This window comes from Girardinichthys multiradiatus, chromosome 1 (assembly GCF_021462225.1).
Source record: "Girardinichthys multiradiatus isolate DD_20200921_A chromosome 1, DD_fGirMul_XY1, whole genome shotgun sequence".
NCBI classification, from domain to species: Eukaryota; Metazoa; Chordata; class Actinopteri; order Cyprinodontiformes; family Goodeidae; genus Girardinichthys; species Girardinichthys multiradiatus.
In genome coordinates, this window is record NC_061794.1 from 23,008,360 (window position 1) to 23,152,538 (window position 144,179).

The window sequence follows — 144,179 nt, forward strand, 5'->3', positions numbered from 1 at the left end:
CACACACACACACACACACACACACACACACACACACACACACACGCAACACTGCATACATGCATAAGAGGTATGCTTCCTGTCTCCTTCAATTCGCTCATGTGACTCACTTTCCAAAGCCTGCCTACTGGGATCAGTTGCCATAGCAACCAGCTGATCATATGATGGTTACTCACCCTTTGAGCATTTTTCTCTTTTTTCCACCTCTCTCATTCTTCTTTCCTCTTCCTCTTCCTCCTCCTTCTCCTCTCTAACACCTTTTACCTCCGTTCTTCTCTGTTGTTGCTAATTAATCGCTGAACTACAGTACAGCATACATCCACCTGAGTACACTTGTCACATAGTTGGTTCTGCTGCCAGTGGTTTGTTTCCTCTGGTGTGTGACTCTTAAACACAATGGTTATCACACCTTGAAAATTATGCAGCGCAAACCTGATGTCTCCTGCCTCCTGTCAGAGCCGGGATTGTGGTGCAGTATTACTCACCCTCAAAGCTTCATGAATAACCCACAGGACTCACTCTTACAGTAAAACCCCTAAAATACTGAAAAAGGCACTCACGCTTCACATTTTATGCTCGGGAAATCAGAAGAAAGCTGAAATATTTTCTCACAGCAACATTATGGCTTTCTATCACCACACCCTTCACCTCAAGCATTTCTTCATTTAGCCGGGCAGTTTTATTTTTACTTCTACAGTGCTGTCAGGGTGGTTAAGGAGCAGCAGCAGCAAGGTTCTTGGATGCATCCTTAATCTTTCATGCGCTGTTGAAGTAGACCACAGAATGGAGGGCTAATGAGCCATCAGACTGGGCTGTGATTTACAACTCTTTTTAGGACCATTTATAAAGGCTTAGTTCTGTCGGACAGCTAAACACCCTGTAAACAGAGGCTTATCTAAAGTCCCACCCAGATACATAATAAATTCAAGTCATGTATTGTCCTTCAAAAGTTTATTTAACATCAAATACGGGACCACACATGTAAAATCCATCAGAGCCATGCTGCACAGTGGAAAGAAAAGAAAACAAAAGTTTTCATTCAGCTGGCATAAAATTAAAGAAGGAAGAAATATTTATCTGAAATAAAGACTTGATTTGGCAACTCCAGTCACACCTAAGTTGCAAAAGCAAAGACTTCAGACTTCACACTCGACTCGGATTCAGGCTTAGAACTTAGACTCGAGACTTGACCCAGACTCAATGTCGGGGACTTGATTCTCATGCACTATCTTTATCTTATGTAATCAGGTGAAACTAAGTTAAATTATTATTGTTGTCACTTCAACATTAATCAAAGAGTATATGCAAATGATGGTTGTCGTTAGATACAGTTCATAAACTGATAGACCAACACAATGTAATGCCTAATAGCAAAGTGAAAGAAAAATGCGTCATGTTTTTCAACTTTCTTACTAATAAAAATCAGAAAATCTGTGTTTTAGTATTTATTTGCCCCTGAATCGGTGATTTATAGATCCACGTTTTGGTATAATGGCAGCTGAAAGTCCTTCTCTACCAGCTTAGCTTTTGAGGCAGGTTTTTCTGCCCATTCCTTTTAGCATATAGCTCAAGCATAGTCAGATTGGACAGAGAGCATCTGTGAAAATAAATCATTTTTATTCCATTTTACAATTATACTACTTTGTGTTGGCCATTAAATCCAAATTAATAATGAAGTTTGTGGTTGTAACATTATAATATGTGAAAAAGTCAAAGGAGGATGAATACCTTCACAAGGTATCATATATTGTGAATTCAGTCATGAATTATCCTCTGAAAGTCCATATGACATTAAAACTGGGAATCCCCGGTAACAAAAAACAAAAAAACATACAGCTGACTATCATTTATCATTTGATTTGTTCTTCTGTGTCTGTATCTGTGTTTATTTGCTTTGTGATTGTATTGTAATTGTATGTACATCGCTTTGAGTGTCTCGTTGCTGAAAAGCGCTATATAAATAAACTTACCTTACATTACCTTACCTTACTAGGGTGGAAAGCTATCCTTCAGCTCAAATACAGTTAAGAAAGGAGGTGGTATATATAGCAGATGATACAGCAGGATCTTTTGCTCTGCATCTCTGAAGTACCAGACCTAACCTCCAGTCTCAGGAGAGCCAGGTTTCCAGGTCACAAATTGAACATACTGACGTAAAGCTATGGGCAGAACCTGTGCCATGTCTTGGGGGTGTTGCCATGCGGCTGAGCCCCGTCAGCGTTCATGATCCAACTCATTTTCTCTGCTCCCCCTTTAGCCAGTTTCAAGTGGCTTGTTCCGAACTCTGTCAGCTTGCCTACTTCCCTCTGGGTGTGTGAGTACAGTCACTGGAAGTAGGTGGACAAATAAGGGTGGGGAACTTTAGCAAGTCCCATGACTGTTTGCTGGTTTGATTTCTTTGAACAAAGCTGCAATGTCAACTCAGTTCAAGCTCATAAAAAAACTATTTGCAAATATTTTTAACAACAGTTTTCAGTACACTTTATTCTCTATTCACGCTTATGTTCAAGAAGAGCTGTGGCATTTGTATTCCTTTCCTCTCCTTTGTCTATTTCCCTTTAATAGCCTATCTCTGCTGCTCAGCTGACAAGAGACTCATTAGCAGTCTCTAAAGCTTCTCTCCTTTTCCTCAGATAAAGGAATAAGCACAGATGTCACGACCAGGAGAGGAGAACCATTACTATGGACACCTTTGATGAATGTGCAGCCATGAAATCAATAAGATGGATTTGGAAATAAGATGGAAATACCAGATGAGTGTAGTGATTCAACATTTATTTGTTTTTTTTTTTTTAACAAAGAACCTGTATGTAAGGCTGTTTAAAAAAGATACAAGTACCAAAAACAAACTGAATTTAGGTATTACATAATTCATTAGGTTTATTATTATTCTGGTAAACAACCTGGCTTTATATATCCATTTGTTGTCTCTGAGCCAGGGTACCGTTTCATATTATTCTTTATAATCCTTGCACCTGTGTGGTTATGTATGTTCGAGGGTGTGTGGGAAGAAGCAGTTGAAAACAGTTGAAAACAGTTGAAAACAAATTGTATAAGATTACCACATCAATAAATCTTCTGGAATATATAATTTACTTGTTTTTTGATTGTTGTTGTTGTTCCGTTCGTCAATCAGCCTTATTGCCTAAACATTTGTAGGCAAACATTTTGAGATTTCCTGAAACCTTCTATATTACAAATGTCAGTGTTTCAGTTTGCATCTTTTCAGTTTGCTTTTTATCTCGGCTACTATGAGGAGGGATCAAATGCATCACAACAAAGAATTACAGTTAATGGGAAAGGTAAAGAAAATGAACGTAATCATTAAAAATGTATTTGCTCTGCATTTCAGCTCTTCAACAAAATGATCTAGCAGATTCTCCCCCGGGCAGCTAATACTACTCTGCTACTTCTGACTGAAGTAGTAAAGTTGCTTTAAAAGGGAGTGAAGAGTGAACTCATTCTTCGGTTGTCAACCATAGTTATCTCCAAGACAAAACATGATATCATTGCATCAAAACTGCTTCACAAGCAAACCTATTGCTGCTAGGAGACTGAGGCCAAATCAACCATTTATCAAGTCACCACAAGCTTCAAATAGATTTTGGAATTGGGCTGCCACCACTGCAGAGCTTGCTTAGGACTAGTAGCAGGTAGGTGTTACCGTCTCTGAATGCACAGCAAGTCAGAGACTTTTGGATGCCGGCTGGGTATTGAAGGGCAGCAAAAAGCTACTTTTCTGCTGGAAATTCTGCAGGAAGTACTGCGGATGACTGAAGTAAAGTTGTTTTCTTTCAGACTTTGCAGTCTGGAGAAGTTTCAGACAGTCTGCTTCCATGAATCCATGAGTTTTGCATTCTGACATCCTGAGACCATTCATGTTTTGCCTAAAATTGCATTAGAGAAAAAAAGAATGGTATCGAAACCTTGTTAAAGTCCAACTTTGCCAAGTGATCCAGGAAAAATCTGGTGATAAATGATGCTCTTTCCAGTGGGATGGAGCACCATTCCATAGGCAAAAATGAAAACAAAATATGCTCAGGTATCAAAACACTAAAACTCACCAAATCTTAATCCCACAAAGAACCCGTGGTCATTCCTTAAGAAGTAAATGGACAAGATTATCACAAACCAAATCCAAGGACAAATAAAGCAGGAATGGGTCTTCTTAAATTTGCATTTGGGCCAGAAGCTGATACTGATCCCAGTCGATTTAGTTCCAACGTCAACCAAATGACTGGAATACAAGGAGAAAAAAAAGTATTAAATACACTAACAAGCATATAGAGCAAAAACAACAACAAAACACTGTGAAACACCTAAAAACAGTATAGAACCTTTAAAAGTATAAAAGCATCACCTTAGTCAGTGTTAAGAGCCAAAGAAAATTGGCAGGTTTTACGAAAGCAGGCCTGTTTATTGTCTGAAGGAAGTTGGGTCAACAGCTTTGGTGTTGCCATAGCGAAAGCCTGATCCCCTCTTTGCTTCAGCCTTAGAGCTGCGGATCAGCAGACCTTAAGAATTGTGAAAGAGTGTGGGGTTGAAGCACATCAGAAAAAATATTGGTGGTAGTCCATTCAGGGATTATATATATAACGTTTAAAGAAATATTTTTAAATGCACTCTAAAACACATAAAGACGAAGTCATGGCTTTGTGAAACCTGAATGTATTTCTCAATGAAAGCATTTCAAACCTGTAAAATGTTGAAATTACCTTATAGGTCATATAAGGATTGTTACCTATCAATTAATTTGATTTGAAGTGTATTTTTCACATTGTAGCGCTAACACCAGTCACTATGATTAGGTGAAAGAGTACTGCAAACCAGTAGAAAAACAGTTAATGTCATTCTTGTATATGAACTCTGCTCTGCCTTGTCTCCAGTTCAGGCTGTAGAGGAGTGTACTCGGATATCTACATATCTTTGTCATGGACAAAACTTAACCTCTGAGGCAGGCTGTTATTAAAAGATATAAACACCTTTCTAGAAACATCTGTAGAAACTAAATAGCATTATTAATGTCATGTGTCAATAAGAGAAGAAGAATTGTTTCTGGGCAGAGTGACAAGAATATAGTTAAAATTATGAAGCCTGAGTCAGTGGCCTGTGAATAGTCCACCTTAGAAAGTGTAAACAGTTCTTCCCAGTCTGGAGCCAGCAGGGCAGTCCAGCTCTCAAGGATGGAAGAATGCACCGACTTTTTTGTAATTGCATAAATAAAGTTAAATTAAATGCTAGTACCCTGGTTGTTGTGACCCTGCCTTCCGCAGTGTTCCTTTTTTTTGCTAAATGCAAAACACAAACCCACAAGAGTTTATCTATATGTTTATTCTGCCTCCTGCAGAGTCTTATTTTCTTTAGCTTTACAAATCGTATCAATTTAATTTCTTTGTTACTTTCTAGCCTGGAGCTTGACCATTTTATTTATTCTTTTGTTCTTTGATTGTTTTGTATTTTTGCCTTTTTTCCACATTAGTGTACGTTTTAGAGAAACATGGCAATTTAATAATATTAAGACACGTGAACAATATTTAAATAAGAGACATTGTATTTGTCTGTTTATTCTGTGTATAATTTTTAAACCGTTTTTAATATATATATTTTAATTATTTTAATAGAAAAAGGTCGGTCAGAGCCTCTATGAAATTATTGTGCCCCCTACTGGTTAGAATCGGAATACCATCACTAAAGGTAGATCAGTGCGGCTGGTGTTTAGTGTATGTACACTTGTAAATAAAGGAGGAAACAGTCTAATACAACTTGACATGGTGAATGCCTTAATATTACACGTATTTAATGTATATTTGTGTATTTGTTTGGAGCAATAATGAGGTCATCCTAAAACACTGACTGGTTCTGTTTATTTTTTTATTTTTTTTGTGTGTGTCTGAAAGCAAACAGTGTGGTAATCCTCTCTCCTCCTACCATGTCCTCTCCGGCTGTCGGCTCCGGCTGCTGAGGTCTCTGCTGTCGAGAGAAAGCTTCGCTGCCATCTGGGCTGCAGTAGGGAGTGGCTACTAGGGCAGCAGTACAAAATACCTTTCCAGCCCACATGCGCTGGCAAGAAGAAGAATGCGTAACGCAATGCAAAATGCAAGAATGCATAACATGTAAAAATAAAAAAAAATTGAGACATTCACAATAACAAGAATAACACTTAAATGAATAATAATAAAATCAGAGGGATGTCACAGCAAATGTTGCAACGAATGTTTCACTTCTATTTACTCTATTTTATAACTCTGGCTGTTCTGTGAAGAGCTCAGATGTTTATTAGATAACATTTGTGAGCAAAAAGCACCATGAAGACCAAGGAACAAAGCCAACAGATCAGGAAGAAGGTTGTAGAGAGGTTTAAAGCAGAATTAGGTTCTAAAACAATATCCCAAGCTTTAAGCATCTTTCTAAGCACCCCACAGTTTGAAAAGGCAGAGTGTCACAGCTCAAGTGGGAAAATCTATTGACCAAACAAATATTAGTCACTCTACAAATCTGGCCTTTATGAAATTTGTCAAGAAGAAAGCCATTGTTAAAAGAAAGTCCTGTTTGCAGTTTGTAGCGGACAGAAAGTAGCAGGTTTATTGGTTTATTAAGGTAGGACAAAAAAAACAAAAAAAACAAAGAACTGAGATTTAAAAAAAACCACCAAATATATCCAAGGCACGAAATAAAAACATTATAAACTGAGTATGGAATTATAGCAGTAAAACATGACACATAATCACATGAGAAGAAAGAAAAAGAAAATTGACAAATAAAAAAAACATGATAAAAATAAGGTAATCTTTGGTCTAAATTTGAGAGTTGCAGTAGACAGTAATGTTTTCACTTTGGATTTAAAGGAGCCAGCACTTTCTGCACATTTCAGCTTTTCAGGGAGTTTGTTTCCGGAGCTGAGGAGCATAGAAACTAAATGTTACCTCTAGTTCTGGTCCTGCAAACACAAAATGAGCAGGTGACCTGAGGTGTCTACATTGTTCTTATCTGACCAGCAACTTTGAAATGTATTTTGGCCCAATAACATTTTTGCTTCATAGACCATCACCAACACTTTATGGAATAGTAAAAATGGGGCAAATACTTTCGCGTAGCTTTAAAACCTGGATGTTTAAAACTAAATTATCTGCCTCTCTCCCAATGATTGCTGGAGATAGGCACCAGCTCCCCTGCAACCCTGCAAGGAAAAGCTGGTATAGACTATAGATGAATGAATAAATTATTATTTAATAATAATAATGGCAAATGGTAAATGGCCTGTATGCTTTTTCTAGTCTGAGGACCCCAGAGATACCAGAGTGCTTTACACTACAATCAGTCATCCACCCATACACACACTGACAGTGGTGGACTACATTACAGCCACAGCTGCCCTGGGGCTGACTGACAGAAGTGAAGCTGCCATACAACCGGCACCACTGGCCCTCTGACCACCATCAGCAGGCAAGGTGGGTGAAGTGTCTTGCCCAAGGACACAACAACTGAGACGGTTGGAGTGGGGGTTCGAAGCGGCAACCCACCTGTTACAGGACGAAGTCCTACCACCTGAGACAGAGTCGCCCCTAAATAATAATATTTAGGCCTCATCAGGGAATTGTAAGCTCAGAATATGTCTTACAAACATGCCCTGCTTATTATGGCTGAATTTTACCTGCTATCTAGGTCTATGTCTTCATTAAGGCCGACTATCACTGTGACAAATTCTGCACGATCTCTGATCCGCAGCCTGGTCAGCTGCCAGCTCCAACAGCAGACAGGCTCATCTGTAACACCACTACTCTCTCCCATCGTCTGCCTCCTCCCCAACAAGACAAACGACCTCATCTCTACCATCTCTCTGTGGCCCTCATCAATTATCACTGCTTGCAGTTTCGTTCTCGTCTCGTCACCTCCTCTTCCGCCTGCATTTTATTTGTTTTCTTGTTTTCTTCACACCCAGTTTCATTATCGATTCTAGCACAGGATGACAAGAGTTTGATGACTCTTTTGAAGTTTGCTTTTCTTTTGTAAAGTCAGACTGAAGTCTTCCTGCACAGAAAATACCTCCTTTATATCTCAATATGTTATTGGTAATCTCTACATTTAAGAGGATAGTCCAAGTCATGAGGCAAGAATGTAATTATTGCTATGAAGAAAGCAGCCCCTGAAGTTATGAAAGACGACAGCAGGCTCCCACTGAAACCATTAAAAACAGGCGACCTGCTCATAAAATTTGGCTTGTCTCTGGGTTTGATTAACAGTTCTGTGCTCCATGAAGCTGCCTTTGCTCTAAATTCTACAACCGTTAGTGGAAATAATTAATGCCATGAACAATAAAGCATTTCAGCCTACTGATGTTTTGCTCTAAAGTCCTGTCTGTGATAAACAGGGAGAACAAATGATTATCTTCAGAGATAAAAGATAAGACTGGCCATTCACAAGACCTGGACTGGGAGCATTGCTTAATGAAAGATGATGTCTGTACACTGAAGATGTCTGTTTGGGAGGCTGTTTGTCTGGCTGCAGGAGTTTGCTACAATCATTACGTTTACAGTATAGGAGTAAAAGTACAACTGAACTGATCAGTGAGCTCCAGCCCTTTTTGTTTTTGTAAGTTTCATGTCCTTCAGCTGTGAAACACCAGATTCAGCCATTATTTGTTGGAAGAAGCAAGAAAGAGTGCCTTTATTCAATGTGTACTTGTACACATTGTATATGAAGAAGAGCATGTTAGGATATGACAATGTTAAAAAGACACCATGAGAAACCTGGTGTAACTGAGTCATCTTGGTAGACCCTCTTGCTCACGCACCCTCTCAGCTCTGTCCAGAAATTGGGGCTTGTGATGACTACTTCGAGACATTGACTTTGCTGTCCTTAAGCCACTTCGTAACTGTGTTTTGCTGAGCGCATTGTTCATTTGTAAGACCAAATTTTGCTCAAGCCTTAACTTCCAAGCAGATGTCTTGAGCTGTTAATTCAGTAATCCAATATAATGCTTTCCTCGTAAAAGCAACTATTTTGTGAAGTGCACCAGTCCCTCCTGCAGCAAAACACCCACACAACATGATTCTCCAACCACCGTATTTCACAGTAGAGGTGGTGTCCTCTGGCATGACATCCTCATTTGGACTTCCTTGATTTTTTTCATATTTATTTTATGTATGTAAACTTCTAAATTTAAAGAAAGCAATAAAAACATTTAGGAAAAATAACTGACTTTAGCCTGTTTTAATGTCAGACAGTGAGGGGAAAAGGGTTGTTTTTTTATATACAGCTACTCATAAATCTGGTTTCAATCTATGAAATACATGTACAAAAAATATATATATTTAACAATTTCTGATGGAAAGAAAAAGTCCAAATTTAAAAGTATTCCAGGCAGAGAAACAGGTCCATCCAATGCATCACAATACAAAATTATTTTTCACAAGATTGATGATGAGTTGAAGGGCTGCTTTATGTTGTGAATTTGCTCTGAATACTAGGTTTGTCAGGTGTTGGTTTGGAGTTTGTTTCGAATTATAGATCCTGATTTAATTTGGTACTCTGATTGCTCTTATGTTTTATGCAAAATAGTTTCTGTTTTCTCTATAACACCAGTTTCAGTGTTTCTTTGTCACTTTTGTGCTATGTAATCCCCATGTTCCCCTTGTATTTTAAGATCATCTGGCCCTCCCTCTATTATTTTTTACTACCCATATATTTCCTGTTAATCATTACAATACTAGGATATGTCCTTCCAGTTTTTTTTTTTTTTTAACCACCTCCTACCACATGTTCCTGCTACTCTCCCCCAGTATGGACTCCTGCGCTCTAGCTGACATCCAGTACCCTATGGGTTTGTGTAGTAGTCTCTGTTTAAACTCATTCCTAATGTTGGCCATTTTAATTAGATTCTGTTACCTTGTGGACGTTTATATAAAAAAAAACAACAAACAAACAAACAAAAAAAACTTACACACACAAAGAAAACATTAAAATGTACCTCTGGACCACATTCTGTCTGAGTCTATCCGGCTCTGAGGCATTGCATCACAATAAACATGACACTTGTTTTAGATGGTAACTGTAGCACTGTTGGCACAAATAGTATCTTGACCACAGTCACCTCATAAAGCAGTGTCCGTTCTAACAGTGAAATTAACTTTCTTTTTGTTTTGCGTTTTACATATGATCTTCAAGTCTAAACATGTTTATTCACATTTGTTTGGTAGGACAAGAGTCAGATGATTCATTTAGTGAAAAATCAATCAATAAATCCGTCTGAATACATCCATCTGTGCATTGCAAAGGTGGTATATTAAAAAGCTGTAGGATGTTTCTGCACACAGCCACTAGATGGCACCATAAGCATCACTGAAGCTTCAGAAGGCAAATGTCTGTAGACCAAATAAGTAACTTGATTTGACCACTGTGTGCTCGACATCCTGACTATTGACACTGGGATGGGACAGGTTGGACTCTCTAGCCAAACTGATTTTGTTGAAGCCGAGAAGGAAAATGAATAAATAAAGATATCATGTCATTGTGTCAGTGCTTTTATACAGTAATACAGTTCAGAGACACAATCTTCATATTTGGTCTGTTGGTCGGGTTGTCTGGTATCTTCCTACCTCACTTGTTCAGCAGTTTCTTACAGCTTAATGAAAAGTTTTCATTCGTGTACCTGTAGTGATATCTGAAACCAGTGGTATCTATAACTATTCTTCTATGACTTCCTATGCCACCAGAAAGCATTCACATTCCTTCATTCAAAATGTTTATGCTACAGACTGAATCTAAAAAAATTAAATAAATACAAAGAACAGCTCATAATAAAGTGAAAACATGTTTTCAGACATTTTATATTTTTTAATGTAAATATTTTAAAAATAAGAACAGAAGTATTCATGCAGGGGGGATGTTTTTCTTCACGAGGAACTGGTCGACTAGTCCACATTCCAAGTAAGATATACAGAGATCCTTGAAGAAATCTTCTCCCAGAGTGCTCTTGATCTTAGACTATGGCAGTGATTCATCTTCAAACACATCAATGAGACAAAGCCCACAACCAAGGTAACAACGGAGAGGCTTCAGGAGAAGCCTGTGAAAGTCCATACTGGCCCAGCAAGAGCCTGGAGTTATATCCAATTAGACATCTCTGGAAAAACCTAAAAGTGGGTGTCTGCAGATGTTGCCCAACCAGCCTGACTGAGTTTATGAGAAATGGGAGAATGCCTCGCCTCACAACAAAAAAAAAATTTAAAAATAGCTGTGCCAAGGTTGTGTACCCAAGAAAACGTAACGCTGTGTTTGCTGCCAAATGTGCTTTGGCAAAAATATTGAGCCATGGGTGTGAATACCAATGTACCTCTAATGTGTACATGTTAATTTGTTTTTAGATTTTATATTAAATATTGCTCAAAAATTTAAGTCAACGATATTCTAATTGGTCTTAGAATAAGTCTGTAAAGAAACAAAATGTGGAAAAAGTGAAGGGATGTGAAAATTTCTTAGGTTGTTAAGACTAAGAATGGTTCATAGATGCATTATGTGCTATGCAAATATTTCAATCTCAAGAAATTATATGAAACCTTCCAGGAGAGCAGTAGGATGATGCAATGACTGAGATAATGAACATTATTAGGGTCCAAAACATGAACACATACTGAGTTCAATAAGATCAGGGGTCTAGGAGATCTACATAGTCTTCTGCTGTCCAATCTTTTTCCTTCGGGTCAAAGGTAAAGCCCTGACCTGAGAGTAACATGCCCCAAATAATAAAACAACAAACAGCAGCCTTTTCTCAGTAAGCCTTCAGTCGGCGCTCTTTAAGCTAAGACTTTAATGAACATACTCCTAACTCCTGCTATGTCTGAAATTAAGGAAAAGTTGGTGAACATAACAGATTTTAGTTATGAATTCTAAACTGACGATCCTGCTTGAAGAAATATACCCAATCCTTCTTCTATGAGTGCAAGAGTGGATTGTAATAAGACTTTATTTGTTTTTTGCACACCATATGTAATTTTCCTGAGTGTTTGAAATCTAAGATCAGTCACAGAAGGGGGGGTCTCGTGGCTCCAAGGACACTGAACACCCTGCATGCTCCAGGGCTGGTGAGGAGAAAAAAAGAGCACAATTGGATTAGATATGAAAATAGGGTCAGTGTTTGTTTTAATCATTCTGGTGACACAGGGAGCTCTTGAAAGGAATGAGTAATGAGAGCATGGAGAGCGAGAAAATCAGAGGGTACTGAAAGAGAAGGAGAAAAGGGAGACAGAGAGGGCAGCCAGGGTGATTGGTCCCCAGGCAAAGACTAGATAACGAAGAGTCAGAACCAGAGGGGTAGCTGTCTGGGGGGGTGGCTGGTCGCTCAGAGTTCATTGTCAGGTCTCAAAAACTGAGGAGACACTGGTCATTCCCATTATCTCAGCATCTCTCTGTTGGAGTTTTGGCTAATAGGCTGTGGGCCTAAATGTTTTTCCACAGCAACATATTCATCATGCAAGTGACGATTTGTCTCTTCTAGACAGTCGTGATAAACATTCACTGTTTTGTTGGCTGGTTGGTTCTCATTGCTCCAGAAGCATGTGAAAACTGAAACCTTCTGGTTGTAAAATTAAATACAAAATGCAGTGGAAAACAATAAAGAACTTCTCATAATAAAACACAGTCATCTGTGGTATAAATAAAAAAAATGAACTCATGCACTGAGGTAAAAAATTCTATTTAAATATTTTTTTGAGTTTTTCTGATTTTTGGTAGTTCTTACTTCCCTTCAGCTGCATTTTAGAGGAAGGTAATGTACTTTATGTCACATTTGTCATTTCCAAACTCCAACAGTTGTCTCTGCAAAATATCTTAAGATTAGTCTGACCGGATTAAAGGGGGTTTTGAAAACAAATGTTCAAGTCTTTTCACAGATTCCTGATTGGATTCAGGTCTGTACTTTGACTGGGTCATTATAATACATGAATATGCTTAAATTTAAAGAATTTAAGCTTTGGCTCTATGTTTAGGCAGGATCTTTGCTGGAAAGTGAAACTCCATCCAGGATTGTTCCGTATTTTGCCTTGTCCATTGTCCAATAAACTCGGAACAGGTTCTCCATCTCTATTGAAGAAAGGATGCATACTGTGAAAATGTGCAGACTTAGTTTTTCCCCACATATAGCATTTTGCATGTAGAGGGGAAAGTTTAGTTTTGGTCTTATCTGACCAGAGCACCTTCTTCTTCTGTTTATGCTTGCTGTGTCCCCAAAACGGTGGCAAACCAGACATCTTATGGTTTCCTTTAACAGTGATTTTGTCCTTCCACACTGGGGTTTACCAGTGATTTCTGTCCTGTTGACAGATTCCCCTACTTGAGCTGTGGATCTCTGCAGCTCCCCCATGCCTACTATGGGAGGGCCTCTTGGCTGCTAGTCTCAGTAATGTGCTTCTTACCTTGCTGGTAAATTAGGCCATGTCTTAGTATGCTTCCAGTTCTGCCACATGAATATCATTATCAGATGACTGATTTAATAGATGATTAAAGTTTGGTAAAACAAACAAACAAAAAAAAAACAACAACTGTATAATCTAACTCTGCTTTAAAATTCTCCATAGCTTTATCTGTGTCCTGTCTGCTGTGTTATTTGGTCTTCATGATGTTTTTTCACCAAAGTTTTTTTTTTAAACAAATCTCCAAGGCCTTCGCAGAACAGCTGTATGTATTATAACAACAAATTACATGCACATAAACTCTATTTATCATTATTCAGTAATAATCTGCAACAATACACAAAATATTTACATAAATTATTCAGCTATTTGCTACAACACATCCTCTTTTATTTAAAAATAAGTAATTTATTGTACTTTAAAAAAAAAAGCATTAGTTACGATTTCTTTGCTAAAGGTTGTAAATCCTTCCTCCACCACTATCAGTCTGGTCTCATTTGTGTGTTAAGCTGTGGCCTTCTTGTTCATATTTGATCACATTTCCTGGTAGATCAAAACATTGTGGCTCATTGGGAGCAAATTGTGGTTCCAGTTGACTACACCTCCAGCTTTCACTGAGATCCACTGATGAATTTCATGTCAAAAACATTTGTATTGCGCTCTGATGATAATAATGCAGCATGTATTAGTGATGGGCATTTAAGGAATATTTACTATTGCTTTATATTGACGGTCACAAGAAGAGGAATATTGTGGCAGTATGTTGTTTATCCATGTAAACTAGAGTTAAAACCAAAAATATCCATATCTCCGGGCGATTTAGATTTAATGTAATGTTTTATTTTTACCACATATTTCTTCTGAGTTTAAGTAAAATAATATTTCAGAATGGACCAGCCAGAATCCAGATTTGAATCTGACAGAGGAAGCTAAACATTAGTGGTATGGCATGGAGGCCTTCCAACCTCTTAAACTTGGAGCTCCTTACCTTAATCCTTACATATAACTTTCATTCACTGCCATCTATCAAAAGAACATTGTTCCAGCAGTACTGTTGTTTGTTTAAATAAACCTTTAAAATGTGTGACTTGTCTGTCAGCTTTTCTAAGCAAACTGTACCTTTTCAGTGTTTTTCTTATTGGTACTGTCACAAACGTATTCAACATGCCAGCTGAGGCCAGCATAGTCTAATACTGGGGTTTCTTGCAGTTTCTTGAGGATTTCATTGTGTGATGTTAGAAAAGTGTTGTAAACGCGTTCAACCTTGGCTTTTCATTTTATTTATTCTATTTGCTGAAGAGGGACATTGTTTATTAATCAACACAAGTGTAAATGTACCACGATTACAGCCATGGCTGATTTGTTTGTCCCTCTGCCAGGTGGTACAATGTGACTCACCTAAAATTAATAAAGTAAAAAAGAACAAGGGAAGAAAATATTAAAATAAAATACAACATATATGAAATATATACACAACACCTTGCTGCAACATTCTGTTCTGGTCATTTTTATTACCACCATGTTGAAATTGCATAAAAAACTTTAAGTTCAACTTTGGTGATTGTAGTATAATCTCACACTGAATAAAATTGAAAAATAAATTTAAAACATTTATTTAGTAAGGAAAGAATTCCACATTAAGGAGTTATTATTTTTTAATAAAATTACCCATGGTGCAATTGGTGGTTCCTCTGCTGTCAATACTTTGTAAACATGTTCCCAATATCACGGGCTCTGGCACCAAATTCATCTAAATCTTCTTAGTTTTTAGGGGAAGTTAAGATAAAAATGACAAAGTGTAATGTTTAGTTTGATGTTAATCATCTATTGTTGGATTAATCTAAATTTAGGACTCTGTTAACCCTGTTTTACAAATATTTCACCTGAAATAGAAATTCTGTTGTCTGGTTGTTGTGTGTGCAGTACACTGCATTATACACTCAATGAATTTTGATTTGAGGCTGTTTATTTTTTTTAATACGGATATTATTGCTTAAATTGTTTTTTTTTTTTTTTTTTCTTTTTAGGATGTAGCTTTTACCATCTGGTGGGGGGTTAACAATAGAAATCAGCCTTTGGCTGCTATTTGGTGCAATAACATACTGTTAATTTGATATGTTTATTAAAGCACACTATCTTTTTTGAGCAAATAAATGAAATGCATTTACTCATCTTTAACCATACCGATATGTACCTAAAATTAAGGCCATCAGTGTAGAGGTACACAAGATTGGTTACAGTATCATATCTTAAAAAGTTTATGCAATCTTCTGGCAAGTGAATGTTACAGGTTTCTGTGGAAGAAAAAGGCAAGTGAATTAGTATCAAAAGTAACTGCTGGATATCCATCAGCCTTCCATGAATTGTTTGGTAAAAGTATCCTTTGGTCGGAAGTGCAAATCTAGCTGCTGTGAAGTAGCCATAAATTAGATTTTCCTGAAACTTAGTGCAGGCTTAGTCACACAGTCTCCTGTGTGTCATTTATTATAGAGCTCAAGCAACATGTGCACACATAGCCCCTTATTATCATTACCTAAATCCCATAAACTTTGCTGATCCATTGTTAGGTAGAAATGATCCCAGTTATGCACACCCTCTTTCATCTGGTGCAGAGCACAGTTCCTTTAATGGAAGGAAAGGTTCGTTTTAGTGGAACCCCAGCAGCGCTATTTATCTGTTTTCAAGATGTGGAGAACATGTTGAAAATATTACAACTCCAGCTTTTGCGCTCTAAGCCAAGAGGTTAGTGTGATGTGCCTGCTGAAAGCTTTTTTCATATCTCTGAGAAATCAACTGTGTACGTTCAGAGTTTTGCAGCTGCTTTCTATTCCTCAATGTGCAGAGTAATTCCAAACAGTTTATTTTCTATCCAGCCACTTCAGCCCCCAAGGTCATTTGCTTTTTCTTTTTCTAAACAGGCTGAAAAGCTCAGATGTCCTTTCTGTGTGGAACTCCTCTGATTCGCCATGCTTGTCTGGTTCAACCCTGCAGAGCTGTGTCACTCAGATGCGTCGGAGTCTTGTGTTTTCAGCTGATCTGATGGATATTCTCATTTTACTAGAAATAAGATTAAGGATGAGGACTGAAAGCAAAGCAAAAGAATGCATGTTGAAATTTCCTTCATAGCAGTGTTTGTCCTGTGTCTGCAGCATCTCCTAAATGAAATGAGTAAGGGAAGCATGATTCAGATCTGGGGGGAAAAGCCGGCCCAGTCACCATAGCAGCTATAGATGAGCTGTGGCTAAAGGAGGGCATAATGGCCAGTGTCTGGGTGGCTGTTTGAGGGAGGGGGTGGTCACACTCTGTACCCAGGCCCTCAGGGCATCAGTAGCAGGATGAGCCTGAACGCATCCGCTTGGAGATTGACCCCTGCTATCTGTTTGGCTTGAACAGCTGTGTCTGATTGGACAGGAACAAAGCGCTGCCCTGCACCAGGGGGGTTTGGTATTCAGCATTTAGAATAACAAGAAGCCCCACAATATATTCACCTATATTTAAGATAATCATCTAGCTTTCAAATGCCAAGAATGAAGGGAAATATGTCCCAGCAAGGTAACCCCATTTCACTTTTAAGCTATGTAAAACTGGTGGTATTATCTTAAATGGTGTTGGTAAATTTGCATTTATCTAATTATAGTACCTTAAAGTATTTACACCCATCGAATTATTTTCTCCACATTTTCTCACAATACATACACCAGTTTCAAGGCATTTTATTGCTATCTTATATTTCAAAGCAGTGCTGAATTGTGAATTGTCAAAATGTATTTTTAATCTGATAAACAAGGCTCATAGGGAATGCATATTTAACTTTTTTTAATATGACTGTGCATGTTGATATTGACTCAATACCTCAAGACAATGCAAACCACACAAAAAGTATGAAAACACTGTATCCTTCACTTTTAACTTCATAATTATATGTTACTTTCTGGTGGTCTACCTCATAAAATTCCAATAAAATACAATAATAGAAAGTTCAAGGGGTAACAATACTTGCTGCAAACCATACTACAACCGCAGCACACTCTGACAGCTACTGGTAGCAAATTACAAGAGCACCTTCCATCATCTGATTTAATTACCTAAATCTTCACTCTTCTGTGAAAAATGAACAGATCCCTCCCAAAAAAAAAATGCTAGAAAGAAAGAAACTGTGCCATCAGGAGTTCCTCATGTTCTTCAGGATTTTTCTTTCTGCATGCGCTGGAGACAGAGGCCGCTGCAAAGCTGCAGATGTTGTCTGGAGCCATTTATAGATCTGTGTGTTTGTGTGAATCTGTTACAATGCTTTGGAAAACCACACACACAGTCTTGGAAAGAAAGAAAGAAAGAAAGAAAGAAAGAAAGAAAGAAAGAAAGAAAGAAAGGTTTTAACGTACCTTTTTGCAAACGTTTTACTTTCATCGCATAGAAAGAAGTTCCCAGGTGTAGATTCTGTGTCATCCAAGACATGATGGAGCCCAGAGTATTTAAATAAACCTGAACAAGGTTTACTGTAACAAATGAATTTACAAAGTATAGTTTTTAATTTTAGACCATTTTGACATCATTTTTTAATCCCGTCAAAAATGTCCCTTTTCTGTTTCATTAACTCTTCCATGAACAGAACGACTGTAACCTAATTTTATCAAATAACATCAGGCTAAATGAAATATTTACATTTTGTCGATCAGTTTTCAGTAACATGTCATAAATTGCTATAACAGCTGCACAATATTGCAATCATGGACACATTTTATAAATTACCTATAGGGGCAGATGATCTCCAACATTTTCAGAGCAAAACCATAAATAAATACTGACGTAATGCTGCCTTGATTTTTTGATATTAAATTGATATTTTGGTGCCAGTAGCCAGCGTCTGTCACCATAAGTTGCCTTAAAAGTTTTCTGTAGCCTAATGTAGCTATGTACACAACTTCTTAGTGTAAATGCGATTTGTCATTCAGACTAAATTTCCAGTAATTGGAGGTTTTCTCATCCACTCACCGTCCAGGGGCCACAGGGATGGTGATGTTTTCTGACCCTGGAGGGCTGAAGAAGTTCCCATGATGGTCTCACTGCAACCGCCTTCTTCAGTTTAAGCAAGATGGCTCATGGAGATGTGATGTTTATTATAAAAACAAACTTATTCAGGTCTATATCTATATTTACATATATAGTCTTGGACAAAAACTTGTACACGAAGAAGACCTGCAACAACATTTGTTTATTATTTTTGTTAATATGAATAATTTTTAGTCATTTCTAGTGTTTTTTCAGGATTGCTTTTCAGTAACAACTGTACTGACCCTTATATGACACTGGGATCACCTGTACAGGTCAAAAAATTAGAAGAATGACAGGAATTTATGCATCACATGCATGAAGTTTTGCAAGAGCTAAAAAAACATATTCTTCTGTTTTGGGGTATTTATGTGATTTACAACATGAACATACTATTGTCTGCCATAGCGCCAACCCTAACGAAAAGTCTTGAAATTCTGTCACAGCCTTTGGTGTGTGCATGCCACCTCAAGATTATTAATGAGCTCCCATCTGGATACCGTTTCCAAAGCTTTTTGGGGGGAGTCCCTTGTCTTTAAAACACGTTTAGAGATCAGGCTTATTTATTTATCGCTCTGGCGTGTGTCTGGTGGACTTAGGCTTAAATCTGCTACTTCTATATGGTTGTGCTGAGGTAAATGTTTATAGATTCTTGCAGATTGTGAGGAAGGAGCGGGGCTGAGCCGGCCTGTCCCTCATTGGGCTCGTCAGGACAGGGAGGCATTTATTACGACAGGCTGAAGATCTCGTAAGCCTACTTCTGTGTCCTAGCTACTGTGCTGAGCTTATCCGTCTCTCTTTAAGCAACATAAAATAGGCTAAATGGTCCTTAATGGGCAGCTGAGCTGTTAAGGCTTGAGTCTGCACCTGCATGGGTCCTTTCTACTAAAAGATATGTCAGAGAAAGGCAAAGTCTGAACTTTTCTTCCTCTCCTTCTTCTTCTTCTTATTATTGAAAATATATTGCTGGGCCACATACATACATACATACATACATATATTATTATTATTATTATTATTATAGTAATTTCCATAAATACAATGAATGATGGATCAAACACAGACAAACCGTTTTCACATGTGCATTAATGAACACTGCAGATGCTGTCATGGCAATGTCAAACATTAGGGTCTCTAAATATACAGCTCTCTGGTGGGCACATGCAAAGATATGTTTTGACTCTTCAGCTGTGGAAGAAAGGAAAAACTTCCATTTTCCAAAACTTGGTTGAAAAAAATATCTTTATTTAAGAAACTTCTAAGGAAAAGTCTTTGTCTTTTTATTATTAGGAAACTGTGGCCAGCCTGTCCCTGGGGTGCTGTGGCTGGGGATCCTAACACTCGCTGGGCTGTATAGTGACGCCTCACAGGAGGTCAGACAGAGGACAGCTACTCCACTTCCCATCTCGCTTCCAGTAGACCACAGTAAGCTTCCCAGAATGCACCTCACCCGGCCGTCTGACCCCAAGGTCGGCAGCTGTCAGTCAGGGCCTCAGCTGGCTCTGCAGCTTGTGGACACGCACTGGAGGATGTGGGGGAGGCCTCTGAAAGGAGCGCTGCTGCTACATATGGGATCATCTCTGTGCATTCATGGCCCAGTAATTAAATTAGCTATCCTTCTCCTATTCTAATACAGACCTCAGGTTGAATCGCCACCCTGTACGTGAAAGGAAAGGCCCCAGGCGGTGGCAGCCAGATGAAGACGTTTAGAGCTCTTCCTTGTTTTAGCAGCCTGTCCTGTGTTGGTATTCATCTGGCAGGTCAGTCTTTATAACCTCTTCATCCAGTTGCTTGTTTTGAGATCTCTTCAATTGTCAGTGTAAAAGGTTAAATCCTTCAGCTTCATTCACCAGATTCAGTCCTTCTTTTGTCCATTAAGGTACCCGCTCATCCTCATCTTTTGAAAGGCAGTAACAGATCTAGTCAGACATTTGCAAATTCTCTTAATGGGCATAAATATTTTATCAATATTATACATTTTTGCTCCGTTTCATTGCTGTAATCCTTGTAAAACAAATAACTTTATTGAATTATAAAAAGAGAATTTGCTACACAAGTCTAAATTTATTGCGAATTTCCTCTAAATCTACAAGGGTCAAAACTATACACACACTATGCATACACTCGCACTAATATTTAGTTAAATGTCTTGTTGGGGGTTGTGAGAAACTTTACATTTTTTAGCCACCAACAAGGAGCTGGCATTGACCTGGCTTTTATGTTCAATCCATAAATGTTCAGTGGAATTGAAGTCATGGTCATTCCTGAAGCTTAAGCCTGCTTTATCCATTCCAAAAGCACTTTTGGGATCATTGACATGTTGGAACACCCATTTGTGCCGCTGTTAGTGAAACAGACCCTTGGCATGATGCCACCACCACTATGCTTGCCAGTCAGGGCTAAGTTCTCAGGGTTCAAATGCTCAACTTGACACCTACAAACATGCTGCTTTTCAATATGATTCATTCTTTGTCTCATCTAACCCTAAAAGTTTTCTCCAGAAACCCTGAAAGTTGCTATAACTTTCAGTCAAGTTTGAAGGTGGACAGTGAAACTGGTGATCCACTTTATAATTAAGCATTGGTGGTTCATAGGTTATTCCCAGATGTGACAAACAAGTGTAACTTGTCGAGAAACATTTAACCAAATATTAGTGGGAACGTATGTATATACTTAAACCTACATGCAGAATTTTGACCCAGTAAAGATTAGAGAACATTAACATGACATTCATGCTGATGATGAGTGTTTGTAAACTTCTGATCAGCGTTGCACTTGAGTGTTTAAGATGGAGGATGTCAGGTGTCACAACCTGCGAAAGGGCAGGAGGAAGCTCCACTTTAGCCCGAGGGATGCATGTCAAGTAGTGAGAGTGCAGGGTCACCTTTATCCATGGTGTCTGAGCCCAGAACTGCTGCTGGTGATGGAGGATGAGGAGGTGGGACGGGAAGGGAACTGAGACTCTGAACAGACTGAACTGATTTCCTGTGCAGGGTCATGCCCAGGACAACCTGGAGGAACATGGATTTAAGGGCACCAGAAGCAAGAGACTGACACAGTGTTGACACTGTTTATTTGGCATTTTCATGGCTAAACATGTCACCACACATCACACAGTTCTTATTTTATTTTATGAAGGATCTGTACAGCCCTGTTTAATTTGATCTCATTGCATTCCAAACATGCAGACATTTCAATGCAATAATAGTTGTTTTTATTGTGAATAAGTAATGCAAAGCATGCTCACATATGCAGATAATTGGAATTATTTGCAAGTGATACACTCATACTTCTGCAGATCTTATGCACAATTGATACAATATTAGTATAATGCATATCCCCAGAGGCAACTCAGATCATAGAATATCCTCTAGGTCTTACCCCCATTTTTGCGAAGCACTTATTAAGCTGAGTTTGTGGTTCATGAGAGACAGTGCTGCCTCAGGCGACAGAGGAGAAAGGAAACTTATTCACATGCATGTTTAAAATTTGACACACCTCTGACACATCCTCACAGTGAGGACCAACTTTGAAAATTAATTAATTAAAATTCTCTCAACCATAAAACTGGAAATCTTTATCATCTACAGAAAAAGTTACAACTGTATCTCTTTCTGCACAGCTTTCCCTCAAACACTTGAAAAAAAAAAGGACCCAAATGGAGCTAACGAGGCCTCTCCGAGCAAATGGACCTCGTGTTTATACACTTGTCCATCATCTGAGCAGCACGCGGCCTCGGGTATCCAGAGAGATGTGAGATGCCCCCTAAAACTAACGTCACCATGTCTGAAGCCTGTAAGTGCAGTGTGTTTGGATCAGGTTTGTCTAGATCTGAGATAACTCATCAGAATCAAAAGCTCCTTCTTCTAATGCTGAGTCTGAGTATTTTCACTTTGGAGCTGGATAGTGAGGAAAAATAATACATCTTGTGCTGTGTGCCTTGAAAAAACATATACTGTCATGCTTTTGTTTCTTTTATTTAGGATATTTTAACAACATTTCAAAAAAAAAATTTTGTAAGAAACTAATAAAAGCAATGCACTAATAAAATCTGAATTTTCACTTCAAGCTGGAATTAAATATGATCCTCATATTTATTTTGCTATTTCAGTCATTTCTATATGTTCAGAATAATTTAATATGATGTGTCCTCAGTTTGGGTTTGTGGATGAGAATGACAAAAATGAAGTGAAGCTACACACCAAATATATTGTTTTTCATTAACTCAGTTTTACCTCAACACCAGCAAACATTTCAACCAGAAGTGTTTTTTTTTAAAGATAAAAGTAGGTTATCATCAGTGTATACTTTATAGTTTAACTGTATTTTTTTAAATCATTGATACATAAAACTATTTACATTAGTTTAAAATACACTCTCCAATTTTTTATACAAGTTTGTTACTTTTAAATGTTATAGTCCCTAACGTCCAATGTGTCTGTTTGTAGCCATATATGCTCTTATATATGTATATTATTATTATTATTATTGTTATTACATTTGATGATAAAATATAGTCTTGCAGTTTGTATTTTATTTAGAGAAATTAAAAATCATATATTTTATATGATTATATATTATATTTTAAAGTTCGATTATAAAACAGCAATAATAATTAATAATAACATAATATGGGTTAAAGATTTATTCTTTTTATGTAGATTTTTAAGAAATGCGATTTGTTCAGCCTATTGTTAATAATCATCATTTTATCATTTAGATAAATTAGACTTTAACAGGTAATTTGGGAGAAATATGGAGGGGGGAATTCTATCTTTTTTGAAATTATTTAAATTATATATATAATTTAAATCACATATCAGAAAAAAAGAACAGACCTTAAAACAGACCTTATATTTTACCAAATATAATTCGCCTAAATACCAGTGAAACAAGCGAAAAGCTCTTCAGCAATTATAGGAAGATTTCTTGTTTCTTTTTGATAGGGACATAAGTCATTTTCGATTTTATATTTTTTATGTAGGCTAATATAAATAAAAACAGATCAATTATTTAGATACATTGATACCCCTTTAATGTGGTTCTGGTATGTTTTGCCTGTTTAAATCTCATTTTTGTTTTATTCTGAATCTTCGATGGGCGTCAATCCGCAGTAAATGCCTCAAAGTTAAAATTAAAAGCAAACATTTCAGCTTGATAGGAAAAACGGATCCACTCCCTGGTTCAGGCAATTAGAATCAGTTAAATATAATAGCAGGAAAACATAAATGAAATACAGAAAAACAAGCGGCTGGAGCTGCAGTCTGACCTGCTTGATTCAATGATTAGGTGCAAAATAACATGTGATATATAAATTAAATGGTTCATTAGGAGGACAGAAATCGCGCATATGATTGAATTTTTGACGCATTATAAGCTGGACACCAACACACACACACACACACACACACACACACACACACACACACACACACACACAAAGAGAGAAACCTCTCTCACACATCAACCCTTCAGTCGCCGTTTCACGGGTCTTTGTTTCTGATCTGTTAAACCCCACCCACTTGAAATGAACACAGAAGAGAAAAAAAGTGAAAATCCCTTACTCTGCCCACGCTGACAGCGCCCAGTCGCTGTTGTCTCAACTGCCTGCTGGACCCGAACCATGGAGACGGAGAGCTGCTTGCCTTTCTCCGCGCAGAGCGGCGTGAGGACACCGGCAAACTCTCCAGGACTGGAGCACGGCGGTGGTGGCGGGGGCTCCGGCTCCTTTCTCCCCTGTGATGAGCTGCAGAAACCCTCTCATCTCCGTCCTCCTCCTCCTCTTCCTGCTGCGTCGCTTACTCACCGCCTCGGCCTGCGCAGGGACCTGTACGCAGCCGCGGCCATGGGCAGATTTGGAGATGCTGCGGCTGCGGACTTTACGCACGGCTCTGCGCCAGGCTCTCCGCCGAAACATAAGTTTCTGGACAGTTTAAACCCGGATCACAAAGCGGCAATAAGCGACAAAGCAGCGTTTTATGAAAGCAGTTCGGAGGGTGAGTAAAAACAAATATAGGCGTAATTAAAAAATACATTAAGATTAATAATCCAACTGGATGAGATTCTTGCAACATGCATGATGGCATGCAACGTTGCATGTCGTTAGGCGGGGGAATTTGATAAAATTAACAAATATTGGATTCAATTTGTCATACATTATCTCCCAAATTCTCTGCCGTTCCTGTAAATAGCGAACAATGTGTTTGACTCTTTCGGGATATTTAATTGTTTTGAGTTTTCATTGAATAATGAAGATCAAGCACCATTAACAGTCAGATTTATATGCTGTATTTCATTAATGTCGTTTTCACAGTTTCCCTCTGATTTCTGAAATTTAAAAGCGACCACAGACTTGCGCTGAAGTGCATCAAATCAACACATTGGCGCAAACTGCTCGATTCTTGAGGAGTTTTTGTTTATTAGTGCGGATGATTCTGTAAAGCAACACAGAAAATCAGCGCTGGTGAGGTCTTTGTGATATCTGGATTGGGAATAATATACAGAGGTTTTATTCAAGCTCAATCTAAAAAGAGCAAACAGATTCTAGAGATTTCAGATGATCAGGACTGCGCTGTGAGCCCGAACTTTAATTGTTTTCTGCTAGGTTCTAATATTTTAATGCATTGGATGACTATAATTTGTTACTGAAAAAGAAACTGGATATAAATGTGCTCCTGTTTGGACTTGCTTCAAAGTTGGACACATTTTTCTAGTTTGTCTCCAACAAAAACCCTTTGATCAGTTTCAAAATTTGACTTTTCTGTTTCTTCAAATTACTATTTTTACAATTCAATTTTTTCAAAAACATTTGACATGTCAAAAGATTGTTTTCAAAACATTTTCAGATTTTTTTTAAACAGTTCTTATTTTATAGTCACATTTTGTTCTTATTTTATTTTAGGACGACTGGTATTTTTTTTTATCATTTGCATTTATTTATTTTGTTTAGATTTTTATATAGACTGCATTTATTTCTTATTCAAAAAATCTTAGGAAAACAAATTATCAAATAGATTATATTTTCTTTATTATTATTATTTTCTAAATCATTACATAAATTCGTATCCTATATTCTAAACACTTTGTGATCATTTCACACCTACTAGGACTTAGAACAACTGGCATTTTGGTTTTGTTTATTATTTGTCTTTATTTGTCGTCTTGGTTTATTAGAATTTACATTTTTGGGTCATTGGTATGATAAGAAATATACGCTTTTTGATCATTTTGCGATTCACTTTTAGGACATAGAACGGCTGGTGTTTTAATTGTGTTTATAATTAGTATTTATCAAAGAGTTTATTGTATTCATTGCACTTTTTCATATTCTTGAGAGAATATAAAACGTTTTCCGATTTTATTGATGGACAATCACAGCAACATTATTAGCAATAGATATATATACAGTATATATATATATACATAAATATATTGTTAGTTTGGTTCATAATTAATATAACTGATTTAATGTAATTTATGTAAATACGCAACACTTGTACTCAAATTTGAGATATTGTATCTTTCCAAAAACATTTTGCAAAATCAACTTATTTTGTTTCTTATTTTTAAAAGCACCCAAATCTTAAGGTCTCTTATAGAGGATAGTAGTATGAATTATGTATGATTCTTTTCATTTTCAATATTTATTTACGATAATTTCCACAGATTAATTTAAAAGTTGCAAAAACTATGACCAAAACATCTGATTAGTTCCACCGTAAGTGAAAATGGAGAAGTTCACCATTTTAGTCCTGATGGATCACATCAGATCCTCCTGCTAATAGCATGATACGGCTGGATTTTGGAGATATTCCCTCTGCGTTGTATATTGCATGTGATATAGATCTTCAGCTTCACCCATGGAGGCCGAGCGGATGTAAGTGCTTGACAGGCTAAAAGTTGCTGAATGCCCTGCGGCCCCTCAGAACATTTTCAGTTTGTGGCGTAAGGTTGAATTTCATAGACATGAGGAAATTAATGTTGCAGTAAGACGTATTTTCTGTCAGGCCTTACATTATATTAGGAGAAGAGCAAAGTAGAGTCAGCATGCCCCCAGTGAGCTGGTGGTTGCAAATAGATGGAGTAGTTAGGTTTTGCATCGAAGGGTTAAACATAATAAAAACAGACACTAACTTCCAGTCACTGCAGGACGGGAGCTGCCCTTTTCTTGCTCTGACAACAGGAAGCAAACTGAAGCATTTCCTTCATGGCTTAATATCTAGGAAAACAAACAAAACACTTTATTAACTCAAAAGTTCTTTAACAAGTATAAATATGTATTAAAGTAAAGCATTATTTTTTTCTTTTTTCCTGTAACCTTTTTACATGTTGTTTCAGTACTCTCGCCTGTAAGTCTGATGTTGCTTTTCAATTTAATTGAAGACAGCTGAGCATTTACTGCCTAAATATGGTCTGTCTGCTCTGATCAAATTAAATCAGAATTAGAATTGCTTGTGTGTCTAGTTTTCCTCAGGAGTCTCAATCTGATTATTTTGACAGTTTAAATTTGTAAATCAAAGTGAGACACAAGCCAACATTACCAGCTTTTTTAAAAACTTCAGTAACAAGCTTTTTCAAGGGATTTTTTAATTTTATGTCTACTTTTTCAAATAAGTTAAATGTTACAACCAGATTAAAGTGAAACTACTGCTTAAAAATAGTTTTTTTCTAAGAGAATGAAAATAATTTTGATCATATTTGTTGTTTGCATTTGTGCAAAATGTTTGATTTCCAGATGTATTATTTTCTGCAATATAAAGTTGTCTTCATCCATCAGATTTAAAATTAAGATTGTTGAAGTAAGCTTGTAGGTATAAAGGTGCATCAGGGTCATCATATAGTTTATTTTCTGTAACTCTGCAAAAATAAACTTTAATTTAATCATGACTATTAAAAATAGTCTTTGTATTTCCCTTTTAATAATATTGGCTTCAAGGTGCTCAGCAGGGCGAGGAGTTAAGTGAAGGCCAAATTAAACACTTAAACACTAACAAACTATTTTAAAGGTTTTATTAATGTTTGGTACCCAATAGCAAATCCGGTTTTATTCCAAAAAACAGCTTTAATGACTCTACCTTTCCTCTGTGTTTACCTCAGTCAGAGAAAAAGGAGCTCTAAAAGCCATGGTCTATCCTGGGATCGGCCCAGAGTGCTGCAGCAAGCTAAAGGAGCAGAGCGGCGGCTTGCAGGCGGACTCCATTGCTGATTCCATAGACTTATCAGGAAAAAGCAAGAAGCGGCGGAACCGTACCACCTTCAGCACCTTTCAGCTGGAAGAGCTGGAGAAAGTGTTTCAGAAGACACATTATCCTGATGTGTACGCTCGAGAGCAGCTAGCTCTGAGGACAGAGCTCACTGAAGCACGGGTCCAGGTGTGCCTCACATTTTACACCTTTTTCAGTGTTAACTTAAGCAGAATTAAATTTATGCTGCCTAAAGATTTGTTTTTGGGTTATTTTCATTTAATATTAGTGCTTTGCAAAAGTATTTACACCAATTAAACCTTTTCACATGTTGACAGGCTATAGTCACAAACTTCGTAAGTATTTCATTGCCATTAAAGCCAATACAAAACACAGACAAGCGTATAACCTAACTGTGAAGTTAACGAAAACATATGCATGTCTTTTTTTAATTTACAAATAACATTCTGAAAAGTGTGGCAGGCATTTGTAGGTTTACCCGGATACCCCTAATAAAATTCGGTGCAACTGGCTTTGGTGATTGCCTAATTTGTAATTTTGTAAATTGCCAACATTTATGTCAACAACATGACTGTACACCTAACTGACAGGCAGGGTAAGGAGAGCATTAATCAGAGAATCAGCCATGAGGTCCATGGTAACCATGGAGGAACTTTAGATATCCACAGCTCAGGTGGGAAAACTATTATGTGTGTGCTCCGTAAATCTGGCAAGAAAAAAGGCATTGTTGAAAAAGCCAAAAGAACTATGATTTACAGTTTGCCACGAGATAAATAGGCACAGCAAACAAAGTGCTCTTGTCAGATTAGACCAAAATTAAACTTTGCTTCTGGGAAAACAAATACTGTACATCCCCCTGAACACACCATAGCCATGATGAAACATGGGAGTGGCCTCATCATGCTATGGGGAGTATTTTCTTCACCAGGACCAGGGAAGTTGATCAGAGTTTATTACAAGATGGTTAAATACAGGGGGATCTTGTTGGCAGCTGCAAAAGACTTATGTCTGGAGTGGAGGGTCACCTTCCAGCAGAACAGCTACTCTGTATATACACCCAGAGCAACAATTGGTTTAGATCAAAACACTTTCATGGCCCAGTCAAAGTCTAGCAGTAAATTCAATGTAGATCTTAGGCAAGACTTGGAAAATTGATGTTTACAGACACTCTCATCGCTCTGAATGAGGTTGAATAGTTTTCAAAACAATAGACAAAGACTTGTAGCTTTAATTACAATAAAAGGTGGTTAAACAAGTTTTTACGAGGGGTGAGGGTACAAATTGAAGCTCAATTTTTCAATTTTTATAAGAAACACTTTCACCTCCCAATTCGCTCTACGTTGTGTTGGTCTGTCTCTTAAAGTCCAAATAAAATACAGTGAGGTTTGTGGTCCTAACATTACAAAATGTTCAAGCAGAATGAATGCTTTTGCAAGGCCCATTATCTGTGCTTTGTTTTTCAAAGGTGTGGTTTCAGAACCGTAGAGCCAAATGGAGGAAACGGGAACGCTATGGGAAGATCCAGGAAGTCCGCAACCATTTTGCAGCTTCCTATGATATTTCTCTTCTCCCTCGTCACGATGCTTACCAGGTGGGTTATTGCAATTAGAACAAGTTATTCTACAAAAACCTACACACTTTTTTTTATTGTGCATTTAGGGCATCTCAATCAAAATTTTCCATCAAGTTTCCCATTCTAAATCTGTCCTCATCCAGATGCAGGGCAACCTGTGGCCGGGCACTGCTTCAGGTGGAAGTGGCAGTACAGGTGCAGCCTGCGTCCTAGGAGCTGACTCCATCCCATCATCCTGCATGAGTCCATATTCTCACCCCCATAGCAACCTGCAGGGTTTCATGAGCATGCCCACCTCCCCCAGTCACCCACACCACCACCACCCACCTCACCATCACAGCATCAATGGGCTCTACTCCCTCCACAGCTTTCCAGGAGGCCTCGGGCCACCTTCCATTGACGGGCCTGAGGGTGACTACAAACCAACTGGCTTGGTGGCACTGTGTATGAAGTCCAAAGAGCCGGGGAGCATCATCTCCTGGCCCACATGACCACCAATGATCCCCTTAATACACTGACTGAGCCAGAGCTTACACAGTCTCAGAAAGGCACGCCGTCTGCATTTGACTCATGCAGTTGCTCTTTATGCTTACGCAACCCGAGCTGGACAACTTTCACAGAAAACCATTGAAAAAGTGATGGAAATTTGGAAATACTGATGCCTGTTTTGTTACCAACTTTAGTTTCTTATTACATTACTAGAACCAAAGAAGAGCAAATTATTCAAGCATGCAAAACTGTATTAATCCGTGCTGAGCAGTAATAAAGTCTTCCATTTACATTACATTACTTAACATTTTTGTAAAACTTTCTGCCAGGATGAAATGTGTCTCTTAAAATGGGATAAAAACTGAATCTGCCGGAAAAGGGTTTACCTTTGACAAGGCTCTGGGAAGAAATAATATAGTGTTCCTTTTGTTTGAATGAAATTTGGTTGTGAGGCAGAAATGTTTTACATTTTACATGTCATAAACACAAGGATTTCTGCTGTGCAGGAAGAAGTGTTCAAAGAGATTGCGCGAGTGCAAGATGTGTCTTAGTTTATTAGGGAAAAAACAAAAGTCAAAGACCACATTATTATTGCTAATAAATCTTCACTTAGGGCTGCTCAAGTACTTAAGCAGCTATTTGTCTCTTGTTTTTAACATAATGATTGCTGTGGCAATCTAAGTTGCAGTTTGATGGAGAAAGTTTAATTTGATAAATGTTTTCCTGCAACTAGACCATCTGCTTCTTTCTTTACTCAGCTTTTAGAGGAAAAACAGCCCATCATGTGACATATTTTGCCTTATAGTATCTCCTTTTTTGTGCTTTATTTTACTTTATTGTCAAGTAAACATAGTATTGTATTGTACCATGCCATCTGTTGTACATTACTAAATACCAACATATTCGTGTCAGATGGGCAAACATGTCAGTTTATTTGAAGACTGAGAGCACAGGCTGAACTGAGGATAAAGAAAATATGTTTCACTAGTGAACTAAAGTCGTCCCAGGAATGGACATGGCTTTAAAGAGGAATACTGGGTTTATTCTTTGCCCATCTCACTGTGACAGGAACGCTGAGGGCAGAATATCCGATATTCCCTCGCTCTGTGCCAGGTCTTGTTGAGGCTCTATAACATGTGGTTCCAATAAAAAAAATGCACAAAGCCATCAGAAACACTTTCCACACCCACGGCCTGAAATTCCAGCCAGGCCCTGGGAGACGGCTGCTAACTCACAGTAACATAGTGCCCTGTGTCTACATCCCAGATTAAGCGGAGAAGATAAGAGGAGCTGTCAGGTGGGAGCGGAGACCGCTGAGGTGGACATCTTTTGGAAAGATGAAGACATAGAGAATGGTGATTTTTTTTAATATATATTTCTGCACAAAACAAAAAAGAAAAACTCACTGTTTTACTGTCTTTGGCTTATCTTAAATCAACCAGAAATTAGAGAAATTGAGAAAATGTTAAGAATATTGTGGTCTATCAAGGTTATATAACTGCTAGTTTTCTTTTTAACCAATTAGTTAAATTATAACAGGATAAATTACTTTATGGAATGAATTTATACATTTTGCTTAAGCTCTTTGTTATAAGTGGTGTCTCAGTAACCTTTACAATTAGTCATAAATAACTTAAATGTGGCCAGGTAATACCACAAGGCTGGATACAAGTGTGAGCATCACTCTTTTTGCAAATGCGTTCATTTTCCATCAACATTTTCACATTTTATCTCACTCCAACCACAAACTTCAATGCATTATTGGCATTTAATGTGACAGGCCAACACAATAATTGTAAATGGGAAGAAAAAGGATATACTTAAGATTTTTTTTTAACACTAAAAATGTAAAAAATCAAATGTGAATTTTTATTAAGGCCACTGGGTCAACGCCTTATTTTACTGCAAAGACAGGTGTAAGTCCTTTGGGGTGTGTCTCTACCAACTTTCCACATGTAGACACTGAAATGTGTCCTCCATTGTCTTTGCAAAGCAGTTCAAAATCAGTCAGATTAGATGGAGTGATTCTGTGAACATTACTTTTTAAGTCTTTGCCACAGATTCTCAAGAGGATTTAGGTCTGGACTTTGACTGGGCCATTCTAACACATGAATGGGCTTTGATCTGAAACATTTCATTGTAGCTCTGGCTATATCCTTAGGGCTGTTGTGCTGTCTCAAATCTTTTGTTGACTCCAACAGGATTTCTACTAGAATAAGAACCAGAATAACTTTATTTTTGAAAACATAACACAGATGCAGTCACGGGACATTAAAAGTAACAATCCAGCTAAGAATGACACAACCTATCACTTTTTGTCTGAATAATGGCCCGAGTAATAAAGGAGTTTTACTATCTGTTGGTTCTTGATTTAGGCTGCCTGAATCACTTTCTAGACGGTAGGAGCTCAAATTCATCATGAAGTGGGTGATGAGGAGAGTGAAGAATAGATTTTGTTTTTTGTCTAACTCTCTTTAAAAAAAATTCTGTTAGATCAGGTAATTTAGTGCCAATAATTTTAACGGCCTCTTTAATGACTTGCTTCATCTCATATTTGTCTCTTACTGAACCAGGTGTTGAAAGCAAATGTAAGGGCAGATTCTATCATAAAGCTATAAAAACTGGTCATCAACTTTTCACCCACAGCAAATTGATTTAATTTGCAAAGGAAGTGCACTCTTTTGCTGTGCTTTTTTTGTTGGTCTTGCCAGAGTCTTCACTGAATGTCAGCTTACTGTCAACACCCAGGTACTTGTACCGCTGAACACGCTCCACTGTTTCTCCTTTAACGAGAACTAAAGATGGTAGACTGGACCTTTTTCCTAAAATCTATAAACAGATCTTTGGTTACCTGACCAGGTGAGTCATCCTCCCTGTAACAGGCTGACAATAACGGTGTTATCTATGAACTTTAAAATATGTTGTCCTGTGTAATGATGGATTCTACTTTATTTCGCTCAATCCGTCATCTAAGTCTGCCCAGCTTCTATGTCCCTGTTTAAGAAAAGCATCCTCACAGTATGATGCTGCCCCCAGCATGGCTTCACAATGAGGATTGTGTGTGATGTGCAGTGTTAGCTTTTGCTACACATAGCATTTTGCATTTTGGCTAAAAAGTTCAAATTTGGTCTCATGTGATCAGAGCCCCCTTTTCCACATGTTTGATGTGACTCCTACATTGGTTGTTGACAAACTGGAAAAAATGACTTCTTATAGCGTTCTTTCAGTAATGGCTTTCTTCTTGCCACTCAGCCATAAATTCCAGATTTGTGGAGTGCCTGACTAGAAGTGGGCCTCTGGACAGATTTTCCCACTTGAGCTGTGGATCTCTGCAGCTCCTTACAAATGAATTGCTTCATGCTGAGATTAGGTAAACTCTTTTAAATAATTATATGGCTTTTGAAAACATTGGGTTGCTCTGGGTTTTTGGTCAGATGTGATCAACTCTGAGCTTTACTGCAACAGAATTTCCCACCAGGCCTGCCATAAAACAAATAGTAAACATGTTGAAAAGCACTTCATGTCCACTGTTAAGTACATTGGAGGATCTGTAATGCTAAAAGTCCTCCAAAGGTCCTTGGAAACCTTGTTAGAGCCCACAGCACTAACAAATACTTAAAATAACAGAACAGTTTAAACCAAAATCAGGTGGCTTCTGCCAGAAAACTGAAAATGGATCGCCATTGGTTCATTCAACAGAATAATATTTCAAAATATATTACCAAATCAAACAATCTGTGGGTTTAGCTGAAGAGAAGAGAGGATATTAGGACCTATGACCTTAAAAAATCTGTTATCTGTTAAATTCTTTTACAACCTTTACAAGGATGAATGGTCCAAATTGCTCTCCTTACATGCTCCAACCTTGTGAAATGTAAAGGAGTAGTACTGTTCTATTAGGTAAAAGGAGGTATTTTGTTTAAAAATACATTTTTGAAGGCTGCTGTAAATAGGCTTGATTAATTTTGTTTAGGTATATATTGGGTAAAGTTTGTCATTAAATGTCTCTAATAATTTCAGTAAGTTAAAATCTATGCAACAGGAATATACTTATCATTGGGTAAAGACTGTGTCTGTCCTTTATGTCATTTTCAAGAAGATACTGCTTAAAAGCTGCCACCATGTGGTATCAGTTCCAGTTGAATTGTTCCAAAAATTTGTTTTAGTCAAAAAGACAATATTTGTATCAAATCATGCCACAATAGACTGCAGATGTTTTACAGATACACAGAACCGGACCGGGGTTTCATGAGCCAAGCAGAATTTCTTTGTTCCATTATATTCCATACCACGTTTTTTTTGCTATGTGGTTTCAACCAACACCTTTACAGTTAACCACTGACCCAACAGTGAACTAAACTGACTCTATCCCAGACTATGTTTTGTTTGACAACTACTCCAGTCACTTAATATTTATTCATTACATAGATAGATGCCGGGTTGCAGGACTCAAACAATTTGGGAATTTGGGAATATTTTATCTGCTGTTGACACAGGTGTCAGTTAAAGAAAAAATACAGTACATAGTCTACAGAACAATATTATAAAAAATGCAATAACGTATTTTGGGGATCCCAGCTGCAAAGTCAGCTTTTACCTCAGGCCAGCCCAGCAAATAAAACATAAGCTTTTCACATCATACCTAAATACAATCAGCCTTTTTAATTCTAACTTTTCTTTAGTGCTTTCGTTCCTGATGAATGAAAAAGAACAAGTCCATGTGAAAAAAGACCAAGGACAACATACAGATAATCACAAATAAAATACATTTGAACAAGTTTGCCGTTGTGTGCAGAGGTGGATAGTTACTACTCACATTTATTCGGTTGCATTACTTGAGCAACTTTTGAAAATAAAATGCACTTATAGGACTAGTTATACCTCACTATACGTTTTACTTTTACTTGAGTAATATCATCTTGAAGTAATGCTAATCTTATATAAGTACAATGTTTATTCTACCACTTCACTTATGAAAAACAAACATGTTTTGACCAAGAGACACCAGTCACACACATACACAGTTTATGTGAGACTTCTTCTTGGTACACAAGCTTCATCTTTCTTATGTTCTTCTCTATCTGCTGAGTCTGCTGTGTCCTTTGGAGATGAACTGAATATACAATTAACAGTAGATATTGACACTGAAGTACTCAAAACTTTTCTGACATACATTGGCTTCATGAGCTTTATAATGTGAAAACAAATTTAAATGTGTGTTTCTCCTGTCTAAATTTGTTATTTTGTATTTATTTGCCCATAAATTTATTTTTTTCTCTATTTGATTGAATTAATGCTTCTCCTTTCCTAAGTATTTTAGATATCCTACCTACCTCTGGTTATTTGAAACCAGAAACTTTTTGTTTTCTTTATGTTGTTCTTGAATAGTTTAATTTATTTTGAGTATATAGGTATGAAATAAAAATAATTTAAAAAAAAGTTACATACACAGTACATCACAATAACTTTGAATACTGATAGCAATTCTGTTAAAAAAGTGGAACTCATATACAATAATTTCACACAGATTTATATATTTCAAGTGTTTATTTCTGTTAATTCGAATGATCCTGGCTAACAGCTAATTAAAACACAGAATTCAGTTTCTCAAAGAATTACATAAGATCAATAAAAATGGACTTTGATACAGAAATGTAGGGCTACTGAAAGGTATTTGACATTCACATCATTTGACTGTTTTCTGGTGGAGCTGAAACATCGCACTAATAATATATCATTACCAATATCATGGTAACATGACCTTTCTTGGAGTGTGGCAGCAGCTGCTGCGGTTGTCCTCCAGTGCTTGAGGACTAGGTGTAGGAGAAGGATTCCAGTGAAAGTTTGCACTTTTATCACTTCAGCCGATCCTCTGGTGTGAGACAGAAATCTGACACCAGAGGGTAGGCTACATCTAGGCTCATTTGCATACTTAATGGTGATTGGTGGTTAACTGGGGGGGGCAGACAGAAAATCACTAACAGCAAGCCCTGCCCAAACAGCATGGAGCAGAGGGCACAGATGACAAAAAAGCTTCTGCCTTTCTGCAGATTTGATTTGAGGGGCCAAGGCATTTCCCCTGCGTAGAGCAGGCCTCCAAGCTACTTCAGTTGCCTTCAGTTTGTCTCCTTTGTTGGGGCTCGTGTCTCCCATTTTCCTCTTGTGTCTAATCCCAAATCATTAATGACTTCACTTAGGAGATGTCTCTCCACTTGTCCTCCATACTCTGGGACCTTGATTTTTAAATAAAATTTAATTTTCATTTGAGAAGAGAACTTTAGACCATTGAGCAAAACGGTAGTCCTTCTACTTTTTAGCCCTGATAATACATTTCTGATGTTGTTTCTGGTGCAGGAGTGGATTAACACAGGAAATGCAACACTTGTAGTCCATGTTCTGAATACTTTTGTGTTTGGAAGATCTGACTACATCCACAGTCTGCACTTTCTGAATTTTCTGTGCCAGCTATTTTAGCTATTACCTTTTCTGGCATCCTTGTGGATCTTTTAATGACTGCTGCTAGATAACTCTCAAGTCAGCACTCATCCCCATGATTTTGTAGACATGGGTTAACATTTCGGAGGCGCTGCCACAGTCCAAGCCCGCTTTTGAGACGTGATATAGAGTTAACTGCTAAAAACCGAATGCCCAAAATTGCTAATCAGCCAAGTTGCATCATTTATGAAGTTAATGGCAGTCAGAATAAATGGTTTTATAAGGTGAATGCTGTAAAGTAAACTGTGAAGATCAAGTCATTTCTTTGGCTTACTTTTTTTGCTCTTGCAGTCACGTCAGGTGTAGAGCATTTTCAATACAGGCTTAGTAGAATCAAGAAGGGAAGGTATTGAGATTTGTTTGCAGTTATCAGTGGTGGGTTTTGATATGGATGATATGACTCATTACTCATGGTGGCACAGTCTGGAGGGGAATCGGGACTGCATTTGATCATCTATAGCTCAAAACATGTATTACAATTGTCTATTAAATTGTACACGAATTTAAATGTTATAACTTCATTTTAAAGTAAAATAAAAAAAACCTGATGTAAAAGCATAACCCCACCCCCAGACAGATTTTAAAAATTGCCACCTTAGTGGGTAGTGCCAGGAGACACTGAGGGGCACACCAAAGTGTAGGGATGAACGGAGGGGGCTAAGCAGGGGTGTGGTCAGGAGGACGAGGGAAAGTGGCAGCTAGTTTAATTTGACATATTGAAACATGGAGAGTGACCAGAGCAACACTGGTAGTTTCACCACAGGTAGATCTTTTGAGGTGGAGGATATTTAACCCCCTTCGTCAACTGAGGTTGAGGGAGGCTTTATGGAGCCCAGCAGACCTCAGTTTGAGCCACTGGCTCAAGGCACTGACTCTGCGGGGAAAAAAGGAGTTTGGGGGTTTAGCTACTCTTTAAAAACATAATAATCCCAAAGGGTAACTGTATATTACAAATTTTATTATTTTCAGATGTGAATTTAAACGTTATTTGAACCATTTTTGATAAACCACAAACAAACAGCAACAAAACAAGGTCATATATATAAACAGTGAAAAGATTCACGGACTCTTCCCAGTTTATTTCATTAGTTTCGATCTGTTGTCCAACTTTTCTTTACTTTCCTTTATCATGACGCTGCAATGTCCTTTTTATTTTTTAATTGTTTTTATCATTGTGTAAAGTAGTTAGAAATGTCTTGTTGCTGAAATATGCTATACAAATAAACGTGCCTTGCCTAGTTCGCATATGACTCGGCCCGGATATGTTCTGTCTGAAAAGAATCAATTTAATCTGTAACTATCACTTAAGGAACTGAATTGCTAAAATAAATCAACATTTTAAAGATTCATTGGAGTTTGTTGTTTACGTCTCTTGGTAACAATAATTGCTTTCAAAATGCAACAAATGCAGGCAATGCTTTATCTTTAACAACTCAGTGAGTGATTGACAGGCGCTTTAAAGGTTTCAACCCACTTTTTAGCCAATCAGAACGAAGGGGTGGGATTATACACTAATCCTAACAAAATGGCGACTGTTGTTGTTTTGCCGCAGGGTCACTGATTAAATCCGTTTATCGTTTCTGCTCATTTCTGCAGCCGTAGTTCAGAAACATCGCTAAGATACGTACCGGAAGGGTCATCTCCGCCCGGGCTGAAATGAAAGGCAAAGAGCGGTCGCCGATCAAAAAACGGTCCCGGGCCCTGGAAGATATTCGAGACAGGGGAGGATGTCATCCGACCAGCAAGAAAATGGGGGCTCTCTCCGTTTCCAGTGGGAGTAATAATGGGAACAGCTCGACAAAAGGCGACGGTGGCTCGACGAGACGGAGTCTGCTCGGTGAGAAAAGAGACAGAGACTTCGACGGCCACGGCCGGACTGGAAATAACCACAGCTGTCAGTCTGCTGCGGTTAAAAACCACAGCCTGAGTCTGACGCTGGATTTAGCCTCACCGAGGGGCGTCTCTTCGCGAGCGGAGCAGCGGATCCAGCCGCCCAGCACCGAGAGTGAGTACAAAACACTGAAAATCAGCGACCTCGGCTCCCAGCTGAGCGATGAGGACATAGAGGACGGACTGTTTCATGAATTCAAAAAATTCGGCGACGTGAGCGTCAAGATGAGCCGCTGCAGCGATGGACGGATAGCGTTTGTGAATTTCAGAAAGCCGGAGGACGCCAGAGCGGCTAAACACGCCAGAGGCCGGTTGGTGCTGTACGACCGGCCGCTGAAGATCGAGGCGGTCTACATTAACAGGAGACGGAGCCGATCTCCGGTGGAGAGGGACTTATACGTGGCGGCTCAGAGTCACAGACATCTGCAGAGACCCCTGTCGCCCACCGGGCTTGGATACAGAGACTACCGCCTGCAGCAGTTGGCTCTGGGACAGTTGCCCCCTCCCCCGCCGCCCCCTTTGCCCAGAGAACTGGAGCGGGACCGTGAGTTTGCACTGTTTGAAGCCAGGGCGCGTCCTGCTTTCATTGCAGAACGGGCAGCCTTCAGAGAAGAGGATTTTATCGCCCCTGAAGATGACCAAAGAGCCAACAGGACGTTGTTTCTGGGCAACTTGGACATAACTGTTGCAGAGGCGGACCTGAGGAGGGCTTTTGACAGGTTTGGGGTCATCACAGAAGTGGATATAAAAAGACCCATCAGAGGACAAACCAGTACGTATGGATTTTTGAAATTTGAAAACCTTGACATGGCTCATCGTGCCAAGCTTAGTATGTCTGGCAAAATAGTGGGTCGCAACCCCATAAAGATAGGTTATGGCAAACCCATGCCCACCACACGCTTGTGGGTGGGGGGACTTGGACCCTGGGTGCCGCTACCTGGCCTAGCGAGAGAGTTTGATCGTTTTGGGACAATAAGGACCATAGACTACAGAAAAGGGGACACTTGGGCCTACATTCAGTATGAAAGTTTAGATGCTGCACAAGCAGCTTGGACACACATGAGGGGCTTCCCTCTGGGAGGACCAGAGAGACGTCTCAGAGTGGACTTTGCAGACTCTGAGCATCGCTACCCGCAGCAGTTCCTGCAGCCTCTACCTATACCACCGTTTGACATGGTGGCTGAGTCATTTGTTCACCGTGCCACGCCTGAACCTCTTCGGGTCAGAGACCGGACTCCTCCGCCACTTCATTTCAGGGACAGAGAGCTCTTCCCTGGAGCCGACTGGCCCAACCCAGCCCTCCGTGAACGTGTACGGGCCTCACCCTTTGAGCCTCTGGAACATTTGGAACGGGAGCGGAGGGCACGGGAGCCTTGGTCTTTGGAACGTGAGCTGCAGGGACGAGAACCTGTACGCAAACGGCGTGCAGTCGAGGAGGGACGCCATCTGGACCTCTCTCCTGACAGCACTGAGAGGACAGTAAGAAGGCGACGAGCCTCCCCAGAGGGGAGTCCTGGAGGCAGCAGTCGGGACGGAGGGCGCTTCAGTGATTCAGAGCGCCCCATGCGAGGTGAGAGAGCCTCTCCAGTAAGAGAATGTCACAGCAGCCTGGAGAGGGGCGGGACAGAACGCCGGCTAAAAAGCCAGAGTCTCTCTGATAAAGGACCATCAAGTGGCGCTGTGGTAGCAGCTGCAGACCGCAAGCGAAAAGCTGTTGATGGTGGCAAAGGGCCCGCCAAGAGAGAACGTTCTGAAAGCAGCTCCAAGGGAGGTCAACTGGCCAAGTCCGATGGCACCAAACTCAGTCTAGCTTGGCAAGGCATGCTGCTCCTGAAGAACAGCAACTTCCCAGCCAACATGCACCTGCTGGAGGGTGACCACAGCGTAGCCAGCGACCTACTGATCGACAGTGCAACGGGAAGGCAGGTGAGCGAGCTGAAGATCACGCAGCGTCTCCGCCTGGACCAGCCCAAGCTTGACGAAGTATCCCGCCGCATCAAGGTGGCAGGTCCTGGCGGCTACGCCATCCTGCTGGCCGTCCCTGGAACCACGGAGGATACGTTGTCCGACTCTGCAGCCTCGACCCAGCGGCCGCTCCGCAACCTGGTGTCCTACCTCAACCAAAAACAAGCAGCCGGAGTCATCAGCCTTCCCGTGGGGGGCAGCCGGGATAAAGACAACGCAGGGGTCCTTCATGCTTTCCCCCCCTGTGATTTTTCCCAGCAGTTCTTGGATTCATCTGCCAAAGCCCTGGCAAAAAGCAAAGAGGACTATCTGGTTATGATAGTGGTTCGTGGCGCATCATAAAAAGTGACCATACACTAAAATGAAGTGGAGTTTAGAAAAAAAATCTGCTGTATGTCAGTAATTATTGCATGCTGTGTGTTCTGCATCCTGGGGTACAGTAGTGTGCTTCTCCAGTGTTTGAATGTTGCCATATAATCCACTAAAAGGACAAACGGTGCCCTTCTGTAAAACAAAAAGGTCATTTTTCTTTCTTTTTAACTACTTTTCAGTGGGTGTTTGAACCTGATCACAATCACAAACCTGCTGTATTATCAGACTTCTGGAAAATGGTTAAATATGAGGCGATATTATAGGAATTCAATCAGTTCAAATCCCATGACATTTATGAGCTTTTCGGTCATACGGAGATTTTAGTCTTTGGTTCATTTACAGGTTTAAAGGGTTACAAAGATTTTAGACATGGAGTGATTTTATAATATACCGCTACCATTACAATTAAACTACAGCTTCAAAGCAATGTTAGTTAAATATATTTTAAAAAAACACCCATAATGGTCAACTTTGTTTTTTGGCTGCAGTGCTTAGTGTCATCAGTTTGTACTGGTATTATTACAACAACTTCCCTCACTGGTTATGTGCACAAGGCATGACTTACAGTACGGTGATGCGTTGCATTTCTTATTTTAGATTTTCAAGCGTAGAAATGAAGCTGAGCAGGATTTTTTTTTTTTTCAAACTCAAGGTGTAAAGAAGAGGGGGAAAAAAATACTAATTGCACAGCTCTCCTCCAGTTGATCACTTTCCAGTTAAATTTACTACCTAAAATATTTATATCGCTTCTAGTAAAGTAGTTTAATAAGTCTAAGTGGAGTGTGATTTACTGAAGAAGCGCTGTGCAGTGTGTTTTAATGGCGAATAAAAGGTTTTGACTGGTTCAAAGGTGGAAAATGATGTGAAGGTCAGCGGTTGAAACATTTCTTAATACAGGTCATACATTTCAGTCTATAAAGTCTCTGAATTCATACATTTCTTCAGTGCTATTGTTTAAACTTTATTGCATCTGTGTTAAAGGGATAATTAGATTTATCTTTGCAGTGAGGTTCTGTGAGGCTCTGACCTGTAATAGAAAGATTTCACATCACAGTAAGTTTGTAGAAAAGTAAAAAGAAAAGTCCCCAAATCTGTGAAGGCTAACATTGAGTCAGATGAGCCCCCTGTTTTAGCTGAGTTTAGCAATTTCAAACAACTCGAACTTAAAATGTTCATATTTGCTGGATGTGGTATAGCAGCAGGTATAAAACCATCTACACTTTCACAAGGGGGTTTGGATAAGTTTATCACCTTCTTTCTCAGCCAAACGCTTTAGCTGATTGTAGCAGCTAAAGCGTTGAGGCTTTCTGACTTGTTAGCCTTTCACAACTCTAGGGATTTTCTTGCTCACTGTGATGGGAGATTACATACCACTACACTTAAAGGAGCTATTACCGATAATAAGGTCACTGACCTTCACTTATTCACAAATTTCTGCATTATCCACAAATTTAAGTGTAAAGATCAGACTCTCATGTCAAATTTGTGTTTAACATAGAAACCAGCCCACACCATGATACTAACGGAAAATACTGCAACTTTCTTTTTTTATTGACTTAATTTGTTATCTTTTTGTGCAACATTATTTTTGCTTGGAGAGGATCTGGCATTGCATTATATAAAAACTGAAGTACTTATGGACAAAAAGAAAAACGAAAGGTTAGACAGCTTCATGTTTATAGTTGATGCCCTGGTTCTTTTATTTCCCTGACCCAGTAACCCACACCTTCATAGGAATAATCAAACCCAGTAAATTGATGGTATAAAGGAATAAACCTGCTATCAGTACAGTTGGTTTTAACAGTGGTTTAACCGTTAATATGGAGTTTAATTTTAGAAGTTTAAATTACAGTAATTCATACCTGCCAATATTTTGTTCTTAGGTCTTCTTACAACTGTATTGTTTATTTGTATTTAGTCATGCAGTAGTGACTTACTCTGAATAATAAGTTGCTGATTTTTGGTTCCATATGTAATGAAAACGTTCATGTTTGCTTGTACGCGCAGACATCACACCCGCTGAAACTTTGGACTCTGGAAGACGCAGAGCTACTAACCTCTGTGGAAAAAAGGCACCGTTGTATGTGTGAGTCCTCGCTGATGAGGAAGCTTTTTAAGTTGTGTAGTCCATCCAGCACCTGTGATGACTTCTGTTTTAAGTGGAAAAATTGAGCAATGTACGCTTTGATGTCATGGGGAAAGGAAAATCCGTAGTGCCCATGCGAAGCTGTTCACGTAACTGCGAGTGCATTTGGGCACTTAATGTGACCGATTATCAATAAATTGTTCATGTGAAGGGAAAATGTTTCTTCGATGGAAGTGAATTGACGAAACGAGCTTCAATGCCTTATTGTGTTTCCAAGGAGTTTGTCACTTGAAATGTTGTTTCTGCTCGTGAGAGGGGGAGACGATTTGCAAGTTGTTTAGCTCCAGAGAGGAGAGACCTGTGTTTCCTGAGAGGATCGCAATTTGTTTAAAGGCCAGTTCTGGGCTCAGAAGTCGCCCCGTTTGTAACTTGCACCCACAACTGTTCCTATTTACATTCAAACACCTGATCAGGATGGAGGAGCTGTCGCCTGCTCTTGTTTGACTCCGCCATGCAGATGCAGTTTGGGAGGCGTGGCCCGGAGCGAATGGCATCACATGACGGTGACCGATTTGCATCACTGAAAATGTTTCCCATGCATTGGTTCTGGTTCTGAACAGGAGGCAGGAGAATTTCATCGCTCACTGTCACACACTTCATTGTAGAGATTGTGACAACTCTGAAATTTGCAGAGCATCTACAGATCACTCTGTCTCCCTGCAAAGAATTGGGCTGATTTGTCTTTATCACACTTTGCCCGGTTTTATTCAGCTAGGAATACTGTTGCTGGCCTCTCCTCTCTGAAGAGACGTGTGAACCGGTACCCCTTCATCATCTGAGGTCAGCTGCAGCATGGAGATGAAGTATGAACACCCTCGCTGGATGGAGCCCACGGAGCGGATACCATTCACTGAAGTTCCACCAGGACCACTGTTTGTTCCCCCCCAAAATCTCTGTTAAACGTTTAAGGCCTCTTTACACACTCAGCTACCATCTGTTTTAGCTGAATTAGAGTAAAAACATGTTCAGTGTTCTGTGCTGAGGACGACTCCCTTCCCTTGAGAAACATTGCCAACCATGAGGACCACGGAGCACCTTCTTTTCCTCTCCTCCTGGTCCGTTAGCTGACAGCCAGGACAGAGCAGGTGTCACTGTGTGACTGCTGTGCAGAAACAGCTTCATGGTGAGTAAGAACAAGGGCTGCCTGCCATGGCTGTATCGGTGGCTAATAGGCAGCAGGGGTGAGTATAATGTGTAACGTCACATTTTCAAGAAAAATCATAGCCTTTTTTTAATGAGAAAATATCAACTAAACAATTTATGCCCTCTGCACATTACTGCATACACTGCTGCGTAATATTCAGTAGAACAAAATAAACCGTCTTAACATGGTGGGGACAGAGCCTTAAAAGTTGAGACATTCCTAAAGAAGGAAATTAAATTGGATGAAGGCAAAGAATTTGGAAGTGCTGCTGGTTATTCATTACATCCTCTTTTGATGCAGGAATAATCCTGGCTTCTCAAGGTCCTTCATCAAGCTCATTGCTTTCAGTAAAACAAAAAAAAACAAAAAAAAGTCCAAGTTGTAAAAAGAGCAAGTGACCATAAACGTCATCAAAGGCTCACTATAGTAAAGGAGAAAATATATTTAAAATGCCTTTTTTTTTACATGGCAAATCAAATAATCCTAATTATTTTAGTCATAATCATCATTATGGCCACTTGCTCTTTTTACAACTTTTGTTCTTCTGAAAGCAAGAAGCCTGTAAGAATGCATGTCCTAAATTAGATGAGATTTCAATTTGGTTAATGCTACTTTGAAACCTGGGTTTTCTACCAAATACGGCACACTTGGTTGATTCTGTGGGCACAGTAAAACAAAGTAGTGTTTAGACTATATATGAAAGGGACGTGCACATTAATAAACATCAGTGACAGCTACAGATGTTAATATGCCGGAGGTTTTCTCCTAGCAGGGAACATATACATACAAGAAGGAAATGATGCAGTAGCATAGAGCTCATTGAAGTGCCTGGTGCTAAGTCTGTATTATTAGCAGAGTTTGTCTTTTCATATATTCTAAAAGTACTTAATGAAACAAGAATGTGTTTCTCTTATTGGGATGTTGTTTTTTAAGTAGTTTTTTTTTACTTACATGTGTTGGAGATCCAACTGCAATTGAGAGGGGAGCAGCATCTTCTCAGTCCAAGCAACTAACTGGCTAAAACGAAGAAATAAATGACAAAAAATAATCCAACCTACAAGCAACTGTGGCCTACCTTTAAATCTGAAAGGCGCTTTTTGTTCATTGCACAGTAAATAAACTGAGTCAGTGGTGAGAAGTAAGTACAGAGCTGTATTTGACATTTCAGTGTCTACTTGAATATACTGATTTACCATTTACTGTCAGGTAATATTTCCCAACAAATCAGATTATTGCATTATAACTTTACTCGGTTATAGTCAGGTGATCCTTTCACTTTTTAGCTGATGTGCCACAATGTGATTACAAATCTTGAATAATCAGAATCAAAATCAGCTTTATTGCCAAGTTCGTACATACAAACAAGGAATTTGACTCCGGTACACTTTGCTCTTTTGTTCTGTTTTTGCATTACAGAATATACAAATTTACAATTTACAATGTACAATATACAATGTACAATGCAATATTCTGCATTACAGATTATTGCATTGCAATAAGGTGAGACATGCCACCAGAAGTTGTGTTATTGATCCAGGCAGCCTTTTCACGGTTTTGAGCCCTGACCCGCTGGATGTAGGCAGCCACATCCACAACCCTGCAGGGATTAAGCAGGTATAGAAAATGGATCGATGGATTCTCAGTCAACTGAAGTTAACTCTTAACTGGCACATTCTATTTATCTTATAATAAAAAAAAAGTGATTACATCATAAAAATAATACACATAATTTACTATGGAATAGTACCTTAAAGGCCAAGCATTTTCTAACAGTAAGCTTCACAGTCCCTGATCATAGCTGATTTTATTCACTGCAAAACATTTTTTAGATTATTAGAGGGTTTCTGTAGTCTTTGATGACCTCACATGTAATAATGAAAGGTTTTCCACAACACGTTACAACAACATTGTGTAATATGATCAAGTTGCTTTCTCTAAAACAAAAAGCAATAATTATTCCTGGTGCTAACCTGTTATTACATTTTTATTTCATGTTAAAGGTTTAGTAAATTAGATTTTCGTTAAACCTTACTGTAGTACTTCTTTGTTTGCTCGTCTTCCTGAATTTTGTACCTTTTTGGTTTTACTTCCCTTTGTAAAGGAGTAGCACTGGGAGTCTAATGAGGCCATCTGCTGTGGTAGCTAGCCTGCAGCTGGTTTTTTAACAAATATGCATCTTGTAGCTTGCCAAACAGTTAGCTGGGTGGGGCTCATTCAGTTTGCATTGATCTTCTTTCAACCAGCTGGCTGTCAGTGCAAAGCAACAGTTAGGGGAGGAGCAGTAATGTATTAGACTTTACTTCAAATAGCCTGAGAAAATTCAGATCACTTCAACGCTGTCCCTGGCATCCCGTTAAAAACACTGCGAAGGCCCCAAGCATAGGTACTAATGTCATCCATATGAAACTACAGTGAAAGTCATTGTGGATTTTATTTTGTCTAACACTGTCTAAAACATTTTTGCTTTCTATACAGACACCCATGGGACTGCAGTTCTGTTTCCAAGACACTGGGCGGCCTACCTGGGTTCATTTACTGTGAGTAACCTTTATATAGGTAACGAAATGCTAATTTATTTTTCTAATTCAGTTCCATTCAAAAGGTGAAGCTCTTATATTACATAGAATCTTTACACACAGGGTGATACATGTCAGGAGATTATTTCTGTTAACTTTAATGATTATGGAAACCCAAAATGAATTTTCTTAGAAAATCAAAACATTACGTTAGGCCCATAGAAATGATTTAGATATGGAAATGTTATGTAATGGCCTCCAAAATCATGGAGAGGAAAGTTGTCTTGAGAGTTGTCGTTGATACCTTCCACTAAGAGGGTAAGCCACCAAAGGTCAGTCTTAAAATTTACAGAGGATTGTATGCTAGTACAATAAAGGAAAGTTGAGCGGATGGAAAAAGTGTAATAGAAAATGTAGACCAAGCCTTGAGAGGACAACAGCCCATTAAATGGTTGGTGGAAATTCACAAGGCTTGCATTGTGTCATGGAGACCAATATTTCTGCATTAAAAATATTTTTTATTGGCCTTATATGCTTAATTTCCTGGGAAACACAAATGTGGGTTTTGATTAGATCTAAGCAACAATCAATAGAATTACCATCTATAGACATTGGAAATATATACACTCACCGGCCACTTTATTTGGTACACCTTGCTAGTACCGGGTTGGACCCCCTTTTGCCTTCAGTAGGCTGTGGCGTTGACACGATGCTCAATTGGTACTAAGGGGCCCAAAGTGTGCCAAGAAAATATCCCCCACACCATTATACCACCACCACCAGCCTGAACCATTGATACAAGGCAGGATAGATCCATGCTTTCATGTTGTTGACGCCAAATTCTGACCCTACCATCCAAATGCCGCAGCAGAAATCGAGACTCATCAGATCAGGCAACGTTTTTCCAATCTTCTATTGTCCAGTTTTGGTGAGCTTTTGTGAATTGTAGCTTCAGTTTCCTGTTCTTAGCTGACAGGAGTGGCACCTGGTGTGGTCTTCTGCTGCTGTAGCCCATCCACCTCAAGGTTCGACGTGTTGTGCATCCAGAGATGCTCTTCTGCATGCCTTGGTTGTAACGAGTGGTTATTTGAGTAACTGCTGCCTTTCTATCACCTCGAACCAGTCTGGCCATTCTTCTCTGACCTCTGCCATCAACAAGGCATTTGCGCCCACAGAACTGCCGCTCACTGGATATTTTCCGTTTTTCGGACCATTCTCTGTAAAACCTAGAGATGGTAGCGAGTGAAAATCCCAGTAGATCAGCAGTTTCTGAAATATTCAAACCAGCCCGTCTGGCACCAACAACCATACCACGTTCAAAGTCACTTAAATCACCTTTCTTCCCCATTCTGATGCTCAGTTTGAACTGCAGCAGATTGTCTTGACCATGTCTACGTGCCTAAATGCATTAAGTTGCTGCCATGTGATTGGCTGATTACAATTTGCGTTAATGAGCAGTTGGACAGGTGTACCTAATAAAGTGGCCTGTGAGTGTATATCTGTGTGTAAAGAATCTATGAATTTCACTTTCAGAAATAAATGACTGAAATTAACTTTTTGTTGATATTCTTATTTATTTAGAATTGTTTAAAATTAAAACTAACATAATGAAATGCAGTAACATGGAGTAGTTTTAAAGGTTTTTTTTTTTATAAAAAAACTGTAAAAAGGCCTAAAGATAAACATATTGAAATAAATTATCTGTCCATTTTTTTTTTTTTGTCAATAAAGTACTGCATGTTTACTTTGCTCTATGACTTGTGATTGTTTCTCCTGCCTGGTGTCTGAATCACACTATAACAGAGTCACAAACCATTTTATTACATCTGAGTTATGCACTGTTACAAGTTTTAAAAATAAAATCTAAAATCTTGGTGCAGAATATCTATGATTAGTTAAACCTCTTTGCTAGAGAAACCCAGGAAGCAGCGCATCGAACAAACAGTGCTTCTTCCAGTAATAGATTAACTGAAAAAAAAACCAAAACAAAAAAGGTGAAAAATAAAAAATAAAATGCTTTAAAAAAATCTCTCCAATGGTGTTTAGGTAATTACCACCTTAAGACCAGATGTTCAAGGCTGAATACCATTTACATACTTTTAAAGCATGAAATATTTTTCATCAAAAACTTTTTTTTTTTTCTTTTCTGGTACAAAAACCTCAGTGGCCCCAAATCACAAAGGCGTACCGGCTGTGAGTGAATGCAACTCGTGAGCCAAAAGAGCTTTAGTGCATGACTCGTCATGGAAACAATACAAAGAGCCCTGCTCAGTATTGTGAAAGCGAGTTGAGGGGGAATAATTTGGTGCTAATGCAGACTGCATTCTTAGAGCAGAAGCCTTCTTAGCCCACAAGAGGGCAGCATGAGAAAACACATTAGCTGATTTTGAACAGACCAGTTCAAATGATAGTCACAGTCCATACCATTTTATTTCTGTGCAGTTATAAGCTTCAAGTCGTCAGTAGGTTTTCTAATGTGATCTTTGGCTGACATTACAGGAAAGGTAGTAAAAGATACATCACCCTGTAAGGCAAATGGTGAAAAAACAACAACAAAGAAAACACAAAAAAACTCTAAAACATTTATAAAAAAGATTCAAGAACCAACAGACTCTCGTGTTTAAACATGACGCTGTAAGTTTGCACCAGCCGGTACTTGAAAGTCTGGACAACAAAAGTAGTTGTGTTACACTAACTGGGTATCATCGCATCATCATTTCAGTGGGTCACAGATTTATAGACAAAACAAAGCTGACAAAAAAAACAAACAATCACACACAGTTTCATAGAAAACGCATTTAGCTCCACCAACTCTATATTCACCTGTGACCATAATTTCCAGAAAAGCACAAACAGGTGTCTTCTCTAAAAAGCTGGTGGATTTGCAGCAAATAAATGTGAGCACCCTAAGTTAAAGGAAAGTAATTGAGTGTGTAGTTGCATAGATCAGCCAGGAGTGAGGATCTGCTCATCTGAAGGTTTGCATCAGTAAAATAAATTGTCAAAAACTATCATGTTTTCAGTTCAGAGCCAACAAAATGAAAAAGGTAGTTTATAGTTGTAGCATTTGAAAAGCGACAGCTGGGGTTTTGTAAATGAAGTTTTCTAAATGAACCTTTACAGACACAGGAAGGGCTTTGCAAAACTGTTCTTACCAGCTGAATGTTTTTACATTCAGTCATGCTACAACTATGCCTTCAGTGGGTTTTATTGGGATTTTATGTGACAGAGAACACTGTGTAGTGCATAATTGAATGAAGTGGAAGAAAATTGATACATGGTTTTCAATAACAGTACAATTATGCAAATTCATCGCGTTTTACTTTAACACCCCTAAATACAATCCAATGTTATCAACTGCCTTCAAATGTCACCCAAGTAGTGAATCTGGTCCATCTGCATGTATTTTAATCTCAGTTTAAATGTAGCTGCTCAGTGAAGGCCTCAGAGGTTTGTTTGAGAACATTAATGAACATCCTGCAGACCCAAGACAGGTCAGAGAGAAAGTTGTGTAGAAGTTGAAAGAAGGGTTATTCAAAGCTTAGAACATATTACAGAGCTCTGTGCAATCCAACATCTGAAAATGTGAAGAGTCATGCACATCTGCAGACCTACTGAGACACTGTCGTCCACATAAATCAGGATTCAGCAGCCTTTGTAATCCAAAAGGCCATTTTTACCCTTCCTTGTAATCACTCAAATCTGTCTAAAACAGCAAAACCTACATGGATAAAAGACCGCTTATCAAATTCTATACTTGCAATTTAAATTTGTTGGGGGTTTTTTTTGGTAGAAAAAAACATGAACTTATTTCTATTTTTACGGTTTTGGAACTTGGAAAAATATAAAAGACTCACAGTGAAATTATACATTTCACTGAATTGAGCGTATTTCTGTAAAAAGTTGGAAAAGCATGTTGTTTGTGTCCTTATAAGAAAATGACTATTAGTGTAATTTTGTTATGTTAATATGGCATGAAAATAGAAACCTGCTTAAAAACAGCATTTTTATTGCTTTTAAATGGAATGACACGTTAATTCCCACATTGGAGGGCCTAAACCGCTACATGTGGTTCCATAGCCACAGGCTGCAGGTCGCTGATCTTACCTGACTGGCCAGGCAAGGAGATTATTAATCAGAGAAATAGCAGAGATGCTCATCGTAACTCTAGAGGAGTTGCAGAGATCCACAGCTCAGGTAACTTTTTGGATTGCAAGCAAAATGCTACTTGAGGCAGAAAAACTAACTTCCTACACACTGTTGGCAGCATTATAATATGGGGAAGCTTTTTGTCAGCAGAACAGGGAAGCTAGTCAGAGTTAATAAGAATATGGGTGGAGGTAAATACAGGGAACATCAGAGAGGAAACCTGTTAGAGGCTGCATAAGACTTCAGAACTAGGGTCTGATGTTCACCTACCAGCAGGACAACCACAAACATACAGCTAGAGCTACAGTGAAATGATTTAAAGCATGCATTTAATTTGTGGCAAGAATTGAAAGTTGGTGTTCACAGATGGTCTCCATCCAAACTGTTTGACCTTTCATTTATTTTAAAAAGAAGAATGTGCAAATATTTTAGTCTCTATTTGTGCAAAGATGGTAAAGACACACCCATGACTTCCGAATCTACTTTCAACTCTTCAAGAGGTGCTGAATACAAATTCAAGCCACACTTCTCACATTTTTATTAGTAAAAAAAAAACTAAAGAAAAGAAACATGTATTTTTGTATTCTTCCACTTCACACTCATGGTCTACTTTGTGTTATTCTATCACATCAAATGCAGTGAGGTTTGTTTTTTGTTAGATGACAAAAAGAGAAAACATTCAAGTTCTACTAATACTTCTGCAAGGCACTGTGGAGTACAACTTTTTAAAATTTGGAGAACTGTTTTTTTGTTTAACTGAAATAAGTTGCGAGCAATGACATATGCGCAGATGATTAAATCGGCTGAGCAGCTGAAACCCCTGTGCAAAAGTAGTTAACATCGCTTACGTGCAAAAGACTCGAAAGTGAGAATTTTCATTTACAGCATAAAGCTGACAGGTAAACTGTGAATAATTACAGTGAATTAAGTTCTGACTGCCGGGTGAATGTGCTCTAAGTATTGCATAAGTAGTGACAGCTGTATTTATTATACAACTGTGCAAGTTAAACGGGTTTAATAGCTACTTGGGGATCAAAGCCAGTTTAGGTGTGAGGTCTTGATGACCTTTACATGGTGAAATAGGGTTGATGCCAGTTTAAAAATAGGTGATGAAAGTGAGTACATCTGCAGCTGCAGCCTTTAAAATCAAGCTTTTAATATGATTTCAAACAAACTGAGCTATTGGAAGGAGGACGTTGGGATGAATGGGTGTGAGTTGGTTGAAAAAAGCTCAAACAATAAAAGCTCTTCAATTAAATGGAGAGTCTGGATAAAAGTTAGCCTACAAGTCTGCACGGACCATTCTGAGTTTATAGTTAAATGTCAGCACATGCCTACCATAATCTCACAGAGTGGATCTTCCAATCTGCTTTTTTGGCTTCATACACGAGATAACTCACTGGGACATAGGAACAGGCTACAGTAGTGGTGGTTGCTGAGTATTTTGGCTCCCTGGCAGTTAGAAATCATGCAGCACGGTCATAACTTGGCCCAAAGTGCATATCAGTGAGAACAGATTTACACATACAGATAAATGCTTCTCAAGACTTAAGATGCAGCACACCTCACGAATATGTGCTTAGATTAATAACCTCATATAATCCTTGGAGACAGGATTTTGAGCTTGGTTCCTTGCTCTGCATTGTTCAGTTTAGTTGTTGCATCGAAAAGTAGAATTCATTGTTCTGTTGTGTGCTGGATTACCTTCAGATGGGATCTTTGTGCCTCTGATATTAAAACTGTTCTGCCGAACACAAGAACTTTGGCTTTTTATAAGTTCTGCATAATCAAATATTCAGACTATTGTATGCTCTTGTGTTACTGTAATGCTGGTATCACACTTTTGCTGAAAGTTATGGTCCAGGTCCCAGGTTTAGGTGAGAGTCCAGGGTCCCAGCTGCGCAGGCCCGTGGCTGGGAGCATGTTAGTCCAACTTCCAGATTTCGCTCTAACACAGCACCGTTCTGCAGGTGGTCAGGGGCGAAGCAGCCATTAATCTTACAACTGCTTTCTGCTCTCTGGTTCTGAGAAAGTTTTTTCTTGGCCTTCCAGCGCTGAGCGAGTGGCTCCATGAACAAGGAGAGGGAGGAAAGAAGGTAGCACAGGCCCGCCAGATAGAAAGAACAGTCATACGTCTGTGTGTAGTCGTACAGGAACCCTATAAAAACAGAAACAACATGATCTTAAAGAGGCAGTTTTGTATTTCTTTGAAGACTGGTAATGCAGAGTGGTTATGAGTCAGCAGCATCTTTCCTTCAGGAAACAACAGTCAAAATGATCTCAGTTTGGTCAGTCACGGAGAAACGGGAGTCAAGCTAACTGATAATCAGGTCAGTGTGCATTAATAAATGACTTTCCACCTTCTAAAAGAACTCAAACTTAAACCTTTTGTGGATGTTAGAACCAGTATTGTTTGTGGCATTTATATCTCCTTAATGTGATTGTAATATTGTAACAATTTACTTGCAATTAAGTTTTTAATACCCATGGCAGAGTTAGGCTTAAAATTATCTTCTAATTTCCCCAACACATTTTTTTCTGACTGGAAGTAATATTAACCTTTTTGAGCCGCCCAACTAGAGTCCCAACTTGAATCTGATTGACAATCTGTGGAGGGGGCTAAACATTAAGGTGATGACAGGGGGACCTTTTGAACACAAATCTCACAAAACAGCAAAATAAAATGCCAGTTTTGACAATAGTTGCCTTTTTTAAGTACTAGTTGGTCAAGGGTTTTGAAGTTAGCAACACTGATTCACCAAACTGGGATTATCAGTCCACTGCAGGTAACATATTGGCCATGCATACCTACTATAGATTATGTTTTTCAATGAAAACTGATTCTCAGATATTTTACTTGACTAAATAAAAGTTTAATAAAAATAAAATGAAGCAAAAAACATATCACTTCAGGTTGAATTTGTGGTTCATGGGTAAACATAAGAAAAGAACAAAAAAAAAAAACAAGTGGAACCTTACAAATTTGTGAGACAACAGTTAAAAGTTTCATATATAATAAACAGTTGATATATATAAACTGTTATATATAACAGTTAACAAGTTCATACATATAAAACCACGGCATGTACAGGTCCTTCTCAAAATATTAGCATATTGTGATAAAGTTCATTATTTTCCATAATGTCATGATGAAAATTTAACATTCATATATTTTAGATTCATTGCACACTAACTGAAATATTTCAGGTCTTTTATTGTCTTAATACGGATGATTTTGGCATACAGCTCATGAAAACCCAAAATTCCTATCTCACAAAATTAGCATATTTCATCCGACCAATAAAAGAAACGTTTTTTTAATACAAAAAACGTCAACCTTCAAATAATCATGTACAGTTATGCACTCAATACTTGGTCGGGAATCCTTTTGCAGAAATGACTGCTTCAATGCGGCGTGGCATGGAGGCAATCAGCCTGTGGCACTGCTGAGGTCTTACGGAGGCCCAGGATGCTTTGATAGCTGCCTTTAGCTCATCCAGAGTGTTGGGTCTTGAGTCTCTCAACGTTCTCTTCACAATATCCCACAGATTCTCTATGGGGTTCAGGTCAGGAGAGTTGGCAGGCCAATTGAGCACAGTGATACCATGGTCAGTAAACCATTTACCAGTGGTTTTGGCACTGTGAGCAGGTGCCAGGTCGTGCTGAAAAATGAAATCTTCATCTCCATAAAGCTTTTCAGCAGATGGAAGCATGAAGTGCTCCAAAATCTCCTGATAGCTAGCTGCATTGACCCTGCCCTTGATAAAACACAGTGGACCAACACCAGCAGCTGACACGGCACCCCAGACCATCACTGACTGTGGGTACTTGACACTGGACTTCTGGCATTTTGGCATTTCCTTCTCCCCAGTCTTCCTCCAGACTCTGGCACCTTTATTTCCGAATGACATGCAGAATTTGCTTTCATCCGAAAAAAGTACTTTGGACCACTGAGCAACAGTCCAGTGCTGCTTCTCTGTAGCCCAGGTCAGGCACTTCTGCCGCTGTTTCTGGTTCAAAAGTGGCTTGACCTGGGGAATGCGGCACCTGTAGCCCATTTCCTGCACACGCCTGTGCACGGTGGCTCTGGATGTTTCTACTCCAGACTCAGTCCACTGCTTCCGCAGGTCCCCCAAGGTCTGGAATCGGCCCTTCTCCACAATCTTCCTCAGGGTCCGGTCACCTCTTCTCGTTGTGCAGCGTTTTCTGCCACACTTTTTCCTTCCCACAGACTTCCCACTGAGGTGCCTTGATACAGCACTCTGGGAACAGCCTATTCGTTCAGAAATTTCTTTCTGTGTCTTACCCTCTTGCTTGAGGGTGTCAATAGTGGCCTTCTGGACAGCAGTCAGGTCGGCAGTCTTACCCATGATTGGGGTTTTGAGTGATGAACCAGGCTGGGAGTTTTAAAGGCCTCAGGAATCTTTTGCAGGTGTTTAGAGTTAACTCGTTGATTCAGATGATTAGGTTCATAACTCGTTTAGAGACCCTTTTAATGATATGCTAATTTTGTGAGATAGGAATTTTGGGTTTTCATGAGCTGTATGCCAAAATCATCCGTATTAAGACAATAAAAGACCTGAAATATTTCAGTTAGTGTGCAATGAATCTAAAATATATGAATGTTAAATTTTCATCATTACATTATGGAAAATAATGAACTTTATCACAATATGCTAATATTTTGAGAAGGACCTGTACATAAACATTACAGCTCTTCATTATGTACTTGTAATTGAATTTGTTGCCAATTTGTTGCCAGTTACCACTACAAACATCTACATTTTTAGAAGCCTTTAATCAGAATTTAGATATAATAAGCCAGAATCAAAATGAAAAATGTCAGCCAGAACACATTTATTGAAGCCCTGTACTTATACTTGGTTTCTGAACCTTTGGCCACAGTGAGATTTTTTAAAAATAGCCTCTGGCTATTCAAGTCATTTCTTGCACCTAACTGATAGTGTGCCACAATCCTAGGCTAGTTTACTATTGCAGGAGAACCATTTTAATGCAAATTCCACATGCCTGAAAAAGCTTTCAAAACGTTCTACGTCAACACAAGGTTAGAACATCTTTGAGCTGTCAAATGTGTGCTTTGGGTCATTGTCCTGATGGCAGACGCAGACCTTCACCCCATACCTAGTTTTCTGACATTGGGAAACAATTTGCTCTAAACGGCTTTGGTAATCTTTTGACAAATTCAATTCCTACCGGTTAGATAGAGACCTACTATGTAAGAAATAAAAACATTTTTAGAATAATTGCCTTAAGGGACTGTCCAGGCTCCCTGTCTCTATCTCTGATGACTGCCTGACTTCTAACCTCTGAGGTCCCCCTCCAAAGAGCCACCTGGCTCAGAATAAGAAGTGTAGTGGCTAATGCTGCAATCCACTTTAATTCAGCAGTCACAATGTCTGAGTTCCAGGTCAGAAAAAGCCGACTGTCCACTGAATTTGGATATCTGATTTTTAAAGCTGGACGGCTCTCTTCACTAAACTCAGCAACAAGCAAATCCTGCTGATTTTCCAGCACAGGTTGCATGTTACATCATTTCCTAATCTGAATTAAGATTTCCAAAGTAAAAACAATCAACTATGGACCCTAAAACTGGCTGCTTTGAATACAGCGGTTTTAACCGGGTAAAGAAGGGAGTGGAAGCTATTTATTCCTTTGGTATTTTCTCTAAAGCATCTAAAGCAAGTCAGACACCTTTCATCAAGAATTTAAAACATTGTGCTTACTATTTAAAAAAATTAAAGTGGCTTGTAAAAGTATTCATAACATTTGAACTTTTCCACATATCGTCACCTTACAACCACAAACATAAATATATTTTATTGGAATTTTATGTGAAAGACCAACACAAAATGGTATACAATTGTGAACTACAAAAAAAATTATAGATGGTTTAAAACATTTTTTACAAATATAAACTCAAAGGGCGGTGTGTAAAGGTATTCAGCCCCCTTTACAACCAACTGCCTTCAGAAGTTGCTTGATGACTGCTAATGACTACATAGAGTCCACCTGTGTGTAATCTAATCTCAGTACAAATACAGCTGCTCTGTGACGGCCTCAGAGAATATTGGGGAGCAAACAGCATCATGAAGTCCAAGGAACAGGGATAAAGTTGTGGAGACGTTTAAAGCTGGCTTAGGCTATACAAAGATTTTCCAAGCATTGAACATCTCACAGAGCACTGTGCAATCCATCATCCGGAAATGGAAAGAGTACGGCACAACTGTAAACCTGCCAAGACAAGGCCGTCCACCGAAACTTACAGGCCGAACAAGGAGAGCACTGATCAGAGATGCAACAAAGAGGCCCATGGTGACTCTGGAAGAACTGCAGAGATCCACAGCTCAGGTGGGAGAATCTGTCTATAGGACAACTATTAGTCGTGCACTGCACAAATGTGGTCTTTATGGAAGAGTGGCAAGAAGAAAGCCATTGTTAAAAGAAAACCATAAGAAGTCCCGTTTTGCAGTTTGCCAGAATCCATGTTGAGGACACAGCAAACATGTGGAAGAAGGTGCTTTGCTCAGACGAGACCAAAATTTAACTTTTAGCCCAAAATGCAAAATGCTGTGTGGTGGAGAACTAACACTGCACATAACTCTGAACACACCATCCCATACACACACCATATGGTGGTGGCAGCATCATGCTCTGGGGGTGCTTCTCTTCAGCAGGGACAGGGAAGGTGGTCAGAGTTGATGAGAAGATGGATGGAGCCAAATACAGGAAAATCCTAGAAGAAAACCTGTTGAAGTCTGCAAAGAATTGAGACTGGGGCAGAGGTTCACCATCCAGCAGGACAACGACCCTAAACATAAAACCAGGACTACAATGGAATGGTTTAAAACAAAACTTATTCATGTGTTAGAATGGCCCAGTCAAAGTCCAGACCTAAACCCAATCGAGAATCTGTGGCAAGATCTGAAAACTGCTGTTCACAAACGCTCTCCATCTAATCTGACTGAGCTTGAGTTGTTTTGCAAAAAAGAATAGGGCAAAAATTTCAGTCACTAGATGCAAAGCTGGTAGAGACACACCCTAAAAGACTTGCAGCTGGGATTGCAGCAAAAGGTGGTTCCACAAAGTATTGACTCAGTGGGGCTGATTACATTTGCACAATGCCCTTTTCAGTTTATTTGTAAAAAAAATAAATAAATCATGTATCATGTAATCTTCGTTCCACTTCACAATTGTTTACCACTTTGTGTTGGTCTTTCACATCAAATTCCAATAAAATCAATAAAATAGATTTATCTTTGTGGTTGTAATGTGACAATATGTGGAAAGGTTTAAGGGGTATGAATACTTGTACAAGCCACTGTAAATGTGTCGCCTTTCTTCTCCATTTTCAGTCAGCTGTAGGGCATTGTTTTCTCAATAGATTTGAATATCATTGAACAGGTAATTTCACTAATTCAATTCACAGAGTGGTATATTTCTAACAGTAATTTAAAATAGTTTGGCTTACAGCTTAAGTTAACCACAAATTCTGTTTTTTGGAAAATGTTTATATTTTATACGATTTATAAAAAGGATTTTCTATGTTATGGTTGTCACAAACATGGAGAGCATTGTTGACCACTGCCCAGCAGACAGTCACTGCCACCATCCACAAGGGGACTGAGCCAGAAAGGTTTATTGCTAAAGAACCTGGCTTTTCATAGTGCTGTATCCAAGCATATAGATGGAAAGTTGAGTGGATGGCAAACAATTGTTGTAAAAATGATGCACAAGAAACTTGGATAACCACTGCCTTAAGAGGATTGTGTAGCAAAGTTTATTCAAGAGTTTGAGGTGATTTACAAGGCGTGGACTGTGGATGGAGTCTTATATTCTTTCATTTATGTAATGAATGTCTGTTTTCTTGTTTGAACACACAGTAAATAAATGTGATGTAACAAGCCAGCTGTTTACATCTAAACCCCACCTGTTACAACCAGTGCAGCATTGTGACTGGTCCAAAAGTTTGGTTTTTCACCACACAAACCTATAAGTAGGAGTCTGACAAGAAGGATTTCTACATGATCTGGATGATGCAGATCTCAAAGAATCTCAACAGTTGACAGCAAGATCATAAATTGGATGAGATAAAATGAAAACTAGTCAGACAGCATGTCAGATGCTACACCCTGGAGCCAAAAGGCTAGCTACCCGTTTTTTTAAATGTACTTTCTGTCTCAAATGGAAAGGATGGTAAACAGATCCCTAAGATATTTCTGTACCACCCTAAAGGGGCCATCATCGTGTTTCAACTGATGCAATCTACAAGCTCCTCGGGGGACTTGCAGAACACAATTGACAAGTCAGTAAATGAAAGGGGCCCCTCACTTTAACTTGTGCCAAGTGTTACCAATTAGGGCAAGAGGAGGGGTGGAGGGTATTTTCCTAGAAGTACCTAAATGTACGAAAACATAAAATGAGATAAAACATAAAGTATGAGTGTTTCTCATAAGCAGACATGCACCATAGGTTTTCCATTTACGGACGGTATCAGCAGATCAGATGTCAGACAGATGACCTGCTTTACTGTTATCTTTTTCAGCTGACTTGGAGAAGACATGATTTGAATGGACTCTGACCTGTTGTAACTAAAACACTGTAACAAAAACCTGATCCCAAATTAGAAATAGCTCTTTAAGACTACAAAAGGAAAGCTGCTATCAGTTAAATAAAGTGACTGGAGTTCCCTATAGGAGCGGCGATGTATTCTGAGGGTTTGACCCTGTAACCTTCCATGTGTTTTTCCACTAAGCAAAATGAACATTTCGAGTATGCATAGAGAGGGGCCTTAGCTGTACTTTTTTTTTTTCTACTCCACTGTGTACATCTGCACACAGACAGACATATACACACTTTGAGAGACTGCAAGGAATTCAGGGCACAGAAAAAACATGAGACAGGGGGCCTATCAACCTGTCAAGCACAACACTGATGCCGTCATACCTCCCTTCCCTTTCACCAGGCACAAACATTTATGTACGTTCTGCCATTAGCTCTCACGAAATGCAGAAACATGGACAAACATGCCTTTGGCCTTTTGTGTAACAAATCACTTCAGAAATGTAAAATCATGGCTGTCATCCAGTGCACATGCAGAACTCATGAATGTGTTTGTGTACATTTGAAAAAGTGGGTCAGCACATGCATAACTTGAAGGGTTTCCAAGAAGTGATCTGCTCACCTGCCAGTGGAGGCCCAGTGAGGCAACCCAAGCCAACAAAGAACATGGAGAAGCCCATGGAGTTATTGAGTTGTTCTGACCCAACAAGATCAACCTGCAAAGCAGAAAAGCAGATGTATCATTTGAAATAATTAGATTTTAGCTACACCTCCTTCAACTTACTAGTGCTCAAATGCAACTCAGACATAGTTTAAAAAGCCAGATTTTCTATAGATTGACATTCACATCTGCTAAGTGTCTGAGCATTGTGAAACTGCAATGTGAACACTTAAATAAAAAAATTACTTTAACAAGTAACAAGTTATTTAACTGCCATTTCATTAAAAATATCTGAGTTGACTGGACACTAATGGCTTCCAAAGTCACAAGATCTGAATCCAATACGGCACCTTTAGAATTGGAATCCATCCATAATGGAACTGGAGATTTCCTTTATGGATGTGCAGCTGAAAAATGTGCAGAAACTGTGTAATGCTGTCAAATAAATATGGACCAGCATCTGAGAGAAATGTTTCCGGCACCTGGCTAAATTAATGCCTCAAATGACTGAGGCAGATCTGAATTCAAAAGGAGGTCAAATCTTGTACTGTCACCTGATAAAGTAGCAGGTGTGTATAGTATGTTTCTCTTGTCTGATGAATGTCAATAAAGTAGCCTATCTTTTAGATATTAGGAGATCAAACTGCACTTGGAAAGAGATCAGCACCGTTCTTTTTGACGCCCAAGGAGAGAAAGAAATCCTAAAGTTCTTGGTCAAGAATTAATGTCAACCAACTTGGGTTCAGTCTCCATGGTAACTAACTGTTATTGTGGCAAGTAGTTGATAAAGGCATCCAGTTATTACCTCTTTGTCTTCAACTTGAGAAGATATAGTTTTGTTGAAAAAAGTGAACAGATGCTATATACTAATCTATTACTACCATGCAATAAATAAATAACCTGACATTTTGGTGAAGATACATTTTTAACATGATCTGCTATGCACAGAATGCAAAACAATGTTACAAACTTAAACTAATGTTACAAAAAAGAGCTCAAGACTCTAAAAAGCTTTATTATCACGGAACAACAATCTGCCAACATGGCAATTTATTCAAGGTCCAGAAATAATATTTAAGCCTACCGGGTCTTTCATAACTGTGAGAGAAAAACAATAAGAGCTATAATAAACACAGTTTGAAAGGAAAGATGCCTGTCAACATAAACAGTTCTACATTCATTGTAAAGCATATATACAGGGGTTGGACAATGAAACTGAAACACCTGGTTTTAGACCACAATAATTTATTAGTATTCTGTAGGGCCTCCTTTTGCGGCCAATACAGCGTCAATTCGTCTTGGGAATGACATATACAAGTCCTGCACAGTGGTCAGAGGGATTTTAAGCCATTCTTCTTGCAGGATAGTGGCCAGGTCACTACGTGATGCTGGTGGAGGAAAACGTTTCCTGACTCGCTCCTCCAAAACACCCCAATAATATTTAGATCTGGTGACTGTGCAGACCATGGGAGATGTTCAACTTCACTTTCATGTTCATCAAACCAATCTTTCACCAGTCTTGCTGTGTGTATTGGTGCATTGTCATCCTGATACACGGCACCGCCTTCAGGATACAATGTTTGAACCATTGGATGCACATGGTCCTCAAGAATGGTTCGGTAGTCCTTGGCAGTGACGCGCCCATCTAGCACAAGTATTGGGCCAAGGGAATGCCATGATATGGCAGCCCAAACCATCACTGATCCATCCCATGCTTCACTCTGGGCATGCAACAGTCTGGGTGGTACGCTTCTTTGGGGCTTCTCCACACCGTAACTCTCCTGGATGTGGGGAAAACAGTAAAGGTGGACTCATCAGAGAACAATACATGTTTCACATTGTCCACAGCCCAAGATTTGCACTCCTTGCACCATTGAAACCGACGTTTGGCATTGGCATGAGTGACCAAAGGTTTGGCTATAGCAGCCCGGCCGTGTATATTGACCCTGTGGAGCTTCTGACAGACAGCTCTGGTGGAAACAGGAGAGTTGAGGTGCACATTTAATTCTGCCGTGATTTGGGCAGCCGTGGTTTTATGTTTTTTGGATCCAATCCGGGTTAGCACCCGAACATCCCTTTCAGACAGCTTCCTCTTGCGTCCACAGTTAATCCTGTTGGATGTTGTTCGTCCTTCTTGGTGGTATGCTGACATTACCCTGGATACCGTGGCTCTTGATACATCACAAAGACTTGCTGTCTTGGTCACAGATGCGCCAGCAAGACGTGCACCAACAATTTGTCCTCTTTTGAACTCTGGTATGTCACCCATAATGTTGTGTGCATTTCAATATTTTGAGCAAAACTGTGCTCTTACCCTGCTAATTGAACCTTCACACTCTGCTCTTACTGGTGCAATGTGCAATCAATGAAGACTGGCTACCAGGCTGGTCCAATTCAGCCATGAAACCTCCCACACTAAAATGACAGGTGTTTCAGTTTCATTGTCCAACCCCTGTATATGAGTTACTTTGCAAAGCTAAAAATTATCTTACCTCCTAATGTTCCATATAATATAGTCTTACGAACCAGATCATAGATCATTTTCTGTTCAGATTTCAGGAGGGATATAATAAAAAGTTACTCAATGAGCTGGTTCGCCCATAATGGCAGTTGGGAAAACATCTCCAAAGATTTTTCCAGCTGTTATTTAATTATGCAGTGAACCTCACGCAGTCCACAACTACAAGCTTGTTGTGAATTCACTGAATAGGCAAGGCTGATACTCTAAAGGTAACTGAAGTGGAAACCAATAGTGTAATGAAAGTGATACACAAGGGATTAAATGTTCATATCCAGGTAGAAGGCATAATTAAACAAATGTTTGCTAATGTCAAATGATGAAATAGGGGTTATATGATGATTACAAAAAGGGCCATTCACAGTGCTCAAAAATGACATCCACTTCATCCAAAACATGCATCAATATCCTACAGCGGATAAACGTCAAATGAAACAATTTTTAACAGGAAAATAAATGCGTTTCTGTCAAAAGTGAAGTCTTGATGTTTACCAATCCTGAAGGCTTGCTTTAGGTCAGCATAAAATTAAACAGATTAATCTTGCAGCTACTGTTAACTCATTTAACATTGGAGGAAGATCTCAGAGTTACCATGACAACAAGACATCGAGTCACAGGGGTCAACATAAATCCTTTGCTCATTTTATTTACACTTACTGGTTTACTTTCACCCCTGATTAAAATAGTCTTTAGAGGGTGAATTTAAGTCCAACGTTTTTGATTTTGCGGTGTGACTCGGGGTCCAGGTTTAACACTTAAATCCCCATCTCTGGATAGTTTTCAGGTTTAAATAAGCAAATGAAAGCATACTGAATTGGATGATGGTCAACTTTTGTTCCCGACAATAAAATCCTTGGTGTTCCTTACCAGAACAGGTAGCAGCAGCGCCATATAACCCCCGCAGAAGATAGCAAAGAAGACAGCATACACCATCAGCAGTATGTAGGAGGTGGCCAGAGGGGAAAGCATATTGACCAAGCCACAGAGGATCAGGTAGGCTTTATGGAAGTGATATTTATGAAACAGGTTCCTGTCTGTCACCCAACCCGAGGCCAACTGAGCAATGGTCTCTGTGATACCTGTTACAGAAACAAAGGTGAGAAAATAATTTTTTTTCTTACTAATAAACATATCAAAGCTAAGAACTCCCACCATTTTTGGTCTGTAAACACATCAACCAACACTGCATTGAACCTTTCTGAACTTAATAAAATCAGATAAAGGTTAGGGACATACGCTGTAATGTAGAAATGAAGACAAGTTAGTAATTCTTTTATTTTCTGTTGGGCAGCATACTTTTTTCTTATTTATCTGGAATAGTCATTGGAAAAAAATGCAATCAGCAGGTCAGACCTTAAATAAAACAGAAAATCGGTATCTGCATCTCTAGTTACACCAAAAAAATGTTCTCTATTTTTAGTGGGGCTTATATAAAGAGCAACAATGCTACAATAGAAACATGCAAGTGACATCTCTGAATGTGATTATCTGAATGGGTGTGACAGGTTTCTGAGCATTGGTCAAAGAATGTGAAAAATGACACAGACCTCGAAATAAACTGTGGTTATAGTTATTCACACCATCTGGTTTGACTGATTGTTGGCTCTGCTTGAGTATAATGACGGGGTAAGTTATAGACTTTTCTCTGCTGAGGTCAACTGGAATGTGATCGGCAATGCGGAATCTGCAATGGTGTATTGACTGTTGCAGGAATAGCTACAAGCAGGCAGCACTGTGCCATTGATCAATGAAACAAGCTGGTTCTCTGCATAGTAGAGTGACTCCTGATACCCTTCATCAAAAATCAGCACTGTCAGTGCTAAAGACATCTTTTGATGTCTTTAGTTACTCGGACTTTGAAAGAACGCCTCTGCACTCTTTAAGAACTCCACTGAGGTTAAAAAAGACGACATGAAGCAGCTGCGCAATGTTTATGTGTCCTCCTTTTGTGATCTAAGAAATGTCCTGGTGTGTCCACTGCTTGGACACTGACGAGATGTGCGTTTGTTTGTGTGTTTTAGCCTCAGCAGGTTGATTTAGCCCTGCAGCTGTTCCTGTTCAAACCCATCACAAAGCTGCTTAAATTTGGCCTCACCAAGTAGCAGCACCTCATGCCAGGTACATCAGGGACATTAGCTCTGTCCTTCACCCTCCAATTTATCAGCAAGTGAAGAAATTGTTAGCTTTGGTTCTTTGTTGGATTAACTGCCTGACCCTAACAAATAATTGCCCGTCCTTGGTATTAACAAGGGTTGAAGGGCAAGAAGAAACGCCAGTCAAGTTTCTTTAAACAGGGACATTTTGTCACAAGACCAAAGCGAAGATTTTTAAAAGGCATGTTGGTTTTCCCAGCTCCTCTGAAATCACTGCTGGCTTTACTTGCCTCCTTTTTTGCAAGCACAGCCTCATCAATACCCCTCTGCACAGTATCACCCACTTCAGAACTGGAACCAGACAAAACTGGGACCTCCTCTTGTAACCATGCCAACAACTTTACTGTGTTAGTCGTTGCTTAGCGACTCCAGTCAGCTCCAGTTTCGGAGGGGTGATGAGCACATTGACCCAGATGACAGTGGCCTCTCTTTCCCTTAGCCAAGTCAATGACAGCACTGGGTTTGAAAAGAAGAACAGCGGGTTCTGGGGGTTTGCAGCTTAGTGGTGTGCGTGGCACCCGGTCTCTTTGTCCTTTTTGCGCATTAAAATAAAAAGAATCCATCTGTCCTGCTGTGTGCTGGAAACCCAAGGAGCATTTAAGAAAATTCTGACATTTCCAGCACCTTGCAAAAGTATTCATACCCCCCTGAACTTATTTATTTTAAACCAGAAACTTTAAGGTGTTCTTATTGGAATTGTTTGTAATAGATCAAGGCAAAGTAGTCCATAATTGTGAAGTGGAAGAAAAAGAATGCATGATTTTCTCTATTTTTCAAATTAAAAGATATAAAGTGTGGCATGCATTTATATTTAGACCCTCCCATCATACAGCCTGGTCCAAACATTGTCTATCAGAAGTAACCTAATTAGCAAACAGAGTCCACTTATGTGTAATTTAATCTCACATGTATGAACACAGCTGTTCTGTGAAGGTCTCAGAGGATTGTCAGAGAACATTAGTAAACAAATGGCATTATGAAGACCAAGGAACACAGCAGAGAGGTCAGGGAGAAATTTGCTGACAGGACAACTATTTTTTGCGCTTTCAACGCATTCGGTCTTTATAGAAGAGTGGCAAACAGAAAGGTATTGTTGAAAGAAAACCATTAGAAGTCCAGTTTCAAGTTTGCCACAAGTCTGGAACAAGGTGCCTCAGTCAGATGAAACCTAAGTTCAACTTTGTGACCTACATAATTTTATCTGTGGTAGAAAAGTAACACTGCACATGACGCATGGTGGTGGCAGCAGAATGCAGTGGGGAGGTTTTTCTTTAGCAGGAAAGTGAAATTGTTAGAGTTGATGGCTGTAACTAAAAACAGGACAATCCTGATAGAAAATCTATTAGAAAATGCAAAAAAAAACCCGGGCGGAGGGTCACCTTCAAGAAGGAAAACCTAAACTTAAAGCCAGACCTACAATGGAGTGGTTTAGGTCAAACCATATTCATGTTAGAATGGCCCAGTCAAAGTCCTGACCTAAGTCCTATTGAGAACCTGTGGCTAGACTTGAAAATCAACGTTCACACATGCTCTCCATTTAATCTGACTGGGCTTCAGTCATTGCTCAGACAAGAATTGGCATGAATTATCTGCATAGCTGGTATAGAGACCAATGGCAAAAGACTTGCAGCTACAATAGCAGGAAAGGTGGTTCTACAAAAATGACCCCAAAATTGTTGACAAATGACAAATTGTTATTTGTAAATTATTTTTAAATATTTTGAAAACTATATGTTTTCTTTCTGGCTGCACAATGGCACAGTTGGTAGCACTGTTGCCTTGCAGCTAGAAGGTCCTGGGTTTGTCCCCTGGCTGGGGGTCTATCTGCGTGGAGTTTGCATGTTCTACCCGTGCCTGTTCTACCCGTGCATGCGTGGGTTCTCACCGAGTACTCTGGCTTCCTCCCACAGGTTAGCTTAATTCATCTCTCTAAATTGCCCTTAGGTGTAAATGAGTGTGTGTGTGTGGTTGTTTGTCCTGAATGTCTCTGTGTTGCCCTGCGATGGACTGGCAACCTGTCCAGGATGTACCCTGCCTTTCACTCATAGACTGTTGGACATAGGCACCAGCTTGTCTGCCATGTAACATCCCCTAAAAGTACACTTGAAACTTGTGGCTAAAATGTGAAAAGTCTCAAAGGGGCAGGAATCCTTTCTGAAACATTTTGTAGTTTTCTAGTTTAAAAATGCCCTTTGTTAGTTAATTTTAGTATTGCTTGTGCAATTTTCTACAACATAGCTCTATAACCCCAATCTTTATTGTAATCTGTAAGTGTTGTGCAGTAGTTTTGACTCCTATTTCTATCAATTTTCCCTTTTTCTGCCAGCTTATGCTGTTTCCCAATTAAAGCTGATAAATAAATGCTGCAGTTCTTATTATAGCCTTGAGTTTCCTCAGAGTTTTCTCAACTTTCCACACAACATGCTAATGTACATTTAGGTATAACCTGTTTTGTCCAAACTCTGAAGCAATCTGTGGCCCATTATTTGATTGACTGAAAACAGTTAGGTTGCCCTCCATTGCTTGAATGACATTTATATTCTATGTCAAACTGTCTTTTATTGTTGATATTTGATTGTTGAATTGCAACATTTGTACTATATCTACTTTTAGCTGCACAAAAGTAGATACAGTGCCCAAAACAAGGTTCCCCATGGGGACAATAAAATTATATTGAATGAAATTAATTTGAAAACAAAATCCGCATTCCCTAAAAAAAGAGATCTCTTCACTTCAATATATAAAATGAGGTAAAAATGTGTCCAAATGGCTCTTGTGATACCAGCAACACCCATTATTATTAAGATCAATAAGAGCAAATGTGTGCTTAACTATTTCTCTAAAAAGCACACATGCTCACAGTTAATACTGTATCTAAAAGCTTGCAGATAACTGTTCATCAATGGTTACATTATAAAACATAAGTGCTTTAATTATTCACAGTGCCTGACAAAGCACTAACAGAATTACACGTGCATGTGGTTTGTGGTCAAATGTTAATGCTGTTTTCTAGTCATATGGAATGGCCTCATCAATTGTATACTGCTAAACCCACCCGTCCTGGCCAGTGGAACAAAGTTCAGCTTTTATGTAAGCGCATTCATTACATAAGACTGCAGAGTCTGAGTAGCTCACAAATAATTAATGCCTAAAAATTGACTGAGCATTTCTATTGCATCACTTGGAAGATCCAGACTTGAAAAACAAGATGGACCTACCTCTTCACAGTCACTGCAAAAACCATATGATTGGAAAATACAAAGATATGTAGGCTGCAGTCTGTTGGATAAGGACTCTTTGTTTTATAAAATAAATACATTTTAACCATTCTTTGCTAGATGGGGATGTAAGCTTAAGGTGACTGCTGTTATTGCGGCACAACCCACCCTCCTCTTAGAGAGAAAACAACTGTTCATTTAAGTTCACCAGTAACTTAGAATACACATCTCCATCATTGAAGGCCTTTTGGCCTGTATAAAGCAAAACAAGCTTGAACCACAGTTTCACACATAAGTTTCTTTTGCAGAAAAGCTGTCTTCTCATTTACTCTGCATCAACACGTCTAACATAAACCTAAAGAATTCATTGTCTTGTCCACCAAACATCCACCAAACATGAATAGTCTTCCAGCAGTCCTCTACCTCCTCCACATGATATTTAACAATCTGAGCAAGGTTCTCGTTAACAGTAGTTGTTTTCTATTTGCAGTCTTGCAAAATCATTGCTGCTCAGTGATTTACTGGTGTTGGACCCATCAACGTTAACAAAAGTCAATGCAAGACTAGCCTTTATCTGTGTAAAAGATACTCTGGGATTTTCTCTAAATTCACAAGCTATTAGGGGCCTTTCTTTTACAAACCTTTACAATTTCCGTATTGTACCAAAAGAACACAGTGCAGAAAATGTCTGTTTAAAGGTTACAGAGATGCTGGTGGTTTTTGTTTGGCATAATTCCTATGCTAGATAAAGCTTAATGTATAGTAAAAGTTGCATTTGTTTCACCAAAAAAGGTGAATAATTTATCTTTTCCAAACAATAAACCTTTTGTCATCCTTTCCAAAAGTGAATAATTATTAAAGGGAATCAATTGGCTAATGTTAGCCTCACCTGCTACAGAGATGAAGAAAGAAGCATCCATGGCATCGATGCCCAGGTTTCTGGCCCTGGCAGACAGATGGAAGTACGGGATGAAGTAGGCCAGTTGACTGAATACCAAGGACCAAGTGTAAATGCAAAAGAATGGGTCCTTTAGCAAGGAGAAGTCCAATACTTTGGTGTTTTGGACTGGCACACTGGACTGTAAGGGAACCCCAACGGTGGTGGACCTGTTCATGCTACCATTCATCTCCACTGGATTGTCTGGGGTTGGAGGTTTACACTGACCTGAGTCATGTTGGTGCTCGTGGCCATTTATGTTGTTAAGGACCAGTCTAGTTAATTCAGGGTTCCATGACGGGCTCTCATGTCTATGAAGGCATTTTCCTCTCAAATTTTCAATGTCCCTGTGAGGTGGAGAAGATGATGGGAGAGAGCCTACTTTGGAGACACCATTGGATAAAGGAGGAGAGCTACTCAAGCAGCTTTTAGGGTATTCCTTTTCTTCAGAGCTCTTGAGGGAAATGGCAGGGCTCTTTTGGATGGGTAAAGAAGTAGGATTGGAAACAGACGGCTTCACGTTGATGGGTCTCAGAAGCATTCCAGAAGCCACCAAGTTCAGCATGAGGCCCCCGAGAATCAGCATTGCACCTATGGACGACAAACAGAAACCACAGCATAAACATTTACTGACACACACACACTCATTTAAAGATTTATCATGCCTACCTTGCCAAGCATACTGGTCCAGAAGCAGCTGGGTGAATGGAGCTAGGGCAAAGGTCAAACCCATTCCAGATCGACCAATCGCATACGCTGTGGCCAGACGTTTTCTAAAGTACAGCGCTGTTATCACTGAAAACGACTGGTATAGTAGTGCAAAACCCATTCCTGACAAGAGAACAATAGGTTAGTGTGATGAATCTCTTCTTCTGAAACTGAAGTCTGAAAAGTAAAAAGAATTACGAATCTTTTTTTTTTTTTCAAAAAAGCAACAAAGCATTTTATTTTTACTTTTTCACAAACTTAAACTCACCGACTATCACTCCCATGCTAATGTAGAGGTATACCACACTGTTGGCAAAGATGCTTATGATGAAGCCTGCACTAACTAGCACTGCCCCGGAGATTGAGGTCACCCTCGGTCCCAGCTTGGCACAGGCCACAGAGGCAACGGGTGCTGCAGCAGAAGATTTTAGATGGAGTTGGTTCTTTGGATGTAATTCATCCCTTTCAATTATGAAACATCCAAGTATTGCTATTATATCTTATTCAAAGCGATGGAATAAGAGACGAAAATATTTTCTGTTATTCAAACCTCCAGACAGACGTAAACTAGACATGATGGAACCTATCCAGCTGATGCTCTCTGCTGAACCTCCAAACTCATCTTGGAATGCAACAAAGAAGATCCCAAAGCTTTTTAATGTGCCCATCACAAGGACATTCACCTGCGAATACACACAAATACCAATATACAGAAATGTTAATAAGTCCACTGCCTCATAGTGTAGATATATGAGGGTGTGATCTTGTGTGATAAAGGAGGAGGCGAATTCTACCTCAACCTCCTCAATACAATCCATGTTACAAATACCATTTAATAAAGATTCTTTAACATTTATTAATACAGCAAACAATTTCATTCAGAGGAAGTTTTTTGTGGCATTAAGTAAAAATGCAAAAAAAAAAAGAAAATACAAGAAGAACAAGTGAAATGTCCGAGGTAGGCCGTATAACTAATACCATACCTCTTCATCCTGGTGCATGTGTGCGAACTAGCAGAAGTAGTATGCAAAAATCAAGGTGAGGAAAACAACAAATGCAATGTGTTCAGATACTCACGCTGACCTCTTTATCAATAATGTTGGTTTTCTTGCAACCTCTTTAGGGGGAAACATTAGGCTGTCTTAAAAAGACCAGATCAACATACCAGGAAACAATGGAGCACCACCATCCAGCCCCAACCTCCATCCGGAGGGTCCTCATACTGAATTTCTTTCTCCTTCTCCTTTTTTGTGGTCATTGCATCTCTCCCGAACAGATTCATGGTGGCCTTTGTTTCACTGGAAGCAAATCAAAAAATAAATAAATACATATTGATCATCATTTTAAAGTTATGTATGAGATGTTTTTTATGATTTCCAAGTGCACAGTAACAATTTTTTTTCTGTGTTAAAATCAAAGGTTTTAACATATATAATTTAAATAATTTCAATGTAAATTTATCTAGATTATTTCTGCATCCCTCAAAAAAACTTCATCCAAATAATTTTTGATCCACTATAAGGTTATGGTATTTTACATCAACATTGCGCTACAACACAAAATAAACACTTAAAGCCCAGATTTCTCCACAATTCACAAACTTACAATATATGATATTACCCTGACATTGCTGAGCAGTCATTGCTTTGATTTTTATTAAATAAATACAAAAGATAATACAGAGAAAGCCAAACCAGATCCTAATAGACCAAGATTGATTTATGTTACCAAGGGACAGGATACAACCCTGGACCCAGGAGCAGATGCATGAACAGATGGAATGATTAAAATGGGTTTTGTTTCCACCAAAATAAATAAAGAAGGTAGCAGCAGCCCCCTGCTGACCCCGCTACCCAGTCCCGGACAAGTGCAAGACGAATAAATAAACAAAAAATAAATAAACAAGGTTAAAAACAAGACGATAAAACAAGCTCCTAAAAACATACAAAGCTTGGTGTGTTACAAATCTAATAAAAATGCTCATGTAAAAAGAGAAATATCCAAGGAGCTAAAAGCGTCAATAGGATGAGTTAATATTTAGTAAAACGTAGACGCAATTAACAGGTTCACAGCCAACATCTCCTAGTTGTTCCTAAAAAAAACATAAAATATATGATAAACAGCATCAATAATATGAGAATCTTCCTTTAGATAATTCAAATAATTAAACAGCTGTCCAAGAATTAAACAGACTGGATATTTTAATTGTTAAGTTTCTACAAACTCCTTGTTGGAATTGTCTAAATTAAATGAAGACACTCAAGCCAGGATTTTATTAACTAGCAGACTAAAGGACACAGTAAGTCAACAATTTATCTTTGAGCTATTTCTATTCACTGTAGTCACCATATTCCAAAATGTGAGCTCTACAGCAGCGTTAACATTTTATATTGCAACGTAATGTTTGCATTAAAGGTGTTCGGAGCAGCTGACAAGACACTGTTACTTGACAATAGAGCGCTTTGAGTTAAAATGTTTGGGCCACACTAACTTGTGTAAATTCATAAATTAAGTCAACTTGAAACCCTGATCTTGCACAAGGTAAGTATATTATTCACCCTGTGATAAGTCACTTCTCATATATGGTATAAGTGTTTTCAAACTCATAATTACAGATATGTATTCATTTTATACGGTTATTTATATTGGTTTTGCAATGAAAGATACACACAAATACCTTTAAAGCTTAGTGGCAGTAAACAGTAATGCCTGTATAGCTTAATAAGCAATAAGTTTTACATTCCTAATAAAGCACTGCTTTAAAAGGGTGTAAAAAAGAAATCGGAATCAGACCCTTTTTTGAACAAAGAGTATCTGTGTAAAAAAGTACAATTACATTTTTAAAATTGCATCATGTGAATTTAACACAAAAGTCACAAAGAAAACCCAGCTATTAATGTGTAAATCACAAGTCACAGCGCAACCAAAGCTAGTTACTTTTCTTCCTCTTCTGCCTTTACTGCAGCTGCTCCGCTGGACTGAATGTCCTAGCAGCGTTGATATATTATACGAGTCTGTGTCTCAGCAGGAGCAAATATTTAATTAGGCATTTGCTGAGGCTTACTGAGAGCATCAACAGCATGTTCTCTGCAGATTGGGCAGATGATGTTTTAACTTTCTCGTAATTACATTTTGTCCACAGATATATTTTGTTCAAGGAACACAATGTAATGATTAATGTAGATACACCAGAGGATGAAACCCAGTCACATACTAATCAACAAAGAATTGGCTCTTTAAGAACATGTGTTAACTATTTTACATCTAACAGTCTGAAAAACAAGTTTGACCAGTAAAAGAGGTCAGGCACCAGTTTTTTTGTTGTTCTTAAGTGTGCAGAGGATCATGAAACTGTGCAGCAGAAATGTTGCTCTATTAGCCTTCTGAAGCATTTACAGTGGTTAAGCACATGCCTGTCGTTTTCTATACATTTCTGTCTTAAATAGCCATTCACCAGACTCAAAAACAGAGAACAGAGGTTTAAACATGATTTAGGGGCATTTCTGCGGTCATGTTAGCTTTTAGGAGTCTATTACGATCACTACGACTTGACTGATTGGGTATAGAACTCACAGTTCACTTCATGTCTTCATGATGGTTTCACTCACTGAACAGCCTGTCATTATAACGATGCAATTAAATAAGAAAAAATGACTTTTTCAGGAAAATCTGTGTATGCAGCAGCCTTCACAGTAATTGGTACCCTTGGGAAAGAGACCCCAGCTCGCCTCTCTTTGCTGCAGTTCTCCAAAACTGAGCTTTTTATCTTTCTATCTATCCTCCTCACCACAGGTTGTAAAATCAACTTGGGCCCGTGTATCACAGTTTCACTTGTTTTAACCACAGAATTATTGTTCTGACTGTAGATAAGAGCAAGGTTTTTGATAAGTAGCTTTCTCTTAACCATTTTCTAACTTGGAAATCTCCACACACATTCTCTTTACTCAGATTGTATGTTCTGTGTCCTTTAAAATTTTCAGAGATGTTATATTCATTTCTACCCCAGAGAAACAAGAATTCATGGGTTGCAAATAAAAGCTTTGTGAGACTATGATTACCTTAAAAAAGTAAAGTCTAAATCACAATTATAAGAATATTTTTTTTTACATCTTTATGAGGTGTGCCAACTAATGTGTATATTAAATGATTAAAATTAAGGCTGCGCAGCATCAGGAAAATATGAGATACAATATTGATTATAACAACTAACATTTTCACGACTGTTTCCTTTCTTTTTCATTATTACTACTTTCCCACCATTTTCTGTCACCCTTGCATCTCAGCCACTAAAAATATATGCAGAGCCATTTAATGAAAGTATTTTTGAGAAGTTTCTTTATATTAGTAACTCAGCCCACTAAGTAAAACACATTGTATAGATTAACTACACACAGACTGATGTTTTCAAGACTTTATTTCTGTTAACTATGATGATTTTCTACCTGCAGCTAATGAAAACACAGCATTTAAGTTTAGAATTGTACATCAATAAATAAATACACCAATAAAAAACATTTTTGATATACAAAAGTGGGCTTAATGAAAAGTATGTTTAATACCTGCTTAAAGGTTATTTTCAGAAGGAAATTTAATCTGACAAACGAGCCTCATTTGAACGTATATTATAATTTATTGAATATGACTGGTTAGGTTGGCACCAAGGGCAGTTAGACACCATCCAACTGACCAAATATTGTATTGGCAAGCACACTGTGACTACCTCACCCTTGGTACATGATATTAAGCATAATATTGAATCCAAGAAGTCCTTTGTGATTACAATACTGCAAACAATTGCGATTCGATAAGTTGTGCAGCTCTAAATAAAAATATTTCCAGAATATTGGGCTTGGAAGATGCATTTTGGCAAGATAATAAATATATGGTTTTTATAATTAATTTGTTGAAAATTTAGGTTAGAAATATGTGCTCAGTTGTTCTAATGAAAGATTGGAAGTTTAAGGTTTAAAGCCTTATTTGGCAAAATGATAAACCCCAACTTTGGTTCCTATGACCTTATTGGTATTAGACAGAAAAGAGAAAGCTCTGCTTCAAAAAGACGTGAACATAACAAAACCATGGTTGTATTATATTGTATTAAGAGAAGGGTGGGTGGATTCAATCAATGAGAATCACTTTAAAGTCTTTTGTAGAACATGTGGCCCATAAATGTGCACTGTTCACCATGTAACTACATCAGCAAGAAATAGATATCCCTAATGGGACTTCAGAATTGGAAAGTCATCATACTCTTGAGGGTATCTATGACTTTGCAAAAGTTATCTTCTCTCCCAAATGACCCATTTCTGCACAGAATACACAGAAAGGTGATTAGTCTCAGAACAGGCCACTAAAGAAGACTGATCAGACCAGGTGATGCTTTTTTTGGAACTCTGCAAACCAGTTCTCACAAACTTTAAATCTCCCCTCCATTATAATACAGTGAACCCTCGCTATATCGCGGTTCACCTTTCACGGTCTCGCTGCTTCACGGATTTGCTTCGTGCATTGTGTTCTGCATTCTGATTGGCTAAACAGTCTCTCCGCTTCTTCTCTACCTGTGTGCCAATAACGTAGCGGTTTAATATGTACACGTACGTAAAACAACTACCGACAACCACTACCGATAACTATGTTCTTCTCTCGAAAAAACACACCTGCACTTTAGCCACACACCTGGCTTTAGAAGAAAAAAACCCTACAGAGCGGAGTCAGGATGCAGCGGCTCAGTCAGAAGAGCAGTGAAATATACGTGAGTCACTATTTGTCCTACTGTACCTTGTATTTTTTTTTCATAATCATTTTTCATTTTCTCCCGTTCTAATCCAATGACTCGGGTCACGGTGGGGCGGTGCTGATCTCCGCAATTTGAAGCCTTCAGTTCGTATTGATGATTAAAATAATTATTATAGTAGTTATTTGTTAAAAAAAAAAAAAAAAGAAAAAACGTTTATATAGTACTTTTATTTGTTAAACAAATGCTTGGGCTTGTAAAAAGGTTTTGTTCTTTGGTATTATGGAGTATTTCATTGTATAATAATTGTAAAAAAAAAAAAAGGTTACTACTTCACGGATTTCGCCTACCACGGGTTCTTTTTGGAACGTAACCCCCGTGAAAAACGAGGGTTCACTGTATACATATAAATACCTTAACATACACCACTGAAATCTTAATAAGCAGTTTGTTATTGCACAGAGCACAGAGAAGTTTGAAGAATCCATATATTTTTTGCCAAATGTTTTGGGAAAAATGTATCATTCCAGCGTCCATGTTTAGATGTATGGGTGTATATGTGGTACATATACATCTATTTCAGCCATGTATACTGTATCACTGAAGCTTTATGAAAGAACTTTGTCAATGTGCGCTGAAGTGATTTAGTATCAACCTGCCCAGGGCTGTGTGAAGCTGTACTATAGTCTGACCCCAACAATCCATGGATGACCTTGGACTGCTTTGATCATTTCTTGGAATGTTCTTTCCCAGGATCATGCTCCCAGCACTTTGACAGATCTTTAACCAGCTTTGTTCAAATTACACATACTGGGTTTTACATAATAATTAATCAATCTCACCTATCTAGGGCGTACCCCGCCTCTCGCCCAATGACTGCCAGAGATAGGTACCATACGGTACCATAGGAGCCAAACGACGGACGGACGGACAGACAGACGGATGGATGGATGGATGCCAAACACAGAAAACAACCATAACTAATTGTTTCTGTGGGACTTCGGCACTAACAATGTTAGATTTTATCAAACCAGCAAAACAAAACATTAAAACCACAGTGAAATGCTCACAGACTTGTTGAGTCAATACCTTGAACTTGTGCTCCCACATTTGTTCAGACGTGTTATGCTATGTATGAATGTATTTTGTTTAATCGTTGTTTTATTGTAACTCTGCTGCCATCTTGCCAGATCCATCTTGGAGAAGAGATTTTTGATCTCAATGAGGCTTTATCTGGTTAAAAAAAGGTCATATTTACAACAACACAGCAAGATGTACTTAGTAAATTTAGAGAAGACACGATAATTCACTTTTATTGTAATAAACCCATGTTAGTATAATATATAATAAATAAATGGTTGAATACTTTTAACTTAGAGTATTTCCAGAAAGACGTTCTGCAGTAAATTGGCTATTTCATTCCATAATCTTGTTTTTTTATAGACTTAATACATAAATCTCTACTTTATGTAGAGATTTAGTTGCTCGTTTGGGTGTCTAATACTTCCAATATGCAGAAGCTGAAGTAAAGGAATTTCTTCAATATTTTAGTGTCTCTCAGTCTAAGAGATAATACAAAATGTACAAACGCAACGCAGTATGGATGAGAAAAAGAATAAATTGGGTAGGACTTTATAAAGCTGAGATTATTTTATGTGGACCAATTGATTCAAAAATTACCCTCACCCTTTCCTTGGGCCCCTGGCTCCTCATAAGAAATCCTCTGTGAGAACCTTAGAGCGACAATTGACAGTTCTTTTAAATCCAGTGACAAATACTGTTGTAAAATTAGGCTTTCTCCAGCTAAAACTTTCAGCCAAGGCAAAACTCTGGTGCTCTCCAAGAGATTTAATCTTTCTCCTTTTTGTTTCAGCTCACCTGGATTACTGCAATTCTTTGTATTTTGGGTTTTAGATTTATTGTCCCTTTATGGCTTGCAGCTGGTCCAAAATGCTGCTGCCCATCTAAACACTGGAGTGAAAAAGTACCACCATATTACACCAGTTTTGGCTTTACTATGTTAGCTTCCTGTTTTATGATTATTGATAAAGCCCTACATGGACTGGCCCCTGATTATTTGAAGGAACCCCCCATACCCCAACAAGAGCACTCAGATCTACTAAGCAGATGTTGTTGCAAATCTCACGAACCAAATGCAAAAACAGAGGTGACCGTGCCTTTGCAGTGGCACGACCCACTCTCTGAAACAATTTACCATCAACTATGCAGAACGGGTATTCACTGGAGAGCTCTAGAAACCTCCTAAAAACCCATCTCAGCTCTTTGGCTTTCAATTCTATTAAAGCTTTGTTATCCTGATATAAATCTCTTTGTGGTCAGTTTTCTTCAAAAAATTTTAAATAACTAATTTCACTTTGTTTTCATTATATTTTAATTTACATGTCATTTTGTCTTTTTTTTTGTTGTAAAATTTTTTTGTGACAAATGTTTTTTGACTTGCTTAACATTATTGCAAAACACTTTGGTCCAATTAGTGTGGTATTAAATGTGCTTAACAAATTTGACATGACATTGACAGCAGTGGTAACTAAGGTTGCAATGACATGAAGGTGACAGTTTGCTAGGTATCTCAGACTTTAGGTTACGGTTCAGTAAGAGCGTAGTACAGTAAAAAGAAACAAATGCAAATACCAAATGCTAGATCTTCACATTTCACATCTTTTGAACAGAAAAACACTTCACCAAAAAAGGGATTGCTTTCATGAAAGGCAGCTATTTTGTTACAAATATTGAACAAAATTAATTTAGTTTCAATTAACTTGGCTCACACAAAAAAGTAAAAAAGAATTCTCCTAATGCGAAAATACTAAATTAAGCACAAACTCACCTAGTGTTGCCCTGTTTAACATTAGGTAGCATTTAAGAACATAGTGGCATTTGTTCAGTGTCTGGTGTTATGTTTTTATTAAATTGGATTAGATAGACTTTTATGTATTTGGGGAAAATTAATAAAAGAAAATGTATTAAAAAAAAAACATTTGTAATAAAAAAATAAAAATACACAAAAGATGCATAGCACCAGGTTTGCTACCTTCCCTCTACAAACTCTATTAGGCGATACAAAGCAAGTATAGCACGCTGGGAATTATTTGGTGAAAACAACACTAACCTTTTAAAGGACATGAAATAAATACACAAAGGTTTTGCTGTAATTGCTATTATATCAGCGTTGGGAATGGCTACAAGCTCATGTGCTTTGTTCTTTTCTTTTTGTCGCTTTCTCCTTTAGAGGTGTTACTGTGGAGCTGGGCTTTAAAATCTTCCAGCATCACAGTTCAAAGATGATCCAACATGTGTGCTGATGTAAATGTGCTGTTTTAGCAATAAACATTTTACTCATCAATTATTCTAAATTCCAGAGGTGGAAAACACAGTCCTCAAGAGGCAAATAGACCAGAAGTTGTGATGTCTCGTAAAAATAGACTAGCCAGTATCATTCTGCTGTGCCTACTGAATAAGGCAATGTGACATACAATCAAATATTAACCATGAGCTCCTGGAAAACAGACCAGTGGATGGATTTAAGGATGAAACATCTTCTAATGAAATTGGTGCAATTATGCAATGAGAGGCTTATGGCAAAAAAAAAGACTGTAAATATAATTTATGGATAACTTTATTATCCATAATAATCCCATGCACAAATTTTGGATGACTGGGTGATTTTATACAGGCAATATCATTTTGTACCCTGCATTCAACCCTGAAGAGATTATGCATGATGCTTGCAGGGCACATCATGCATAAATACTGAGACGAGTAGTCATGTGTGACAGCAAAATTGTGTAATATTTTTGGTGTAATGCATTTGGAGTATAAACAAAGCACCCTGCTGGCAAATGTCAAAGATCTATGTAAAATAAAATATGTTGCTATTAATTTTCTTTATTACAACCCTGCTCTACAATACCTGACCAACAGTTGTATGGTGTCCATAATGAATGAAGGATCAAAGTCAATCCTATGCTGGCCCACCTCTGACCTGCCAAGGCAGGCGGTGACTTAAAAAGGGTTTTGTCTTTGCTGCAAAACAGTCTTGAATCAGTTTCATAAAACACATTAAACCCAGGCCTCAGAAGCCTTCTGTCAGTCTCAGTTTGTTTTGGGAAGCAACAGAGAAACGTGGGGAATCAATGCAGACCTTGCATTGTGATTTTTGCTATGCATAACCACACATCTTCATGGTATGCCCAGAGGTAGCTTGAAATAAAGTTTGTTTATGCGAAAGATCGCTGAACAGTTCTGTGAAAAGGCCTTTAATCTTAAAGGCTACTAAGCAAAGTCCCCCTCGCAGACTTAGTCATGTATAAGTTTGGAGAAACTGAGATGTATAGGAGTTAGACATGTACAAGGGTGTATTCGCACCAGGAAAGTTCTTTGTTCCGGACACAACGTGGATTTTATTGTTTCTGTTTGGTTTCTGCATTGTGCTTTTTGCAAGTGAACTATAACTTTTAAACAAAGCTACACACATGACCATCATTGTTCCATTGAACAGAAATGACGGGAAAGAGCCCAGACCCAGAAATCATGGAAGTAATGCTTGCTGCATTTCATATTTGTGCAGATATTACAGCTGCAAAATCACTGTGAGTGTGAAGAGGAGCTCATTCAACACAGGTTTCATGACGTTCTATTTCTAATTTTGGAACAGCATCAGCGAAAGCATGCTGCAAGCTGAAGGAGACGATCTGGGACACAAAAGGTCAGGACCAAGGGGGGAAAGCACTACAAAAGTTGTGTTAACAAGTCATACTCACAGTCTATTTGACATATTTTTGAAAAATGTTGCAGAGCAGCAATGTCATTACCAAGGATACCTGGCAGGAAGTTCAAATACTGTCCAAGGTTTTCTGTCTTTGCCTGTGCAAACCTGAGTTCTTCTCTTGGTACTCCAGTTTCCTCCCACAATCCAAAAACATACATGCCATGTGCATGTTGCAGATAAATTGTCCGTAGGCATAAGTGTGTGTATGTGAATAGGTGTTTGTCTGGAATTTACGATGGTTAGATGGTTAATTGTTTTTAAAAGAGATATTAACGACAATAGATGCACGTAGTAACAAGATAGCTAACAGTTCAGTCTTAGCTACATAAAACTAAATAATGCACATGCTTTTTGATAGACAATGATTAGAGGTCGATCAGTTTTTATCTTTAATTGTGTAGCAGACATATTTGGACTTTAAATGGGCTAAATGGTGTAGACTAGATTTATTTGGCGCCTTTTAGTCATATCGACCACTCAACGTGCTTTTACACCATGAGTCAAATTCCCCCAGTTACACTCCCAATGGAAGATTGGTTGGCAACGTGGGGTTCAGTGTATTGCCCCAGCAACATATGGAAGATGATTTCAAACCCACAACCATCTATTTACCAGACCACAACTTTTTCTGCTTAGCAACAGCCACCCCACAGCTGAAACTAGGAGAGATTTTATTTGCCATCTGGCTCCTGATAAGGATACTTGTAGCCTTTTGTAGTCTACTGCAAACTTTGAACTTTTTTCAATTAAAGCAAGGAGTTTACACACATATTAGTGAGCCCACAGAGGTTCCTACAGCAGATAGTTGGATAGCTAGTTGGCTCACACTTACAGACAGTGGGTTTAAGTGAAAACCAAGGGTTACAGCCAGTATGGAATTGAGGGTGAGAAAGTCTAAATAAATGCCTTTTCTATAACATATTTTTAAATAAAACAGGTCTTTTTGTTGTCTATATGTTAAATATTTATTATAAACAAGTCTAAATGCAAGGCAGTCTGTCCCACAATAAAAACATCCTTGAGATGTTGATAACAAAACTTAACCATAAAGTCCAGTGTTGGAGATTTTATGATCTACTTGTGTATATGAGGATCTACAATGTTTAATTGATATTAATGGGTTTAAAATGTGTCAAGAAAGTATAAACCCAAATCATTACACCACCACCACCAGTCTGAATCGTTGATAGAGGTCAGAATGGATCCACGTTTTCATGTTGTTGATACCAAATTCTGACCCTATACCATCTGAATGTTGCAGCTAAGATCGAGAGGGATTTTCTTGGATCAGGAGGTTTTTCTAACTTGTTTTTATCCAGTTTTGGGGAGCCTGTGTGAACAGTAGCTGTAGTTTCCTGTTCTTAGCTGACAAAAGTGCTACCCAGTATGGTTTTCAGCTACCATAGCCCACCTGCTTCATTATTTGACGTGTTGTGTGTTCAGAGATGGTTTTCTGCATATCTTTGCTCTAACAAGTTGTTATTTGAGCTACTGATGCATTTCTATTATTTAAAACCAGTCTGTCCATTCCTCTCTGACCTCCAATATCAACAAAGTATTTCCATCTACAAAACGCTCACTGAATATTTTCTCTTTTGGCACATACCCTGTAAGCTCGAGACATGGTTAGTTTTGAAAATCCCAGTAGATCAGCAGTTTATAAAATACTCAGACCACCCTGTCTGACACCAACAACAATGCCACATTCAAAGTCACTTAGATCCTCTTCCTCTTTCATTCTGTTTGAACTTCAGCAAGTCGTCTTCACTACGTCTAGCAGACTAGATGCATTGAGTTGCTTCCACACGATTGGCTGATTCAGTATTTGTGTTGATTAAGATGGATTCAAGTAACTGAACAGGTATAGATTTAAATAGTTTTAGACTGTGGCAAAAAACATAATTGACAGAGGGTGTACTTTTTTCCCCATGACTGCACCAGACAGTTGTGCTCTGGAAGTCTTTGTTGGTGACCCCTGACTAAACATTGACACAGTGTATGTTTCCTGCAAGCTGGAAGAAATTGATTTAATTTATCATCATCTATAGACTGCAGACATCTCACTAATCAAGAGAAGATATAGGCAGTATGGCCAAAGGTTTTGGCTCTGGCCCAACAGGAGTCATGGAGCTACAAAGCTGAAAGTCAAAGTTTCAACATCAACTTAAAAGTCCTGAGAGCTACACTGATTACACAGTCTGACAAAATAAAGCTGTGCACCAGTGCAATAACACAGAACATGAGTGGAACTGAGAGGGTTAAATAGACTTCAATTTTTTAGTTACAATAATATTTAGTTGTTTATTTCATTGTTTGTTTTTAACACTTAGATGAAGAAAATACAATTGTATAATGGATAGGTTACCTCATGGTGCAAAAACAGCTGAAATAACCGAAACCGAAATGTAGCATCCTGACAAAACACATGTATCTCAGATTTTTATATAGCTAAAGTTTTGGAATTGTCAAGTAAAAGTCCTGACCTTGATCCAAACTGAGGATTTGATTTCTTCACAGATCTGGAGTGAACAGTTCAGCTTCAACATCCCAGAGCTGAAGCTGCTCAGTACAGAAGAGGCTAAAGTTCCTCCAAACTGATGAGCAGGACAGATCAATAGTTTACCTTTAGTTATAGTTAATGCTGCAGAAGTGGCAAACGCTAGGTACTTAAAGGGCAATATGCTGTTTTGTTCTGTTGGGGTTCATTCTCCATTTTAAGCAGCAGAAATCTGGTCATGAATAACAGTGCTCTAAAAAAGGTATTTGCCCCTTAAACATTTGTTCTTCCTTTTGACACACTTAAATGTTTCACATCAAACACATTTTTGTATTTAAAAAAGTTAACCTGAGTAAATACAATTCAAAAAAATACTTTGTTACATGAAGTATTTTCAGGTGGGGATTTAAAATATTGATGGAAAAGAATAGAAACTATCTTGGTCTTTTGTGAAAAGGTATTTGCATTTAAGCAACTCATCATGAGCTGATCTACAGAAATTCAAAGACAGATGAGAGACAAAGTCATTGGCATCTTTCAGTCTGGAAAGGATAACAAAGCTGTTTCCTAAGCTTTGGGACTCCGGTGTACCCCAGTGGGAGCCATTTTCTCATGTAAAAGTGAACCTTTCCAGAAATGGCCAGTCTACCAAAGTTACTTCAAGAGAGCATCCAGTGGGTCACGAAAGAACCCAGAACATCATGCAAAGCAATGCGGGCCTCACTTGAAAAGTTGAAATCTGTGTTAATGTTTCAACAATAAGATAGAGACTGGGCAAAAATGGCATCCAAGGCCAAAACCACTGCTTACAAATGCCTATTTCATATTTCCCAAAAAACATATTTTGGTAAAATATTCTGTAGACTGACAGAACTGGTGTGACCTTAACACCAAAAACCCTCCGTAAGGGGCAATTCAAGCAATTATACAAAGAAAGGTGGGTCAAAATGCCTCAACAGTGATTTCAATAATTAATTTCCAGTTATTATAAATGATAAATGGCTGCTGTTACCGCTAATAGGGACACAACAAGTTGGTTTAGGGGGAGGCAATTACTTTTTTAGATAAAACCAGGTTGGTTAGATATCTCTTTCTGTAATAAATGAATACATCATGATATTAAAATTTGTTTGATGACCTGAAACATTTAAGTGGGACAAAAAAAGCAAAAATCTAAAGAAATCTGTAAGAGGTCAAATAAGCTTTTCCAGCACTAAGGATCACAAGACAACAAAAATAAATCAACACACACTAATTTGTGCTATGAATGTACTAGTGAGTGCATACATCACTCTTTAAAGCCAGCAACCATAGACAGCATGGCCAAACTGAAGTTAAATTAGCACTAGAACAGCCTCAGAGAGAAAAATCCCTCAGACTTATTTCTGGAGTTACCACTATGGTTTATTCTTTCAGATTTAGCAGGGGTGGCCAGATGGGGGCCAATAAGATTCTGAATTAAGATACTGCCATGTATAGTGTGGTGAGGAATGGAGTAGCAGACATTCAAAAGGAGACCTCTATAAAGGACAAAAACTGACAAATGAATTTACTCTGCCAGTCAGAGGTTTACATACATTCATCTTCCGAATGAAAATCCCACTTATTTTTTTGATTTGTTATCTTTTTATTGAAACATTCTGTTTTGTAGGGTGGAATAATTACACTAACCCTACCAATATTTGGATACATTTCACCCAGCAAGTTACAGGGAAAGCCCACACTGTTTAAAGCCATCAACAAAATTCCTGTCATTGAGTCTGGCAGGACTTCTTACCACACTACGTATCAAAACTGGTACAGCTCATTTAAATATTTGGCTTCCCAGAAGGCAGCTGACTTTCAAACAAAGCCCTAACCTTTCCCAGCCGGGTTTAGGTGTGCTGGGTTAGCCTTCTTCATCCATTTAAAAAACCTGTTTTGACGTATATTTTGGATCATTATCCTGTTGGAACACCCAACCATGTCCAAGTTTCAACCATCTGACCAAAACCGCCACCCCTAGATTAAGAGAAACAGGTTGGATGTTTTAGAACAACCAAATACCCAGCAAGGCTTGCGCAGTGGTACCTATTTAACATCATCCCTGACTGAGAGCATAGTGACCAAGAAAGAATCCCCTGATCAGAAATCCAAACATTCAAGCTTGGCTAAATATTGAAGCTGCTCGCTTGATCAAGCCAAATGTCTTCTGGACAAAGGTTTTATGGTCAAGGAGGACAAAGATTGAGCTACAGGGGTTGGACAATGAAACTGAAACACCTGTCATTTTAGTGTGGGAGGTTTCACGGCTAAATTGGACCTGCCTGGTAGCCAGTCTTCATTGATTGCACATTGCACCAGTAAGAGCAGAGTGTGAAGGTTTAATTAGCAGGGTAAGAGCACAGTTTTGCTCAAAATATTGAAATGCACACAACATTATGGGTGACATACCAGAATTCAAAAGAGGACAAATTGTTGGTGCACGTCTTGCTGGCGCATCTGTGACCAAGACAGCAAGTATTTGTGATGTATCAAGAGCCACGGTATCCAGGGTAATGTCAGCATACCACCAAGAAGGACGAACCACATCCAACAGGATTAACTGTGGACGCAAGAGGAAGCTGTCTGAAAGGGATGTTTGGGTGCTAACCCGGATTGTATCCAAAAAACATAAAACCACGGCTGCCCAAATCACGGCAGAATTAAATGTGCACCTCAACTCTCCTGTTTCCACCAGAACTGTCCGTCGGGAGCTCCACAGGATCAATATACACGGCCGGGCTGCTATAGCCAAACCTTTGGTCACTCATGCCAATGCCAAACGTCGGTTTCAATGGTGCAAGGAGCGCAAATCTTGGGCTGTGGACAATGTGAAACATGTATTGTTCTCTGATGAGTCCACCTTTACTGTTTTCCCCATATCTGGGAGAGGTACGGTGTGGAGAAGCCCCAAGAAGCGTACCACCCAGATTGTTGCAAGCCCAGAGTGAAGCATGGGGGTGGATCAGTGATGGTTTGGCTGCCATATCATGGCATTCCCTTGGCCCGATACTTGTGCTACATGGGCGCGTCACTGCCAAGGACTACCGAACCATTCTTGAGGACCATGTGCATCCAATGGTTCAAACATTGTATCATGAAGGCGGTGCCGTGTATCAGGATGACAATGCACCAATACACACAGCAATTGATGTACAACGTTTCTTATCATAATTATATGGTTCATTTAAATTGCTTGGTTTCCTGCCACCAACCCAACTTTGAGGAATTGTCCACACATATTGAATAGGGTTGAGGTCATGGCTTTTCCAGAGGCTTCATGTCAGCCTACCTTATCCATTTGAAATCTTTTTGTGAACAATGTGTGTTTTGGATCACTGTCCTGTTTGAACAACCAATTCTGTACAAAGTTCAGTCATCTAGCTTTCATCTAGCAGTCTCTTTTGATTTGAGGTGAAGTTGGAGAATCTGGAGGTAGTCCTCCTTTTGCATTATTCCATCTACTGTGTGGGATGCTCCAGTTATACTGACAGTGAACAGCCCCACAGCATGACACTACCGACATTATGCTTGACAGCAGAGACCTTGATCTCTGGACGGAAATGCTCACCTTGACTCCTCCAAACGTTTTTCTGATCATTGTGACTTACTGTATATAGCTATATATACTGTATATGTAACTTCTGACCAGCACTTTAAATAAAATAAGAAATACTGCAACCCTTTGAATCTTGTCATTTTCTCTTCCAAATACACATTACTTAAAAATGTAGACGGGCAGCAAATGTATAGGGGTACGCTTAGGCCTCCCTGGCTTTTTGTGGCACCAGAGAGTTCAAATTTATAGTTTTTTTCCTCAGATAAACAAATAAACACAAAAAGCTACATGAATGTATAGTCCATCTTTTGTAGGACATTTAAAGAAAATTTATTTTCACTTTGTAGAGGAGGATCTGCACCAACATGTGTCCCCTCCTGTTCAGATTGCTACCGAAGAGAACTCATATCAAACCAGTATCAAGGTCCAATGCTGTAGTTTTAGTCATTACAATTGACCATTCTTCTCCCATTAGCTTGAAATGGAAATACCCAATGCTCACTGATCATATTATCTAAAGTAGATCTTTGCATTTAATACAATCAAAGCTCCAAAGGGAAATTTGAGATAGATGAATGGTCACATCAAACCTAACCAAGAATAAGGGTAAAAATGTCCTCTCTGTTAACACCACAAACCACAGTAACTCACTTTTCAGCTATTCAGCTTCTCTGTGCATCACAAAAAAACTTTCATTTGAATAGCTTTTAGATTGTTTTAGAAATACCTGTAATGCTGGGTTGGTATTATCCCTGAAGGCACCGAAGGTGAAGAAAGGACTCAGAAGTCCTGCAGTGTCATTCTAAGGGTTGGTGAAGAGCACTTGGAACTATGGCTGCAACCAGATCAGCTTTAAACCTACAAGAAAATTGATTGATGCAACAGTGAGAGAAAATGAGGACCTGTAAGGACTGATAGATATCAATAACTTTGTTTTTTACCCGTTCATGAAATTCTTTAAGCCCACATCATGTTGTTAGACAAGTTATATTAAAAGGTCTTCTTGATTCCATAGTAATCAGACATGGGATTAGGTAGTGAAACTGAACTCAGCTTTCTAAAACAATTTGGTTAATCACATGTAGTTTATTATTTAGTCATCAGTCAGTCATTTTCTACTGCTTATTCCATAGTGGGTCACGGGGGAGCTGGTGCCTATCTCCAGCAGTCTATGGGCGAAAGGCGGGGTACAGCCTGGACAGGTTGCCAGTCCATCGCAGGGTAACACACATACACACCTAAGGGCATTTTAGATTGACCAATTAACCTAACAGGCATGTCTTTGAACTGTGGGAGGAAGCCAGAGTACCTGGTGAGAACACACGCATGCATGGGAAGAACATGCAAACTCCATGCAGAAAGACCCCTGGCTGGGAATTGAACACAAGACCTTCTGGCTGCAAGGCAACAGTGCTACCAACTGCACCACCGTGCAGCCCTTTTTATTATTTAGCCAAAGGGAGAATTTTTTTTTTTTTTTTTAAACGGTCAGGTTGGTTTGGATAGATTAAGTTAATACTCAAAATCACCACTTCCAAACTGCTTTTTGTATTTATTCAGCAATATTCGTGTTATTTTAAAAGTTGTTTCATGATGAGAAACATTTAGGTGTGAAAAATAAATCTGGCTAAATGCTTTTAATGTCTGCAGGGATATGTGGCTTTGGCTCCAAAAAGATGCTTCTAGAAGATAATTATAATCTATTTCATAAGTCCTGAAGAGAAAGAGGCGTCGAGGATGAATTTATTTGATATATGCTTCTCTTGCTCACACAAGTCTATTCCAAGTTTTGCAAGTGTGTCAAGTGCAGCGGCAACATCAGAAACAAAATAAAAATTAAACAAAGGAGCAAAGAGAAGTTGTGGTGCCACCACATTTGGCCCTTCTTTCAACCCTAATTATCCAACTCACCAGGTTCGATGGGTTTTCATGTCTTCACATGACCTTTTTGTCTCGCTAATTTACATTCGGCATTATGTCAGTTTCAGTGATCTTTGCTGATACAAAAAGCACTCAAAGACAGAGAAGAAAAGTCAATCAGACTGATAACATTTTGCAAATAGTAGTCTGAGGACAGCCTCAGAACTGGCATGTCCCCCAGCAAGTAACTACCAACCCGACAGCATAACTCAAATTCTGAAAAGGCTTCGTTCTTTAAATAGGTGGTTCTGAAAGGGCTTAGAGCTAAGGCAGGAAAATCAGCTTCTTGACAGAGAATCTGTTCAGAAAAGTGGGTCAATCAAACAGGACCCTTCCAAAACAGTTGCATGTTACTCTGACACCGCAAAAACATTCAGTATATAGCACTGGGTTAAAGTAAAGAAAAATATCCATAGAGAGATAATTTATCAAAAGAAAATAAATTTTAAAAATGCATCTATTGAAAATTAGCTTTCATTACCTTGTCGTGTAGACTTACTGCTGTCAAATGAAACCAATGACCTCCAACTGAACTAGCAGTTTGAAAAGTTAACTTACAGTGTTATGGTTAGAGATCAAGCAGTCTGATTGGACTCTCCAGGTGATCCAGTGTATGCCTTCTATCCAAAAAGGCCCATCCGGTCCAGAAAGGATACTCATTTACTCATAATAAAAGTTTCAGGATGTGAGCATGTTCCAATCTGGCCAGTAACCTACGTTTGAGCAGATTATGCATCCATGGCTTAGATGTTTATTGAGCTTACCTCTTTTAAGGTAATCATTTATTCTCTCTAAATAATTACTATAGGATTTTTGGATCAAACCATATTCTCTATTCTTACTGCTCCTCTGTACATCAAATCCGAGGCTCCAACTTTGACAACTCTGCTGCAGCTTGGAGCTTAAAACCTATGGATCAGATTGTGCGGTGAATTAAATGTGTTTAACTGTAAGCTGTAGGCTTAGTCTCTTAGGAGCAAACACAAACCCGCATTATTATAGGGTGGAGAGAGAGAACAGGGTGGTCTTACCGTGCAGAGCTGTGGGTCGGTTATCTTTACTCGGCAGGCCTGTTACATTGCGCCCCTCACTCACTCCTCAGAGAATAAACTAAGAAAGGCACACAGAGCCATTTTAAATAAAATTTTGCAGTGTAAGAAGAGCCAAAAGGCTGCACTGACTTCAATGTGGGTGAAAAGTTTTCAGCACATAAGCAGCAGACAGCCTGGGACAGTGAACCCATCATTTAAATGTTGCTGACAGCTAAAAAGCTGCGGATAATGTTCCCATAATAAGGAGCAAAGCATACCTGTACAATTTCTCCCCCTGTCGTCGCCGACTCGCCTCAGATCTATTTATCCCACTTAGATTGATTTGACGGGCTGCGTGAAAGGGATTTCTCGCGTGTCTGAAAGGCAATGCGCGCTCCCGGTGCGGGACTGTGGCACAAACTGCTGCGGGACGCTCCGCTCTGCTCCGAGGAGGATGGCCGTGCCATAACTTTCGCCTCTACGCGCCGGAGTAGCAACTCTTCATCTCTCGCCGCAGACTCAGCCTCAGTTTCGACGTCGCAGTGAGCACCCCTGTTTCAGGGCTGATAGGGTGGGGTTAACTCTGCAAGTGAAGAAAAATCCTGTTCGCCACAGACTTTACTCAGGTGCGACACCAGAAGACGCCCTGCAGACGGAGTGTCCTGCAAAAGTATTCAGGTCCTTTAAACGTCCTAGCATTTTATCACATAAAAACCACAAACTTTAAAAGAGGGAGACACATTGTGCACGCTTTGCAGTTTCTTTATGTATACCATGTGTTTGTATTTAATCCCCTTTTACCATGACACCCCCAAATAAAGTCCAGTGTAACTGGAGAAGAGTCGTAATTACTAAATCAAAAACCTGTGTCGTTTCATCTCAGTATAAATCTAGCTCTTCTGTAAAGGCCTCAGAGGTTTGCAGGTGTTTGTCAGAGAACATTAGTGAACAAATAGCAGCACGAAAACCACATCGCACAGGTCAGAGATAAAGTTATACACCTTCAAAGGTAAACAATTTCCCGAGCTTTGAACACCTAAGGCAGCAGATCTTGATCTGCAGCTATACAAGTATGGCACAACAAGAAATGTACAATGGAAAAAATGTCCACCTACACTGACACACTAAGCAAGGAGAGAATAATGCCCCTTTTCCATGGTCTCTAAGGCCACAGGGCTCCACTCCACATCACTTGGTCTGAACCTGTTGTGTTTCCATTGACTCACTAATGTTTGGGGCTATGGCTTTAAGCCCCGCCTACAACTGTCAGTGTGCCTGAAAAAAAAAAGAAGACACAAATAGAAAAAAAACCTAAATAAACTAAATACAAATACTGTTTGGATCATTGTATATGCAAAAATGTCTTATATATGTTTTTTCATGCATAAAATAATCCACTAGGATACTTATCTGGAACACAGCCCAGCCAGAAACTTCTAAGAGGATGTGACAGGCTATCTGGTCTGGTAATGCTTCAAAGTTTGCCTGAAGAAGTTAAAATGTTGGTCTGCATGAGGACGTTTTTTTCTTAGCCATGGCAATAATGCGGAAAAGGACTTCAAAGTGCAAAACTGTGGACTTTTGACCGCAGTGAAGTCAGTTTTAGGTTGGATATTGGATATTCGTGCTCCGCGGATTCATTGGGGTCTTCCTCCGGTTTGATCCGATGATGGCAGTCTGATTACGAGCAGCTGCTCTCAAAATCAAAATCAGGTTTATTGCTAAGTTTGTGCACACAAACAAGGAATTTGACTCTTGTACACTCTTCTCTCAGTGAAGTATTTTTTTCTATATAATTGGAAATAAAAAATATCTTTAAAATGTAGATAGATACACAACAGAGATTATAATGTTGGATCAGTTCAAGTATGCATGGTGTTGTTCTGGAACTCTGACTGTCGAGTGTTCATCAGAGAAACAGCCTGCGGGAAGAAACTGTCTCTGTGGCGGCTGGTTTTAGCAGACAGCGTTCTGTAGCGCCAACCTGAAGGTAAAAACCTTAACAGTTTGTGTCCAGGATGTGTGGGGTGTGCAGAGATTTTACCTGCCCTTTTCCTGACCCTAGACCTGCTTACGGACAAAGGGAAGGTCAGCCCTGATGATTCTTATTAATTTATGTAAAATAGAAAATGTTGACCCAGTCTGACCCTCTGGCTGCGAACTGACAGGAAGCTGTGGATCCACATGCAGGTGGAGCGTTGCAGTCCCAATGTCCCTTAGTTTGTCCACCAGTCTGTATGGGATGATGATGTCTTATGTGGTTAGGGTTAGGGGTGGTTAGGGGAAGACTTCCAGGTGATTCAGGTCCAAGCAGAGTCATGTGTTAAGAACAAATCAGTGAAAGTCCAGTCCCTAATCCAATTAAGCATATGTGGCAAGGTGTAAAAATTTATGTTTACACAAAATTCTCCATCAAATCTGACTGAGTTTGAGCTGCTTTGTAAAGGAGAAAGGGACAAAATTTCAGTCTCTACATGCGCAAAGCTGGTAGAGACATAGAATTTTTCATGTTGTGTTGCCTCACAACCTGGACTTAAAATCAATTGTTTAAGAGTTTGTACCATTTTTTAGAACAACTTTAAAGATGTATTACTTTTTTTATTGTGAAGTAATCAACAAAGAGGACAAAATAACAAATATCTTCAGCATGCATAACTGGTCAACCCCTCTCCTAAAGTCAGTACTTTGTAGAGCCACCTTTTTGTGGCAATTACAGCTGCAATTTGCATTGGATAAGTCTCCAGGTGCTCACCACATCTTGCCACTGGGATTTTGCCCATTCCTCAAGGCATAACTGCTCCACTCCTTCGCATTGGATGGTTTTTGTTTATGAACAGTGATCTTTCAGTCTGACCACAGATGCACAATTGGGAAGAGGTATGAACTTTGACTAGGCCAAACATTTAAATGTTTCTCCATAGACCACTCAAGTGTTGCTTTAACAGGGCCTTCCAAAAAAGGTTTGTTTATCCTGATCATGTGACAGTTTCACACAGGTGGAATTCATTTAACTAATTATGCAACTTTTGAAGGTAATTGGTTGCACCAGAATTTTTTAGGGGTTTCTGAATTTTTTATATCTCATTTTACTTCAACCTAAACTATGTTGTGCAGATTCATCACAATACATAAGATTAAAAAAAACACTTAAATTACAGATTAGAATGTAACAAAATAGGTACGAAGCCAAGGGAGTGAATACTTTTGCAAGGTACTATACCTCAGGAGACGTGCAACTGTAATTGTAGCAACAGGTGGCTATACAAAAATATTAAGACAGCCTAAATAGAAATGCACACCACACTTTTATCATTTTATATTTAAGTCATGTACTATTGTTTCCCCACTTTGCAATTATGCACTAATTTGTGTTTATCAACAAAAATCCAAATGAAACGCACTGAAACTTGTGAATGTAACATCACAAAATGGGAATGCTTTTTGCAAAACACTGCAGGTCCCAAAATATCTACACACAACTTCTTTAATCTTTCTGCTGCTTGCTTTAATTGCATTGAGCAAATAAAACAGGCATCAGTTCATGATTACAATTTGTCAAACCAGTTCTGCATCACAGAGGTGAATGCAGTGCTGCAAAGTCAAGGTAAAGTTTATTTAGGGTTGCTATTCACTGCAGAGCTGCTTCGGGTTTAAGAACAATTCTGCTGACAAAAAGAGACAGAGGCAGGCAGCTTATAGAAGCCTGCATATAGCAAACATGACACCAGCACAATAGCACTGACATAACCAGCACTGCTATTTACGTCTAAATATGCACATAATGAAAAACTTAGCAAATCAATACACAAAGTAAAGTTTGCTGTTTCCCAGAATTGTTTGGATTGCATACATTTTTCCTCTGTTCATGTGTTCATCTTATTACAATAAAACTGCTCGAGAGTCCTGGTGTCTTCAGGATGCGATCTTGTGGACTGCTATTGTGATGCTCCCATGACTCCTCACCAAAATGTTCCTACAAAACAATGAAAAAAAGAAAAGGCACACTTAGACAGTGACAAAAACACATGCCGATTAGGACTGCACATTATTAGGAAAACATGCGTAGCGCAATCATGTTGCTGAATGTCGCGACTGGCTATGACTTATAATAAATAAAATACAAATCAATAAAAAGTGTTAATGTCGTTACTCATTTACAGAGCCGAGATAATGAATAATCTATCCAGCTACTGGTAGAAAATTGCTTCTGGCTGACATTAGCTGATTTGGCATTAAACTAAGTTTAATTTTTTAATGACTTGACCACCTTATCACCTCTTTACCTTCTAAAGCTCTTTATGCTTCATTTAATAAATAGCGTCACCTAATACATTATAAGCATAGGGAGCCTGAATGCATGGTACTTAAATAATTAGCTAACACTTATTGCAGTCCAGGCAATAGCTGCAAAAATACATAATCAAATTCACTGTATTCATATGGTACAACTTTGTAATATTTTGTTCAGCCCCAATGCTGATTCGGTGAAACACTTGATATACACTGATATATTTTACCCAGCTCATAGTCATTCGCTTTCACCAAAATGATGTCTTACATTACAAACTAATGTGCGAAAGTTTATTTCTTTTGTGAAAACATGCTAGCAGAACAACTTTGTAACAACAGTGACCTTGAAACAATAGAAATTAGTTTTCTTCTTGGGTGACATTGGGTATTTCTTTAAAACAATATTACACCTCTAAATAGGAAACCGCAACCTGTTGCTTATTGTTGAAACCTGCACTGCAATGAAGTATTTACAAATGTAATAGCTTCAAGTATACTGCCATTTAACTGTACAAATAAAGTTTGAAAAAGTTTAATTTATAAATAAAATAAAAACAGTTTTTACCCTGAACATTCTTATTTTGATGTTGAGAGTTTAAACATTTCTGCATAAATTCCCCTCATAAATCTTGATGTGAAATGTATAAATTCTCCTATTACTAGAAGACAATATATCATTAATGAAAGAATAAATGCTTATTGAATTTATTTATTTTAATCAGACATTTCAACCTGTTGATCCGAGGTATACAATAGACACTGGCTAAAGTTAAAGTAAACATATACACAAAGGCAGTGGCTGCAAGGTTTTACTTTGGACAGTTAAAACGTTTAGTTCTGCAGGATCAATATTTTATATTTACCAGAAGGTGGCAGCAAAGACACTAAAATAATCCCACAGGACACAGACAAACAGCCACCCCAGTTACCTCAGCTGCCAGTGGAGAAGTGGGCGACCCCCTGGATGGACTGTCACCCCTCCCAAGCCAGAAAACAGAACACGCTCACATGTATTTAGAAGAACTGATTAACCTCAAATGCATGTTTACATAAACCAGCAAATGACAGAAAAACAGGGAATATTTAATGCCAAGGTTTGATCAAGACATTTCTTCCTGTGAGCTGACAGCGAACCACTGGATCACTCTGCCACCCAAGGTACTTAAACTGAATCCCCTCTCTCTGGTTCTGGATTTCTTTCAGCAGTTTCCTCTTGATTTATTGATCTCCCCAAGCATTAATCAAAGCCACCACAGGCTTCTCCAAGACAGATTATAAATATAAACTAAACAGAAAATAAAAGTCAAGCAGAAACCGTGTCAGTGCTCACCCTGAGTCAGACTCCAGGCAGACAGTTGGGGAGTCTGTTGGATCTTTGGGGAGAGCTGCTGCTTGTTTGGCCAAAACCGACACAACACCGCCGTGTTCATCGGACAACGACCCACGACCTGGAAATAAAAACAACGTATAGAATGAGGAAATACTGGTGAAGCTTCTAAGCTCTGTGTAATTAACAAGCTGTAAAAACAGTAAAATCTACATGTTCTGAACTTTATCAGAGTGTGGCCCAGTTTTTCTAATAACCTCTTTAAGGTAACATTTGTTTTTCAGTAAAGTTACCGTATTTTCAGCTTAACTGTATTTAAATTTTTGCTCACATAAATCTCAGCAATCAATAGACCAATTGTTTACTACTTGTGACGACAGATGCACCAATGAACTGAGATCGGAATCGGCCGCTATTCCCTTACTCAGCTTTAAATTTGTCAGCAAGTCAGGTTCTGTAAAGCTAATTTGAAAAAAATTGTTTTTATGCACTTTTTTAGTGTAGTAAAAATCAATGTTAATGGACATACTTGAATAATTAAACCCCAGCAAAATGACCAACTGTCTTAATAAATTCACAAAACATGCATTCTTAAAGTTTTGTTTCCGTTTATGATGGATCCGCATCACAGCAGTTTCCAGCTGACCCGTATTATTCTGAGAAGGGTTACTCTCATCATGCACAGAGTGAAAAAGCTCATGCTGTAAATGTTTTGTTTGTTATTATTACTAGATGTGAAAACTTAAACTACTGAGGCATGTTTTGGCCAAAAATGTTTAACATAGGCATATAGGAGCAATCCTTAAGTTTAGATAAGGCCTTCAACAAAAGGAGAGAGCTAAGGTAGAAGCAGAGTCTTCATGTTCTTTTTCTTCAGAATAGTGAGGAAAGTTGCACTCTTTTCTGCTTTTCTAAAAATCCATATTTGCACAAATTTGTTGCATAATTTCAAGTTTTTAAATGAGAAACTGACTGTTCATAGGGAGGTGAATGGTTTCAGTGAGAGCCTGTGATTCCCACATACAGCTGAAGCTGCATCACATGAACTTATACTATTCATCTGAGCAAAGCAGATTATAGTCTTCTATTGTTTGATATCCTTCAACCTCTGCTGTCTTGACCCAAACTGTGTTATGTTGCTTACAGACAGCCCTGATACCAAACTGTGAAAAGCTCTTAACCAGCAATAACTTCTTACTTTTTGTTGTTTTTGTATCCTTTAATTACTTTTAAGAAAGTTAAAGCACCTTTTTTTAAAAGACGGAGATATACCAACTGGAGCAATGATAATGTATTTCCAGCTTAAAGTGCAACCGGTAAATAATTTTGTTCCAAACTGAACCATGTCTGGGTTCTGTGTCCAACAGGAATACACCCACCCCCCAACCGCAATCTTGGACAGCAGTCTAAGTTCGGCACATAATTTAGTTCTCATAAAGCTACAGCCCATCTAATATGAAGATATCAAATGTTAAAGTTCAACCACATCCACAGGATGAGCGACTAAGCAGCAGAGACTTTTAGCTATAACTGCTGCAACAAAACTGCCATTGTGAAATGTTTGCATAACCTTTGAAGGTTTGACGACACTTCTGTTTTGGACTCTGTCACAGTCCTGATCAATAAAGACACAAACTCTAAACAGACTAGACCTCCGAAGGTCTGCTGTGACATTCAGCATCATGTTCTCAGCTGACATTTCTCGGTCCAAGAAGTTAATCTATATAGTGATGATTCACAACAGATTTCATCTAACGGCACTTTACCAAAATAAACAGATCCATTCACATACAGAAATATATAGTCAACTCAGTCCAGTCATATAGATTAGGGCTGCATGATATTAGAAAATCTTGCGACGATGATAATATTGGTAAATATTGTTTGGATCAGTTCGGATATGCCCATTTTCTTCTTTCCCGTCTCGCTCAACTGTGCTAGCGACACTCCGTGACCTTTAGCATTTTGGGTCACATCATTTGTGTCCAGTGTGCGCATCTGCTGCCATAAGACTCTGTCTAACTGGCTAAATATTGCATTTGCATGTTTAATGTTTATGAAACTTGGAATATATTAGGATATTAGGATGGCGATATATTCATGATATATTGTGCAGCTCTAATATAGATAGATTCAAAGACAATCGCCTTCATTCCACTATAATCCTAGTTATAGAACAATATAGTCACCTACAGTTTATGACAGCAGGTAAAATGTTTTCCATCTAAGGAAACCCAGCCGATTGCATCAAGTCAGTGATGTGGCAATCCCTCCTCTTGAACAACCATGTGGTGGCAGTGGACAGTTAATTGCATCGAATCAATAACTTGCAAGGAAGAGTGGCAAAACAAAAGTCAGTCTCTGGATGCTCAAAGGTGAAACACTCCAGATTTATGCGCTTATTTATCTTGGTGTTTTACATGAAAAGATAAAATACAGTAATGTTTGTGAAACCTTTTCTTTGTGAGTGTAGTTGTTTAGCAGCCATGTTCAGGAAGATGACACAAGTCAAAGGAACATCACCAAGACTTCCCAGCAGAGTATTGTTGAAAGTATCCCACTGTCCCCGGCTGCTTGCCTTCCAGTATTACTGAGAACCCCAGTTTTTTTTGTCCGCTGTTGTCCTTGGTGGACATAAGTCACCATGAACAACCTAACTGATCATGCTCCGACACCTTTCAATCCGAACAGGCATTACTTTTTGTTGCTATTTCAGCGATCATCCATGACCCTTTCACCACTTCACTTTAGCTTCTTCCTTGGAAAACATTTAAAAGACACACAGCAAACCAGGAAAATCCCAAAACGAGCAGCAGATGTAGAGATGTAATGATCCAGAAGTCTAAGTTCAATTTTAGGCCCTTATCAACGTCTGTCAGCTCAACAGATTTTTATTTAATGCTTAAAACACAGAATATCCACTGACTGACCCTTACTCAGGTACTGTTAAAATCGGATAATCCACAATTTTGTAATTTCTCACTGTTTTTATTTGCCTTTATTAACACAGTTACACCATACCTACTCATTTAGAATCAAACAAGTTGGATATGTACCTTTTCAACTTGTTGGGAGTTTAACAGTTATCATTTCTGACAATAGTTTCAGTCACTTATTATTAATTCACGTGAAAAGATTCACTTAAAATTTTAACCAGTTAGCTCAGATTTCTTTCTATAAATTTCATTGAAAATAAAACTTCAACAGAATCTTACAGCCCAGACTGTGTCCCTGTTCATCTGTGCAGAGGACTCCGACCACAGCTGGATTCTTCATGCTAAAACACACAAACAGAGAGAAATGTCGACCTTGTGCTCAAATACAAACAAAGTTACCAACCGGTTTTCACTCACGTATCATTAAGATGCTGTTCAAGCGTCGACTCCATCGATAATATTCCGTAAATGACTGAAAAGCAAGCTTTCTGGATGAAACCTTCTTTTGTTCGAGAACCGTTTCCGGATAGAGTCAGCTGACGGTTGTCACTCGCACTAAGAGTCCTTATGAGGACCAAAAACGACGAAGCACGATTGTCCAAGGTACTCAAAATACAGGTCCTTCTCAAAATATTAGCATATTGTGATAAAGTTAATTACTTTCCATAATGTCATGATGAAAATTTAACATTCATATATTTTAGATTAATTGCACACTAAGTGAAATATTTCAGGTCTTTTATTGTCTTAATACGGATGATTGTGGCATATAGCTCATGAAAACCCAAAATTTATATCTCACAAAATTAGCATATTTCATCTGACCAATAAAAGAAAAGTGTTTTTAATACAAAAAACGTCAACCTTCTAATAATCATGTACAGTTGGGAATGTACTCGGTTGGGAATCTTTTGGCAGAAATGACTGCTTCAATGCGGCGTGGCATGGAGGCAATCAGCCTGTGGCACTGCTGAGGTCTTATGGAGGCCCAGGATGCTTCGATAGCGGCCTTTAGCTCATTCAGAGTGTTGGGTCTTGAGTCTCTCAACGTTCTCTTCACAATATCCCACAGATTCTCTATGGGGTTCAGGTCAGGAGAGTTGGCAGGCCAATTGAGCACAGTGATACCATGGTCAGTAAACCATTTACCAGTGGTTTTGGCACTGTGAGCAGGTGCCAGGTCGTGCTGAAAAATGAAATCTTCATCTCCATAAAGCTTTTCAGCAGATGGAAGCATGAAGTGCTCCAAAATCTCCTGATAGCTAGCTGCATTGACCCTGCCCTTGATAAAACACAGTGGACCAACACCAGCAGCTGACATGGCACCCCAGACCATCACTGACTGTGGGTACTTGACACTGGACTTCTGGCATTTTGGCATTTCCTTCTCCCCAGTCTTCCTCCAGACTCTGGCACCTTGATTTCCAAATGACATGCAGAATTTGCTTTCATCCGAAAAAAGTACTTTGGACCACTGAGCAACAGTCCAGTGCTGCTTCTCTGTAGCCCAGGTCAGGCGCTTCTGCCGCTGTTTCTGGTTCAAAAGTGGCTTGACCTGGGGAATGCGGCACCTGTAGCCCATTTCCTGCACACGCCTGTGCACGGTGGCTCTGGATGTTTCTACTCCAGACTCAGTCCACTGCTTCCGCAGGTCCCCCAAGGTCTGGAATCGGCCCTTCTCCACAATCTTCCTCAGGGTCCGGTCACCTCTTCTCGTTGTGCAGCGTTTTCTGCCACACTTTTTCCTTCCCACAGACTTCCCACTGAGGTGCCTTGATATAGCACTCTGGGAACAGCCTATTCGTTCAAAAATGTCTTTCTGTGTCTTACCCTCTTGCTTGAGGGTGTCAATAGTGGCCTTCTGGACAGCAGTCAGGTCGGCAGTCTTACCCATGATTGGGGTTTTGAATGATGAACCAGGCTGGGAGTTTTAAAGGCCCCAGGAATCTTTTGCAGGTGTTTAGAGTTAACTCGTTGATTCAGATGATTAGGTTCATAGCTCGTTTAGAGACCCTTTTAATGATATGCTAATTTTGTGAGATAGGAATTTTGGGTTTTCATGAGCTGTATGCCAAAATCATCCGTATTAAGACAATAAAAGACCTAAATATTTCAGTTAGTGTGCAATGAATCTAAAATATATGAATGTTAAATTTTCATCATTACATTATGGAAAATAATGAACTTTATCACAATATGCTAATATTTTGAGAAGGACCTGTACAGAACCTCGGTACATGGACCAGTATGAAATTCTCAACGTACGATGACCTGAATTAAAAATACTATACTATCACTTAACTGACACAAAATTTAAAAGGTCTAATGAAGAGAGGATCTTTGCCAAAACATAAAACCTACCAGCTCATATCTGCCACAGAATCACAGTGAGCCAAGAATAAGCGCTAGTAGCTATTTATCTACGTCCGAAGTCTGAATGTGGACCACACCAAACACAACTTAACTCTTTTAACTCTTCTATGGTAAGTGACGAGCCAACTGCCAAAGTTATTCACAACCCTGGGAGATTTAGATTTTAAATAATTTTTATTCTACCAAGAAGTTTCTTTCTAATGTGAAATATGAATTATCAGTTAAAAAGTGTCGCAAACTTGAAACTTAGCAATTTTAAGCACAAATACACTTCATCCATTAATCAAATATGAGTGGCAACTGATAGTAGATATCTTCATTTTTGTCCTCACAAAAAGAAAAACAGAATACAGAACATTTCCTTTCTAATTGCCGTTTTAAAAATGTCCTGTTAATATTTGGAAACCTTAATGTTTACTGAGGTGGTACTTTTTATAAGACCACCACTAAAACTTGTTTCAGATTTAATTGTACAACAGACCAATTTCAAAGCAGACCTAGATGGATTGAGAGTAATAAAACAGCTGTTTGTTATTTCCTCATTGTTATTTCACTCTTTTCATTCAACTCCTCTGACAAATTGGCATTCTCATTCAGAGTTGCATAGATACATAATCAAATTACTTTAATTAATTTTCCCTTCTTGAATAGAGGCTAATAATCAAATTTTCACTTTGCTCTCTAGCACAACAAGTAGTCACATTTAGATGACTCAAGTATAATTAGTAAAGACTTCCTAATACTTACATCCAGTCATCTGGTCTCCAGTTAAATACAGTTGAACAGAGGAACACTTTTGTTCAGTGACATAGTCAAAGAGAAGTGAAATCACTTCCGGAAATGGAACCATTTCCACCAGAACAACTCTTGTTAGAATTATCATAATAAAGCTGTAAGTACAATACAGCATTATAAACACAGACATAATCTCAACTGAACTGATTACTTGGCTTAACACAGAGCATGTTCTGGTCAGAAGTTAACACACACTCATCATATATGCAAATTCCTTATTATATGAGCTTGAATAAATTTATTTGATTATTATTTTTACATAACAAAGGGAATTGGGCTTGCAGGTTTAAAGTTACTGTGAATTTTCTCTTTTTAATGCACATAATCAAATACATACATACATGCTTCCTGTGACGTCACTGTCCAAATAAAAGCACAGCTCTTGCTACATCCTGCCTCTTCCACAGCGGGAATTAAGGTACAAGCCTGGCTTGACTTTTCTCTCTGAGGCCTACAGAATCAAGCTGTGTTATAGAGAGTTCCTGGCAGAGACGCTGTCTCTACGACTCCGAGTGGAGCAGTTTCCCGAAGGAGGACAACGGAAGCATCACCGTGGTCACCAGTAACTTGCCATTTGGTCAGCGGACAGAGCGAGCCGCGCCATCAAACAGCTATGGAGTTTAGCTGAAGCTAATTAGCTCCTTTTGTTCACAGAGCTTTCTTCAAACTTTGTCGTCGCCCGGACAACTCCTCTTCAGCATGGTTCACATACCAGGTTAGGGTTTGGGCAGAGATATTTAGGATGAAATGATCTAAACGTTTTTCATTTTATGAAGTTTGGTTTTGTTTGTGTTGAACTCAGCTATCTTGGTGCTAGCAGAATATCTGCAGCACACATGCTCAGTTTGTGTTCTGTGTTTGTGTGTTTTTAAAGTTAAGACAAACTTTGCTTGAAGGGTGATTTTAAACACAAAAGATTGATCATAACGCACCGTCCGCGCTTCTGCATTTTAACCCTTTTATTGACGGTATTTTTAAAGGTGTGTGTTTGATTCTGGTGCTAAGCTATAAGCTTCTTTTGTTAGCTTTAACTGATAACGGATTAGGACACGTGCTTGCTGCTAAAGAATATTTTACCAGAAAAGTTGTTACTTTTCAGTCCAGTAAATAATATTTCCCTAACATTATTTTACTAAACTTGATAACTAAGTAAACACCATTAAGCCCCATTTCTCCAGAAAGATTTGGCTCTTTCCCAAAATATTCCCTTAATAATATTTCTTTAAATATTATTTTAATAAATAAAAGCAGCTAATGAGACACCGTTGAGAAATGGTCATCCAGAAGGTTGGTTTTATTCAGCAGATCATTCTTTAAAACATTATTTTAATAAAATATTTTATCTGATCTTGCATTGTGAATGTTTGTCTAAATGTTGCTGATTATTTCCTAAGTTAGTTCCAAGACTAACTTAACTTCACTTCCAGATTCTTCAAGATAATACTTGGTTCTCAAACATAAACATTGTATGGTAATGTTGCATCACTCTTTAGGTCATGATTTTCAATCATCTTTAATCAACTTGTTTATATTCTACATAGCCCATTAGTCTTCATTATTCTTTAGTTCTGCTTGGTAGTTTAGTTGGATTGTTTTAGCATAGTAAAGAGTTTGTTGATTGAAATATGTTTGACTTTGAGTTGACTTATTTTTGTTAATAAATTCTTGTATTTTAAGAAATTGTGTGAATTCATTCCATGTGTGCAGAGTTTTGCTGTTCAATAATGTCAGAGCTTCGTTCACCCTTTTGATTTTGTCCTAATACCACCGCCTTACTAGGCTGGTATATCTCTGAATTTTGCAGCTGCCCCCATGGACTAGAAATGACAGGAACATTAATGTTATTGTCCACAGTGAAATATGTTGAACAGCATAGACTGAGAGCGAGACATCAAATAAAAGTCTCTATTTCTGAATTTTGCAGCTGCCCCCATGGACGAGGCATGCTTTCTGGAGAAAGGTTTTATGGCATGACAAGCATAAGATTGAGCTGTTTGGCCTCATGGTAAAAGGTATGCTTGGAGGAGTTTTTGGGGAGGCTATCAAACATAAGAACATTGTACCAACTGTCAAGCATGGTGGTGGCTGCATTGTTGTAAGAGGTGGTTTTGCTGCTAGTGGTATAGGTGCATTTTACAGAGTGGATAGAATATAGGAGAGAACTACCTCCAAGTTCTTCTACTTTATATCAGATGTTTACAAAAAGTTTATTTTCCAAATGCAAATTGTTAGGGGATATATGTCCAAATATTAGTGGGATGTATGTATGCACAGTTTTGAATCCCTTTATGTATAATCTCGATCTTGTGTAGATTAGAGGCAATTAACAATAACTTCAAACATGTGCACACAATTCCTGTTTGCAAAAATCGGTTGTAGTCAAATGTTCCTTAGTCATTGCAGGCTGTAAAAAGAAAAAGTAATTAATTAAAAACAAAATAATGCTATAAAATTGATACTGTAGTGTATATTAGCGCTATTTCAAATCACACTACTATATAATTTGTATGGTGGTATAGTTTCTTCAAATTGTTTTTGTATATTTATATTTTATCACAGTGCCTTATTTCCTAATGTTGCATAGCGTTTTTATATTTTTATTTAATATTTAAATTGGCTGCATGGTGGCGCAGTTGATAGCACTGTTGCCTTGCAGCAAGAATGTCCTGGGTTCGACTCCCAGCCAGGCGTCTTTCTGCATGGAGTTTGCATGTTCTCCCTAAGAGGGTTCTCCGAGTACTCCGGCTTCCTCTCACAGTCCAAAAACATGACTGTTAGGTCAATTGGTCTCTCAAATTGCCCTTAGGTGTGTGTGCATGGTTGTTTGTCCTGTGTGTCTCTGTGTTGCCCTGCGATGGACTAGCGACCTGTCCAGGGTGTACCTCCCGCCAATAGCGACCCACTATGGAAGAAGTGGTAGAAAATGACTGACTGATTTATATTTACTTAAACTGTTGACTATGAGAGAGTCCTGCACAAGATTTCCAATGTGCCTGGACAGTTTATGCACAAATGGCAAATAAACCTAATGGAGGATTTAAAAATCACCCAGTTAAGAATCACACCATAAAACAGTGTCAAAATAATTTAAAGCTTCATCTTCAACAAAGTAATGATTCCATATTTAGGATTTTCTTTTCCAGAAGCATGGAATACTCTCTTCAAGGTCTCTCTTATGTGGAGAAATCAAACATATTCTATTACTAATCCACAATACACTGGAGGTGACACAATAAATGATGCAAAAGAGGAAAAATGCAACATCTTTGAAGTCTTTTAGGTTACAATGCTAATATGCAGTGTGTGTAATGTTATGACGAGAACTGTCTTTTTGATTATTTCAAATCAGGAATCTTTTTTCCTACTGTAGTTAAAGAACAACATTTAAGTCATTTTCTCTTAAGTTACTTTGAAGCATGTAAGCTCTCCTCTCTGGATGATTTCTGTTGCCTTTCCAAGAGGATGGGGGCTCAGTGCTCCTGCTGACGGGGCAGAACTGGGTGAATATAATTATGTGTTGGAGGAATCCATCACCTGCCCAGCAACAGGGTAATGTCCTGCTGACTAACTAGCCAGCTACACGTCCCTCCAACATTTTATTTCTTCTTTTTATGCTTGTCTTCCTCATATTTCTCTTTATGCGTCTTAAATCCCAGCCTGCCTGCTTCATGCTCGACAACCTGCCGCCCATCACAGTCAATGGCTGCAAGTATGCACGTAGGCAAATGAACGTAGAAGTGCACGTCTGCATATGCAGAATAATTTACTGCAGCTAGGTGTCATTGTGTATTTCCTGTTCCGACACATTTATAAAAATTTCAATATTTCATAAATGCTAGCTGGCTAAAATACCAGATGTTAGCATTTATACAATCAGAGTAAGTCTGAAAATGAGATCTGACTCTGAGTCAGCACATCATTAACCTTTAACAGTATTTAATGATTACCTTCATTACATTTATAAAGACTTGTCCAGGGTGTACCCCGCCTGTCGCCCATAGACTGCTGGAGATAGGCACCAGCTCCCCCGTGACCCACTGTGGAAAAAGCGGTGGAAAATGACTGACTGACTGACTGACATTTATAAAGACACATTTTTCCTTTTCTTTATATTTATACATATTACAATATAGCCAAGTAAAGCCTTTTACATGAGTTGTAGAAACCAGCCTCTCCAACATTTATTTTGTTTTTTAGAATGCAATTAACAAATGTTGCTCAAATCTGATAAAATACCTTAAAAAGTATAAATACATCTTTATTATTTCCCATTTTGTTATTATATTTCAAGCTCTGTTCAATCCATAATCTGAAAATGGAAAGAGTGTGTCACAACCAAAACATGGCCATCCATAAAAATGAACTGGCAAGAATGAAATTAATTAAAGAAGCAGCCAAGAACTACATGGTAATTCTGCATGAGCTGCAGGGAGAATCTGTTGACAGAACAAATATTAGTTGTGCTCTCTATAAATCAGAAGTTTTTGAAGAACTGCCCATATTGTTGAATTGTTAAAAGAAAGCAAAAAGAATTCCCCTCTGCAATTTACCAGAAGCCATGAAGGGGACACAGCACACATGTAGAGCAGGGGTGCCTAAGTCAAGTCCAAGAGTGCATCCCTTCTCCAAAACATCTGAATTCCCTCATCAGCTTGTCACACAGCTCTACAAGGCCCCAGAAATGAGCCAATTATTTGATTCAGGTATGCTGGAGAAGAGATGCATTTAAAAGTTGCAGGATGGATGCTCTCAAGGACTGGATTCCCCTGATGAGGAGGAAGGTGCTTTGCTCAGATGGGACTCAACTTGACCTTTTTGGCCGATATAAAAACACCATGTGGCACACTATGCCCATTTTGAAAGATAATATTGACCTCATGTGGCATCATGATCTTGGGATATTTTTCTTCACCAGGGACAGGGAAGCTGGTCAGAGTTGATGGGAAGATGGTAGGAACTAAATATGGGGCTGTTCTGGAAGACAAACTGTCAGAAGCTACAAGTCATGACTGAGGTAGAGGTTCACCTTTCAGCAGGACAACCACTCTTTCATACAGATGGAGCTACAATGGAATGGTTTGAGAATGTTTCTGTGATAGCATGGCCCAGTCAAAGTCCAGAGCTAACTTCAGAATTTTTGATAAGATTTGAAATTAAGATTTATTATTAACTGATGTTCTCCATTGAATCTGACTGAGCTTGATGTACATTAAAATAAAAAATGCTGAAAAGATTTCAGTCTCTAGATAGAGGCATGCCCCAAAGACTTGCAGCTGTAACTGCAACAAAAAAATGCCTCCACAGCGTAATGACTCACAAGAGCTGAATACAAATGCATGCTACACTTTTCAGATACATCTCTACACAAATAAGTGTTACATGAAGTCCAGTCCTTTATTTACCCAGATTTACTCCATTTTAAGTTTAATTTGGGTTGTCTTGTTTTAGATTGAGAAAATACTGTGAACTTTATGGCTTTTTCTTGCTGGAAGGTGTCAGCCTTATTTTAGTTTGCATGAATTTGCTGCTGCAATGCTTGAAGTACATTTGTTTCAGTTTTAACCACTAGACATTGAAACTGTGGCAGTCTCAGTCTTTAGGAGGCTATAATATCATGTAGCAGGTAGATATCTACAAGCATAGAAGGACAGGAGAACCTTCATCATCCAGATGACTAAGATGACAAAGCTTCTCAGCAGATGAGCAGAGAGGGCGTGAGGAAATGTCAAACAAAAGGGGGTGGGGGCGGTGGAGGCTGCAGGTGGATAAAGAGAGGGAGAGAGTGAGGATCTCCTCTGCATCTGAGGAGTTCTGCAAACCTTCATGACTCCCTGAAAAGTCTGGAACCCACTGGTGTAAGCTGCTGCAGAGTCCATCAACGTCTCAGACAGTTCCAGTTGCTGCTGCCATGGACTTCAGTGCTGTGTTGCTGTCCTTCCTGCTGGTGTCTGTTAGCTGGTCCAGAGGAGCTGTGATCACAGGGGTGAGTGGGAAGTTCGGAGCCTGCTGTGATTTACTTCATTTAACAATACCTTTTTGTAATTTGGATTCAAATATAAATAAGATGTTCCAAATTATTCAAAATTGTTCTTTTTCATTCTGTCAAATTAAACATGAAGCCCTGAAATTACAGTAATACCATGTTTCTATAATAGGTTTTGTTTTTAGTAATGTTTATTAAAACAGTTTGATTATAAAATTGTTTTTAATAGATTGAAAAGAAGCAATTTTTAAGGAATGCAACTCTTGCTAACAAAATCTCCTCAGTAATTATACATAATTACCGGTGCATTTATTGTTTGACATTTAAAACAGTAGTAGCAACATATTTTTTGTTTGAAATCCATAAAAACAATTGATAACCTACGTTGAATTCTTTATGTATGTGTGTATATGAATATAAACATATTGTGTCAGATCTAACTCCACAACTATAAAAGCCAAACAGAACAGCTTGCGTTTCTGGATAATTATCTTTAATTGAATTACACATGACTGACAGTAGACCACATCCTCCTCCGCTTCAGTCGTCTGGAAAAATCCAAAAGGAAATCATCTTAGTCTGCCGAATGCTAGTCATTTATAAATCAATTAAGAAGATGACACATAATTGAAAAAATGTCATGCTATTGAAATTATTGTAGAGTGCCTATTCTACAAAAATGCATTTACATTCATTATGCATTTCTTCTTCCATCTGTTTTTTAATGTTTTATTATAACAATTCTTTAGACTAATGGTTGTCAGTATTGCTGCATTATTGTCCCTCTGCTGGTCCTGCAGGCCTGTGAGAAAGATGTGCAGTGTGGTTTTGGTCTCTGTTGTGCCGTCAGTCTGTGGCTGAGGGGCTTGAGGATGTGCATCCCAAGAGGAGTGGAAGGGGACGAATGCCACCCCTTCAGCCACAAGGTGGGTCCAAATACAGCACCATAACCCTTGATATTTTTCACATCACATTACAAATTAAAAACTTCAGTGTATTTTATCGGGATGTCATATGGCAGACTAATACAGAGTAGTGCAAAATTGTGGGGGGGGGGAGCAAAAAAATACAAATAAAATCTGAAAATTAAGGTAATCATTTGTATTCAGCCCCTATATCATTAAATGTATAAATAAAACCCAAATACCTTCAGAAGTCACTTAATTAGCCAAAAAAAAAAACAAAAGGTCCACCAGGGGGTGATTTAATGTCAATATAAACCCAACTGTTCTGTGAAGACCTCAGAGGATTGAGAAATGTTTAAAGCAGAGTGAGGTGCCTAAACAAAATTCAAAGTTTTGAAGATTTCATGGTTGGCTCAAACTATCTAACTATTAACTAATAACTATTAGCTGTACTCTCTACAAATCTTGTAGTGACAAGAAGAAGAAAGCTGTTATTGAAAGAAAGGCATAGGCAGACGTTGGGAAGAATGTGCTCTGATTAGATGAGACACAAACTGAACTTTTTGGCTTGCACGCAAAACATTGTGTGTAGAATAAAACTACCATTTAACACCATCCTTGCTGTTAAATATGGTGGTGGCAGCATCATGCTATAGGGATGCTTTTCTGAAGCAGGGACAGGGAAGCTTGTCAGAGCTGATGGGAAGATGGATGGAGCTAAACACAAGGCAATCTTTCAAGAAAACCTGTTAGAGGTTCTGAAACTATTGAGACTGGTGTAGAGGTTCACCTTCCAGTAGAACAAGGGCCCTAAGCATATAGCCAAAACAGAAGTCAATTCAGGTGCTAGAATGGCCTACTTAAAAGTCCAGACCTAAATCCAGCAAAACTTGAAATTTGATGTTCACAGATGCTCTTCATTAAATCTGACTAAACTTCCCACATTTTGCAAAGAAGAATGGGCAAACAAATCCATCCATCCATCCATCCATCCATCCATCCATCCATCCATCCATCCATGTTTATTCTTGCATACATGTAGCTGGGATGGCAACAAATGGTAGTTCAAGAAAGTAATTCAGATTTTTATTTTATTAGAAAAACAAAACCCTTTTCCGTCCGCTTGGAAGGACCACCACCATCACGTAAAATTCCTGTAAAAGACATACATGTTTATGGTAGCAGCATGTATGATATAATTATATAAATAAAAAGTTCAAGGAGTGTGAATACTTTTGCAAGACACTATCATTTCATTTATCTCCCAGCATCACAGTCTCTACTTCACACACAAAAGAACTGTCACACACTTCTCACACTCGCCGTAAGAGGTTCAGATTGTATCGAGTGCTGGCAGGTTGGCTGGATCTCTCGAAAAGCTGCTGATAACTGCAGAGGCTATTGATCTTGTCCACGCCAAATGTGGCGATTAGAGTCATATATCTCTTTGATTATCTAGACAAGTAAACCGTTTGTTCAGCAAGGACTGAATCCACCTCTGCAGTTCAGTAAAGAAGACATTTTAAAGCCTGTGGCTCCACATGTGAACTGATAAAACGTTTCAAATGTCAGATAACCCCTCCAGCCCACCACCCCTTTCCAATTATTCTTGTTTTTCCCTTCTTTCAGGTGCCATACACTGGGAAAAGGCTACATCACACCTGCCCCTGTCTCCCCCATTTGGTGTGCACCCGGTTTGCTGACAGCAAGTACAGATGTACTGAAGACTTCAAAAACTTGGACTTTTAACAGATGGCCAAATGCTCAGATGAAGACAATTTGAGCAGAAGAGTTAAACAGGCTGCGGACCACAATCATCTTCAACAACTTTATTCTTTCTTTGTACAATGCAGTAAACACAACATATGACATAACTACAAAGTGCAATTCACTATAACGCATTATAGATGTAGCACAGTTGGAACTATAAAGCCAAGGTTTACCATCAAGATGTTTGTGAACCATGCATTTCTGTTTTGCACACTTTAAGCTAATTTATCAATAGAAATGTACACAGAATTATATATTATTGTCAATAAACCTATAATTCTCCATGTAAAATTGTGCCAAATGTTTTTTTAAACGTACGATTATGATGATAGTCTTAATAAATCTGTTGTGTTGTTAAATTTTAGATTAGTGAAAATTAAGTAGAAAGCTCCAGGTGCAGATATGTACATTTTAAAAACTATGGTCTTCTTTATAGTTATGACAAGAATTCAACAAAGTTTAATGAGAAGTATTTTTGTTCAACTTTATGTTGATGTTGAAATTGGAAGAGAAATTGTCCAAATTAATCCCAAACAAAGACGCTGACAGTTACACTTTGTTAGCCGGTTTGGTCAACCCTGACAACGTTCCAACCACGTTGTGACACATTAGACGTCTTCGTGTGGACGTCCTTTCACTTTACCTCCATATTTTGATGGAGGGAAAAGGTTAAACTTTGCTTGGACGAATGGCTTAAAGAAATTGTCGAAAATGACAAAGCATAGTATTTTTATAATATCAGGAATGTCAGCGATTGTAAAGCAAACACAATATTTTAGAAATCACAGTTTTTTTGTGTTTTTATTTATGTGGTTATGAGTATTTATTTTTAAAATAATTTAGCTACATATTTAGTTCACAAGTATTAACAGTTCTAATAATACAAATATATAAATGAAAAATGAATTAAGTATTTAATATATATTAAACAATATTAACATAATAGTAAAATATTTGTCATAGAATTATCAACAATAAAATTAGACTAAAACATTCTGCACTGAGCTGCTGTTTGATGCAGTCACAAACACATCTCAGTACATGTGCTCAGTCTTTTCACTATTTTCCTACCGTTGTTCAAATTCTCCGCACCTTAAAGGAAATCTGTAACAATTAATTTGTTTTTGTACAACATTTGATAAGAACCCCTCAAAACAATGCACTGGCGTAGCAAATACACCCAGGTAAAAAAAGGGCTCAGATTTAACTTGTTATAAACTAATAACATGATACAAAAATGCTGAAAACAAAAACACATATCGCCACTTATTTATTTATTCTGATTTCATTGTCTGAGAGTGAGAAAGTCTTTGAAGTATTGCTTCTTTTGATTAATTTTATTACTTAATTGGTGATTTCAATAAATGTAACTTACACGCAGTGGTGTTACCGTGGGCTTAAAAGTTGTGGGAATGCAGGAACTACAATTTCATAACACGTGGAAAAGGGGGGCTGCAGCAATGCACTTCCTGGGTCCAAAAAGAACAGCTGAAGGGAGACAAAGGCACAAAAGAAATACACTTTTTATGCATCATATCCTCAGCTGCAGGATCAGCATCACAACACAGTTTCAGATTGACTGTAGAAACCAGGAGTGGGTGTCATTCAGTCCACTATCATTTCTGTGAGATACTTATATGAAAAGAATGACAGATGAACATTTTTACACCGGATTATATTAGTCAGATAATTCAGTGACATGATCTGGCTTTACTTTTTTGTGTAGATTTTTAATTGATGCTCTTTCAGTGAAAAACATATTACTGTTACATTTCAGACGTTTTTAAGTTGATCAATTGCTAACAGGCTCAGTGCAGACTTATGAAGCAGCAGAGATAATCATGACAAAAATAAACTCATGTAATGGGGATCATTATGTTGCATTGGTCTAAATATCCCCTTACAGTTTTTGGCATACTAAAAATCCAAATAAATGTTTTGCCTTGAATGTAACACTAAGAAATAGAAAATATCTTGTGTTGCAGAAACAGAGCTGGCCAGAGTTTGTGACTCAATCTAACCATTGTTGTCCTCCGTGTGACCCATTTTTTATTTACGTTTGAAGGCATAGCGTTAAATAAACATTGCATCAAGTTTTGCCATTTTGCAGTTTGCTTCATGCAAAGATTTGCATAATATTTGAAAAAGAAAAAAACGGAGGCAGGATCTGTTTCATAAAGAAATGCAAGAAATGTTACCAAGATTATGAAAATAGATTAGAGTATCAAATGCCAAAGTTAAGGACTGGTTGTGAGTAAGATAAGATAGTGTCTCCATCAGTAAATCTGGGACTTTATGTTTTCCAAATCCAGCTTGATAGGGAATTTAGAAAAGCACTCTCTAATTTTATTGAGGCAGAATCAATGTATTTCAAATATCATACATTTAAACTGGCACAAGGGGGACAGCTAAGCTAACTTTTTTCAAAGCTGAAGTGTTCGACTTCAGTAGATTTCAATTCATCAGTTTTCTGTTGGCAGGATTGGAATGAGAACCCTGGGACAGAAATCTTCCTTAAAAAATAAAAGTATACCAAACTAGTACTGAGGAGCTTTGATTATCATAACACAGTTAACACCATCCATCTGCAGAGAACCACGACAGATTGAACTTTCCACAGGGCTCCACATTTAAGCATGGAGACCAGCTCTGTCCATCCAGTAAGGTGCTGGCAGCATGATGGAATATCTGGCTAGCAGCACCATTTAGGTCATCAAACCCCCTGGAACAAAATGTGAAGTGTATTTACACTTCAAACTGACATGTCCTTGTGGTCTGTTGAACTTTGACAAACGGAGTGCAGGTGGGCACCATATTTCTGCTGAGCCAGGAGGTTGGAATTAGGCAGATAAAGTCCCCCTTCATGCCTCATATGCAGCCTGACGACAGTTGGAATCGTCCTTCCACTTCATTGCCTATGACGGTGTGCTGCCTGCCATGGACAACATGATGAAGCAAGAACAGATGGCTCAGCTGATGCGCTGAACCTCTCCTGTGAAGCACTGGAAATATGTTGATAGAACCCTGTTTCCTTTTCAACTAACTGAGCTTGTTTATATTTTCAAATTTACATGTGAGATTTGAGCTTTTGCTTTTTTCTTAGCAAGAGTGACAGATGCAGTTTAGTGATGTCAATAATACCAATAACATCCCTCTGACATCAGTCACTTACTGCCATGTCAGTACAAACTAGGAGAAAGAAACTCCCAATTACAGACACATAACACATAGTACAAGTAAGCTGCACTCAGGTTTGTGGTTTGCCATTGTTACACCATCTGCTTCATGTCCTTGAGGTGGTGAGGCTATGGCCTTCTCTGGGAGCTGCCAGGCCATCATCAACACTGGTACCTCCTCCATAGATGGACCTGTGACATCAACAACATGAGTGCCTGTGCAGGAGTCTCATTTAACCAGTACAGAGATGTGAGTCACACTGTTAAACCACAACATTCGGCATATATTATTCCCCCCCTTTTCTTAACCCAGAGTAAACAGCTGTTGAGTTCTCTGACGTCAAAACAGTCTAATAAAAATAATGAAGCAGGAGTTGGTTTTTTGCTTCAGCTGCAAAACACTAAAACACCAATAAACCTGCCTGTTGCTTTGCCATGATCCTCTGCTTTGTGAACCTCATTGGCTATGGTCAGCTGCAACATAAACCAGAGTTTACCTGAAGTCACATTTACTCTACATTCATCATATCTGTGTCTCCTGGTGTCTCTCAGGGAAAGGAAAATCACTGCTGCCACTCACTGTTGGAAGAATATCACGAAGACTTGGCATTCGGTTTGCTCATCTGGTTATATGTCTGCTAATGTCCTGAGAGATGTTTCATTTGAGAGCGTGTTGAAGACTCAGGCTACAGCCAAATCTTTGCAATGAAATAGCTATTTGCAAGGTGTTCAAAGATAATATCTATGGCTCAGTGTCTCCTTTCAACGGTGCCTCTTTGCTTGACATCAGAGTCATTAATAGAGTTATTACTGGCATTACCTGTTATTTGGTTCTTTTCTCTCATAGAAAGTATACCTGCCCTATAGTTCTTGGTTCACAAAGCCATTGACAGAACTATTGCTGCTGCTAACTGTGTAATTCCCTTTTTTCAATTGAAAGTACTCCCACCCTCCTCATCTTTTTCCTAAAAGCAGCAATTGACAATTGCTGCCATAAATTATGTCTACCGTCATTGTTTTTGCTGCTCAAAAACAGTACCCCTGGCAAAGTGGTTGTTTGGTTCCTGGTCAAAGTCTGTGATGGAGCTATAGACTCATGTATGTTTATATTTACTTTCCAGGAATCAGTGCATGTGCACTGCACTGGTTAGCAGAAACCAGGGGTGGACTGTGATGGCTGAGCTAAAATGAAGCTGGAAAAAATATCTAGACAGTGACGGTTTTCAAGAAAACTGTGATAAATTAACTATTCTATGTTGCTGGATACATATTCAATGCAGAGTAAGTCCTTGGCACATGCAGCCAGCAAGAACAAACGTTTTATATTCCGACATTTCTTTACTTTATCCACAACCCATAACTTTATATACAGGTGACTCTGAAAGCAAGCTGTTGAATGCTTTCATTATTTTTACACTGGGTAGGTACAGGAAGCATTGGATTGTAGGTTGCCAGATGAGATGCCTGTTTAGGAAATTGATCTCAGAGGGCATCTAACAAGCCTCCTGAACCATCAATCTGCCATCACTGCTCGCTGCAGCTGTAAAGCTGAGGTAAGTTTTCCTGAGTTGTTGATGCATTTCATGACATACAGACCTTTAAGTATTGCCTTTACCCCTTAACCCATATAGCTATAGCTTCACATAGCTAAAGCCATATAAAAGCTAGTAATAGCTATAGTTACCAGGTGTCATGTTTTGGTTTGATAGACTCAAATGCAGAGACAACTGAGGTGAAAGCGAGAACTTTAATCATAAAATAAGGAGAACTTACACTATGGTCTTGCACATAGCGAATGGACATGAAGCACAGGAAATGAAACGGCATGGAAATAGCAGTCCCACAGAAGAACCCAGCAGAGAATAATGAGAACTAGTGGTCTTATATACTAAGAAAGGGTGGAGAAATGACAGAAAAAACAAGATGAGTTAATCAGAAGACATGAGTTGCAGCTAAGGCAGAGAGATAGGCATAGCAGCTGAAGGAGGAAAAAAAAATTAACAAGGAAGGAGCTGAACACAGAAACCCAGGGAGAAATCTTACAGGAATCTAAACGGAAACAGACTATAGATGTAAAAAAGACAAAAAATACAAAAGAATGAACTGACAAGAAAAACACCTAACAATAATAAACATGGATAAATAAACTTCAGAAAGCAAGACCTATGGAAACAATATAAACAGCAAACAAATAGTCAAAATATACACACAACTGAAAATGAAACCCCAAACACCTCAGGATTGTGACATCAGTTATAGCTACTAATAATTACTGCTCAGGACATCAGACAAAATTGAAAATGTTCAGATTTAAAGATTATCTGAGCAGGTTTTTTTTTTATCCTGTTAGCAACAAACTTTTCATGCCCCCAACCAACTCCAGATGATCTGATCAGGGGGCTGGTTCACTGCCATCAACTTTGTGAAACCTTTTTGACTTTTTCCCCATAGAAAGTACCCCTGACCCACTACTTGTGTTGTCCTAAAATAAATCATTGATGGAGCTATTAACTTTACTGCTTCATATTTTTCATTTTTTCCCATAGAAAGAATGCCTGATCCCCTATATTTGTCTTTCCTGGATGAAGTAAATGGTGAGCCTATTAATGCTATTAACTTTGTGCTGTTTTTTCTACACAAAGTAATCCTGGACCAATGATTCTGTAATTTTTTTTCTGTTCCTTCCCTGTCCTCACAATCCTTAACTGTTCAATGAAAAGGTTGATTGTTCTAAGTCTGGTTCTTCTGGAGGTTTCTTCCTGTGAAGGATTCCTCTCCACTGTTGCCACGAGGTTCCTCAAGATGAAACGTGGCTACAAGATCAATGCAGTCAGCTGGGCTTTAATATACATCTTTTTTTTAAGTGCCATCGTAAGATAAACTGAATTTTATTGTATTGTGCTGAACTGTATGTAGCCGGATCTGAATCTACCCATTTGGCCGTGCTAAACTGAGTTCAATTGTAGCTGTCTTTGCCAAGAAACCCTTTTCTGCATAATGTTTAGGTACGGTACATATGTCAGTTTTACGAGTGGCTGTCAATTCATGTATTTTATTTAAACAGAAAAGGTTTTCTGTTTTTTGTGCTAACGGGCCAAAGACATCAGAAACGGTCAAGTGTGTTCATGGTATTGTTGGTCTATTGATCTTCTTCTAAAGATATAAAATGAAACTCCAACAGCTTTTGTGTTGAATAGCATAGGCCAAGAGCTTAACATTGATCGGATCTCAGAATAGTAGAAGGTTAGGTTGATGTAATGTGACTGTAATGTGGTAGACGCTGATAAGACTAAACATCGATACCATATTAGATAACATGGTGACCTGATCGGCACGCCTGCTGCCTTCCCAACATCTGAACAACAACAGAGCTGAAAACTCAAAGAACAAAACAAATCTATTTAATTCGCAACGACAGATTTTAAAACTTTTATGTTGTGCTTTAGATTTTCATGCAAATACAGTATGTAAACACAACCAAAGCACTTAATGAGAAATTTAAGTAATCAAATGCTGCAATCCATTATTACTGGGAGCTCACAAAGGAACTTCTTTTGAGTTAGAAATCCAACTTCATGAATGGGTTGAAATTTCAACATGTTTTTAGAAAATATATTTTAAGGTCTTCACAATAAGCTGGAATTTGCCTCTAAAATGGTCCCAGAGAGCATCAATTGAACTTAATTAATTAATTAATTGAACATTTTAACTTTTTGACATTTTGTCTAATTACAATTAAAAATTTCAAAAACAAATTTTTGGTGGATTTCTGTGATACATCACCACAATTAGTGCATGATTGCAGAATCAAAATTATAATTGGCTGTCACGAATTGTTACAATTATAAATCCATAAAGTGTGACAGGCATGTGCATAATCTTTTCAGCCCTCTTTACCCTGACACCCGTAGATCAAATTCAGTGCAACCAACTATAACTAGAAGTCAACTTTTTGTCAAGAGTCCATCTGTCGGGCGTAGTACATGTTGTAGAGGTAGACCGTGCACACAGTTATGCACTACCTTTTATTTATCTATCACATAGAATCCCAATGAAATATTTGGAAGGTTTTGGTAGTAACTTGAGAAAATACATATGTTCAAGGGTTATAAATACTCTCAAAATGCTCAGTACATGCGAGTCAATCTGAAATTACAGCTGGATTGCCAACATGGAGTACTCCACCATCCCAGCATTGTCCGCATTGGGAATGCCTGCTCCGTTTTTGTTGTCTCCCAGGTTTGCATACACCTCCTCAGGTTTCTGGTGAGGTTTAAAGTCCACTGTTGCATAGATAATGCCACTTGTTTCCTGAAAGAGACAAAGTGTGTTCAGAGATTGTGTTGTACAGGAAGTTCAAAACAACAATGTCTCCTTGTAAACCTGGCAGTGAGTCACAGTCACTGCTGGTTCCCAGTTCTGCACCTACCAGGGCTTCTTGTTTCCATGACTCACACAGAGTTTCTCCAAATATCTCTATAAAACGGGAATAAAAAAACAACACATTATATTGGCTGACCCTTCTATAAAAAGAACCATTTATCACTGTCAGACAGACTGGCAGACAGTCACATTGGAAAGATAATGAGTTTCAGAAAAATGCTTACTTGACTTTTTACGCTTTGCTTTGACTTTGCAGCAAACAGCACCAAGCACAGAAGCAACAGAAATCATGGCTGTGATGGAGACAGCAACAAAGAGCGGCACACCAAAATTCCAGGAAGCTCTGAAAGAGAAACGGAGTACGAAATTTAGCCATACCCGACAAATGAGAAACAACAGCAATCAAAAAAAAGCACTTAAAGGTTGCAGACCTGTCATTGTCACCGTGGTCCTGTACTAGAACAGGTTCAGTCAAGTCCAGGACTGTTGTGGAGCTGTTTGGGGCTCTGACTGTTGCTGTGGTTGTCAACGGAGGCTGAGACTGGCCGTTGTGATCAGAAGCTTTTGCATAATGCAAGACAATTAGTTTAGACTTCTAAGCTTAGAGCAAGACCTAAAGGAAAGTTTCCTTTTCACATTAAGGAAAAACATTTTAATCTTTGACTACAGGTTAAACACTTTTATTTAGGTTTACTTACCAAATACCTCCACATAGTAGTCTGCATATATTTGGGTCTGGGTACCCAGAACGCCACATCTGTAATAACCTGCATCATCAACCTGCACATTTGATATCTCAAACTCAATCCAGCCATTTTTCTCTGTTGTGGTGACTCTTCCCCTGAGTGAATCACAGGTGTACCCTGAACTGTCCAGCAGTTTGTAACATCTTCCAGGATACATTTTACAGCAAGACTTGTTGTAGCTGTTGTAAAACGGAGGAAACATGAGTTTCAGAAAAATGTGCTGAAGATCCTTAGTCCCCTGATGTCCTTTTAGAGGGCAAGTGTCTGGAAAACAAAAAGTCATTTTCAATATTTTAGCAAGATGTAGACAACAGAAAATTCCTGGGATTTGTCAGCCATACCTTGCAAGAGACAGATACATATGACAAGAATCTTCATCTTCACTGAGTCTCAGTGCTTGTAGACACTTTTCCCTCTTATAAGAGGATTGAAGGCACCTCCTCAGACGAAAGAAAAGGGAAGGGAAGTTTTTTGTTCATCAACAGTGGCGGGTGGTGAAAATTATTCTTGGTGGGGCTGATGTAACAATACATTTCTCTACCTACTCCAGTATATGAAATCAACAGTGAGACGACGAATACATTTGGGAAAACAGAAAAGTGCATTGGCTAGTCCACAGCCGGTCAGCCACGACTTGCGCTCGAACCAACTCTTGCAAAAACTGACTTTATTTTTCTCCTTGGTTTGCTAGTTGATGATAATGTCGGGCTTGTCGGGTCCCAGCCCCTTAAACCAGATTCTCTCCTCCACTGTTCTTCTTGCAAACGGGTAGATAAATGAGGATCTCACCAAATTCAGTGGAAGCTGCACCTCGCTCATTAAGTTTGACATCATCCCTCTGATCGACTGTGCCGCACAAGTGTTTTTTTTTACCTGTGAGGGGCGATATTTTCAGTGCCCCAAAGCCATGAAATTCTGCGACACTGATTGGCCATATATATTTATTCATTTTCCCAAGCAATTGCACACGATTGGCTATTCGGCTGCACTGCTGGGGCACTCTGAACAGTGCCCCTTGATTGAAACATTCAAATCTGTCTGTGGGAGTTCACGGGTGAATGAATATCAGTAGATGGGAGTTTGTATATATTTCATATTATATAGAGGCACACTTTAGTAAGTAAAACTGATATATATACAGTACAGACCAAACGTTTGGACACACCTTCTCATTCAAAGAGTTGTCTTTATTTTCATGACTATGAATATTGTAGCTTCACACTGAAGGCATCAAAACTATGAATTAACACATGTGGAATTATATACTGAACAAAAAAGTGTGAAACAACTGAAATTATGTCTTATATTCTAGGTTCTTCAAAGTAGCCACCTTTTGCTTTGATTACTGCTCCTCACACTCTTGGCATTCTGTTGATGAGCTTCAAGAGGTAGTCACCTGAAATGGTTTTTCAACAGTCTTGAAGGAGTTCCCAGAGATGCTTAGCACTTGTTGGCCCTTTTGCCTTCACTCTGCGATCCAGCTCACCCCAAACCATCTAGATTGGGTTCAGGTCTGGTGACTGTGGAGGCCAGGTCATCTGGCGCAGCACCCCATCACTCTCCTTCTTGGTCAAATAGACCTTACACAGCCTGGAGGAGTGTTTGGGGTCATTGTCCTGTTGAAAAATAAATGATGGTCCAACTAAACACAAACCGGATGGAATAGCATGCCGCTGCAAGATGCTGTGGTAGCCATGCTGGTTCAATTTTGAATAAATCCCCAACAGTGTCACCAGCAAAGCACCCCCACACCATCACACCTCCTCCTCCATGCTTCATGGTGGGAACCAGGCATGTAGAGTCCATCCGTTCACCTCTTCTGCGCCGCACAAAGACACGGTGTTGGAACCAAAGATCTCAAACTTGGACTCATCAGACCAAAGCACAGATTTCCACTGGTCTAATGTCCATTCCTTGTGTTCTTTAGCCCAAACAAGTCTCTTCTGCTTGTTGCCTGTCCTCAGCAGTGGTTTCCTAGCAGCTATTTTACCATGAAGGCCTGATTCACACAGTCTCCTCTTAACAATTGTTCTAGAGATGTGTCTGCTGCTAGAACTCTATGTGGCATTGACCTGTTCTCTAATCTGAGCTGCTGTTAACCTGCGATTTCTGAGGCTGGTGACTCGGATGAACTTATCGTCCGCAGCAGAGGTGACTCTTGGTCTTCCTTTCCTGGGGCGGTCCTCATGTGAGCCAGTTTCTTTGTAGCGCTTGATCGTTTTTGCGACTGCACCTGGGGACACTTTCAAAGTTTTCCCAATTGTTCGGACTGACTGACCTTCATTTCTTAAACAAATGATGGCCACTCGTTTTTCTTTACTTAGCTGCTTTTTTCTTGCCATAATACAAATTCTAACAGTCTATTCAGTAGGACTATCAGCTGTGTACTGTATCCACCTCCTGCACAACACAACTGATGGTCCCAACCCCATTTATAAGGCTTGAAATCCCACTTATTAAACCTGACAGGGCACACCTGTGAAGTGAAAACCATTTCAGGTGACTACCTCTTGAAGCTCATCAACAGAATGCCAAGAGTGTGCGGAGCAGTAATCAAAGCAAAAGGTGGCTACTTTGAAAAACCTAGAATATAAGACATATTTTCAGTTGTTTCACACTTTTTTGTTCAGTATATAATTCCACATGTGTTAATTCATAGTTTTGATGCCTTCAGTGTGAAGCTACAATATTCATAGTCATGAAAATAAAGAAAACTCTTTGAATGAGAAGGTGTGTCCAAACGTTTGGTCTGTACTGTATATATCATAGAATTTGTAAAAATATATTTTCCATTTCCCCATCTTTTATCAGGAAGGGCGTTGCCCCAGCGCCACCTATGCGCCAGCCACCACTGTTAAAACCTTTATGATCAGATGTCCTGTGAGAAGGTTTTCAATACACTCTTACATAATGCAGAAACAGAATCTTTAAAGAAAAAAGTTTTCAACAAGAACTTTAATTACTATTTTTGATTGCAAACAGTGGAGATTGTTTCAAGATAAAAACATTACTTATTGCTTGTGTTCTCTACCCTGCAATGTGCCAAATATACACTTCATTGCCAAAAATATTGGTGCCACCACCAATTCAAGGAATTCCAGTGTTACAATCGTGTCCATGTCTGCAGATGTATAAAGTTTGGTGTGTAGAAACTAGACTGCACAGAGTCCTGACCTCGACCTTCTTGAAAACATTTGGGATGAATTAGAGCAGAGGCTGCAGTTTGGAGTGGGTCGATTAATAAATTCATAGAGTCCTTAGTTCCTAGAGTCTGTAGAAGTAGAATGGGAGGCAGACCCTTTAGCTATCAGGCTCCTCTCCTGTGGAACCAGCTCCCGGTTTTATTCAGTGAGGCAGACACCCTGTCTACTTTTAAGGCTAGGCTTAAAACTTTCCTTTTTGATAAAGCGTATAGTTAGAGTGGCTTAAGTTTTCCTGAACTATCTCCGTAGTTATGCTGCTGTAGGCTCAGATTGCTGAAGGACATAATGACCACTTTCACTCTCTCTGCTACTTTCTCATACTATTCTCCAATTTTGCACTATTTGCTGTTATTTTACCTTTTAACTTTATGTTCTCTCTCTGTTTTTTTCTCTTTCTAGAAGCTACACCTGGCCTGGCTCTGTGTTTGGCTATGGCACCTTCCCGGAGAGGGGCATCGGCCAAGCCGCTGCTGCCAACAACTTAATGTTCACCTTAAACAGATAATACACTTGGCCCTGTCTTTCAGTGTTTAACTCAGTCTCTCCTAGACATAGCTACTGGCTCAGCTTCTACTGTGACTAACTGTATGTGCTCTCTTTCATACTCTAGATTTGAAAACTGGCTCAGAGTTAATCTGCTTTGCTGTCTTTCTCTCCTAAATGAAGCCTCTAGAGGAGCAACAACCATTAATGTTTCACTTTTCTTTCCCATAGAAAGTACTACTGGATCAGTGCTTTTGTGTTCTTTTTGTGTCTCTGCTCTGTTCTCTCAAACCCCCAGTTGGTCGTGGCAGATGGCCGCTCACACTGAGCCTGGTTCTGCTGGAGGTTTCTTCCTGTTAAAAGGGAGTTTCCTCCCCACTGTCGCTACATGCATGCTTAGTATGAGGGATTGCTGCAAAGTCAACGCCAGTGACTGTCCACTGTCTCTACATGCTCATCCAGAATGAGTGAATGCTGCAAGTCACTGACTAGATGCAATCGGCAAGTAACCAATTTAGGATTTAGTTAGGATTAATTGGAATGTATGTACCTGATTTGAAATCTGTATGATTCCATTGAATTGACTTTGTGAAGTGCCATGAGACGATATGTATTGTGAATTGATGGTATACTTTAGGGATCACACGTTTTTTTTTTTCCATTTTACAATACGGTATGTTATTGCATAAGCTCCTTTCCTGTTCATTTTTAGAAATGTAGATTTTTTTTAATGAATTTCTATTAGTGAATTGTAGTATTAAAATCCAAAATATTTAACATCCTCTAAATAGCAATGAGTTGTATCTCTGCTGCTACCACACCTAACTAGACTCAAAGACTGTAGACATTTATATGCAAAGCAATTTATTTGGTGTTAGCCTCTTAATTATGATACACTTTTTACCAACTCAAAACATATCCTCCATAAAAAAAGAAAAAGCTAATAAAAATGTATTTACATAAATATTCAATAAGTAAGTTGTAACACACTAACAACTGACTTAATACAGATACAAAATAAACACTCCCTTTTCCCCTTCATTTCACTCAAGAACTAAAAAACAGAACATTTTCTAAAACATGTTAGGCTTTCTGCTGTCTTTGTCTTGCTAGTCAAAGCAGTTCAGGCACATCAACACTGTTCTTAAACTTACAAAACAGACTAACCTTGTACACTCTGAAATGTGCAGCCCCTATCAATAGTTTAGAAGCCATGAGTGTGAAAATGTGATTTTTTTTTTACAAGCTGTTGATCTTTTGCAGATAAGGCTCATGCTCAGAGCCTTGAGGTTGCTGTTTTCTGAGCTTACAACACATTTGCATCGCTACTCATTGCTGAAGGTAATGACGTCGTAGTGGATGCCCTGCTGCTGCAGCTGTTCCAGCTGTTCAGGTGTAGCCTCAGTGTAAAGTGTTTGGGTCTGCCCCATGGCTGCATCTGCTACAGCTGCAAAAACAAATGTCATATTTTCAGTTTAAATTGATGTCTGGGTGCTGAAAGGACTATTCTTGTTCACAAAGGTGTTTTCATTATTCATGGCATCAAGCTTTAATGACCACGTGAAAAATCAATTAAACAAAATGAGCCAAAACGTTTGTGACAAAGGAATAAATATGTGAGGCAATACAGATTTGCTCTCAGCCTAAATTTAAAAGTGAGCTTTTAAGAATTGGTCTCCTTTGCACCAGACTAAGATCACACAATGGCATAAAAAAAAATAAAAAATCATCCAGAACATGGATGGTCTCCACAAGGTCTCCTGAGATGCTGGATGAGAAAACCTGGTACACCACTGGTACCAGATTCTCACATCCAGCATCCCAGGATGCATGTGAGAACCTGATACACCCAAACAATTCAAAAAAACAATCCAAGCATGTCCATGGCAAAAAAAAAGTGCTTACACGTCCAAACTCCACACATAAGATGGATGTGAGGAAACTGTGCGAACCTGTGAGTTATTCAGGCTGCAGTTCAAATACAAAGTGTATTTTGTGATAGAAAAATTTAAAATGCTTTTGTCCTTCTGAGGTGATGATCTGTCTAACCTGACAATGGCTACCACCTTCCTTCCTGCTTCCTCCTGCTGGTCATCCCCACTTAATTTACGAGCTAAAGGGAAGAGATGCCTAGGAGAGAATTAATTCAATTTCTCACCTCTGCTCTTCCTGGAGGTAGGGCTGCATTGGGATTTTACAATGCTGATATAACGAGGGTTTTCCACTTTTCCTGGTCAGAACGGGTTCGGCTCAGATCAGTAACACGTCTGATGTTGGAAACCTGTCTCCCTTATGAGGCTAAATTAATAAAGCTGATTGAATGGTGATCATTGTTCTCTTTCTTTAGTGAATAACATTTTTCTTCAACAATTTGCTATGCTCCCAAAGAGAGGTCCTGGCATTCATTTAAAGGGTTGATGAGGAAGGAGGAGGAAAAGCATGAAAAGCAGCTCACATAATTTAATGTATATTTCAAAATAGGTTTGTGCAACTCAAAAAACAACTTCAGGTTTAAGTGAAGTGAGTCTTAAGTCAGTTAAAAAAAAAGCTGAACTTTTATTTTGTGTACATGATTCCTTCAGACTGCATTTGCCAGGGTACAGAATGCAGCAGGTAAAAGTATTTATTTAAATGCAATACTAGGCAGAAAATAAGCCACAACTGAGGATCCTCATCCTAGTGCACATGTAATGTCTGTGGTCCTGGAAAACACAGCAACCTTAGTACTTAAATGACAGTGGGGTTCAATTAGCCTTCATTGTGATATTAGGTTTTCTATATTTGCCATGATTTGCTTGGGCAATGGAGATCTCAGGGTTGTCTTAATCTGGAGTGAAGGAGTTCTTGATCAGAATCATTTTTATGTAATAAAATATGATAACGTCTGTGATGTACATTTAAAATAATACAATCCTTGTACTTTTTTTTTCACAGAGCTAACCTGTGACAGCAGAATGGGCAGCAGCCTCCAAATCTTCAGCGTTCACCATCTGAGCCTCAGAGCTGACAGGTACGTACTGGATCTGACCGTCATGACTTACAGCAATCTGTACACATACATAACAGAACAAATAAAAATAAAAAACACCTCACTGCAAATGATCCAGCATCAACTTTAAACATCAACATCAAACATCAACCCTTTGACCATTTTAATTTACTTACATTAGGTTTAAAATAACTCAAATCTGCCTTACCGATTGCTCGTGCTCGTATTGGATGATCTGTCCGTCAGGCATCTGCAAAACAGAAAACACAACTCAGACACCGGAGGCTTTCATCAGTGATTTCCTTTGAGAAATTAAATATTACTCACCTGTATGTGGTTCCCATCAGCAACTACAACATATTCCTGAGGAATTATGTGCTCAACTCCATCCTGTGAGATGATGTACTGAACCTGAAACACAAAATATCAAACATCCTCCATGAATGTCATTATGATTCACATGTGACCAGATGATGTTTAGTTTCATATTAAAAGGGTCGGATATATAAACAAGTAATATGTACTCTTTGTAATAGGTTTTTATAAGAAACTTTTTAAACAAGGAGTATTATTTTAAAGAGCCTTTTCCAGATGGTTTTGCATAATACCTCCATTACACATTTGAATTTGTAGTGTATTATCTCTAATCCACAAGTCACAATTACACATACAGACTCAAATATAAACGTAGAACCCCATTAACATTTGGATAAAGTCCGTTGATAATTTTCAGAGCCACCACAGACTTTTTGTAGCCATTAACAAGTGTTTGTCCTAATTCAACTTGGATAATTGAGCACTCTTCTTGTCAGAATTAGTAGAGTTAGTTAATATTGGTTGGTTTCCAGGCACCAATTTGGCTTTTAAACATAAATTGTCAACAGGTTTGAGGTTAGAAAGGCGAAGGCTATTTCCGATTAGTCTCCTTTATCTAATTTCTTTTTTAGTTTTGACATGTTTTTGAGATTATTGTCTTTTGGAACAGCATCTTTATCGATGTTTACCCTGTGGTTGTTGATTCAAGGTAAAGAATTTGCAGATATTCCTCGTCCTACATTGTTCCATCCACTTTCTCCAATGCATCAGTACCACCAGAATCCTTCAAACATACTTCTTGTCAAATAGCTCAATTTCTCTTTGGACCATAACACTTTTTGCCACAAAATATTTGGCTTTTCTATGAAGCAGCTGTGATTTTCTGTGGTTATTTTATGCTTGAAAGTGTTGGTTTTGGAGGTGGGACTTCATTATTAGTCAGTACCCTCTCAGTCCGTGTTGTTTTTAATTACTGTTACTGATTCCAAATATATCAAAACTGGTTTCGGGTGATAAGAGTTTCCTTCTCTTATTCTGAGAATAGCCATCTTGCTCCGCTGGAAGCAGCAACCTTGCCTCATTTTACCGAATGGATAAGAAACACTACGTATATCCTGAAATTAGAAAAGATCAGATTTACACTCAAAGTGGGAATATACAGTTGTGCAAATACTCGTCTATGTAGTTTTTTTTTGTAAACTTAACATGGTTGTACAAATAATGATCTTATAAGGCATATAAAAATGTTTTTTGAAAAAATTAATCAGGCTAACATTATGTTTCTGTAGGTGGATTGTTAAAGCCCTGATCTCAAACCCTTTTAAAATAAGCAGACTTTGTTTAAAGGCTGTGTTGATGCCAGGATACCCACCAGTTTAACTAAACTCTACAAAACCTCCCAACAAGTATAGTTAAATATCCATGCAAAAGTATACCAATAGGTTGTTGATGGATACAGACAGACCCTGTTGTCAAAATGTAACTTCATAAAGCATATTTAACTAAATATAAGTTGTCTTTATTGAGCTTATCCTTTATTGTTTTGAGCCTGTGAGGATAAGATAAAATCCACAGTTAATGCATCTGTGTGCATCCAGTTTTTGTTTGGAAATTCATTGGATTTGTCTCTTGAAAAATCACTCCCCTTTGAAAAAGAAGAGGTCAAATATGCCATTTAGAACCCACAATTATCATAGTATTCATGTCCAAGATGAGTGGATGTAAACTTCTGATCCAAACTGTACATCAAGATACGGTGCAGTCCAATAAATCAGTTAAATGTCTCTTACTTCAGCCACCTGGGGTTCTCCAGTCATCAGGTGTTGAACCGTCTCACCATCTATGGTGGTTATCTGCTGGATGTATGGACCTTCCTCCTGATGAATGGACATAGAAATGGATGCATTCGTACATTTAAACAACAAGCAAAAATGGTATCTTTGTTTACACCTGGGGTGTTAGTGCTGTTACCTGGTCTGAGGGCGTCGGCTCTTGAGATAGAATAATGTGATCCTGACCCAAGGCCTGCAACCGCTCTGGAGTGATCGCTGCCTGATGTGCCTGCAGGGCTATCGCAAAAACAATCACATTTTTTATGTTTTATATCAAAGCATAGCACAAAAAGTACGAACATTTGTTTAATTATTTCTTTGTTGTAACAATGCTTCTTGGCTGTTGATTTCACTTTAAATGCTGCTACTTTTGGAAGGAAAATGCATTTTTGGGGTTGAGCAGCAAAGTTTATGCCAGTCATCCCAGTGAAAAACTTGCCAAATCTTCTCTGCCAATGGAAAACAGCTTATTCTACTATCAACTATGTTTGGTGTTGTTTATTGAATTGGTTGATTAAGGTTTGAATGAGAAAAACATCCTGGCAATTCAATGGTTTGTTCATTTTACAAAAATGTGCCTCAGTGGTGCTTGGGGGAAAAATAAATAACTACAGCAGCTGGGCACCTCATGGTGGTCACCAGCTTGGTCAAACACTGCTGTAGGGTGGAATCACATTCTTTAATTAGCATTTGTCACATGTCAGCCAATGTGTGTTGGTCACTGTGGCATGGAGTTGGCAAGTTTTCCATTGGCGCAACCCAAATACTAATCTTTCCTGCTTAACCCACAGATGCCTTTTGAGTACAGATGTGGCAGCGTTTTGGTGGCTTTTTAACAGAAAAAAAGATAATTCAAACACATATCTTCTTTAATGTTTGACGTATAGTTCAATTAATCTTTATATCTGTATACATATATAGAAAACTGATGTGCACTAGTTAAAAAAAATGTACAAGTCCTTATTTTTGAGTGTCATACACTGCAGGGTGGCTAAGGCCTCTTCGTCACTGTTCACAATGATTGTTTGCTGAGATGAGTTGCTGCGGCTCTTGCGAGTGGGTTGATCCTGACTGTGGAGACGCTCCATGTGGAACTTCAGATGGCCATTACGGTTAAACCTTGAAAAGTAAAACACAGAAACAGTAACACTTACAGCTGCTCGACAAATCTCATCCTAAAATCGTGTTAAAAATGTTTTGCTTCCAACCTTTGTCCACAATGTTTGCAAGCGAATGGCTTCTCGTTGGTGTGGGTCATCATGTGTCGCCGCAAGTCTTTCTTGTTCTTTGAGGCAAAGCTGCAATTTGGACACTTATGGGGGCGCAGGTAGGAGTGCATCTCCATGTGAGACTGAGGCAAGCATAAAAAAGAGACAAATGTTTTTTTTCCCTCAACAATCCCAACAACTGAAATAGTGCTGAAATTAACAATAATAAAAATCTGAAAAATAAATGATTTTATGCCCTGCTGCTGAAAGACACACCTTTACTTCAGGCCATGAGGTTGAGGTGAAATCACAGTCAGGACATTTAAAAGAGTTGGAATCCATGTGCGCCCTCTTGTGGTTCTCCATGTCGGAGCGACCGTTGAATGACTCCATGCAGATGCGGCAGCAAAACCTCTTGGTGTTGGGAGAGCTTATCGCAGTAGGTGAGGCTGGAGCTTCACTGCTCAGCTAACAGAACAAGCAGACATGTGAGAAACTAGAAACTACATTCAAACACACCATTAAATAAAATATTGATCATATCATTACCTCTACTTGCTGCAATACACCCTCAGCCAGGCTGGAAGTTAGATAGTACTTGTCACTTTTCAGGTTCTCTGATGCTGAGACTTCTAAACCCTGACTGCTTTCATCAACACTGAAAAACACCAGTTTAATAGGAATTAAATCTGAAAACACTTGTTAGAACAATTCAAACTTAAATGTACACCCTAAAACCAGAAACGATTCTCTGTGTAAAGAATTACGTGCGGCAGCTATGTTACCTGTATTCTGGGCTGTGAATCTCTCCAGCCGGCTCTTCTACTACACTGAACTCCTCTCCATCCTCATAGGTTTCTATAGCTATGTGGGTAAGCTCTCCAGTGTCAGAGGAGGCTGCCTCGTAGGCCTCCTGCAGCACTGCTTCACCATTCTCAGACACATGAAAGGTCATGATCTTTTGACCCTGGCTGGGTGCAACTGTCAGAGCACTTACTGCTCCCCCTTCTGCTTCACTCCCTTGTGATTTCAGCACCGCCACCTGTGGAAGATGAAAAGTTAATTTCCATAAATATTATGGATGTCTACCATACAGATCATTGTGAAACTGTGAGCACCCCTTGAACTTTTTCACATTTTGTCATGTTACAGCCACAAATTGTAATGTAGCTCATGTGATCGACCAATACAAAGTAGTGCATAATTGTAAAGTGGAAAAAGAATACATGGTTTTAAAAAATATTCTCAAATATAAATATAAAAAACTGTGGGGTGCATTACACTAACACCCCTACACAAAATAGAAATACCAGCTATGTTCAGAAGTTACAATTCAATTCAATTCAATTCAAAAATACTTTATTAATCCCAAAGGGAAATTAAATGTTGTTATAGCTCATATTATGAAGGTTTCTTCAAAGAGCCGTTGTAGATGCTGATGGCTGTGGGCAGGAAGGATCTCCTGTAGCGCTCCGTCTTACAGCAGATCTGAAGAAGCCTCTGACTGAAGACACTCTGTTGTTGTAGGACAGTCTAATGAAGAGGATGCTCAGGGTTCTCCATAATGTTCTTCATTTTATGAAGAATCCGTCTTTCCACAATGATCTCCAGAGGTTCCAGAGGAGTCCCCAGAACAGAGACAGCCTTTTTTATCAGCTTGTTGAGCTTTTTTAAGTCCCTGGCTCTGATGCTGCTTCCCCAGCAGATGATGGCAGAGGAGATCACACTTTCCACAACAGACTTATAGAAGATATGCAGCATCTTGCTGCAAACACCAAAGGACCTAAGCTTCCTCAAGAAGTACAGTCTGCTCTGTCCCTTCTTGTAGATGGCTTCACAGTTGCATCTCCACTCTAGTCTGTTGTCCAGGTGAACACCGAGGTATTTATACTCCTCCACCACCTCCACTTCTTCTCCCATGATAGAAATAGTTTTTGACTTATTCCTGTTTCTCTTAAAATCTACAATCATCTCCTTTGTTTTAGTCACGTTCAAAATGAGATGATTGTTTTCACACCATGCCACAAAGCGGTCCATCACCTTCCTGTACTCAGCTTCTTGTCCATCTCTGATCCACCCCACGACTGCAGAATCATCCGAGTATTTCTGCAGATGACAGGAGTCTGTCTTGTACTGGAAGTCTGAGGTGTACAGAGTGAAGAGGAATGGTGAGAGTACAGTCCCCTATGGTGCTCCTGTGCTGCTGACTACCTGGTTAGACTCACAACCCTTCAGTCTCACAAACTGTGGTCTGTTTGTCAGGTAGTCTTTGATCCAGGAGATTGTTGAGGCCTCCACCTGAGTCTTCTAGAGTTTCTAACAAAGCAATTCAGGTTGGATTGTATTAAATGCTCTGGAGAAATCAAAGAACATGATCCTCACAGTGCTGCTGGCTTCGTCCAGATGACAGTGGGTTTGTTGAAGCAACTTCTTCAACTCCAACTCCACAGCGATAAGCAAACTGAAGGGGGTCCTGATGGTTTACTGTTTTCTTACTCAGGTGGGCCAACAGGAGTCTCTCTAGGACCTTCATGATGTGAGATGTCAGGGCAACAGGTCTATAGTCATTGAGGACTGATGGGTGAGTTTTCTCTGATACCGGAACAAGACAGGAGGTCTTCCACAACACCGGAACCTTCTTCTGGGCCAGGCTAAGGTTGAAGAGGTGCTGCAGAATCCCACAGAGCTGCTCTGCACAGGCCTTCAGGACTCTAGGGCTGACATGATCTGGACCTGCAGCCTTATTCTGATTCAGTCTCTCCAGTTGCATCTTCACTTGACTTCTTGAGACACACAGGTGGAAGGGGGAAGCAAAGGAAGCATCAGCATCTTCTGATATGGTTGAAGGCAAACATGTAGAAGCCGAAGGGTCCATGGCTAAGGTGGAAGATAAAAAATGTGAGGTGTTACTGGACAGCTGTGGGTCCTGTGGGTCAAAGGAGGGTGGAATGTCTGTTTGGCTGTGAGCAGGAGAGGAGGATGCGAAGCTTGTTTCTGAACTGAACCTATTGAAGAATGTGTTCAGTTCATTGGCTCTGTTCAGACCTCCATCAGTCTGATCATCCTTCTGCTTGAAGCCTGTGATCTTCTTCATCCCTGTCCACACATCTCTGATATTGTTTTGCTGGAGCTTGCTCTCCAGCTTCTTCTTGTACACATCCTTGCTGTCTCTTATCTTGACTTTAAGTTGCTTCTGTAAACTCCTCAATAATTCTCTGTCTCCCTCTCTGAAGGCTCTTTTTTTCTTGTTAAGCAGGTCCTTCAGGTCACTGGTGATCCAAGCTTTGTTATTGGGGAAGCATCTCATGGTTCTGGTGGAGATGATGTTATCCACACAGAAGTTTATATAGTCGGTTACACACTCAGTCATGGCATTGATGTCCTCTCCAAGTGGCTGGCACAGTGCGTCCCAGTCTGTAGCCTCAAAGGAACCTTGCAGAGCTTCTTCAGCTTCCTGTGACCATTTTCTCACAGTCTTCCTTATTACAAGTTGCCTCTGAACAAGGGGCTTATATTTCGAGCAGAGAAAAACAAGATTGTGATCTGATTTGCCTAGAGGAGGTCTTGCTGTAGAGATGTATGAGTCCTTGACATTTGCATAAAACAAATCCAACGCTTTGTTTTCTCTGGTAGAGCAGCTGACAAACTGTTGAAACGTTGGAAGTGTAGCAGAGAGTGAAGCATGGTTAAAATTACCAGAAATTGCCACAAAAGCATTGGGGTTTTGTGTCTGTAGCTTAGCAACAACTGAGCTGATGGCATCACATGCAGCGTCCGCAACAGCGGAAGGTGGAACGTAAACTGTTGCCAAAATAACACTGGTGAACTCTCTGGGTAAATAATTTGGAAAACTTACTGCCAAGAGTTCAATATCTGGACTACAGATATGATACTTCACTGTTACATGTCCTGGATTACACCATCTGTTGTTCACAAGGACCGCCAGTCCACTTCCTTTACATATTCCGCTCCTCTTTAAATCTCTGTCTGCTCGTATGGTTAAAAAAAAAACCTGATTGCTAAAAGAGCCCCCCTTTGTTCTGTGAGGGTGTCAGAGGTTTGGTAGAGAACAAACTGCATCATGAAGACTAAGAAACACAGCTGACAGGTCAGGGAGACCGTTGTGTTGAAGTTTAAAGCAGAGTTAGGTGCCCAGACAAGTTATGAATGGTAAATGGCCTGCACTTGTATAGCACTTTATGAAGTTCGAGGACTCCAAAGCACTTTATACCACAATCTGTCATTTGCCCATTCAGACACACATTCACACACTGACAGTGGTAAGCTACATTTTAGTCACAGCTGCCGTGGGGCAGACTGACAGAGTTGAGGCTGCCATACAATCTGCACCACAGAGCCCTCTGACCACCATCAACAGCCAAGGAGGGTGAAATTACCCTGCCCAAGGACACAACGACTGAAATGGATGGAGCGGGGGTTTGAACCACCAACCAGCACAACGGTTACAGGACGAACCTCTACCACCCGCACCACTGTCATTACAGTCCACGCTTTGCGATGACATGTTTCTGAGTACAGCACAACTGGAAACCTGCCAAGACACCTAAACAAGCAGATTAGGTAAGAAGAGCATAGTCAGGAAGGCACCCAATGGTAGCTCTAGAGAAGCTACAGATTTACAGCTCAGGTATGCAAATTTGTTCACAGGATAAAACTCACTTGAGACCCTAGTTGTGGTCTTTATGGAAGAGTGGTAGGAAGAGAGCCATCGTTGAAATAAAGCCCATGTTTGCAGTGTTTACAAGCCATTTTGGGGACAATGCAATATGGAAGAAGAGGTTCTTGTCAGATGTCGAATATTTTGGCCTGAACACCATGTCTGGTGAAAATCTAACACAACATTACGACGGTGAAACAAAGTGGTGGAACCATCATACTGTAGGGATGCTGTTCTTCAGTATTTGCAGCAGGATGCTACATATCTTCGATAAGTCTGTTGTTACTCTTTTCTGCCATCATCTGCTGGGATAGCAGTGTTAGATTTAGTGACTTAAAAAAGCTTAATGTAATGTAATAAGGAACACTGGTCTGGAAACTCTGGGGATAACTGTGCAAAGAAGGATTCTTCAAAACATGAAGAACATTAATGACAACCCTGAGCATTAATATTAATGAGGCTGTCAACATGGTGTCTTTAGTCATACATAGGCTTCTTCTGATACGCTGTAAGATTGAACGTTACAGGAGATAATTCCTGCCCACAGGCATCACACCTACAACTCATGAATCTGGCTGTAATTCTTCAGCAGGGACAGGGAAGACAAAAACCTCTTAGAGGCTGCAAAATACTTTGGACTGGGATGGAAGATCACCTTGCACCAGAGCTAAAATGGGATGGTTTAGATCAAAGCATATTATTGTGTTAGAATGGTCCAGTCAAAGTCTAAACCTAAAGCCAATGCAAAGAAGGTGTGGCGTAACTTGAAAATTTATATTCCTAGGCACTTTACATCCAATCTGATTGGACTTAAGCAATCTTGCAAAGATGGGCAAATTTTCAGTCTTTATATGCTCCAAGTTGGTGGAGGCATATCCTAAAAACATTACATAAAATCCCAATAAATGTATTGAAGTTCATGGTTGAAACTTGACAAAATTTGCAAAGGTTCTGGAGGGTATGCATATCTTTGCTAAGCATTGTTAGAAACGTTTCTTACGTGTGGAAAAAAGGCACTTTTTGACAAACCTGTAAAGAATTTCCAACAATTTCCCGAGCGTTGCTCATGTTCAGCAACAAATCCAGGGCATTTTGAGCAGACAGACCACCAGATTCAGCTGAGGAACAGATTTAAAAAAAGTCAATTTAACTCATCAAATTAATATAAATAAGGTGTTTTACTAAACAATAACTGACCGTGTTCATAGATAATAGTTGTATTTCCCATTGCATCCTGGGTAACTGAAGCATTTTCTATCCCCTGCATAGCTTGTAGTGTCTCAGGATCCACAGTAATCTGAAGAAATATGATAAAAAAAATGCACAAAATGAAATAAACAGCAAAGTAATGTGTGCTGTTTAATAAAACACCTTAAATTGACTCACTATAGTGTTCTGTAATGTCGGATTGTCGTCGTGCTGTTGTTTGAGCTCCTCTATCTCCTGCAGGGTGAAGAAGGGTTTCCGTTGTCTTCTCACTGGCTCCTCGGGGTGAGCCAGAGACCACTCGTCGAAGGCCTCCGGGTGGCGACACTGCACATGGAGACGCAAGTTCTTCCTGTGCTTGGTTGTGAAGTGACACATGTCACAAGAGAAAGGCTTCTCCCCTGCATAGAGACAGAAAATAACATGAATACACACTAAACACTACAGATGGTGAAGCATAAAGACACCATGAAATCTTCAGTCAGACACCAACCTGTGTGTTTGATGGCCATGTGTGAGACCAGGAACTCCTCTTTGGAAGTGGAATATTTGCAGTAGTCACACTTGAAAGGCCTGTCGTTGGTGTGGGAGAGCTGATGGTTGAGTAGCAGCTTCTTGTTTTCACAAGAATAGTCACAAAACTCGCACTTAAACCTGGAAAAATGCACATGAACATAAATCTTTTTTAAAAGTATTCCAATTGTTGCTCTTATTTTTTTTGTTCCAATCGTGTTTGTTAAAAAGTACAGAAGAATGAATGGGAATAGAAAGATTTCAGTACTGACTTATCTCCAAGACTCTGGATGTGGGTCAATAAGTGCATTTTGAACGTGTACCTCTTCTTAAAGGATTTTCCACACTGCAAAAACAAACAAAACATGTACAAGAAATTGTCTTTATACACAGAAGATTGCAATGTAAAAGCAGAATTTGCTGAACTGTAAAAACAATTCCTCCAGACCTTGTCACACATGTGTGGCTTCTCTGAGCTGTGGGTTTTCATGTGCTGGGTCAGTCTCTTTTGCATGGGGTACACCTTGCCACAGACAGGGCAGGGGAACTCTAACACCTTGGGAGCCTGCAGGAAGGAAAACAACAATCATGCTGGTCGATAAAAAACAAAAAACACAGAGCTTTAGAAAGAAAAGATCTGCCCACCAAAACTGGCACTAGCTGCAGTGACGCTACTACTGAACAATGGCACCTTTAAAAAGGGAGGATAACGCTTTCTGCCCAGGGCGACATGTCCTGGAGGGCATCAAGAGACTAAACAGAGATTATCCATCAATTAATGAGTTTCCTGTTGCTTATTTGCATTCCCCGCCCCTTTTAAATACTTTGCTTTTAAATAGTCTAGGCAGCATTTGACATTTATTGCATATTTGGAATGACTTCAAGAGTACGGTGTATATTTTAGGAGATCCTCAGGAGAACATCCTGAGACATCAGATCAAAGGGTCTCAGAAAAAAACGGTCTGAAGCTTTTTTGATCCATCTATATGGCAGTTAACAATTGGCCTTCCAACTGCTCCAAGGACTGCTTCTATTCAGGCTAAGATCTGAGACAAGCATACTAAACTGTATGCTAAATATTACTCACCAACTCTTTTTTTCTTTTCCTGCAAGATAATAAAGATAGTATTAGTCGTAGTTCTAAAAAATATGGGAAAACTTGTTTTTATATTTGTTAAATAAGTTATTTACTTCTCTTTGCTATGAACTGCTGAGTGTCGAAGGACATCTTTCTTGTAAACACTAGAGTAGTCACACATCTCACATTTAAATGGCTTTGTGCCCTCGTGATTGAACATATGTTCCTGTAAAAAAGAAAAATCTCTATGATTTGTAAAGAATTGCAGAAAAATACATGAAATAAAGTGATGTGGAGCCTAAATGTTGTGATTTGCTTTGTTTCTACCTTCAGTGAAGACCAGCGCTTGCAGTGATAGCTGCACTGCAGGCACTTAAAGAGCTCTGGGTCATTGCCTTCGTGAGAGTCGATATGAAAGCGCAGGTCCTCCTGAGTGAGGAAGCGCGAGCCGCAGATCCAGCAGTTGTGGGGTCGCAGCAGAGGTTTGAGGGATTTATAGTACCGACTGGAACGCAGTGAGGACAAATGAGCTATTTGTGTGCTATAAAATCGTTCTAAACCAGTAATGACAAAATGTAAATACTTTGGAGCTTACTTGCGATTTATGTACTTCCTATATTTCTTGCGCAGAAAGCGCTTCGATGGTCTACCGCGTTTCCTCGGAAGGAACTCCTCCTCTGGCTGGGAGTTTGATGAAGGGTCTTTGTTCTCAGAGTCAGACTGGCTTATTGCTGCCTCAGCTGTGTCCTCGTTAATCTCTCTACCCAGACCTTGGCCCAAACCGGAAGAGCTCGCCTCCTCACATGCAGAGGGATCCACACTAAGCCTGGACCACTTAGAGATGCTTTCTGCTTCTGTGGCAAACATTTGAAAATAAGGCAGGAACTGATTGCGATCTAAAAGTTTGAATTCATGTTGTCAAACCAGTGTTTCACCTTTGCTGCTGTGGCCTTCCCCAGAAACGTTGTACTTCCTCGGGCGGCCGACCTTTCGTCTAGGACGCCCTTCAGAAGAGGAGGAGATAGGAGTAGCAGGTTTCTTCAGAAAAGCAGGAGGTCTTCCTTTGATGTCCTGATCTACTGGGTTGTAATCGCTATCCTCTGGAGTCACACAGAAGAGCAATGTTAAGGTTATAATGCCCTGAAAACAGATTCACAGTGCTTGAATGTTTTTTTAACATTTTTTCACATTATATTCACAAACTTTAATATATTTTATTGAGATTTTATTTGACCAACAGAATGTGGTCACATGAATGTAAAGTGAGAGCAAGTTGATTTATTGTACTTAAAATATTTTACAAATACAAATCTGGCTTTACTCTTGATACCAGCAAATAAAGTCCAGTACACATATTAAACTTTGATCTGCTCTTGAGACCCAATTTTTGGGGCTGGCTTTTCACCCACTGAAAGATTATGATTTTATGGTTTTCCTAAGTTTGTCTACTTTTACTGATACTCGTTCGTTCGTTCGTTCGTTCGTCGTCTTCCGCTTATCCAGGACCGGGTCGCGGGGGCAGCAGACTCAGCAGAGACGCCCAGACGTCCCTCTCTCCAGACACCTCCTCCAGTTCCTCCAGGGGGAGCCCAAGGCGTTCCCAGGCCAGCCGAGAGACATAGTCCCTCCAGCGTGTCCTGGGCCGTCCCCTGGGCCTCCTCCCGGTGGGACGTGCCTGGAACACCTCCCGAGGAAGGCGTCCAGGAGGCATCCGGTATAGATGCCCGAGCCACCTCAACTGGCTCCTCTCGATGTGGAGGAGCAGCGGCTCTACTCCGAGCCCCTCCCGGATGGCCGAGCTCCTCACCTTATCTCTAAGGGAGTGCCCGGCCACCCTACAGAGGAAGCTCATTTCAGTCGCTTGTATCCGTGATCTCGTTCTTTCGGTCATGACCCAAAGTTCATGGCCATAGGTGAGGGTAGGATACTCATTATGTTTTATTATATAAGTATTTTATTCTGTTTTATTTCTAATGTTTTTTGTGTTCAGCACTTTGTTCATTTTGTGCTGTTTTTAAAGTGCAAGGTAAATAAAGTAGGCTTGGCTTAGTTAAACAGACTCCACCTGTGATTAATTTCATCTTAGTTTAAATACATGACATGATCGTCCCCTTAAACTGACAGGCCGGGCAAGGAGAGCATTAATCAGAGAAGCAGCTTCACAGTAACTATGGGGGAGCTGCTTTACCTTCCAGCATGACAACAACCCTAAGTATAAAACCAGAGCTACAATGGATTGAATTACAAATGCATACCACAAAATTCAAATAGTTGTTTGAAAAAACTTTTTAAAAAATCATGTCTTTCCTTCCACTTCACAATCAGGTGCTATTTTGTATTGCTGTACTGCATAAAATCCCAATGAAATGCAGTAAAATTTGTGAAAATGTAAATACTTTTGCAAGGTGCTGTAAAGGAGATCTGTATGAGTGTTAAAAGAAAATCTTTTTCCTACCTTCTGGATCATCGATGGCACCAGCGTCCACAATGTCATCCTCTTCTTCTTCTGGTTGTTGCCTCACGGCAGCCTTCACATCTTCTGCCTTCCTTCTTTCTGCCTCCTCTCGCTCTGCTTTTTGACGAGCTAATGTCTCACTTTTAGGAGGTCGCCCACGTTTCCGTTTCTTTGGCATTTCACCTAAAAAAACATAAAAGAATTAATAAAAATAACCGTGACTACCAAGTCTGCTTCGTCATCGCCAGACTGATGCCATCATCAGAATTCTTACCAGCAGGTTTAAAGTGTTTGTCCCTCATGTGGTTGATGAGTGTGTCTTTGGAAACACTTTTATATGGACACATCTTGCACTTGAACTGCTGTACAATCACCACCTCCATCATCTCCTCTAACTCAGCTAGGTTTGGCTGGTGGTCTCCAGAACCCCCCGCCAAGGTTGATGTGTCCATGTCTCTGGAGAACCCTGATTCATCCTGGGAGCCTTGAGGTTCCTCTCGGCTGGGGGAGCTCTGCTGGGCTGGTTCAGGTTCTTGATTAGAAGCATACGTGCCACTGCTGCTGATGTACAGACCAGGTTGACTCTCATTACATTCCAGTGCGTCAGGAAGTCCACCTGTTCCTGCTGTGTCTGCAAGCGGGTGGTCTGATGAGGAGCTGTCATCATGATAGAGGGACGCCTCGGGGCCGTTGCTGTTCTCTGTATAACAGGAGTGCTGTGGTTGCTGCTGAGAGTGCTGTGGCTGATCTGGATCCTGGTTCTGCTCATCATCATCATCATCATTATTGTCATGTCTTGCTTGATAGCGCGAACAGCCAGGCTGCTCAGAGTCTGGAACACATTCCTCTCGAGACTCTCCTGAGTACTGTCGACTCGTCTGGGTCCGGTGGTCTGCGCTGCTGTCAATGTAGCTGCGTGAATGATGCGGCTGTTCTCTCCCATCTGCTGCACGCTGAAGATACCCGGTACTGCAATCGACCATGTAGTGACTTCTGCTGGTGGGGTTTGAGTCAGCTCCACTGTATTCCACGTATCCAGGCAGGTCCTGGTCACTGTTATTTCCACTGTAGTCAGGAAAGCCTGTCTGGGAGCGAGTCTGGTCAGGTTCCTCACCCGAACAATCAAGAAATGATGATGAAGACTCCTCAGTCTGGTCCGGACCATCCGCGCTGCAGTCTATATACTGGGAAGGGTGGGAATGTTGGGGCTGATCGGGCTGGCTGCTGCTCTCTTCTCTGTAACCAGAGTGTCCCGGATGATCATCAGGCTGGTCTGGTTCAAGACTGCCCTGCGGGTCTCCCTGATCTTGGCAGGTGGATGTGGGACCTTCAGCATGAGCCTCTATGGCTACACGATTGGACATGGCTGAAGATGACATCTGGGCTACCATAGGAGCCCCTACAACATCCAAAAAACAAAGTTAGGTTTGAAACCATTCACACACTAGACTCTGTGCAGAAGAAAGTACAAAAAAAAGTACAATTGATCATATTGGATTGATATTCATGCTTTACATTAATATGCCACAATGCCATATATAGATTAAGATAATTTACCTGCTTTCCAAAAAAACATTTCATGAAGGCGATGATAACATTTTAAGTGGGGTGAAGGATGAAACGGACTTACCGTCATCTGGTCCTTGTAAAATCAGATACTGGGTAGTTTCTGCGCCTCCATCCTCTGCACTGGTCACTGCTATACAACCTTAAATAGAAATACAGCAGAAGTCACACACAGTGCCGTGAAAAAGCATTCTTATCTCTTAAATTTTCCAACATTTATTTTTACATTACTTGGATTCAGAACTGGGATTTTATGTGATAGAACAATGCAAACAAAAGGAAAACAGTCCACCTCTGCTTAACCTATTCTCATTATACATCCAGCTGATATGTTAAGGTCTCAAAGGGTTGTTATTAGATAACAAAAATAATAAAAAAATATTATTTGACAACAAACAGCTTCATGAAGACCAAGAAACATAGCAGACAGGTAAGCGAGAAAGTTGTAAAGACTTTTAAAGCACAGTTACGTTATAAAACAATATCCCAAGATTTAAACATACAGAGCTCTGTTCAATATATCCATCATCTGAAAATGGAAAGAGTATAACACAGCAGCAAACCTAGAAAGAGATGCCCGACCACTTAAACTTAAAGGCTGGGCAAGGACAGCATTAATCAGAAAAAGAGCCAATGGCAACTCTGGAATAGCTGCAAAGATCCACTGCTCAGGTGGGAGAATAGGTCAACAGGACAACTGATAGTTCTCCACTCCACCATTGGTCTTTATGGAGAAGTGGCAAAAATAAAAGCATTGTTGAAACAAAGGAATAAGAACTTATATTTGCCACATGTCATGTAGGGGACACAGCAAACTTGTGGAGAAGGTATTCTAGACAGATAAGATTAAACTCGCACTTTTTGGAAAACATGCAAAACTCTGTAAGTGGCAAGGCTCTATGACAAAGCAAGGATCCTGCACTGCTTTGTCTTGGACTTTCACATAAAATCCCAATTAAATACATTGACATTTGCAGTTGTAACATGAGAAAACAGGAAAAGGTTCAAAGGTATGAATAATTTCTCATGGTTTAGTTTACTAAGAAAGGACAAAAAAATGACATTATTATTATTTAGAAGTACCATTCACGACATCGGGACCGATGGTGGACTCTATGATCTTGTCGATGGCAGACCCCAGATCTGATGAGGTAGAGGCAGTGGAGTCAGAAACCATCATGGCTCCGTCAGACACAGCACTCGAGTGGACCAGCACTTGAGCCGATTCAGACACCAGCACTGACTGGGTCACTGTGGAGACACTGGACACGCTGGTGGACTGAGCCACGGAAGACGAGTCTGGAAGATGAACTGAAGAAACTCTGACATCTGTACTGGAGCTGGTCTCGGGGATAAAGGCCTGTAAAAGAAGAAGAAACAACACATTATTTTTTATGGCTTAATTTCATTCAAGTTTTTTCCCACAAGAGTACATTCAGAAAACCTTACCACAAGTCCTTCTGAGCTCTGTCCCACATGACAGTCTGACTCTGGGGCCTGTGCATGGGAGGCAGCAGCATCACTGCTGTCTGCAGACATCGCCTCTGATGATTCCATGCCCATGCCGCTTTCAGACGGCTCCTCCATCCCCGATGGGCCAGCATCACTGCTGCTTTCCACCTCATTCTCCTCTGAATCCATAACTACCAAAAAAAGTAAGGTCAATGTGTCATCTTTAAAGCATGTTGCAAACATGGTAAAGGTAAAAACAACTAAGCAATGTTTAATTGCCATAAAGCTGTTTAAATCTTAAAAGATCTTTCATATATGTAGAAACGTAAATGAACGTTAAATATTAAAGGGTAGATGCCATAATGATCAGATGACATAATACATTTTAATAAATGTTATCCTTTTAACACCAAAACCATTCTGTTCAACATGATGATGACGCAGTGATTTTATATTTATTTCGCATTTGTTTTTCCAATGTTACAAAGAATTTTACAACAAGGGATAAACCCAATTAGTTCACGCTCATCATTAGAGGACAATGTAGAAAATATAGAATAATGTTAATTGATGCATAGCCTATGCAGAGCTTTATATACATATATACAACATGTACTCTTCTGGTTGCTTATCAAAGTCAGTCAGTCAGTCATTTTCTACCGCTTATTCCATAGTGGGTCGCGGGGGAGCTGGTGCCTATCTCCAGCAGTCTATGGGCGAGAGGCAGGGTACACCCTGGACAGGTCGCCAGTCCATCGCAGGGCAACACACAAACAACCACGCACACACTCATTCAATCACCTAAGGGCAATTTAGAGTTACCAATTAACCTAACAGGCATGTCTTTGGACTGTGGGAGGAAGCCGGAGTACCCGGTGAGAACCCACGCATGCACGGGGAGAACATGCAAACTCCATGCAGAAAGACCCCAGGCCAGGAATTGAACCCAGGACCTTCTTGCTGCAAGGCAACAGTGCTACCAACTGTGCCACCGTGCAGCTTATCAAAGTCAATTAATGCATTGTTGGTAAGCTGTAAGACATTTGAGATAATGAAAACTCTTTAAAGGAATCAGTGCTGGAAAGCAAACTCAGTGGTGATGTGTTAAAGTTTTGTTTTTGTAGTATTTCAACAGTTTGCAGCTTTTAAACCACATTCAGATAGTAAGGAAAACATTGACTGATGTTCTTCTGTGGCATTAAATCAGGAAAGTTGTTTCTTGTTTTTTTCATTACCCTTAATGATGGTGTTAGCCTCAAGCATACTTAATAAAAAAATCAACAAATGATTTCTAGTGTTGTCTGGCCAGCCTTTCTCCCCATTTCTTACAAGCTTTCTAAGTTAGGAAATTAGTCACAACTATGTCACACAATCAGTTATTTGTGTGACTTACTTTATGGTCAGTAGTCCTAATTTTGATATCCTGACTTCTGGAGTTGGATTACCAACAAAATATATAATGAATCAACTGTAAAAATATCAGAAATGTGTATCATTGTGTACTCTATTGTAATACTTCAATGTTCTTTCTCTTTTGGTATTGTAATACACCCTCCGGTCCCCCTTCATAAGAAGGGGGACCGGAGGGTGTGTTCCAACTACAGGGGGATCACACTCCTCAGCCTCCCTGGTAAGGCCTACGCCAGGGTATTGGAGAGGAGAGTCCGACCAATAGTCGAACCTCGGCTTCAGGAGGAGCAGTGTGGTTTTCGTCCCGGCCGTGGAACACAGGACCAGCTCTATACCCTCTACAGGGTGCTCGAGGGTTCATGGGAGTTTGCCCAACCGGTTCACATGTGTTTTGTGGACCTGGAGAAGGCATTCGACTGTGTCCCTCGTGATGCCCTGTGGGGGGTGCTCCAGGAGTATGGAATCGGGGGCCCTTTACTAGGGGCCATCCGGTCCCTGTACGAGCGGAGCAGGAGTTTGGTCCGCATTGCCGGCACTAAGTCGGACCTGTTCCCAGTGCATGTTGGACTCCGGCAGGGCTGCCCTTTGTCACCGGTCCTGTTCATAACTTTTATGGACAGGATTTCTAGACGCAGCCAAGGGCCGGAGGGGGTCGGGTTTGGGGACCAGTGGATTTTGTCTCTTCTTTTTGCAGATGACGTGGTCCTGCTGGCCCCCTCTAGCCAAGACCTACAGCATGCGCTGTGGCGGTTCGCAGCCGAGTGTGAAGCGGCTGGGATGAAGATCAGCTCCTCCAAGTCCGAGGCCATGGTACTCGACCGGAAAAGGGTGGCTTGTCCTCTTCAGGTTGGAGGGGAGTTCCTGCCTCAAGTGGAGGAGTTTAAGTATCTCGGGGTCTTGTTCACGAGTGAGGGAAGAATGGAGCGGGAGATCGACAGACGGATCAGTGCGGCTGCCACAGTAATGGGGGCGCTGTGCCGGTCCGTTGTGGTAAAGAGAGAGCTGAGCCGAAAAGCAAAGCTCTCAATTTACCGGTCGGTCTACGTTCCTACCCTCACCTATGGCCATGAACTTTGGGTCATGACCGAAAGAATGAGATCCCGGATACAAGCGGCTGAAATGAGCTTCCTCCGTAGGGTGGCCGGGCACTCCCTTAGAGATAGGGCGAGGAGCTCGGCCATCCGGGATGGGCTCGGAGTAGAGCTGCTGCTCCTCCACATCGAGAGGAGCCAGTTGAGGTGGCTTGGGCATCTATACCGGATGCCTCCTGGACGCCTTCCCCAGGAGGTGTTCCAGGCACGTCCCACCGGGAGGAGGCCCAGGGGACGGCCCAGGACACGCTGGAGGGACTATGTCTCTCGGCTGGCCTGGGAACGCCTTGGGCTCCCCCTGGAGGAACTGGAGGAGGTGTCTGGAGAGAGGGACGTCTGGGCGTCTCTGTTGAGTCTGCTGCCCCCGCGACCCGGTCCCGGATAAGCGGAAGACGACGAGTACGAGTATTGTAATACATTGGAATAAGCATGGGAACAATCCCAATTTAAAGAGAACAGGAAATATGGAAAAGCTACTCGTTGCAGTATTTCATCTTTATATCTCTCCATGTAGAGATTTACTTGTTTTCGTATGTTAGGGAAATGTGGTCCCACTAGAGTCCCAACTCTGCGTCCATCAAAAGCTGTTTGATATTGGCATGAAGGATTTCACAAGTTTTTCATCAAACAAACTCGTATTTTCTTTACAAATGTGACACAATGGAAGGGGAATTAGATAGCCTCTGAAATTGTATATTTATTTCCAAGAAGCATTGCTGCAACAAAGAAAGAGAAAGATCGACCAGACAAATATCCCTTCTTTGTTTCCAGCGTAAATTCTATAACTTGGAGTGGGTATTCGCTACTGAAGTATCAGTGAATATCTGCGTTTCCCTTCAATCATGTATCCTACCTCATACGTTTGTTACAAGAGATCCTGTTGTTTGTTGGATTTAAAACACTTACAGATTGGGCGACTAACATGCTGTGTACTGTTCATGATTAATGACAAGCGTTCTTTGTTACTGTTTATTTAGTTATTCAGGGACAGTGGCTAACAAATGGGCAGAAAAGCTAATGGGTTAGCATCATGTCGGCTCAGTGGGTTTACTGCACACTCTATTTGAATATAACATAATCAGCGTCAGTTTCCACTGTTGTAAGGCTGTCGTTTTACACAGTAAAGCGGACTCAAACATAAAAAGGAAACAATGTCCCAGAATACGATTGTCACAGACGGCAGCAGTTAGCCGTTTGGAGCAGGCCTAGCTGCCCTTCAGCCTGCCTGCTCCGCATCGCCATTCTACACCACACAGCCGTGTTTTCCACTCAGGCATTCTCTGAGCGCTACTG

At 39.3% G+C, this 144,179-nt stretch overlaps 7 protein-coding genes across 10 annotated transcripts in view; 3 read left to right on the forward strand and 4 right to left on the reverse strand.

Moving 5' to 3' along the window:
- The first annotated feature begins 24,035 nt into the window (after positions 1–24,035).
- On the forward strand, positions 24,036–30,452 carry alx3 (ALX homeobox 3). The gene is made up of 4 exons (XM_047375401.1): positions 24,036–24,451; positions 27,552–27,826; positions 29,124–29,249; positions 29,375–30,452. The coding sequence occupies exons 1-4, from the start codon at positions 24,079–24,081 to the stop codon at positions 29,720–29,722; spliced, it is 1,122 nt and encodes a 373-aa protein (XP_047231357.1). The 5' UTR covers positions 24,036–24,078; the 3' UTR covers positions 29,723–30,452.
- A 7,245-nt stretch (positions 30,453–37,697) lies between these two features.
- rbm15 (RNA binding motif protein 15) lies at positions 37,698–42,745 on the forward strand. The gene has a single exon (XM_047367400.1). It carries the CDS (start codon positions 37,872–37,874, stop codon positions 40,410–40,412), a length of 2,541 nt encoding a protein of 846 aa, XP_047223356.1. The 5' UTR covers positions 37,698–37,871; the 3' UTR covers positions 40,413–42,745.
- A 5,914-nt stretch (positions 42,746–48,659) lies between these two features.
- slc16a4 (solute carrier family 16 member 4) lies at positions 48,660–89,312 on the reverse strand. Of its 4 annotated transcripts, none has more exons than XM_047377007.1 (11): positions 89,002–89,312; positions 88,724–88,802; positions 86,500–86,630; positions 70,338–70,470; positions 69,723–69,855; positions 69,441–69,584; positions 69,134–69,295; positions 68,417–69,055; positions 63,024–63,235; positions 59,600–59,693; positions 48,660–52,555 (listed from the first exon to the last, which is right to left on the reverse strand). In XM_047377007.1, the coding sequence occupies exons 4-11, from the start codon at positions 70,452–70,454 to the stop codon at positions 52,251–52,253; spliced, it is 1,806 nt and encodes a 601-aa protein (XP_047232963.1). In that variant the 5' UTR covers positions 70,455–70,470; positions 86,500–86,630; positions 88,724–88,802; positions 89,002–89,312; the 3' UTR covers positions 48,660–52,250. The 4 variants fall into 4 exon arrangements, with proteins under 4 accessions (XP_047232963.1, XP_047232982.1, XP_047232973.1 ...); XM_047377026.1 differs by having other exon boundaries at positions 70,256–70,470; positions 89,002–89,311; XM_047377017.1 differs by lacking the exon at positions 86,500–86,630.
- Positions 89,313–91,300: 1,988 nt separating this feature from the next.
- lamtor5 (late endosomal/lysosomal adaptor, MAPK and MTOR activator 5) lies at positions 91,301–97,849 on the reverse strand. Its single transcript, XM_047385538.1, has 4 exons — positions 97,694–97,849; positions 97,556–97,617; positions 94,344–94,461; positions 91,301–92,696 (listed from the first exon to the last, which is right to left on the reverse strand). The coding sequence occupies exons 1-4, from the start codon at positions 97,726–97,728 to the stop codon at positions 92,636–92,638; spliced, it is 276 nt and encodes a 91-aa protein (XP_047241494.1). The 5' UTR covers positions 97,729–97,849; the 3' UTR covers positions 91,301–92,635.
- Positions 97,850–106,146: 8,297 nt separating this feature from the next.
- On the forward strand, positions 106,147–109,363 carry prok1 (prokineticin 1). The gene is made up of 3 exons (XM_047377973.1): positions 106,147–106,427; positions 107,228–107,353; positions 108,962–109,363. The coding sequence occupies exons 1-3, from the start codon at positions 106,353–106,355 to the stop codon at positions 109,079–109,081; spliced, it is 321 nt and encodes a 106-aa protein (XP_047233929.1). The 5' UTR covers positions 106,147–106,352; the 3' UTR covers positions 109,082–109,363.
- Positions 109,364–116,289: 6,926 nt separating this feature from the next.
- LOC124876589 lies at positions 116,290–117,774 on the reverse strand. The gene is made up of 6 exons (XM_047379506.1): positions 117,749–117,774; positions 117,360–117,671; positions 117,093–117,222; positions 116,886–117,004; positions 116,708–116,754; positions 116,290–116,589 (listed from the first exon to the last, which is right to left on the reverse strand). The coding sequence occupies exons 2-6, from the start codon at positions 117,607–117,609 to the stop codon at positions 116,431–116,433; spliced, it is 705 nt and encodes a 234-aa protein (XP_047235462.1). The 5' UTR covers positions 117,610–117,671; positions 117,749–117,774; the 3' UTR covers positions 116,290–116,430.
- A 4,166-nt stretch (positions 117,775–121,940) lies between these two features.
- Positions 121,941–144,179, reverse strand: part of LOC124870230 (zinc finger protein 335-like) — a 23,153-nt gene continuing 914 nt past the window's right edge. The window contains exons 2-28 of the mRNA XM_047368826.1: positions 140,383–140,576; positions 140,017–140,293; positions 138,998–139,075; positions 137,642–138,766; positions 137,368–137,550; positions 135,848–136,012; positions 135,508–135,766; positions 135,240–135,417; positions 135,026–135,138; positions 134,922–134,940; positions 134,283–134,399; positions 134,107–134,180; positions 133,815–133,975; positions 133,502–133,722; positions 133,313–133,412; positions 133,145–133,233; positions 128,223–128,479; positions 127,987–128,095; positions 127,714–127,905; positions 127,438–127,580; positions 127,209–127,348; positions 126,369–126,466; positions 126,188–126,274; positions 124,410–124,493; positions 124,291–124,332; positions 124,035–124,140; positions 121,941–122,540 (exon numbers count right to left, since the gene is read on the reverse strand). Of these exons, the coding sequence (XP_047224782.1) occupies positions 122,419–122,540; positions 124,035–124,140; positions 124,291–124,332; positions 124,410–124,493; positions 126,188–126,274; positions 126,369–126,466; positions 127,209–127,348; positions 127,438–127,580; positions 127,714–127,905; positions 127,987–128,095; positions 128,223–128,479; positions 133,145–133,233; positions 133,313–133,412; positions 133,502–133,722; positions 133,815–133,975; positions 134,107–134,180; positions 134,283–134,399; positions 134,922–134,940; positions 135,026–135,138; positions 135,240–135,417; positions 135,508–135,766; positions 135,848–136,012; positions 137,368–137,550; positions 137,642–138,766; positions 138,998–139,075; positions 140,017–140,293; positions 140,383–140,574 (4,731 nt within the window). The 5' untranslated portion in view covers positions 140,575–140,576 and the 3' untranslated portion in view covers positions 121,941–122,418. The remainder of the gene's footprint in view (positions 122,541–124,034; positions 124,141–124,290; positions 124,333–124,409; positions 124,494–126,187; positions 126,275–126,368; positions 126,467–127,208; positions 127,349–127,437; positions 127,581–127,713; positions 127,906–127,986; positions 128,096–128,222; positions 128,480–133,144; positions 133,234–133,312; positions 133,413–133,501; positions 133,723–133,814; positions 133,976–134,106; positions 134,181–134,282; positions 134,400–134,921; positions 134,941–135,025; positions 135,139–135,239; positions 135,418–135,507; positions 135,767–135,847; positions 136,013–137,367; positions 137,551–137,641; positions 138,767–138,997; positions 139,076–140,016; positions 140,294–140,382; positions 140,577–144,179) is intronic.

Excerpts from the sequence above, each read along its gene's own strand:
- alx3 (XM_047375401.1), top strand. The coding sequence starts at position 24,079 with ATGGAGACGGAGAGCTGCTTGCCTTTCTCCGCGCAGAGCGGCGTGAGG. Across the intron at positions 24,452-27,551 it reads TTATGAAAGCAGTTCGGAGG|TCAGAGAAAAAGGAGCTCTA; the intron begins GTGAGTAAAAAC and ends TGTTTACCTCAG. Across the intron at positions 29,250-29,374 it reads CTCGTCACGATGCTTACCAG|ATGCAGGGCAACCTGTGGCC; the intron begins GTGGGTTATTGC and ends GTCCTCATCCAG.
- rbm15 (XM_047367400.1), top strand. The coding sequence starts at position 37,872 with ATGAAAGGCAAAGAGCGGTCGCCGATCAAAAAACGGTCCCGGGCCCTG.
- slc16a4 (XM_047377001.1), bottom strand. The coding sequence starts at position 70,050 with ATGAAATTGTTTGCTGTATTAATAAATGTTAAAGAATCTTTATTAAAT. Across the intron at positions 69,296-69,440 it reads TAGCATGGGAGTGATAGTCG|GAATGGGTTTTGCACTACTA; the intron begins GTGAGTTTAAGT and ends TTCTCTTGTCAG. Across the intron at positions 52,556-59,599 it reads CACTGGGCCTCCACTGGCAG|GGTTCCTGTACGACTACACA; the intron begins GTGAGCAGATCA and ends CTGTTTTTATAG.
- lamtor5 (XM_047385538.1), bottom strand. The coding sequence starts at position 97,728 with ATGGAGTCGACGCTTGAACAGCATCTTAATGATAC. Across the intron at positions 97,618-97,693 it reads GAACAGCATCTTAATGATAC|CATGAAGAATCCAGCTGTGG; the intron begins GTGAGTGAAAAC and ends TGTGTGTTTTAG. Across the intron at positions 94,462-97,555 it reads ACAGGGACACAGTCTGGGCT|GTCGTGGGTCGTTGTCCGAT; the intron begins GTAAGATTCTGT and ends TTTTATTTCCAG.
- prok1 (XM_047377973.1), top strand. The coding sequence starts at position 106,353 with ATGGACTTCAGTGCTGTGTTGCTGTCCTTCCTGCTGGTGTCTGTTAGC. Across the intron at positions 106,428-107,227 it reads GAGGAGCTGTGATCACAGGG|GCCTGTGAGAAAGATGTGCA; the intron begins GTGAGTGGGAAG and ends CTGGTCCTGCAG. Across the intron at positions 107,354-108,961 it reads GCCACCCCTTCAGCCACAAG|GTGCCATACACTGGGAAAAG; the intron begins GTGGGTCCAAAT and ends CCCTTCTTTCAG.
- LOC124876589 (XM_047379506.1), bottom strand. The coding sequence starts at position 117,609 with ATGTTTCCTCCGTTTTACAACAGCTACAACAAGTCTTGCTGTAAAATG. Across the intron at positions 117,005-117,092 it reads GACCACGGTGACAATGACAG|AGCTTCCTGGAATTTTGGTG; the intron begins GTCTGCAACCTT and ends TTTCTCTTTCAG. Across the intron at positions 116,590-116,707 it reads CATGGAAACAAGAAGCCCTG|GAAACAAGTGGCATTATCTA; the intron begins GTAGGTGCAGAA and ends TGTCTCTTTCAG.